General features: G+C 49.6%; 1 protein-coding gene across 3 annotated transcripts; it reads left to right on the top strand.

Annotated features, from left to right (window-relative positions):
• Positions 1-17,521: 17,521 nt before the first annotated feature.
• On the top strand, positions 17,522-104,077 carry TRAPPC10 (trafficking protein particle complex subunit 10). Of its 3 annotated transcripts, none has more exons than XM_041735131.1 (23): positions 17,522-17,730; positions 36,945-37,026; positions 41,723-41,858; positions 52,124-52,320; positions 56,726-56,921; positions 59,039-59,150; positions 61,516-61,763; positions 72,624-72,770; positions 73,391-73,505; positions 74,292-74,368; positions 75,155-75,246; positions 77,308-77,448; positions 77,749-77,861; positions 80,991-81,505; positions 82,507-82,648; positions 83,694-83,852; positions 84,771-84,877; positions 91,539-91,639; positions 93,230-93,356; positions 94,551-94,721; positions 99,795-99,972; positions 102,221-102,415; positions 102,747-104,077. In XM_041735131.1, exons 1-23 carry the CDS (start codon positions 17,664-17,666, stop codon positions 102,983-102,985), a joined length of 3,657 nt encoding a protein of 1,218 aa, XP_041591065.1. In that variant the 5' UTR covers positions 17,522-17,663; the 3' UTR covers positions 102,986-104,077. The 3 variants fall into 3 exon arrangements, with proteins under 3 accessions (XP_041591065.1, XP_041591064.1, XP_041591067.1); XM_041735130.1 differs by having other exon boundaries at positions 84,648-84,877; XM_041735133.1 differs by lacking the exons at positions 36,945-37,026; positions 41,723-41,858 and having other exon boundaries at positions 84,648-84,877.
• Positions 104,078-107,245: the final 3,168 nt, after the last annotated feature.

The following is a 107,245-nucleotide window of genomic DNA, read 5'->3' as shown; positions in this document are numbered from 1 at the left end:
GTGAACAACCAGTCCAGTTTTCCTGAGGCCGTCTCCGTGTCGGCCCTGGAATTCTCATGTCCTGGAACCCCCTAGATGTGGGCAGACCGCGAGGGAGTCTCATACAGTCAGATCCTGGGCCTGATTTCAGCACAGCTGCTGTAGGCGGCCAGACCGCCCGGTGACGGCCGAGGGCATGCCTGTCGGGTCCGGCCTGAAACCCTTCGCTGGCTGAAACCACCTTCACTCACATCAGAGAAACACCTGGAATTAAAATTCTGTTCAAATAAGGGGGATGTGAAGACCCCAAGACTACGCCATCGGTTGTGTCATTTACTCTAAAAATGCAGAATGAAGATTCACAGGTGCACAGGGAGTGAGGTCGGTTAGTTCAGGGACCGAGGTCCAGTCCCTTTTCGGGGCCCAACCAGGCGCCAGGCCCAGAGCGCCGCTCACGGAGACGCTAATGCTACTGTTACCAGCCCGGCCCGAGAAGTCATCTGGGGACAGGATGTATCACAGTGAGGACAAGCAGAGTGTCCTGTTCTTGGCGGGCGCATGGGGACCCGGCCCAGAGGCCGTCCTGGGTGGAGGTGTAACCACATCCCGCAGCCAGCCCGGGGCCTTCCCGCCACCCCGCCGGAGCCTCCGAGGCCACGCCACCCATTTAGAAGGTGGCCCCGACTAATGGCCACTTAAAAATGCATGACCATGGCTCCAGCCAGATCCTCGGCGGCGCTGGGAGGATCGATCCCCAAGATCTCTCTGGAAGGGCCCAGCGAGCCCTGGAATCAGCTTCTCCTTCAAGTCTCCCCCACCCTCGAGGGGGCAGGTGCCACCACCCAAGCTTGTGGTCGTGGGTGCCTGGTATGGCCCAGGCTCTGCACCTGTCCCTCGGCATCGGGACTGGTCCTGTGGCTGCGAAGGCCGTGACTGCTGTTCGGCCCATCTCTGCTCAAATGCACAGACGAGCATCCGAACCCCCCGCAGATGCACTTCCCGCCTTCTGCCCTCCAGCTGGCTCCGGCTCGTGCCAGCCGCGGCCCAGACTGCAGCATTTGGCTCTTGTGACCCTGAGAGGCACGCGCGGAGTGGGTGTTGGGGGCACGGGCCCAGGGCGGAGAGCTCGGTCGGGAGGAGGTGCCTCTGCGTGCTCCCCTGCTAACCCAGCGGCCGTGTCGGGGTCGGCCTTCTCCCGCAGGCCCCCGCTGTGACCACGCAGGGAGAGCTCCCTGCCCTCCCTGCCCTCCCTGCCCTCCCTGCCCTGCCCTCCCTGCCCTTCCCTGCCCTTCTCTCCGGGCCAGGCCACCTGGGTGGGCGGGTCCTCCCTCCCCGCAGGGGTCTTTGACGAAAAGCAGGACACCCTGTGAACAGTGGCCTAACCGAGGAGGGGGTAGTGTCCTTGGGTGACGAGAGTCCGTACCGACCTGGCTCAGCAGCTTGACAAAATCACGGCCGTCGTCAGGCCCAGGAGACGGCCGCCTGCACCTCACCTGACCAGGCTGGCAGGTGGCTGGGAATGTGGAGGCCGTGGACAGACAGGGCGGTGGCGGCGCCTCTACTGGGTGTCTCTGGAACACGCCACGTCCGGGCACCTCGGCTCCCAGGGATGCCACTCTTCCCCAACCCTCCAACGCACACCGAGCGCCCAAGGAGCTTCACGCGCCCGGTGCTCCCTGCAGCAGCACAAATCCTAAAAGGAGAATGATACGGGGGAGAGCCCAGAGCCGCGGGGCTGGACCTGCAGGGGAGAACTGAGGCCTGAGCGCACTGGCTAGCCGGGGAGCCCGGGGCTCCCATGGGCCCAGGACCCGCGAGGGGTGCAAGGGACGGTTGCCTGAGGGAAGTCAGCTTGCAGCCATTGCCACGGTTCCCGTGCATCAGGCCTCCCCCGCCCCCCCAGGACACGGGGGCCTCGCCTCAAGGGGAAGGCCTGCCCGATTTTAAAGAAATCCTCAAAGCACCTGTTTATCATAAAGAACCTCAAACCGGTTTTATTTAGTTAGGACGCCCCTGCTGAGGTTCCGAGGAGAACGGTCCCCCCATTCCCAGGAGGGCTCTCCAACGGTGGGCGGCTAAGCAGTCCTTGAATTTCTCCGAGTAGCTAATACACTCACCGTCCAGCCCAGCGCACAGGGAGCGGGCCCCGCGTCCCCCCGCCTGTCCTCGGCGTCCCCCTCCCCCTAGCCGGCCCCAGGACTGCTCCGGGGCTGCAGTGTGGCCATCGCAGCCGGATGGACTCGGCCAGTCCCCACCCACGGCTGCTGGCCCGTCCACCTGTGGCGCTGCCGGGCCTGTTGCCCACCGTATCGCCGCGGGGTGACCTGTCGAATCTACCTGCTGCTGATGTGATGAGTGTGGGATCCCAGTTGTCCCCACCTCCTGGGCTCTGACCCCACCCCCCCACCCCTGGGCCCGGCCCCGCGCTCCCGAGCCCTCTTCACTTCCTAAGTGACCAGAGTCCTAATGGTGATGCAGGTGGGCTCCTGGGGGGCTCCTGGGTGGGGGCTGAACCCACAAAGAAATTTCAGGCCCCACCCCCAACCCCCCTCCAGGGAGGGGGAGGGGCTGGCAACGGAGTCACCTCCGTTGAGGCATCTCAGGACCCAGGAGGAAGCCCCCGAGAATCCCAATAGTGCGGGGTCCGGGGAGCTGCCGGGTGGGTCACATGTGCACGTGAAGAGGGTGACGTCCCCCAGCTCTGTGGGACAGATGCTCCTGCGCTTGGGACCCCCTCCCCACCCCGCCGTGTGGCCGTTCATCGGCTCCCTTCATCACATCCTTTATGATACAGTGAACCCGGAGACGAGCTTCCTTGAGATCTGTGAGCCCCTCTAGCGAATGAGTCGGCCTCGAGTTGGGGGTCGTGGGAACCCTGATTTGTGGCCAGTGGTCAGAAGTGACGGATGGGTCCCCAGGACCTGCGGGTTGTGATTGGCATCTGATCTGAAGTTGAAGGGGGAGGGGAGTGGAGTTCATGCCTTTATCTATTTTCATTGGGTTGGTTGTTTTCTTCTTGATTTCCAGGAGCTCTTTACATGTAATTTATTAGGAAAATTCATCCTTTGTGATATATATTCCTTTTTTTCCTTCTGCTTCTTTATCTTTTGACTTTATGTTTTTATTTTTACAGTCAGACTTTCAGTCTTTTATTCTTTGGTCTTTGGATTTTGATACATAGTAGGAAGGCCTTCTCCACTGTGGGGTTGGAGGAATTCACCGTATTTTCTGCTAACGATTTCGTGGCTCATTTTCTACGTGCAAATGTTTGATCTCCCTGGACTGTATCCTGGGGTGGAGAGTGAGGTGTGGATTTAAACTGGATCTTCTTCTGGTTGAGTACTTAGTTGTCCTAACAAAATTTGCTAAATGCCTGACTTTGTGTTGACTCTTTTTCAAATATCTGATAAGCCTCACCAAAGCCCTATGAGATTAGTATTGATTCCGTCTGGCGCATAGATCCAAGCAGTGGGATTGAATGGGATGCGCGCCTCTGAAGCCCCAAGCCCACGCAAGCACTACTCGATAGCATTTGGTAAGTCGCTCTGCTGAATCGGACGCACTCGGCTACACAGATTCACGAAATCAGCCGAGGCGGCGGTGGTGACAAATGTGCAGAAATGTCTTGTCCTGTTGACCCGTTGAACTCACTTGGCCCTACTCCTGAAAGCAGTTGTGAAAATAACAGAAATACAATTTCTACTTCTTCATTCGATGCCTCTCGGTCCTGGGCTCTTCTAATACTTTCAGTCCATGTTCACATTTGATTTGAACTTCTGTCTTGAGCACACACTAAATTCCCCCCGTATTTGAGCTGCTCCTCAGCGCGGACGGTGGTTCTGCTGATCCATGCGCCCTCCGTGCCCTCCGGCCCGCGGTCACGCATTCGCGAGAGCTTGACCGCCTCGTGGACTGTGCTCGTTACTCATCCTTGACAGAATTTCCCTGGCGACCCTTTCTTGTGTATTTCTAACTCCGTGGTTGAAATGAGCCTTTCTAGTGACAGAAAAAAATCACCCTGTTGATATTTATTATTATTATTATTATTTTTTATGATAGTCACAGAGAGAGAGAGAGGCAGGAACACAGGCAGAGGGAGAAGCAGGCTCCATGCACTAGGAGCCCGACGTGGGACTCGATCCCGGGTCTCCAGGATCGCGCCCTGGGCCAAAGGCAGGCACCAAACTGCTGCACCACCCAGGGATCCCGATATTTATTATTTTAAGGATCACATTAAACTTAGAAATCAGCTTAGGGAGAGTTGCCCACACGCAACTTTAAGCCCTCCCGGCGAGAGCATGGTTTGTGTTTTCATCCAGGCAAGTCAATTTTCGGGTCTTTGAGGGTTCTCCCCATATATGTTTTACATGTTACTTCTTATACGTGTGCCCCATTATTTCCTCTTTTGTTGTTGCTATTGTAGGGTCCTCTCCCCCATATGTTTTATATGATATGCGTGCACACACGCGCATTAGCTGTCGATCACTGTAGACATATACGAAGGGTACTAATGAATTAATGCAGATTAATTTTAATATTATAAGTAACCCGCTAAATTCTCTTATTACTTGTGCTTATCTAATATGGGTGCTTTAGGGACCCCTGGGTGGCTCAGTGGTTGAGCGTCTGCCTCTGGCCCAGGGCGTGATCCCAGGGTCCTGGGATCGAGTCCCACATCAGGCTCCCTGCATGGAGCCTGCTTCTCCCTCTGCCTGTGTCTCTGCCTCTCTCTGTGTCTCTCATGAATAAATAAATCAACTCCTTAATAAAATAAAATGAGTGCTTTATCACTCATCTAATTTCCAAAAGAGTGATAGTTTTTATGCCTCTGATTGCTTCCTCTTGTCTAATTGCACCATTTGCCAGTATCTCGTCCAATGTTGAAGAGCAGTGGTGGTGTTGGGGTCCCTGGCTTGTTTCTGACTTTAAGGGAATAATTCCAGAGCTTCCGCATTAAGTATGGGGCAGACTCTTGGGTATTTATATGACTATAATGTTACGTATGTTGCTGTATTAAGAAAGTATCCATCTTTTTTTTTTCTGTATCCATCATTCTTATTTCATCAAGCATTTTTTTTAGAAATCAAGAACAACTGGTGAATTTGGCAAATGCCTTTTCTGAGCTAACAGACATTTACAAGGGGTTTCTCCTTAAATCTATTCCTTTGATGTGTTATGTGAGCAGATTTTCTAGTATTAACTCACCATTTTACTTTTGCAACAGGCTCCATCTGGTAATATCTTATTCTTCAGCACGTTGATAGATTCTACTTGCTAATATTTTAAGACTTTTGCATTGACATTTGTAAGGTACGATGGTTTCTAGATTTCTTTTATGTGCAGTCTTTATCGGGTTTTGGCATGAATATTATACTTCTTTAATGTAAAAGAGTTGTAAGTTTTCCTTTCTTTTTTTTTTAAAAAAAGATTTTTTTAAAAGATTTTATTTATTTAATTGACAGAGGGAAAGAGAGGGGGAGCGACATGAGCTGGGGAGAGGCAGAAGGAGAGGGAGAAGCAGATTCCCCACTGAGCAGGGAGGCTGACATGGGGCTCCATCCCAGGACCCCAGGATCATGATCTGAGCTGAAGGCAGGTGCTTAACTCACTGGGCCCCCCGGGCCCCCCTCCCTCTTCTATGCTCTGGAGTAGTTTGGAGAGGGTGGACTTTCCCTGGGAAGCCGTCTGAATGAGGGGCAGTTTGGGAGGGGGGAGCTTTAACAACAACTTTCCCTATGCTTTGGAAATTATCTGTTTAGTCTTTATTTTCCAGAGTCATTTTCTTCCCTAGAAAATTAAATTTCATCCCACTATAAGATTTATTTTAGGGCAGCCCCGGTGGCGCAGCGGTTTAGCGCCGCCTACAGCCCAGGGCCTGATCCTGGAGACCCGGGATCGAGTCCGACGTCGGGCTCCCTGCATGGAGCCTGCTTCTCCCTCTGTCTGTGTCTCTGCCTCTGTCTCTCTGTGTCTCGCATGAATAAATAAATAAAATCTTAAAAAAACAAGATTTATTTTAAACAAATAGTTGTTTGAATTAAATCAGCAGATTAGTCGCTGGAAGGCGCTTGTCGTGGTGTCTGTGGTTCCCGAGGCACGTTGGCCCCTCCTCCCCGCGTGCTCACCTGCCACCTGGGGCACCTGGCCAGCGCCCCCCCTGCCCCCCGCCCCAGCCTTCCTCAGCTCTGGCTTCTCACCGCGGCCGTTCCTCTGCCTTTGTCTTTATGACCTTCTCCTGCCGTCGAGCTTGTGTCTCGTTTTCTGACCTTCTAAGCCTGTGCCGAATTCATTTATTTTCATCCTTCCTTCCTAATATATACTAATATATGCTAATATATTAGAAAGGAATATCTAGTGTATATTAGAAAGTATATCAGGCTCCCGGCGCAGTGCTCTCACTATCTTTGGTCCTGGGAATTGTGCAGTCCAGTTGACATTTGCCCTTTGACCCAAGAGCTGTTGAGGAGAAAATGTGTAGATTCCAAGTAGAATGGATGTTTTGTGTCCTGACCCTGTTTTCTGTAATTTCTGGTATTGCTGTGTGGCGAGCGGAAGATGTGGCTGGGTTATTCCTACAGTTGGGAGGCTACCGAGGCTCTTGCGGTGCCCAGTGGGGGCTCAACACGGCCTCAGTCCCGGGGCTGGCGAAGAGCTGCTGTGCCCCGCGCTGGGTCGGAAAGGGCTCCCCGACGTGTAGCTCACTGATCGGCCTTGAATATGGTCACGTTTTGTTCTGGTTCCGCCTTGGACTGAGAGAGGCAGAGCCACTGTTCCTGTTGCTGCAGGGCCGCCTGTCCCCCGAGTCTCCCGACGTGGGGATGGGCCTTCAGCAAGGCGGCACGTCCTTCGTCCACGCTCCCGGCCGGGCGGGCCCTCGGGGGAAGGCCAGGAGCACGGCCAGCGCCCTCCCCGTCCCCAGTGGGTCTGTAGAGATCCCTGCGAAGGAAGAAGCGGGGCGGTGTGGGGAGGGCTGTGGGGTCGGCAGGGGTGACAGGCCTGGGAGATGCAGGCCTTGGGGCCGCGAGCGAGAGGCGCGAGGGGGACAGCAGGCCCCTCTACTCGGAAAACGCGGCAGGACAGACGGGCCGTGGCGAGCCAGCCGCCAACACCGACACTGTGCCAGCCGGTTCGCAAGCCGTCTGCAACTCTGGTCTGGAGCCCCGGGCCCGGTGTCCGGGGGGGCAGCTGGCTGACCCGTGGAGCGAGGCTGTCGGTGCCCACCCGAACCGAGCCGGGGCATGCGGCGGCCTCCCTGGCCAGGCCCTCCGGGGATGTGGTCCGCCACAGGGAGGAGGCCCTGGGTGGCTCAGCGGTTGAGCATCTCCCTTCCGCTCAGGGCGTGACCCCCAGGGTACCGGGATCAAGTCCCCCATCGGGGTCCCCGCAGGGAGCCTGCTTCTCCCTCTGCCTGTGTCTCTGCCTCTGTGTGTCTCTTGTGAATAAATAAATAAAATCTCAAAAAAATAAAAATAAAAGATGCAAGGAGAAACTGGGTTTTCTGTTATTAACAAGTAACTCAATGTTCACAATGAAGCGTATATTCAGTGTGATTCTCTGAGCCAGGCAAATGCTGGGGCAGGGTATTAAACATTTAGCATTTAGGCAAGGGCGCGTGATGTCATGAGCACTGGGTGTTGGATGCAACTGATGAATCACTAAACCCTACCTCTGAAACTAATAACATACTCTATGTTAATCAAATTTAATCTTAAATTAAAAAAATTTTTTTTAAATAAATGAATTATTGAGTATTAGTAACCAGGCCATGGAGGCACCTGTTTCAGACCTCTGGGCAACCATGGGTGCCCCCCCGTGGGTTAGTAGGCTGGGGCAGCAGGACCTCATCCATTACTGACTGGCTGCATCTTGGGGGGACTCAGGGTGCAGGTGGTTTATTGCTGGTGGCCCCAGAGAGAGGAGAGAGGGAGGAAGGGCAGGGCAGAGAGCCACAGGGGCTGTCACTGGGCTGGTCATCTCTCCGGGCTCAATCCCACTGGCCTTCTCAGGAACCACGCAGAACGCGCTCTGAGAAAGGGAGGTTTGCACATTTGTCCATGCTCTCAATGGAGGGCTTGCTGGTGTTAGTTCCTCGGAGAAGATCTTGGGCCCGAGGCAGGAAAGTGGAGACCCGGCGGTCCCCGAGGTGAGACCCTACCAGTGCCCGGGCCATCCAGCTGCCACTGACCAGACTGAACTGTAGGCATGTGGCCTGGGGCCCCTAACGTGTGTCTACTACCATCTGGGTGCCCCACTCAGGCCCCCGTGATTGGACAGTTGCTACCTTGTGCTGGTTTGGTGGGAAGAGACTCACGAAACCTGGGTTAGCTGACGTCACCCTTCCCAACTATTCTGATGGAGTTTTGGTGCCTTTGGAGGTGAGCATTTGGGTTGCCCAGCCCTGAACCGGCGCTCAAGTCCTAGCTCCCTCTTCTGCCCCTGTGACCGGACATCAGACGTGCCAGGGGCTGGCACAAGACGTGTGGGCCCCATTGGCAGGGCTAAGCCAGCCCACAGCCAGCTTCTGCTGCCGCAGTGAGGGGCAGCTCCCTGGGTGTGAGAAGCCAGAAAGGGTGGCTGGAGGGCAATGAGGGTCTCCAGCAAGGTGGCCCCTCCTGCCCCTGCCGCCCACCTCCATCAAGCAGGACAAAGGTGAGGGACAGGCCTCTTGGGGGATAACCTCAGCTTGAGAGGAGAACGCGAGACTCCAGGCTGTCAGAAAGCCACGAGAGAAGGCAAGTGAGCTAAATATAGGAACACTGAGCAGAATGTCCGGAAATGTCAACCACGGCGCCAGGTCTGACTTCATTACTCCTAATTATTTGATTTGAGTCACATTATGCAGAGTCAAACCTGGGAAGAGGGTGCTGTGCCCGCACAAGCGGACGCGGAGGGTGGGTTCTTCATGCAAGCAATGCACCAAGACAGCAGCAGTTCCAGGAGGGGCGGGGGCCCGGGGTGCATCCCCCCACTCTTGTTAACCAGGTGGTAGCAGCAGGTGTTTTTTATCGGCCCAGGTTTGGGAGAGACTATTTCCTTCAGAGAGCCAGAAGTGCAACCGCAGGGTGACAGGATGGAACGTGATCAATGCTTTATCAGAAGGTGGCCTCTGGGCGTCTACCGATGCCCCCTCCTGCGCACTGGACGCCTGTTTCACCCTCCCCTTCTCCGCTCTCCCACCCCCACCAGGGTTTGTTAGTTCAGTAGGAAAAAAAACCAAAACCTTTCTATGGTATTTTCTTGATTATCTGAAGGGTAGATTATTTCTGCACAAGATCGTTCCTACTTCTACTTTTCTTTCATGCACTATTTGCCCACCTCAGGCACAAATCACCAATGGCTCCGTTGCATGCAGGGAAATGTGACCCAGAGGCCTGGGACCCAGGTGGAGATGCTCCTCAAGCCGCGGCCAGCACGTGGAGCGGGATCACAGGGGAGCAGGCTCGGGGCAAAATGCTCAAGCGTCGCACAGTTCATCCTGCGGATTTTTTGTAGACTCAGGTGTTACGACTTTAAAGTCAGTTGGGTTTTTTTTTTTTTTAAAGATTAATTAATTAATTTGTTAGTTATTCATGAGAGACTCAGAGACACAGGCAGAGGGAGAAGCGGGCTCCCTGCAGGGACCCTGATGCGGGACTCGATCCCAGGACCCCGGGGTCACGCCCTGGGCCGAAGGCAGACACTCAACCCCTGAGCCACCCGGAGGCCCCCATCAGTTGGGTTTTTCATTAAACTTTTATTTTGGGATAATGTAGATCCAGGTGCACCTGCAGTGTGTCCTTTACCTCCTTTCTCCCCAGGAGTGAGCGGGGCAGAGCTCCGGTGCCCACCTCGACCGGGATGCTGATGACGATACCGCCCAGATGCAGCACGACCCGTCCCCACCAGGACTCTTCAGCCCCCTTCCCTGCTTACCCCACGCCCTCCCCTGACCCCATCTGTTCTCCAGATCTGTGATTTTATCATTTCGAGAATGTTCTATGACAGAATCGCAGAGCATGTGACTTTTTTGGGGGTGGATTCCTTCATCTGGCAACAATCTCTCAAGCCCACCCAGGTCCCTGCACCTGCCAGCAGTGCGTTCCTTTCTATCATCGTGTCGTGCTCCACGGTGCGGGGGGGCGTGTTCAACGAGTCACCCATCGGGGGACATTCTGGGTCATTCCTGCTCTTTGACTTCTAGGAACCAACCTGCCGTGAACATCTGCGGGCTGGCCATTCCTTTAGCCAGGTCTCTGTGGAGAGGGCCTGAGCGGTGGGACAGAGCAAACGCCGTGGACCCTCCCTGTAGACACAAGCAGACATGGAAAGTGGGTTCTGCACGTACGCGAAGCACAAGGACAGTAGCCATTTCCCAACACATGCAATATCCCAATACATAATTTAACAGGCTCTTGGACGCCCAGAGACAACGTAATGGGCTACCAGGAAAGACCATTTGAGCACAAGTTCCAGCAACCTTAAAAAAACAAAAAACAAAAAGCAAAAAACAAATGCTGTCTCAGGAGAAAAGGATCTGGAGAAAGAATAGACATCGATTAATAGGAATAGCGTCATGTTCACCCTTATTAAAAGGAATCACTAAACCAATATCTGAATTCAAGTATTCAAGTGCTGAATTCAAGTATTTTCTAAATTCCCATGTGTAAAAAAGTTCTGATAGGTCTGCTGAGAGGGAAAAGAGCCCAGGAGTCCCCTTTCAGCTCGCGAGCCAGAAGGTTGGCTGCAGCCCTCGCTCCTTCCAGAAAGGAAACTTCCATATCTTGGTGATTATAGATATTGGGGTGCACACATTTTTTTCAAATTAGTGCTTTTGTTGTCTTTGGGCAAACACCCCATAGTGGAATTACTGGCTAGCATGTGGTAATTGTATATATACATATATATATTTTAAAAGATTTTATTTTTATTTATTCATGAAAGAGAGAGAGAGAGAGAGAGAGAGGCAGAGACACAGGCAGAGGGAGAAGCAGGCTCCCTGCGGGGACCCCGATGGGGGACTCGATCCCAGGACCCCGGGGTCACGCCCTGAGCTGAGGCAGACGCTTAACCGCTGAGCCACCCGGGCGTCGCTGTATTTTTAGTGTTCGAGGAACCTCCATGCTGTTCTCCATGGGGAGAAGGGTGGGGGAGATGGGCCAAACAGGGGAAGGGGAGTGGGAGGTAGGGGCTTCCAGTTACGGCATAAGTCACAGAAATAGAGGCGCAGCCCAGGGGATACAGTCAATGACCGTGTGCCAGTGCTGTGGGATGGTAGCTGCACTTGGGGTGAGCCCAGCACGCCCCACAGAATCGTTGCATCACTGTGTTGTACACCCAAAACTAATGTGACATTGTGTGTCAACTGTACTGCAAAAAAAGTACCTGGTAGGGCAGAAAAAAAAAAAGAAAAGAAAGGAAAGAAAAGAAAATTCTTCCAAAGAGCAGCCAGGTGGCAGAGGGGAGGGCAGGACATGGCACCTGCATGGTCATGAGACAGAATGCTTAGTGTCCGCTTTCCCAGAGCCTCTGAATGATGTCTCGGGGAGGCCGGGCTAGTTCATGCAAGGAGTCCTGCGCTGGGAGTCCACACTTGGTGTTGGCAGATTTTTAAAAATTTTATTTTGGGGGCGCCTGGGTGGCTCAGTCAGTTGGGCGACTGACTCTTGACTTCAGCTCAGGTCAGGATCTGAGGGTCATGACATGGACCCCCCCACCACCCGCCCCACACTCAGGAGGGAGTCTGCTTGGGACGATTCTCTCCCTCCCTTTTCCCTCTGCCCTTCCCCCTACTGCTCAGGTATTCTCTCTCTCTCTCTCAAAAAAAAACAAAACAAAACAAAACAAAACAAACTGAACAATTAAAAATTTTTTATTTTCACTATTTGAATAGGCATGACGCGATGTGTCAGTGCCCCCCTCATTTGCCTTTCCCTGATATCTATGGATGCTGAGCATCTTTTCAAGTGATGACCACTTGGGCTGGTCCTCTCTGTCCTTACTCTTCTGCTGTTCCTTTCCTGCCTTCTTTTGGATTAATCAAGTATTTCATAGGATTCCATTTTATTCTCTCTACTGGTTTCTTAGAAAATCCTTTCAAATTATTTTTATTTAAAAAAATAATAAAAAAAATTATTTTTATTCTTTTCTAGTGGTTTTGCTGTGGGGCTGGATATGGATTCTTCTGTCGAATTCCGTTGAGTCAGTGTTGTATTACTTCAGTCCCCACCTTCACGCACACCTGAGATGTCCTGCTTCGCAGGTGTAACCAAGCCGCACAGGTGCGCTACCCCTGATCCACCCCGTCCTCTGTGCCAGCGTTGTCACGGCTTTGACCACCACATCCGTTCTAAAACCATCACACCACATCATGACACCTGTTTTAAATAGTTGTCTCTTAAGGGAACTATGGAAAGAAGAAAGAAGCATTAACAGTTCATGTTTACCTATTTGTTGATCATTTCCAGAGCTCCCCTTCCTGCTTTCCACCTGGTATCGTTTCCTCTCACTCCGAAGAACATCCTTCACCAGGTCTTGTCGTACTTGCTCGCTGGCCACAGATTCTGTGATGCTATCTGAAAATATCTTTATCTGTCTCTGTTTTTATTTTTATTTATTTATTTTTAAAGATTTTATTTACTTATTCAGGAGAGACTCGGAGAGAGAGGCAGAGACATAGGTGGAGGGAGAAGCAGGCTCCATGCATGGAGCCCGATGCGGGACTCGATCCCAGGACCCCGGGGTCATGCCCTGGGCTGAAGGCAGACTCTCAGCCACTGAGCTACCCAGGGATTCCTATCTGCCTTTGTTTTTAAAGAATATTTTTGCAGGATGAGTTTTGGGTTAAGTTTGTAAAATTCAGCACTTTAAAGGAAGATACCATGGTTCTCTGGTTGACACCGTGTCTGATGAGAACTTGGTGGAAATTTTTGTCATTGCTCCACAGTGGGTAACATGTCTTTATCACTGCCTGCTTTCAGGATACTCTGGTCCTCAGGTTCTACTGAGGCTCTTTTTAAAAAAATTTTTTAAATTAATTAATTTATTTATTTATTCATGATAGAGAGAGAGAGAGAGAGAGAGGCAGAGACTCAGGCAGAGGGAGAAGCAGGCTCCACGCTGGGAGCCGGACGTGGGACTTGATCCCGGGACTCCAGGATCACGCCCTGGGCCAAAGACAGGTGCTAAACCGCTGAGTCACCCAGGGATCCCCTCTTTCTTTTTTTAATTTAAGAATTCATTTATTTATTAGAGGGAGAGAGCATGCACATGCATGCACAAGAAGAAGGGAGCAGCAGAGAGAGAGGGAGAAGCAGATGCCCCACTGAGCAGGGAGCTCGATCCCAGAACCCTGCGATCATGACCTGAGCTGAAGGCTGACACCTCACCAACTAAGCCATCCAGCTGCCCTCTGCTGAGTTTATTGACCAATAAGTTGAGATTTTTCACCAAATTTGTGAATTTTTGGCCATTATTTTTCAAGTAAATTTTCTGCCACATTCTGACAGCCCCCTCCTTCCGAGACTCCTGTTAGGCATGTGTTAGGCCACTTTATATTGTCCCATAGGTCTCTGAGGCTTTGTTCATTTTTCTTCAATCTTTTTTTCTCTTTTTCAGATTGAATAATTTGTATTGATTTCTCTTCAAGGCCATGGACTCTTTCTGCTATTTCCAACTTGCTGTTAAGCCAATGCGGTGAACTTCTCATTTCTGTAACTATGCTTTTTAGTTCTAGGCTTTCCATTTGATTATTTTTATACTTTTCCTTACTCTGCTGTGAGTCCCTGCTTTACTCATTAAGAGTATCTTTCCTCTTAATTCTCAGAGCATGTTTATTATAGCAGCTTTATGGTCTTAATCTGTGAATATGATATCTAGGCCATCTGGAGGCTGGTTTCTATTGAATGCTTTGTTTCTTGATTACGGTTTATGCTTTCTGGTTTTTAATTTTTTAAATTAATTTTTTAGAAAGATTTTATTTATTTATTCATGAGAGATACAGAGAGAGAGGCAGAGACACAGGCAGAGGGAGAAGCAGGCTCCACGCAGGGAGCCCGATGCGGGACTCCATCCCAGGACCCCCGGGTCACACCCTGAGCTGAAGGCAGTCGCTCAACCACTGAGCCACGGGTGCCCCGTACTTTGTGATTTTTTAGGTGTAGGGATTTTCTAATGTATGTTGAGCATTGGTAAATCATGAGTCGTAGAGACTCTGGATCACCTTCCACAGATGAATCTTTTGTTCTTGCTGGCAGTTCAACTACTATCTTTATCACCTTGACTCTGTATAGGATTAGTTTTATGCTTTCTGTTAGGTTGGATCTGAGGAATGTTTAAGGCATCCACAAGCCCCACCACTTTGGCAAGATTCAAATCCAAGTGCTGTCACATGTCTTGAAGATCTTGCCAAGTCTTTGTGTTATACCATTTTAAGGTAGGCCTTATTTTGGGGTAGGGGTCTGCAACCTATGGCTCATAGGTCACATCTGGGCCATGCCCTGTTTTCCTTTGGCCCTTGAGATACGAATGGTTTTTATATTTTCAAATAATTGTTTTTTAAAAGTCCCAAAGAAAATATGTAAGGCAGAAACTGCAGATGGCCTGCAAGGCCTAAAATACTCATCTGGGCCACCACAGATAAAGTTGGCTAACTCGGGCACATGGTCCTCCATCTAGTGTCTCAGCGGAATGCCCCGGGAGTTGGTGGAAGTTACGGAGGGCTTTGTAGCCCTGCTTGACCTCTAGTCTCTGTGCCATGCTCGACTCGGTCACAGGCAGAGGCTTTCTGGTAAGCCCCGTGGAGCCTCATCCTACAATGCTGAGCCCGGCTGAGGCCAGGACTTACAGGGAACCCCCACACGGGCTCTGGCTCTGCACCCCTCCTTAGTTCCTTCTTCTCCGGCGCTCTGCCTCACTGGCTCCATCTGTCCAAAACTCTGCTCTTTGCATCCTCACTCAGCTACAATGTACGTGCTACACTACGCACGCACGATCAGCACCTTTGTTCACACTCAAGCTATTTCCCACATACACTTGCTTTATTTCATCTGCAAAGGCTACCCCAAAACGACTTTCCTTGCACGAGAAATTTACATGCATTACAGCAGGGCCTAGTTTTGTGGCATTCCCAAAACTCGCCCACTCCACGGAAGGCCCTGTGTGGCTCGGTATGGGGGAAGGTTTGGGACACAAGTAGAAGGCGCAGTCCCTGGGATCCCTGGGTGGCGCAGCGGTTTGGCGCCTGCCTTTGGCCCAGGGCGCGATCCTGGAGACCCGGGATCGAATCCCACATCGGGCACCCGGTGCATGGAGCCTGCTTCTCCCTCTGCCTGTGTCTCTGCCTCTCTCTCTCTTTGACTATCATAAATAAATTTAAAAAAAAAAATTAAAAAAAAAAAAAGAAGAAGGCGCAGTCCCTCGTGCAGGCATTTGTCACCGAGACAGGAAAGCAGTGCTAACAGGAGTGTGGGCAACCTGCTATGGAATTTCAGGAAGAGGCAGTTCATTCCAACCACCGGAGGGTTGGGGAGTCGTCTCCAAGGTGAGCCTCGAGGAGTAGCTGCAGTGCCGTAGGGTCTTTGGTTACAGCCAGAAGGTAAATAATCCTGCTCTACTTTATGGCAGCAATAATACTGTAAAACCAGCGTAGCAAGAAAACACCAGACCAGGAGTTTCGCAAGGAGCAACTGCCATTCGGCCCAGCGGTGGGAATTAATCTGGTGCTTTGACTGTTTCCCCTGAGGCACTGGGTGTCTGTAAACACAAGGAGAGCAAGGTTCTGGGCAGCACACCCCCAGGTGAGCAGCTGCCGGGCCACTGTCCACATGCCCCTCCTAGTGACTGCAGGGTGGTCCCTGGGTCCACATGTGTCAGTGCCTCTCACGCCAGTGTACAGTGACCCCTGGGGGCATCCTGTGTCCACCTGCTGTTGGTGATCCCCGGGGGGCATCCCATCTCCCCGTGCTGTAGGTGACCCCGGGGCTGGGCCCGTGTCCAAGTGCTGACAGTCACCTGTGGGAGGGGGGCAATCCCCAAGTCCAGGTGCTGTCAGTGACCTCTGGGGGTCATCCCTGATTCCACCTGCTGCCGGTGACCCCCGGGGGCATCCCATCTCCCTGTGCTGTAGGTGACCCTGGGGTCGTGTCTGTATGCAGGTGCTGACAGTAACTCTGGGGGTACATTCCTCTGTCCAGGTGCTGAGAGGCACTGAGGGGCATCCCCATGTCTAGGTGACCTCTGGGGGACATCCCCATGTCCAGCTGCTGCCGGTGACCCCTGGGGGCATCCCGTCTCCAGGTTCTGTAGGTGATGCCAGGGTTGTGCCCGTGTCTAGGTGCTGACAGTGACCCCGGGGATACATCCCTCTGTCCAGGTGCTGACAGTGATGTGGGGAAGGGGTGGGGGGGGGCAGGTACATCCCTCTGTCCATCTGTTGTCGGTGACCCCCAGGGGGCACCCAGTCTCCCTGTGCTATAGGTGACCCCGGGGCCGTGCCCGTGTCCAGGTGCTGACGGTGACCCCGGGGGGGGGGTACATCCCTCTGTCCAGGTGCTGACGGTGACCCGGGGGGGGGGTACATCCCTCTGTCCAGGTGCTGATGGTGACCCGGGGGGGGGGTACATCCCTCTGTCCAGGTGCTGACGGTGACCCCGGGGGGGGGTACATCCCTCTGTCCAGGTGCTGACGGTGACCCCAGGGGGTGGGGGTACATCCCTCGGTCCAGGTGCTGACGGTGACGGGGGGGGGTACATCCCTCTGTCCAGGTGCTGACGGTGACCCCAGGGGGGGGGTACATCCCTCTGTCCAGGTGCTGATGGTGACCCCAGGGGGTGGGGGTACATCCCTCTGTCCAGGTGCTGACGGTGACCCGGGGGGGGGTACATCCCTCTGTCCAGGTGCTGACGGTGACCCCATGGGGGGGGTACATCCCTCGGTCCAGGTGCTGACGGTGACGGGGGGGGGGGTACATCCCTCTGTCCAGGTGCTGACGGTGACCCGGGGGGGGTACATCCCTCTGTCCAGGTGTGGGGGGGTACATCCCTCTGTCCAGGTGCTGACGGTGATGGGGGGGTTCATCCCTCTGTCCAGGTGCTGACGGTGACCCGGGGGGGGGGTACATCCCTCTGTCCAGGTGGGGGGGGGTACATCCCTCTGTCCAGGTGCTGACGGTGACCCCAGGGGGCACCCCATCTCCCCGCGCTGTCGGTGACCCCGGGGCCGTGCCCGTGTCCATGGGCTGCCAGTGGCTGGCGGTGGCTGCCGCCCGGCAGGCCGGGCCCCGCGCCGGGGGGAGCTGCACGGTGGGCACTCCGGGGGCGGAGGAGGGTCCCCTCGGCCGTCGGGCCCGCGGAGGGGCGGCCGCAGTCCGGGGCGGGGCGGTGGGCAGGGGTCCCGGCTCCGAGGCGCACGTGGGCCCCGCCCCCTTCCCTCGGGCCCCGCCCCCTCCCCGCCCCGCCTTTCTGTCGGAGGACGGCGCGCGAGCGCCGCCGGGAGGCCGCCCCTTTAAGCCGCGCGCCCCGGAAGCGGTAGCGCGGCGGCGCCGGGGCCGGAAGTGGTGCTGCGGGAGGCGGCGGCGGGCGGCTCGGGAGCTGCCTCGCGCGGCCGGGCGGGCCTCCGTGTCGCGGCGCCGCTCAGGCTCGGGCTGGCCCGGCGCGGCCTCGGGGCTGCCCATGGGGCGCGGGGGGCCGGGCCGGTGACGGCGGACGCCCATGGCCGCCCCTGCGGAGCCGCTGCCGCCGGTGATCTACACCATGGAGAACAAGCCCATCGTCACCTGTGAGTGCCGTCGGCGCGGGAGGAACCGAGGCCCCCGCGCCCCCCGACCCCTGACCCCCGACCCCCGACCCCCGCGCTCCGGGCCCGGCCGCTCCCGGGATCGGAGGCGTGGCCGGGGCGGCGGCTGCGGCGGGGCCTCCGCGCCCGAGGGTGACCTCCGACCCCGGGACGCCCGCGGGCCGCGGCGGGGGCGGGGCTGGGCTTGGGGGCGGGGCTAGGGGCTTGGGGGCGGGGCTGGGCTTGGGGGCGGGGCTGGGGCTTGGGGGGCGCGTGCGCTCGGATCCCCGCGGTCCCCGCAGCTGCCCCTCTGCCCCGGGTCGGGCTCGCGGGCGCGCACAGGCCGCGGGGGGGGGTCCTCCTCCCGTGACCGGAAAACGCCCCCCACGAACTTCTCTCTGCAGCCGCAACTTTAGGATTAGACTCTTTTGCGAAGTGCGGAGGGTACAGGCAGCGCCGAGGCGTCGCTGACGTTCCGTGGACCACGGGGATTTCAGACCTTGACAGTGTCCCGTGGACTCTCCTCCTGGGTCTTCCGTGCTTCCACCGGAGGCCCCGTTTTCTGCGGAAAAAGCGGGCGCCCAGGCCGCCCATGGCCGGCTGCTGTGCGAGTCTGGGGCACGCTCGTGTTCTTCTCCCTTTTGCCGTCTAACGGGCGCGCCCCTAGCGCGTCCCCTCCGCTCAGGCCCCGGAGGGACTGGGTGTCTGACCTCGAAGTGTGTGGCTTCATCTCCGGTGACAGACTTCCTTAGGGAAGTGGGCTGTCTGCTCCCGGCTTGGACCCTGGCGTGCTCCAGCCACAGCCGTTTCTCCCCCCGCCTCCCCCCCCCGAATATTTGTCTGCGGGGCGTCTTGACTTGGGTCGTCTCTAGAGCTTGCTCCACCTTCAGCCCCAGAGGACAGGTGCACGCGGACCTGGAGGCCCCCGCAGGTGCTCTCCAGGTGCTGGGGCAGAGGAGCCGCGCCCCCCGGTGGGCTTCCTGCCAGGTGTCCCCCTTATAACGCAGACCCTGGAAAGGCCTCCCCCGGTGCCCACACCCCCTGAGCTCGGGAGAATCCACATCATCTAATTGCATCTCGCACCCCTTGGCCCAGACAGGTTTCTGCAGGCGTCCTGTAAATACAGTTCTGGGGAGGAAGTTCCTGAATCTCATGACGGACTGAGTAGCTGGCTCTCCCAGCAGACAGTGACCGACCTATGTGTTTAGCGTTTACTTTCATGCCCACCTGGGCGACAGCGAGGGGACAGCGTCGTTTCCTGCAGAAGGTAGCCGCAGCCTCTGGATGCAGTGTTGTGTGGGCCAACGACGTCTCTGGTCTCTGTCGTAAAGGCCAGAGCCTTCCACGCGTCGGAGTCCCAGGAAAGAAAGTGGCGTCGGTAAACTTTCAGACAAGTTAGCTGGAATAATAAAAAAAGGGCTCTCTAAACTGGACAGGTGTGTTGGCGTGGAGAAAAGCTGGCTTCCCTGTTCACACTTGAAATTACACTTGGGTGTTTCCGTGTTTGGGGCTGCGGCTCTGGGAGGCACTAGCCCTGGTTTTTGCCCCATACTTTATCTGTCCCGTTCTCTCCGGCCTCCAGCCTGTGGTTTGAAGGGAGGAGCTGGCCTAAGCCCTGTAGACAAAGGCAGTAGGAAAATTGCTTTTGAAGAATCCACCCCGAGGCTCCTTATTCTTGGAAGTTTTGATGTCATGTACATGACCTCTTAGTTTGCAACACGTCTGTGTTCCCAGTGGCTCTGCTCCCGGGACCCCTGGCTAGCCTCGGCAGCCCGATCCCCTGTGAAGTCGGGTTTGTTCCTTTTCCGATGAGAGCACAGTTTGTGCTGCTTTGGCTTTTGCTCATGGAATTTAGGACACTTTGAGGCGAAGTGAACTGTGAGTGGAGCGTTCTGAGGAGGATGTAGAGTGTGTTCAAGTAAGTGTAGGAACCAGTTAGATGTGTGTTGCTGGGAGAAGAACGGAAAGTCCCCAGACTACAATACACGGTTACTTGAAAGCTTGCTGAGTTATTTTAATAATATTCTGAAGCTACCTAAACATCTTTTATGGCCTTCACTCCATAACTAAGAGTCTCTGAACCTGCTGCCTAGCTGCCTCTTACCAACAGCCTCAGCAGGGGATCTGCTTAGACCCCAGACTAGTTAGGCTAGTAAGTACCAGAGACCATCTGTGAAATAGCGGTGCTGATGGTGTGATGACGGCTGATGCATTACCTGCTCGTAGCAATTTGAGTGCCTGTAGCATAATTCATTAATCATGAAAAATGTACAGTTCAACTGAAGCAAACCCAGCAGATTTATTTGATCTAAATTTAAGTATTAGCTTAGATTTTTTTTCTTTTTCCCCAAGCACTGGGTCAGTTCTCTGCTTTAGATTAAGACAGGTTTCTGTTACAAGGGTATGTTGGGGAAGACCCGTTCCTTTTCCAGCTCTCTCCTCTCGCGGACAAAGTTATTGTAATTCCACTGATTTGTGGCATTTCTTTGTGGGCTGTTAGCATCGTGACAAGACTAGAATATACAGTCAACAAAGAATTGTATAGTATTTGAAAAATCACAATGCTCCATGCAAATGATCTCATCTTACCAGTCACTTCTTAGACTGTGTGGTTTATTTTTCTGGATCTCTCTATTTGGGGTTCCACATCTATACATTTTGAAAGGGGGGAAAAGGCAACAAAAATGAGCAAAGCCATGATGCTTTGTGTGTGGAGTTTGACCCCGCCCACCAGGTTAAAGTTTATAAATGTGCACCTTGTTAATTTTTCACCCACCCCGTAAGTGTGGTGCTTGTGATCTGACCACTGTCGCAGTCTGAGTCCCAGAAAAGTCACTTAAAACATCTTTTTTTTCCAATTGATGTACATAAATGCAGACCTTGGTTCATACTGAATTCTTAAGCTGGTAACGAATCAACAGCTGAGACGCAGGAGAAGCGTTTGTCCTCAGAAACCTCAATTGTTCGAGGACTGAAACGCTACCACATGCCCTTGCCCGGCTCCGTGTGTCCTTCGTGCCCGTGCATGCTTAAACACAGGTGGATCCTTTATGTGGGACCAGCTCGTCCTCATCTGTGAAATAAGGATGGCCACGGTACCAATCTCATAGGGTTGATACGGAGTTGAAAGAATGAACGTGTGTAAAGCACGCAGAAGAGGCATCAGCGTGCCAGACCGTTAGCTGCTAAGGAGTAAGTCCTGAACTTCATTTGTTCACAGTGCCTTTGTGTCTCGGTAACTTTGTCGTGGCATCTCTAGGTTAATGAGAATACTGAATAACTTCCATTTATTAAATCGTTCGGTCCAACTAAGTTTATTAAATAAGTATTATGCCCTAACAGTCGTTATTGGGGAAAGTCATACACATAAATTAGAAGGAACATTTTTATTTCATTCTTAGATAACCATGGTGACATACTAATGGGATGGTTGCACCTGTTGGCCACTGCACAACTTCTCTAGCTTGGGAGTCCAATGGATGTTGCCGCCCTCTGTGGTTTTTTGTTTTTTGTTTGTGGTACTTTCCTTTTATCATAGCAACCCCGCTGTTTTGTGACATAGTGATGCCACGGAGAGGAATGTACCAGGATCTAATACTGAAACTGAATACCTCAAGTGGGGTCCGGTCCATCTCTGGCGTTGCATTTTCCTCTTAAATTCAGAATGCCCTGTGGGGTCTCTGTGGGTTTGCTGTGGTACACGGAGGCACCCAGGTACATGGTCTGGAAACACCTGTGACTAGCATGTTAACCCAACTCTAGGGTGGGTTTGAACTGGTGACGTCGAAGTAAAAAGTTCTTCTCTGTTTGAACTTTTGCTTACAGGCCTGATTTACAAGATGTGTTTTAGAAGTGGTTCTATTAAAATTTGGTTTATGCAAAGGTCTGATAATGCAAGGGTCTGATATTTGTTCTTAAGTTCTGAAGAATGTCCGAGATAGTCGAGCGTGGTGGACCTTGCAGGAGCTGGTCTCTGCCTGGAAAGGAGCGGACGGCAGCGTGGTGGGGCCCCCACACTGACATGGGAAGGGCCGAGGGGCTTGTCTTCGATGGAAGTGCGAGTGACGGGCTAAAGAATTTGTCGTCTAAGAGAAGCTTTCCCCAGGTGTCAGAGCGTCTCTTCATGGGGATCACGTGGCATCACCTGCGTGTGGTCTCAGGGTACGCCAGTCCCCCACTGTCTCCGCACAGCTGCCTGGGCCTCGGCTGTGGATCCAGGTGTGGAAGAAGCATGGTTCTGCCTCGGGCAGCCTCCTCGCCCTGCTGGCCTCGGAGCCGGCTGCGTCTCTCCTGCCTCCCTTCAAGTCTGGGCTCTGTGACTGCTCTGAACCTGATTTCATGTGTATTCACAGTGGTTTGGTCTTAGCAGATATATTTTTTTTTTTTCTTAAGATTTTATTTATTCACAAGAGACGCAGAGAGAGGCAGAGACACAGGCAGGGGGAGAAGCAGGCTCCATGCAGGGAGCCCGATGTGGGACTCGATCCTGGGACCCCGGGGTCATACCCTGGGCCTAAGGGAGATGCTCAACCCCTGAGCTACCCGGGTGCCCGTCCGAGGGGTCCTGAGAGGCATGCAGTCCTCTGCTCGGACCCTTCTTGGGCCAGCCACCTTCTCAGCAGCATAACACTCACAGACCTTTCTGGGGACCAGGAGCCCCTCCATGACTTACAAGCCCTGGCCCCCCAAGCCTGGCTTCTGTCTGTACCTTCACCCCCCGCAGCCTTCCCCTTCCTACAAGCCGGCACTGCTCTCTGGCCCCCCTCACTGCCTCCCCCTCCCTCTGGTAGCTGCTCACATACTACCTCCCACACCCCGCTCCCTGTTTGGCACGCTGTTGACTATTCAGTCTTCTTGGCTCAGCACCCCCCTGACATAAACATTTGTTTTTTCTTGGCTTATTGTCTCTCTCCACCCCTGACCCAGGCTGCCTGCCAGCTACAGTGAGAGCGTCCGAATTTCTATGGGTGACTCCTGTGCTTCTGGCAGCTGCAGCGGTGCTGGGCACACAGTAGGTGCTCAGTAAATACTTGTCGAATAAACGACATAGATAAGTGAGTGAGCGTCTCTAAGGGAAACACCGTGCTATCTTTAACGCCTCCATAAGTTAGAGGCTTTGGACAGCGTAGAGTTATTTTCTTCCTACACGTGTCTCATCGAGATAAGACAGCTTTGTGGGAAATGCTTGGATGGTTTGAACCCTGATCACTCAGACTTGGTTTTAGTTAAACTGCTCTGTGCTTAGTCTTTTTGATATTGCAACATTCCCTGGAGTTTTTTTTTTTTTTAATTTTTATTTATTTATGATAGTCACACAGAGAGAGAGAGAGAGATGCAGAGACACAGGCAGAGGGAGAAGCAGGCTCCATGCACCGGGAGCCCGATGTGGGATTCGATCCTGGGTCTCCAGGATCGCGCCCTGGGCCAAAGGCAGGCGCCAAACCGCTGCGCCACCCAGGGATTCCCCCTGGAGTTTTTGAATCCAGGGAATATATGTTAACCTGGTAAAAGAAATAAAGCTAACTGGTATGCTAGGGACCATATTCTATGAACTGGTTCCTCTGAATTGAGTTCAGATACGGTTTCTTTACTACAAGTCAGTGGAAACTGGAGACCAAACCGGAGCATTCTTGGGTTGAGTATTTGGCTTCTGAGGTGGAATGTGTAGGATTGGAGGACTGTCAACCTGGCATGTAGATGAAGCCTTGAAAGAAGATATATCTGTAACTTTCAGAACCACCTTTTAGTCTTAAGAACACATAAACAAAGGAGGAATAGATTTTTTAAACAAAGAATGGAATCCAGAAATGGGACTTGCTGGGTCAGAAGGTGAGAGCAGTTCAGATATTGGAGGCAGCTTCCGAATCGCCCCGTGTCGAGGTGCACTCCGAGTGACCCGGCTCCGCAACACATGCAGAGGTTTTCTCTCATCGCTTCATTGAGCTTTCATCCGTGTACAGTGAGGGTCATCCATCGTACGTGCACAACTCTGGAGCCCGTTCGTCCCCAGAGCTGTGCAGCCGGCGCCACGATCCACTTCCATCACCCGTCGGGTCCCTCATGCTCTTGAGCAGGTAATCCCTGCTCCCACCCCTGGGCGTGGGCAACCTCTCTCTCAGCGTTGGTGTTTTCTAGACCTTTCGTAGAAATGAGATCGTGCGGCTTTTTTCCCTCAGCGGTGTTTGGAGGCTCAGCATCCTCCTTTGTGGAGTTGTGCCGTCATCTGTCGTGCGTTCCTTCTTTCACCTCTGGGTAGTAGTCCGTACGGATGGCCCACATCTTGTCTGTGTTCACCAGCCGATGGACTTTTGGGTTGTTTCCAATTTTTGGGTGTCGGGAGTAACGCTGCCGGGAACATTCGCACACCTGTGCATGGGCACGAGTTCCTGTCCTTCGTGTGAAGATTCTCAGGGGCAGAATTGCTGTGTTGCATGATCAGCTTATGTCTGACTTTCTAAGAAACTGCTGGATTGTCTTCCCAAGTGTCTGCACTTAACATCCCCACCAGCAGTGTTTGAGGGTTTCGGTTGCTCCATATTCTTGTGGACACACACCTGTCTGTCTTCTTTATCATAGCTGTCCCAGTGGACGCGAAGTCGTCTCTGATTTTGGTTTTAGTTTGCATTTCCCTCATGGCTAGCAAAGTTGAGCATTTTTGCCCATCCTAATCAGCCATTTGTCTACTTTCTTCAGGGAAATGTTTATTCAGATATTTTTCGTTTTTAAATTAGATCATCATTGAGTTATAAGAGTTTATGATTTTTGCTGATACGTGTCCTCTATCAGATCCATGGTTTGCAAATACTTTTTCCTAGTCTTTGGCTGTCTTTTTAATTTTCTTAGTGCTATCTTTTGAAGTACATTTTAAATTTTGATGAAGTCTAGTTACCAGGTTTTTTTTGGTGTGGGTTTTTTTTTTTAATATTTTATTTATTTATTCATGAGAGATACACAGAGAGAGAGAGGCAGAGACACAGGCAGAGGGAGAAGCAGGCTCCATGCAGGAAGCCCGACGTGGGACCCGATCCTGGGACTCCAGGATCACGCCCTGGGCCGAAGGCAGGCACTAAACCACTGAGCTACCCAGGGATCCCTGGGTTGTGCTTTTGATATTGTATCTAGAATCTTTGTCCAGCCCAAGGTCATCGTAGTTGTATGGGGGTGCATTTACCTGATGATTAGTGAAGTCCTTTTTATATGTTTATTGGTGATTGGACCTCTTCTGAATTACGTGTTCAGCCGTGTTTCTTTGACATTTAAGAGGTATAGTGAAAAACATGTCTAAAACATAAATTGGAATAGCATTAGGAAAAATGCGTTCTATTTTTGTATTTAATACCATATGCATTAGTTTCTGAGGGCTGTTGTAACAAATTAGCAGAAACTTAGTGGCTCAAAACAAGGGGAAATCTATTCTCTCACAGTTCTGGAGACCAGAAGTTGAAAATCAAGGTGTTGGTAGGCTGTGTGCTCCCTCCTGTGGCTCCGAGGGAGGATCCTTCTGTCTCTTCCAGCTCCCAGTGGCCCCTGACGCTTTTGCTCAGGTCTCTGCCCTGTCTTTGTGCGGCTCCTCTATCTCTGCATTTGCTCTGCTGTCCCGTATGAGGACACTGTCATTGGATTTAGGGCCCACTCAGATGATCTGGGGTGATCTCATTTGAGAGCCTGAACTTCGTTACACGTACAAAGATCCTTTTTCCAAATCCGGTCCCATGCACAGGTTCTGGGGGTCGGGCGTGGACATGTAGTTTGGGGGCCGGGTCCTTTCCTATACCACAGCATCTGTGTCGGCCTCCTGGTGCGTATCAGCCAGCATCCGTTGTGCTTCTCTGGTTTTTATATCGCTGCTTCTGTCTTTAGAGGTTTGTCCTCGTTGAACTCTTGACCAGGGGGATGATTTCTTGGCATCTGGGATTTGGGGCTCTAGATGTTGACACAAGGTGGGATGATCTCTTAGAAATAGTGAACATTTTTTGTAATCTGTCTTTTATTATTTTCCCCTAGGGAAATAAATGTCTTTACTTGGCTTCTTGCCACTCATGTTCCATAATGTTTTGTTCCTTCGTATTATTTTAGGCCCTTGTTTGCAAAATTAAAAAAAAAGTGAGTAGAGAAATTATGAAGAAACTGACAACAGATTTAGACCTTGGTTTCACTGGGAACTGTTGTATGTTTGGAAATTTTTCTTGTTTTTAACAGATCTGTTTAGCATTTGGAACTAGCTGCATACATTCTAGAGCTACAATTTTAGGTAGAGCCATGGAGCTAACAATAACCCATATGGGTAGTAATTTTTACTACCTCCCTAGCTCACCATTTATGGGGACTTTTAGATCAGCTGGATCAGTTAGTAAGTTTCCATGCGTGCAGGTGAACACCAGGATGGGCCGTCCGAGGGCCCATTTTGAGGACGAAGACCCGAGGGCCAGCTGCGCTGGGCCTGACCAGGACCTCTCAGTGTGTGATAGCGCAGTGAGGATCAGCATCGAGCTGCCTGGCTCCTCCTCTACTACCACTTTACCAAGCAGTTGGGGAGGCAGACACCATCTGCCCAGATGGAAGGGAGGGGGGCTTTTCCCTAAAATTACCCCTCAGAGAAAGCCTTTGCCACAAAGTTAAGTAAAATAAAAACCGCGCTTCCTTTGGTTCGGCAGTCTAAGGGCTAAGTCAGCCACGCTAGAAATCGCCAGTATGATCTTGCCCGTTCTAAAATTGCGTTCCTATCGTGAGGACATGTTCTGACAGCCAGCACTGTTGTTCCCTCTGCGCGGGGTGTCCGTGTCCGGGGACCCTGGGTTGTCTGGCGTAGGATATGAAGGGGTCTGGCGAGGCTGCCCAGTTGGGGTCAGCAGGGGTGCGCTCGGCGCCTGGCCTGGCCGGGCACTGTTGCAGGGGCTGGGGTTACATCCAGCAGCAAAGACCCCAGCCCTCGGAGCGCTTCCACCAGGGGGAGGAGGGACACGATACGCATAAAGAGCAAATTATGTAATCAGTGATAAGTGCCGCGGAGGAAAGAGAAGGATAAGGGAAGTGGGAGAATTGTAGCATTTCACACTTTTTATTATGGAAACTTACAAACGTGTGCAAAAGTGGAGTAGTCCAACAAAACCCCACAAACCTGTCTACCCAGCTTCAGCAGTTGGGAGAATTGCCCATCTTGCTTCCCTGAGCCTCATTCCCTGTAACCCTGTGTTATTCTGAAGCAGCCCCCGGGCATCACGTCCTTGCAGGTGTGTGTTATGGACGGACGGAAGGTGTCTCCCCTCCCCCAGCTCGCGTGCTGGAGCTCTGGCTCCCAGGGTGACGGCATTTGGCGATGGGGTCCCCGGGTGGCCAGTAGGACCCTGGGCGGAGAGCAGCCTGGAGGGGAATGGAGGGTGGGCCCTGAGGGTGGAGCCAGTGGCCTTATGAGAGGGGCCGAGGGTGCTGCCCCCACCCCCTCGTGCACACCAGGGAAGGACCCCAAGCAGAAGGAGACCAGGCCCCCGCACGAGTGGCCAGCACCTTGGCCTGGGACTTCCCGGCTCCGGAGCGGGGGGAAGACAAGTGGAGCCAGTGGGGCGCCGGGAGCCAGCCTGTGTATTGTGTCACGGCAGCCGGAGCCGAGGTGGCGGGTGTCGCTCAGGACAGCGCGTCTCTAAGAGAGCAGGGCTTTTAAAACCAGAAGTGTAAAGCCTGTATCATACCTAAAATACTGTCCCCGATATCAGATATTCAGCGTTCACATTTTCAGTGTGTCTCTTTCTTTTAAAGCCTTTGAATTAATTAGTATCCAGATGAGGTCTTGAGTCTCTTCCAATCTCGGGTCCCCCTCGGCCTCCCTCTGGCTCCTGGCCGGTTCCCGAGGAGCCCAGGTTCTCCGTCCGTGGCCGAGTCACGCTCACTCCCCCACTTGGCTGGCTGTGTCCCACGGTGTCCGTGACCGCCATCCTCTGTCCTGGGGGTTCTGTGTCTCCCGGAAGGTGGTCCCTGGAGCCGGAGGCTGGGTCAGGTTCAGGCTGCGTGGTTTTGGCAAGACTCTCCCAGCTGGTGGTGCGCAGGCTCCGCAGGCGTGTCGGGGGAGCGGCCCTCGCCCTGTCGCTCAGCCCTGTGGGTGCGGGATGGTCGGACTCTAGTGTTCCCGCTTCTTCTTCATTTGTTAGCAGGAATGTGTCTGTGCCAAGTGTGCGTGTGTGTCCCTCGCTTACCCAGTGGGGTAGTTGTGTGGGAAAGGCAGACTGCATGCCTGGCTCGCGGGGCGGGGTGGCTCCGGCGGGAAGCACCTGCCTTCGGCTCAGGTCGTGACCCCGTCCTGGAATCGAGCCGCGTTGGGCTCCCTGCTCAGCTGCTCGCTCTGCCCTCCCCTCGCTCCCCGCTCGCGCTCCCTTTCTGACAAATAAAATCTTAAAAAAAAGTCAGCGCCTCGCTCCCTTCCTCTGTAGCTGTTCTCAGGGTGAGTTGGTTCACTCGGGCCCTCTTGCCGATCAGTTACTTTGTTTTAAAGTATCTTGAATCTAAGGCTTCAACCTGCCTGCTCTGTCGCAGCCTGTGGCCGTGGCCCTGCTGTCCTTACTACCCTGCAGGCTGCTTCATCTTTGCCGACTAGTGGGCCCCCCGAGTTGGAGGAACCCTGAGAGTTTCTGTGCTCTCTGTCGTGTTAAGTGTTCCACACGCCTTTCCTGCCCTGGCCCCCGAGCCTGCCGTTTCTCCAAGAAGCCCTGCTGCTTTTTAGTGGGAAAAGGTTTGTCAGGACCCTGGTCTGCGTGCTCGGACTCCTGGTTGCTGTTGGGTCTTCTTTTTAGGGGACAGAGCTAGGAATTTAAAGATAAAATACACCCTAAGTTCACACTGGTCTTTTTGATTCGGTTTCAGGGCTTAGTTTTTTTTTTTTTTTTTTTAAGATTTAATTTATGAGAGAGAGAGAGAGAGGCAGAGACACAGGAGGAGGGAGAAGCAGGTTCCATGCCAGGAGCCCGACACGGGACTCGATCCCGGGACCCCAGGATCACGCCCTGGGCCAAAGGCAGGCACTAAACCGCTGAGCCACCCAGGGATCCCTGGACCTAGGGGTTTTAATGAGCTGCTGGATCTTCTGTATTTTCTTTCTTATTTTGTGGATACTTGGGGATGACAGAGATAGGGCCTTCTCCAACTTGAGCTGCATCAGAATCCCCTAGTGGGCTTGTTAGAGCCCGATGCTGGGCTCCACCCCAGTTTCTGATTCGGTGAGGCAGGGCGGGCCTGGGAATGAGCATTTATCAAACACCTAGCGGATGCCACAGGTCCTGGGAGCCCCTTATCCCACCTTTACAGTCTCTGACGCTGCTTCCACAGTGACTCAGGAGCACAGATTTAAAATGCTTTTACTGGTTCTCTGTGGCATTTGGACATATTGCACCAGGAGCACATGGTCTGAGCACCAGTCTCACCAGAGTTCTTTCTCTGTGGCTGTACTGCCAGCCATGCGTGCATTTAACTCAATTTGTTTTATTTTTTTCTGATATTTTTCGGGAAAACTTTTTAAGCATTTAACTTCGTTTTGTAATTATATGAAATGCTTCCTTTTGAAACCATATCTTCCAAGCAAGGTATAATTATAAGCAATGTAGTGTTATTTCTGTCCTTCTACCCTGACCCTTCCCTTATCTAAGTATTCTCCTATCGTAAAAAAAAAAAAAAAAAAAAAAAAATTCATACGCATTTGTGCTTCCCTTCTCAGATAGGAAATTGCAGACCAAGACACATTTTTGACCCTGGCTTTTTCTCTCCACGTTTCCTGGAGATCTTTCCTGTTGCTTTTGACAGTCCCGTAGTACTCCGTCATGTGGCTCGTGGATGTTCTGTGGTTATTCTACTTGGGTGCTATCTGTGGAAATTGCTTTTGCTCTTTCAGGTAGTCCTGAATCAAGTAGCCTTGTGTGTGTGTCTGTTGGGATGGATTCCTTCAGGGATTGCTGGGGTTTTGGATTGAGGTGATGCAACAGTTAGGGTCAGGGGCGAAGCTGGAAGCTGGACGGAGGAGGCATAACTTGACCGCCAGCAGTGAAATGGCAGGACATACTGACGTGTGAACTACAGTTGGCATTTTGGCGGGACAACCAAAGATAAAGGTGATCCCCATCATCCCCATCATGTTGACTGTAGGAAAGACTTTTCTTTAGAGTTGGCCTCTGCAGTAAAGAGCTGTGGGAGGGCCCACTGGTTTCGAGCCTCATTCCCCACCTCCAACTCCCAAATGTGAAAGCCTTTTATGTGCAGGTAAGTACTCTGAGAGGACCACTGGGGAGGGTTTCCATATTCCGTGAAGATGCATTTGGTATTAGTTTTCCCCACAGAAGAGTGACTAATTTGAAGAATCCATTAATTTTCCTTGCTGTGCTGATGTTATACAAGAAGTATAGCAAGCACGTTTTATACGTGATTGTGGGTAATTACAGACATGGCCTCCCAGTTTGTGACCTTGGGTGTTTCTGTCATCCATTTGAAAGTCTGTTTTACCAAAAGCTGTTGAACAGTTAATTCACGTGTGCATTATTGGTCTTGGGCAAGTGTATACACCATTGTTGGGGGTAGTGCCTGTATTCTCTTTCACCCTCATAAGTACCACCCAGTACAGGAATGTACTGCTGCTTCCTGGAGAGCTGGAGCTTTCTTCCCTTAACAGCATACTTTAAGAATGGCTCTTTCTGAAAATTTTTCTGTAAAGCAAAGGCTAGGAAAAGTATACATTTCCTTTGACTTATTTGTTCCAAGGTGGACTCCTAGAATCCCTTGCCTGGAAGGGCCTTGGAACTGGTCATCTGGTCCCAGTCCAGCCACTCCATGGCGGAGGAGGTCCTCAGAGGGGAAGACACAGCAGTGCTCCAAATGCAGGTCTCTCAGCACAGCACTTGATTATATTGGGCTGCAGTCTGCGTCGTCTTTGCCACCCCTCAGTGCCAGGGAGCCTGTGGAGGTAAATCTAATGCCTTTGAGACGTTGCCCATGAGATGGTTGAATACACCCATTTTGTTAGCAGACTAAAATAATCTGGATGTCTTCAACAGCTTAAGATAAAGTGAGAGATGCGTTTTATTGGAGAAGTTACTAGTTCCCTTTACTAAGATTATACTAAAGAATTTGAAGAAGAATTATACTGTATGAGAGTATCAATCTTGATTTAAAATCTTTTATCCAACATAAATTTCCAAATAAAAATATTGATCTTAAAAATGCATATATTATGAGGAGAGTTACCCATCAGCTGCAAATCGGCTGAACCTTTTGTTTTTTTCTGCCACTTTCACGGTTACCGTGGCCTGATCCTTTTCTCCGTTAGTGTTGAGATTTCATAGCTTTGCATGTTTAAGGGCTAGTGACTGGTAAGCAAATGACAGAAGTGTTCACTATTGATGGAAGGTCTTCTGGAACCTGTACCTTCAGCCAGACAGCATTGACAGAGCCTCCGTGCAGTTTAATTAGCAAATAATAAAATTAAGAAATAGAGAAGCAACTCAGGGCAGCAGAGAAGAGTTTCTTTTTTAAGATAGATTTATTTATTTATTTATTTATTTATTTATTCATTCATTCATTCATTCATTCATTCATTCATTCATTCATTCATGAGAGATACAGAGAGAGGCAGAGACCCAGGCAGAGGGAGAAGCAGGCTTCCTGTGGAGAGCCCGATGTGGGACTCGATCCTGGGACCCCAGGATCATGACCTGAGCCAAAGGCAGACATTCAACCACTGAGGCCCCCCAGGTGCCCCAGCAGAGAAGAATATTGAGTCCAGAGCCAGCCTGCCTGGAGGTGAATAGGTCCCAGGTTTGAAGCTCATTAGCTGCTTGTCCTTGAGCAGGTTTCCATGCTTGACCTCTGGCTCAGTTTCCGATCTGTGGAATAGCCCTCTCTCCTCAGGCTGGCTTGTGAGTGAGTGTGTGCCAGACCCTGCAAGTGTTCCAGGCCCCTCGTGCTATGTATTGGTGGTAAGCAGATGGCTCCTCTGACTTCTTTTAGCTAGCTCTCACCTGGTGCTAAGCCCTCCTGTACCATCAGAAGAAAGGTAGTATGTAGAATTTTTTTTTTCAAATTAAACGCTTTAATTTTTCTTGTGGGTGCTATAGCAAATTACACAGACTTAATGCCTCAAAAATAACACAAATGTATTATTTTGGAGTTGTGGAGGTCAGAAGTCTGAAATGGGTCTCGTTGGGCTCAAATCAAGAGGTTGCCAGGGCTGATTCCTTCTGGAGAGAATGCATTCCCTTGTCCTTTACTGGCTCCTAGAGGCTGCCCACGTTCCTGGGCCCACGGCCTTTCCTCCATCTTCAGAGCCAGCGATGACCAGCTTAGTCCTCATGATACCACCTCTGGTTCTGGCTCTGCCTCCGTCGTCCCCTCTGAGTGCATTGGCCTCCTGGATGATCCAGGATAATCTCTTTATTTAAGTTCACCTGATTAGCAACCTTATCTACCACCTAATTTCTCCCTCGTCTTGTAACATATTCACAGGCTCTGGAGAGCAGGGCTATGACAGAGATTTCCAAATGCCCTTAACATATGTCTGGGGGGAAAAAAAACAAAAAACACAGGGAGTAAGGATTGTACAAGCATGAAAACCCTGTGTCCTTCCTGACTGAGAGTAACTTCAATATAGCTTGTGTCTCCCCCGAGGCATAATTTATAGCTGCCAAGCACTTAAACCACATTTGGTAATTCATGCTACTCTTTCTGTAGACTCAGTGCCAAATTCAATCTTAATGTCATATTTGAGTCCTAAAATCTTCTAAAAATTGTTGTATAAACATTATAGGACCATTAGCAACAACCAGTGCATAGCTTTTGAATGTAGGTACAAACCTTTTTCTTTTTTTTTTCTTTTTTAATTTTTATTTTATTTATGATAGTCACAGAGAGAGAGAGAGAGAGAGAGAGAGAGAGAGAGAGAGAGGCAGAGACACAGGCAGAGGGAGAAGCAGGCTCCATGCACTGGGATCCCGATGTGGGATTCGATCCTGGGTCTCCAGGATTGCGCCCTGGGCCAAAGGCAGGCACCAAACCGCTGCGCCACCCAGGGATCCCCAAACCTTTTTCTTTTAGGTTAGAGAGACTATGTACCTTTTAGTTTAGTTTAGACACCCTATATATATATATATATATTTTTTTTTTAAGATTTATTTATTTATTTATTTATTTATTTATTTATTTATTTATGACACAGAAAGAGAGGGAGGCAGAGACAGGTAGAGGGAGAAGCAGGCTCCATATAGGGAGCCCGATGTGGACTCAATCCCAGATCCTGGGATTATGCCCTGAGCCGGAGGCAGACGCTCAACCACTGAGCCACCCAGGCGTCCCTAGACACCCTATTATATTCCTGAGATGCAGAAAGTGAACACCCCTGTAATCTCATTCTCAAATCGAAACCCTCCCGATGGTTTGGTTTAGACCGAGACTTCTGACAGGGTGCAGTGCCGGTTGTCTTGTCTGGGACATTTTGCTGCAAAACAGGACATCCCAAAGTCCTGTGCTCTGTCAGCTTAGTGTTGTTTCTGTTCCAGTTGCCATCTAGTGTTAAGAATTAAAAATCTGAATTTCAAAAATGTCTAAATAACTTGTGACTTTGTAGTTTTAGTGGGCCCCCAAATAAAGGTTTTGGGCATCAAGTGATTGAAAGTGAAAGTGTCCACTGCTCTTCAGGGAGCAGGCCGGTGAGCTACATGGTGTAGGACTGGTTTGGGGCGGGGGTCTGGCCTGCTGTTAGGCTTTAGTTAGATTCTAATCTCAGTGACAGCATCTTGGGTCAGGAGACTGTCTGGCCTCCAGATTTCTATTTCTGTTATGATCGACTCCTTTGAAGGTTAGAGTTGTTTCAAAAATAGCCATTTTCTTACTGTCTTGGTGATCTCAAGTGTAAGTGATGTATTTATATCTGTAGTTACTTTTATAAACTGGATACATATTAGTGTCTTTTTAATGTTGATACAGGTTACTAATTACTTTTTCCATAATTGAGTTCCCAGTTCCTTCTGTTTTAAAGGCATAAGACAAATGTTGAATTGGTTGAAATAAGACCCATTTATGCCTAAATCACTGAAATCTTATTTTTTGGCTTCTTTTTCCTTCCATATTTAATTAGCTCTTACCTGCTTTTAGCATTAAAAAGTTTTAAATTACATGATTAATACATGCAAATATATGCTGGTAAAAATGTGAGAATGCAGGAGGTAACAAAGGTCTGGCCAGTCGTCTGACTGCATTTGACAAAATCTAGTTACTGCTGACAGAAATAAGGAGAAAACAGGTTCATACCATCAGAAATCTGGGACTCTGCCTGCCTTCACTGGGGGCCGTCTGAGCGGGGCTTTTCTCAGCCTGGGGCAGGTGCCCAGCAGGTCTGGGCAGCACCCTGGGTGCCTGCGTCCCTCTCTTCCCAGCAGGATGACTGTCCCGATGTTTGCCTTCACATCTGAGTGGCTCCTGTGTCTGCCCCTCGCAGCCCTTCCTGCCAGGGCCCTGCCCTGCCCTGATACTGGCCAGGGGTGGAGGCCGACCAGCAGCCCTGGTCTGCACACCCCGGGAGTTGCCTGTGGGTGGCGCGGGCATGGTGTGCTCCCCCAGCCCTCTGGTCTCCACGTGTCCCCTACAGTGATGGGAATGGGCCTGGCGGAGCAGGGAAAGAGAGGTTTATGTTAATGGGATTATGCTTTGAATTACCCTTATTAAGGACTGAGGAGGCTCCCCTTTCTCACACGAAAAGGGATCTTAGTTATTACAATAAATACTTTGACTTCAGTCCTTTAATAGGCCTCTTGAGGTGGAAAAATAAACACAGTTCTCTAAACAGGGTTCTCTGAAGCTGGGCGCATCAGTCTTCCACCTCGTTTTTGCTGTTGGTAGCTACTTTCTGATGAACATCAGCCCAGAAGTTGTTCCGTCTTCTGTCTTCTGGTTCAGACCTCAAAGCTCTAAGGACTTTTTGGGGATTCTACTAAGTACGTATTGTTAATTTGGTCACCCATCGCATAAGCTGAGATGTAATTGGGATTCTATGCCTACGCACAGTCTCCTATCTTCCTCCCTTCACTCTCCTGCTCTCTGGAGCCCGTTTCCATACAAAGATTGAAGCTATTAGGACAATGATGGGGTGCGTTCTGGAACAGGTAGCTTTTCTTTGTTCTCAGTCAGTCCTGGTAGAGCTTCAGTGGGTTAGAAGAATTTGACCTTTTTCAGGTATAATTGAGGGGGCAGGGGTTAGTCTGCAGAGGAGCACAGCCTGCGTGGCTGGAGCAGCGAGTGGGCAGCTCTAGAGGGTGGAAGGCCAGTATCAGGGTGTCTGTGGGGTTGGCTGCAGAGCCTTTCTGTTCTTGCTGTGTACATAGATGGCTGTGTTCTCTCTGTGTCTTCATGTGGGCTTGTCTCTTCCTGTGTATCCACACTTTCTCTTTAAAAGGGCACCAGTCAGATTAGATCAGGGCCTGGAGACCTTAAAGACTTGATTTCCAAATACGGTCACACTCAGAGGTCCTGGGGGTTAGGACTTCAACAGGAATTTTGTGGGGGCACACCGTTCAGCGTGTGGCAGGCACCGGGGTCAGACAGTCACATTGAAGTCTGCCATTAGTGTGCTAGTTGACTTCTGATCTTTTAAAAGTGAATTTAGGACAGAAATTAAAGATTTATTCCATGAGATAGTGTAAGAAAAATTACCTTACGGTCCCCATTTACATGAGCTTTACTCTAACAGGATTTTCCAAGAGAGCTAGCTTGGGGGATGTAGGGGGCACTTTATTGGGAGGCTCTGTACCCAGGTGTATTTGTGTGAGACTTTGTTATGAGGATGAACACAGGTGAAGCAGGAGAGAGCTTCTACTGCTTGCCCTCAGGGCCACTCAGCAGAAGAGTGGCAAATTTTGTACATTAACCTTGGAACCTTCTAAGGAGGCCATAGGGATGGCAATCCAAGGTAAGAAATCTGAGGCTGATTATTTTCTTTAATGATTTCTGAGATGATTATCAAATAAAGAAATACAATGAAAAATGCTAAGTTAAAACATAAAAATTGTTTTTATTTGAACAGAACATGTAATAAGAGTAACCCAAACTACTTTGCATCAGGTCCGGTTCAAGGCTGATTCATTTGACCATCACCACAGCCCTAGGTGTTATTTCCCATTTCACAGGTAGCCCTCTGAGGCCCAGGAGGGGTGGCACACTCAACTGAGGGGCTCTCTGTGCCCATCTGACAGCTGCGCTTGGCTGCTCCCCAGAAGCAATGCTCCTCTGAGCAGTGATCATCTCGTTATGTGGTTTTGGGGAGGTCTTTTATTTATTTATTTTTTAATGTTCGTGATAGCAAAATAAGCCAGTGTGTTAATGGCCCACATCAATTCCCAACGATTTAAGATCAATACAAAAGCAATTTGGATAATGGTTTTGCTTAAAGTTTGAGGATCTCCAGTGTAAGAGTTTGAGTCATCTACATTAAAAGGTTCTTTTTTAGCCTAAGGATAATGTGGTTATCCTCTCATTTTATGGGAGCTAATGGACTTTGCAGTTCTGTTAACACTAAGATAAAAGAGCTGAGTAAAAACTGAGCCTGTAGCGTGAAGTCACACATACCTGGATGCAAAACTAGGATCCCCAAGAGCCAGCTTTGTGTTCTGAATGGGCGGACCCCTGTAGCCTTGCCGTCCTGATCTGAGAAGGCTGGTCGTGCCCTAGCAGGGACTGCGAGGACTAACTCAGAGAAGCCACGTGTCTCATGTCTTGTGTGTCATGTGCACACAGAGTGTTCTGTACGTATTTTAGTTCCTACTAGCGTCTGGATGCATATTGAGTTTATTTGGGTGAGGAAATCCACGTTCACTTCCTGCGGTTTCCTTTTCTGCATGATGTTTGTGGCCGTTTGCGTGAAGCAGAAGCAGTAGCTGCGGGCCATACGCTCAGGAGGTTGCTGGTGGAGCTGAGCCAGCTCCCTCTCTCCTCAGCTTTGTGGTCTTGGGCAACGTACTCAGCTTTTCCAATCCTCATTCTCCTTGGGGAAAACCGTTCGAACCACATGGAGGTGTCGTAAGGGTGGAGTTAGACTGTGAATGTCAAGGGCTGGGTTTTCTTGAGATCAATAACTTAAAGGTATAAAACAATCTTGTTTTGTGATGTCATTTTACTAAATATAAAATTGTATAAGTTACCAATTCAGTACGTTCTATAGCCCCTGTTGCCTGTTGTAACTCTGTTCTTTATTCCTGTTGTAGGTGCTGGAGATCAGAATTTATTTACCTCTATTTATCCAACGCTTTCCCAGCAGCTTCCAAGAGAACCCATGGAATGGAGAAGGTGTGGCATATTTGTTCTTTGGCTTTATCTTCCTCTATATTTTATAGACATTTCTGTGAGCAAATGAGGTCGTAAAAGTTAAAGCCTAAGTTCTAAGGTGTTTAATAAAGAAACTGAACATATCACATAATCTGTGGGACTCACTCTTTAAGGATTATGTTGATTTTCTTACTGAGACCTAGGGTGGTAGAAACAAGACAGTTCTTTTGATTTAAAGGTTCTCTTTTATAGGAATGACATCTGATTCCTCGTGGTATATCAGTGTCTTTTAAAAATTTTTTTTGAATTTAAATTCAGTTTAGTTAACATACGGTATAGTATTAGTTTCAGGGGTGAATTCAGTGATTCATCAGTTGCATATAACACGCTCAGTGTCCATCCCCCAGTTACTCCCTACCTTTCAGGGACCCTCAGTTTGTTTTCTGTGATTCAAAGTCTGCATCAGAGTGTCTTAACGGTATGGGCACTTTGGAGGGGAGGCATGCGCTCAGCCTCCACATTAGTGTAGAACCCGTGGCCTTTACCTACGGTCTCAGCACGACCTCTCCACCCTGAGCTCCCATGCTCTTTTTGTAAGGATGAGGAAGTGTACAGAAAGATGCTATTTAAAAATCGAGGGAAACCAGACCAACAATCCTATGTGTCCTTCTGTATGCGATTGTTTGTCTCAGGACTTGTCTGGAGAAGTAGTCCATGTTTAAATTATCTTATTGGAAAACTTCTTTCTGCTATGGTTAGCTATTATTTCTAGAAAATGTTTGGATTCTGACTTGTTGGTGCAGGGAATCTGATTTTAATCGAGGTGTGTACACATTCCGGCTGTCATTCATGCTCACGTAGCCCAGCTCCTGCCATACCGTTTCCCTCTGACCAGCAGCATGCTGTACCTCCACCACCATGAAGAATGGACGTGGCTTTCTGGGTGTGACTCACCAGAGATGGGGTCTAGTCTCATTTTTGTGTGTGATACACTGTTAGAAGGAATGCATTGAACTACTAGAAAGAGCAGATGGAAAGTGGGAGAATCGTTCAACATCTGAGCAGGCCCTGTGCTGTCAGCGAGAGAAGGTAACTCAGTGGAGGAAGTAACGTCTGGAGAGGACTTCTAATACGCATTAGTTAAACATTCAGAAAGAGAAAACGAAAAAGCATGTCCATGAAACAAGACCAGGGGTTGTAAGGAAACAAGGAGAGACATAGATTTAGTGTGTGTTCATCTCTTTGCCTCCCTGAACCTGCCTGAGCCAGAGGAAGGGCTGAAGAAGGGTGAGGGTGCAGAGACAGTGCGTGCGGGTGACACAGTGGAGACTGGACACCTGTTCGAGAAGGATGACAGATGGAGGCCTCGGAGAGGAGGCTGAGCCCCTGAGTCTCGAATCTGCAGAGGCAGCTCCTGGAGACGCAGGGAGCAGGCCCAGGACCACAGCAGGCGAGGCCAGAGCACGTGGGGAGGGGACTGGCGGCGTGGGGCCACCTCTGCGGGAGCCTGCGGCTCGTGGCCAGATGAGCTCCAGGGCCGTGGATGTGAGGCACCGCAGGAAGCGGGGGAGAGGGCCAGTCTGGGTGTGAGCAGGTGCGGCCAGCACCAGAGCTGTCTGCCTCCCCCGCACTCTGCAGGCGGGGCGGGACGGTCCGGAGGGCGCCGCAAAAAGCCCTGCTCTGGCCCCCGGTGCCTTCCCCATGGGAGCAGGAGGCCTGCAGGATACTAGCCCAGAGACAGGACCGAGACAGGGACCGAGACAGGGACCGAGACAGGGACGGACGGGCTAGCTGAGGCTTGGCCCCGTCGGTGGCACACGGGGTTTGCAGTGCTGCCGGGCAGCTGTGAGCTTGAGGGAACGGGGATTCAGGAGGACGAAAAACACATCATAGAGCTGCGTAACCGGAGGTGATGGCCCATTTAGTAGGAAGGGAGTCCCGGAGTTGGGACAGAGGACGGCGACAAGGTAGTTGGGAGGGCGGGGGGCAGGCCCGAGGATGGCGGGCAGCGCTGAGCCCGCGTCTCCCATCGTGGACATTTGGACCTTGTGTCAGGAATGAGAGTGTTCAGGGAGACGCAGTGGGCTGAATGGTGGCCCCGAGGAGGTGCGTCCCCCTGGAAGCTGTGAGTGTGACTTTATTTGGTGAAAGGGGTCTTGTAGCATAACGGAGGTAAGGATCACGGGAGATCAGCCTGGAGCAGTGTGGCCCTAAGTGCAGTGACAGGTGTCCCGAGAAGACATGGACGCAGGCCGAGGAGCGGTCCGTGCAGAGCTGGCCTTGGCGATCGGGGCCCCCGGGGAGAGCGGGGCCGGGCTGCAAGCCCAGACCGCCCGGGTTTGCGGGCAGGGTGGAGGGCAGGGCGGACGGACGCCGGACACGGACGTGTCCTCCCACCAAGGGTCAGGGAAGCCGGCGCTGCCGGCTCCTGACCTCCCATTGCCGGTCTCCTGCGCTGCCAGAGAATTCGTGTTGTTTTAAGCCTCCGGGTTCGTGGGCTCCTCTTGTTAGAGGAGCTCTAGGAAACTCGGAGGGGCCCGGGCGGGAGCTGCGCGTGAGTGTGAGAGAACGAGGCCGGTTGATGCTGCCTGACGGTTAAAGTAGGTGCGTGTGACTGTGATAAAAATGTAGTTGATTGAGCAGACCTTGGAACGAGAATTGAAGCCAAGAATCTGCTAGCTGCAGGGACGGCTGTAGGGCGACGAGCACAGGGGAGTGGCAAGCCGGAGCTGCCGGCACCGTGGGGCTGGGTGCCCAGAGCTGCACGCGGGGGCGCTGGGCCGCGTCGACGTGGGGGCGTTAGCTAGAGGTTTCAGAGCAGGGGGTAGAGAGTAGGGGACGGGCAGCATCTGAAAAGTTAAGGTCAGGATTTTCCCTGTGGCGAATCAGGGGCTTGCTGGAGCCCCCACTACAAGTCCCGTGGAATGAAAGCAAAACAAAGCAAACCAAAAGCCATGCCAGGAAGACAGACAAAAAAAGAAACCAGATCTGCCGTCTCTGACAACATCGAAAATGGAGAGTAAGAGCCAGCACTTCTCAGAGTCCTGACGGAAAACTTCTTTCGACCTAGAAGTCTGTGCTACTCCAACTCACACGCAGAAGGGAAGACGGAGTCAGCCCCCCTCTATCACCCCTGCCGTCTGCCCCCTGCCCTGCCCCTTGGCCTGTGGGCCTGGCTGAGGTAGGAGTGACAGGGTTTGTCTCTCGAAGGCCTGGGGGCCACCTGGGGCCGCAGGATCTGTCACTTCTGGCTGCACGGGGCTTCACTTGTGTGTTCCTGTGTGCCATTCGCCTGTTGTATTCATTACTTGGCATGACGTGGAGAGGGTTGGGAAATACATAAAATGTTTTCAGACATGTCTGATCACAGACCTTACCACCCTGAAATAATGAAAGGACACATCTCAACAGGAAGGAAAATGAGCCCAGAATTCATAGATGAAAGAAGCAGCTGTCAGCAAACAAGTCATAAAAATATTTAGCTAATAATCTCAAGATATCACTTAATTTTTAAAAATTAAATCTACAATTTTAGATGTAAGGAAGAAAGCAGAGAGAAGAAAATGTACTTGTCTTGTTCAAGGAGAGGGTAGACATCTACTCTACTTTTAGAAAGAAAAATTTAAGTTTTTATGTATTAAAAATAGAAACGTAACCAACAGCAGAATAGAAAGAGAGGGTTAAACTTTCTTTTTTTTTTTTTAATTTTTATTTATTTATGATAGTCACACAGAGAGAGAGAGAGAGGCAGAGACACAGGCAGAGGGAGAAGCAGGCTCCATGCACCGGGATTCGATCCCGGGTCTCCAGGATCGCGCCCTGGGCCAAAGGCAGGCGCTAAACTGCTGCGCCACCCAGGGATCCCGAGGGTTAAACTTTCAAACCAACAGAGAAAAGGATGGAAAAAGAAAACTTGATGAGTCTCACAAAGGACAGAGAAAAATAGCCTCTGAATAGAAAGTACACAAGTTCAAGCATCCGCATAATCATGTTAAATACAGTTAGTTTCAGTTTATTAGGCACAGACCCCTTAGATTGGACAAAACATACAAAATGCAGCTAGAGATGTGTTAGAGATGCAGCTACTAGCAGTGGGAAGTAAGTGTGAAGGAAAAATAGATGTAGCCTAAGGTATGTTGTAGAAGTACAGTGAAAGCGTCTACACCCTGCCAGCCCCGGCTTGGGCGTGTGCAGCCTGCGGGCCTCCTCTCTGTGCCTCCCTCGGGGCCGAGGGCGCTCTCTGTTTTCTGTCTTGGGTCATACAGGGGATCATAAAACAGAAGTATTTGTGCAGTTTGAAACTCTCCTATCTTCAAACTCCTCTTTTGACCTTTAGGAATCTTTTTTTTTTTTTTTTTTTTTTTTTTTAAATAGTGACTTACAGATTCAGTGAAGCTCTAAATAATACCCATTTTTCTCAGAAGTCTGTGTTGTTGCAAATAGTCCTGGTTAAGTCGGATATTACTGTGCGCGTGTCACCGAGTAAGGTGAAAGACTTACAGAGAGGGAGCTTTGACACGTACATAGGAAGCGTGTTTAGATATTATAGAATTCTTTTTGGACAGAGTATTGCCATTATAATTCAGGATTATTACTGTATATTATACTTTGAACTCGTGGATATGATTTAATTATTGTTGCATTTTTCTCCCCCTTTTCTTTCTGCTGAGTCTTCTGTTGTCATTTTTCTCAGTGATGTTTTAAAAATTGTTCGTAGGTCCTATGGCCGGGCTCCAAAGATGATTCACCTAGAATCTAACTTCGTTCAATTCAAAGAGGAGCTGCTGCCCAAAGAAGGAAACAAAGCCCTACTTACTTTCCCCTTCCTTCATATTTATTGGACGGAATGCTGTGTAAGTATTCACAAAGGGAGAAGAAATTATGAGAAAATACCTTGGAATAGGACTGAGAAGTCACCAGTCTGGCTTTTGTTCAGGAAACCGTAATTTTTCAGATTGACTTTTTAATGTACTCTACTTGGTGTTCTCTTCTCTCCCGTCCTCAGGCACATGCCTGGTTGTCGCCCCATGCTTCTGCTCTGGTTCGGGGTGTGCCCTCTTGGTAACCACCACGTATGATCTCACTGCTGTGTTTGGAGTTCTTGTGAGCTCCCTGCACCCTCATGGCCTCTGGGATTGTTATTTACTCCCGGCTTTGTTTGTCTAACCTCCATATTCACTGTCCTGGACTTCATACTCCCTGTGGGGCTCTCCTGAGGGCTTCCTGAGGGCAGGGGACTGACCTGCTTCCTCACCATCCCAGCGCCTCCAGAGCAGGGATGCTCTGGTCACCAGAGCCCTTACTAGTACTTTGCAGTTGCATATTTATGAACCTGGAAGGAAGCTTGTCACTGTTGACAGAATTCTTCTGTCATTAACTGAGAGAAAACACTGTGGTTCATTTCTTGTGTGTTTTGGCTCTAATAAAACAGGCATTTAGTGAAATACAGCATACACAAATCATTACGTGTTGTGACATTTTCACCTGAGGATGTAGAAGTAGTGTTGTGTGGTTTCATAAGAAAGGACTGGAAGCTTACTCCTACACCCTTTTGCCTTTGCAGGTTTTGCTTTGTAGCTTTTTCAGTGGAGTCTGTTGTGCAGAGTGGCCTTACACCGTCAGCAGTGAGCGAGATGACGTATGTGACACGTTGTCTACCAGGGAGCTCGTCAGAAGTCAGCACCCAGGGCTTTTATTGGGGTTCAGGCCCATGGGCACCCACCCTCTGCCTGACTCATACCAGAACTCTAGACCCCAGAGGGAAAGCAAGTATTCAGCACAAGCTGTGTTATTTGTATGAAGAGCTTATGCCCAGTGAGGCCCTCTGATCCCACGGTGGTGGGACCCACCCACAGTTCATGTTCCCAGGCCTCAGCCAAGGGCCCACCTTGTGAACTGGCCTAAGGATGACTGTCCTGGGCCTGTGACCCCAACTACCTCTTTCTGCGGCCTCCTTGGCAGTGAGGTTAGATTTGATGTTATGGTCAGAGTTTCTCCATGCTGTAATTAATGGTTTTCCCCTTGCAACTAGTAAGCCATCTCTAGGGGGAGTGGGGGGTCACTTTAAGACCACAGGATTAGGGGTACCTGGGTGGTTCAGTGGTTGAGTGTCTGCCTTTGGCTCAGGGCATGATCCCGAGGTCCTAGGATTGGGAGGCATGATCCCGAGGTCCTGGGATCGAGTCCTGAATTGGGCTCCCCGCGGGGAGCCTGGTTCTCCCTTTGCCTGTGTCTCTGCCTCTCTCTGTGTCTCTCATGAATAAATAAATAAAATCTTACAAAAAAAAAAAAAAATAGACCACAGGATTTTCCTGCTCCTCATCCAGCATTCCCACTTCGCTTGGGCACCAGCGATGATTCTTCTGAACCAGTCTTTCCTGAGGGCTGTGACCAGCACTCCAGACCATCAGTGGTGCTCTGCTCTGAAAGCCTCATGGGTTTCTGTCCCATTTAATGCTTTGCCATCAGTTCTATCCTTACCTGTGATGCTCAGGTCGTAAGAGTCACTTCAGACTGGCCCCTGGGTCCTTTTCAGGGACTTCTCAACTTTCAGGCACAACGAGGTATCCTAGGCTCTGGTACCTCTGCTGCCCTTGTCCTGGGGTCTGCCCTTCATTCCCAGAGCCCGGGTGCCCCTGGCGCTGTGGGCGTGTCAGCGCTGCTGGGCCTCTGGTTGACAGAGGTGGGAAGGTGTGGGTCTTAGAGACCAAGGGTTGCCACTGATGCCTCTGGTTTGAACCTCACCCCACAGGCTGTCTGTTGCGTGGTCCCATTCCGTGTTTGCATCTGCCCTATCTCTGCACAGCGTCACGCAGGTGCCTCCTTGCTCTGTCCTCCACACACATAGTCATGGTTTCAGCTCCTGAGCTGCAGCCAGAGGTGTCCGGAGACCTCGGCCTGCAGTCGCCATGCACCCGCATCATGGTCCGAGCTCCCACCTGGCTGGCGAGGCCGCCCTCCTTTTCATGGTTTGCCTCTTGCTCTCTTGTGGTTATTTCTCTGTGGGATTATCAGTAGCAAGTTACTGAGCTCTAGACAAAACTTTCTGTGTTTTTTATTGGGACCATGTTAAGCTTATAAATTACCATTTGCAGATACAATATCTTGATGGTGTGGAGATGTTCCGACCCAGGACGAGGGATGTCTTTTCTATTTGTATGAGTCCTCTTCTTTGCCCTTCAGAAGTGTTTTGCGCTTTTCTTGATTGCAGATTTTGCATGTTTCTGGTTAAATTTATTTCTAGGCATTTTACTTTTCTGTTGCTAAAGTACATGGGGTTTTCTGTCTCATGGTACCTTCTAGCTGGCTAGTGTATATGGGAAGGCTGTTGATTTTTTTCATGTTAGCCTTGCCAGTTCTCTTACTGTGTGAATTCGTTCTATCACTGGTTCCCTAGGCCCCAGAGTCTAGAGCTCTCCTACATGTCTCGTCATATCATCTGTTTCTCAGTTTTTAGGCCTCTAATAATTTCCTCTGAACTTGTTGTTAAATAGTAGTAGAGACAGTGGGCCTGGTCACCTTGTTCCTGACTTCTGTGGGGGTGCCTGCAGTGTGTGCCCGGTTGGAAGGGTGCTGGCTGTAGGGCCGAGGAAATGTGCATGAGCTTGAAGGGGGTTCTATCCCTTCCTGTTTCCTCAAGGATCTTTATTAGGAATACATTCTTGAATTTTGTTCGGAAAGGCTTTTTCAGATTTGGTGGAGATAATCACATGGATTTTTTCTACTTAAATTTACTGATATGTTGAAATATATTAATGGGTTTCTTATTATTGAACCATACTTGCATTCCTGGTATAAAAACCGCTTGGTGAAAGTATTATTTTTATAAAGTGATAATGGTGTCTGTTCACCTAATTTAGGAATTTTTTTTTTTTTGCATCTATGGTCACAAGTGATTGGTCTATAACTTTTTTAATATTTTCTGTCTTACACGTAAGTATCAATATTATATTTGCTTCCTAATAATTTGGAAGTTTTCATTTATTTTCTATTTTTGAGACAATTTATATGGCACCAGAACAGTTTAGTCTCTAAGATTTGATGGAATTCTCCTGTGAAACCATCTGGGCCTGGTATGTTCTTATAGGACAGTTCCTTGATCATGTTCTGTGTCCCTTTCACAGAGGTAGGTCTTTTGCAGCCATTTGACAATTTTGATAAAACTATATTTTTCATAGTAATTATACATTTCAGTTAGGTTATAAAAATTTCATTGAGGTGTGCAAAGTGGTCTTTTTTTGGACTTTTAACATATGCTCTTGTGGCAATTATTATTTCTTTGTATGTTTGTATTTTCCCCCTTTTCTACTTGGTTAAATTAGCTATTTGTAGTTTGTGGATTCTTTCTAACCAGAGAACCAGCGTTTTCATTTCTGACATACCACTAGTCTGTTTTCTACTTTATTAATTTTTGCTTTCATTTTTATTTCCTTCCTTTTGTTTTCTTATGGTTTACTTTGTTCTTTTTCTAGTTTCTTTCTTTCTTTCTTTCTTTCTTTCTTTCTTTCTTTCTTTCTTTCTTTCGAGTTGGGAATGCATTTATTTTTATTTTAAATTTAAATGATACAGGGATCCCTGGGTGGCGCAGCGGTTTGGCGCCTGCCTTTGGCCCAGGGCGTGATCCTGGAGACCCGGGATCGAATCCCACGTCAGGCTCCCGGTGCATGGAACCTGCTTCTCCCTCTGCCTGTGACTCTGCCTCTCTCTCTCTCTCTCTCTCTGTGACTATCATAAATAAATAAAAATTAAAAAAAAATAAATAAATTTAAATGATACAGATCTTTAGAGATAGGAATTTAAATCCCAATAGTCAGTCATTTTTCATAAATTCTCTGTTTTTTGGCAGCCCTGGTGGCGCAGCAGTTTAGCACTGCCTGCAGCCCAGGGTGTGATCCTGGAGACCTGGGATCGAGTCCCACATCGGGCTTCCTGCATGGAGCTTGCCTCTCCCTCTGCCTGTGTCTCTGCCTCTCTCTCTCTCTCTCTCTCTCTGAATGAATAAATAAATAAATCTTTTAAAAAAAATAAATTCTCTGTTTTTAGTTTGTATTGGCTCTTTCACTCAACAGTTTAACATGAAGTTAATTTCCAGAAAAAAATTCTTTAATTTTTTTACTTTAAATTTTCTAATTTAATCGCATTGTGATTAGGATGTTTATAATTCTGCTTTATGAATTATTTACTTTTTCTCTGTGATCTAATAAATGATCAGTTTTTGTGGATGTTCCATGTGTGTTTGAGAATGTATTTTCTCTGCTTTTTAGATTGTAATGCTAAATATAGATCCCTAAGAGCTGTCTTACTGATTTAATGTTTAGGTCATTTATATTATTTTTGTTATTTTTTTATTGGTTTTGTCCACTTGACCTGCTTGTGGCTAACAGCGGTGTGTTAGAGTCTTCGGTTACTGGTGTGTTTCTGTTTCTCCTGCTTGCATCATCTGTGGTTTGTGTTTTATGTAGATGGTTCATGCATCATTTAGTGCATAGGTATTTGTGACTATTACAGTTTCTATGGCATGAAATACGTCATTTTAAAAAATGGTTTGTGAGTAAAGTTGATCATGTGTAGGAAGACCATGTCTGCCTGAAGGTAATAATTGGTTTTCTCCTGTATTTTCTCTTAATAGTTTTATAATTTGTGTTTTATATTTGAATCTGTAGAGCTTCAAGTTTTTTTGTGTGTGTACAGCAGGAGGTGTGGAGGTTTAGGGTCTAACTTTACAGTCTTAACTAAGTAGCACATTGGCCTAACATCATTTCATAATTGTCTGTCTCTTTTCCACGTATTGAAGACGTCACCTTTATTTTAAACCAGTGGTCATGTGTGTGCAATATTGTGTTGATCGTCATCTATTCTGTGCCAGGACCAGACTGTTAATTATTACATTTTTATAACGTGTATTGATAATCTGCTCTTTTAAAGTAAATCCTTTGTCAAGTATACATTTTTTCTTCCATATAAATTGTAGAATCAGATTGTTAGTTGTACAAATTTTATTTTCCAAAAATGACTGTATCCACATATTCCATCTCCCATGCTCTTCTGTATGTGGCAGTGACATTCTTCCATTGAAAGGCCGGGTCTGTGTTTCCTCTAGTTGACTCTGAAGTGGCCCTCTGACTGGGAGGAGAGGCACTCTGACTTTTGAGACTAAGTCATAAAAGGTAATACACCTTCTCTGGGATCCTCTTGGGATGCATGCTCTCAGAGCCCAGCCACCATTCTTTGAGGAAGTCAAGGGCCCACATGGGGAGGCCACCTGGAGGTGTGCAGCCCCGGTCCCAGCAGATTCTGGCCAACAGGCTAGCATCTGGCAGCAGACATGTGATGGGCTTCTTGTTCCAGCCTTCATGCGGCACACTGGGTGGGGCAGGCAAGCTATGAACCTGGTCTTGCCGAGGTTGTAGATTGGTGGCAGAACGAATGTTCTGGACTGCTGCATGTTGTCATGCTTTGTTACAAAGCCATACGGAACGGGAAGAGCAGTTGAAAAGAGAAAAGGAAACCAGGGAGGTATTTTGGTTGGGATTGCTTTGAATAAGTTGCAGATTCATTTGGGGAGAATTTTAATCACAAATCTTTGCATGTGGGACCATGGTTTTTGTTTCTCCATTCTTTATGCCTTTTTGATACCCTTAGTAATGTGTGCTGATGTTTTTCTTAGAAGTCTTGGATTTTTATTGCCAGATACACTTTTTGTGGACATTATGAACGGAGGGGTTCCCCCCTCCCTTAAAATTACATTTTCTAATAGGGATCCTGTGTTTTGTTGTTGTTGTTTTGCTTTGTTTTTGATCATTATCTATTAAGGGAAGTTTTCTAGAACAAGTAGATAATGTTTAGGATTTTAGAATTAAAAGTAGAACCCCTGTACGTTAGTAGTTGCTTTTGGGTTTCTAGCACGCATCTTCAACATCACCTCCTCCCTTCATATGGTGCTGGGCCACCGCCCACCTTTGCGCAGGCCTGCTGGTCCCATGCTTGTTACAGACCTGACAGTACGTTGTTACTGTTTCTGCTTTAAACAGTTATGTGGTAGAAATTAGACGTAGGAAGTATGTCTCTTAGCTACCACTTCAGGGCTCCTCTTTCCTTTGCTATAGGGCAGGTCCATGGTGAGACTTCTTTCAGTTCTATGCAGCTGAGGAGGCCTTTATTTTCGCAAAATTTTTTGCTGGATGAGAATTCTAGAACTGACAGTTCTTTATTTGTTCCCAGCATGTAAGAGACTTGGCTCCAAGGTCTTGGTTTACATTGTGACCGATGAGTCTTTCATTCTTGTCGTTGTTATTTTGTATCTAGTGTATCTTTTTTTCCCCCCTTCCATGGTTAAAGGTTTTTTTTCTTTGTCACTGGTTTTACACTGATTATGGTGTGCCCTGGTGTAGTTTTCTTTGTGTATCTTGTGCTTGTGCTGTGGGTTTGTAATTTTGACTTAGATTTGGAACATTTTTGGTTGTTATTCCTTCAGATACTTGTTGTGTTCCTCTCTTCTCCTCTGAGGACTCCAGTCACTCACATATCAGGTCCTGGAACACCGACAGCTCAATGACACTGTGTTGGTGGCTTCTCAGTCTTTCTGTTTCATTTGGATGATTTCTGCTTCTGTGTCTTCACATTACCTAGTCGTTCTTCTGTGGTGTCTAAATTGCTCTTAATCCCTCCCATCCAGTGTATTTTGCAGTTGAGATGTGGTTTTCATCTCCAGAAGATCCATAAGGGTCTCTACCTTTTTAAAATATCCTCCATGTCTCTGCTTAACATCGGTTTTTCCTCTTGGAATCTTCCTGAACACGTGGAATGTGGTCACAATATGTTTTTTAATGGTTTTGTCTACTAATTCAGTTATCTGTGTTATTACTGAGTCTCTTCTGTTGATTGATTTTTCTACTTGTTATAGACCACACATTCTTCTTTGACTGCTTGGCAATTTTTTATGGGCTGCCATGCATCGTGAATTTTATCTTCTTGAGTGCTTACATCCTAGAAATTTTCTTGAGCTTTGTGTCATTAAATTCCTAGAGTGTGATCGTCTCAGGTGTGGCCCTTGTGACCTGTGGGTCTGGAATAGAGGTCAGTCAGGCACTGATTCTCTCCTCCTTCCCGAGTTCTACACCTAGTGGATCTGAAGGTTCCCAGCCCCATCTGTGGGAGCAGGCCCTCATCCCAGCCCTGTGAGGCAGCTGAGTCCTGTCTGGAGGGGTCTCTCCCTGGCTCTGAGTCGCTCTTACACTTGTGTGCTGGTCAGCCTCCTGCTGAGCACTTGAGGGGCCCCCTGACCTCTGGCCTCCTGTGAAGTCAGCTGTCCTTGCCTCCCAGGGCACTGTGCCTGCTGTTGGCTCTATGCAGGGTGCCTGGCATACAGGACCTCAGTGCCCCTCGTGGTGCCGCAGGCTGGGAACTTCCAGCAGTCATTCAGCTCCCTGCCTCTTCGTTTTGTCTGGAGGTCATCCTGTGTATTGATGTCAGGATGCACCCGCTGATTTCTGATTTGGGGAGGGTAGTACTTTCCTATTGGTATTGATTTTCATGCTCACATTGTCCCAGATTTGGCTTCTAAGACCTTTGGACATGTCCTTATTTTCTGAGCTCTCCCTAACACAGGGTATGCCAGGGTTGTCCCGTCCTTTCCCTGCCTGAGCCCAGGGGTCAGCCGGTTCCCAGCGAGCACTGAGCGCTGGATCGTCTTGGTGGGAAACTGTATTTAGAAACCAAGCCCCGGAGCTAGACGTGTCTCTGGAGCCTTTGCAGTGGGCCCAGCTGGGAAGTACATGTATGTGTGCCTCTGTGTGCACATACACGTGTGCATGTGTATACACAGTCCGATTCCAGCCCTGCACCACACGGCAGTTCTTTCTTTTCCATGTCCGTAACTCCTTCTCCGGCATGGAGAGGCCAGGCGCTCACTGTGCTCCGGAGGTTTGCTTATTTGAATAACTGCTGTTAGGGAGTATCCTGCCACTGCTGTCCTGCTCCTCTGCACCGCCCCCCCCCAGCATGGTGCCCCCTCCCTGCCCTAGGGCTGATGCTCCACATTGGATCACTTCCCTTCTCCCCTTAGCTGATCCACAACCCTAGATTAAGTCACCCCAACAGGGAGCCCCTCTTTGCCCTTCTCGGTCTCTGACACCTCCTGCCAGCCCTATGGTCCTTCATCCTCTCACTTGGGCTTCCATATCTTGTGCTGTGTTACACTTCTTGCCCTTTGTGCCTCTGGCGCCCAGGCAGGGCCACTCCCCACCTTGGTGCCCTCCTCATCCCTGACCGTGGGCACCTTCCCCACCTTCCTTGACTTTGTTTCCTGGAGACATCCTTAACTTTACTGGCTCAGCTTGGGCTCTTCTTTTGAACAGTCAGCGGGTCTTTTTAGTGGTTTGCTCACTGTTGCAAGTGAGGGCTAGACTACATACCACTTACTTCACCAGAACTGTGGGGACACAGCCAGGTCTCTGCTGCAACCAGAGCATCCCAAGAGGGGGCGATTGTGTTCCCTCAGGGGGTGTGGGAGTGCCTCCCTGGTTTGGAGAGCTGGGAGCCAGGGCTGGGGGTGCTGGCGTGGGGAGAGGGTGCCTGGCACTGGCCCTGGGGTGGCCTTCCCGTGCTTCTTGGCTCTTCCCGCTCCCTGTCCTGCACCCTGAGGTTTGATTTTAAAGACGTTGGGGTCTGTGGCCTTTGGTTTCACTCTGCAGGCATGATGCTTGTGGGCTCCTAGAGCCCAGCAGGGCGCTGGCATTGCGAGGCAGAAGCATCCAGCCCTAAGAGCTGCCTTTCCGTGGAGGCTGTAGTCTTCACGAGATGGTTTTCCTCGTTTTTTTTTTTTTTTTTCCAGCAGAAGATCTTTCCAGTTTGTATTTGTTTTTAATTTAAACTGAGGACACAGTGGGTTTAAAAATCACACTAAAAATGAAAAGTACTCACTTCAGTACTCACTTTCACTTACCAATTAAACCAAAGAGGAACTGGGTACAGAAATTGGGATTTCTCATTCATAGATTGATCCCGTTAGCATATTTGAGAGAGACTAAAAAATCCAGATAAAATATGGGCACGATAACAAGGAATCTTTCTATTAAAGAAAAGGGGGGGGGATACATATTTAAACAGTAGCTATATAGTATAGTTTGTGAAAGTTTTTAATTGCCTGATTTGGATATGAATTAAGGGTCTTGGCTTAAGATTTTCACTCCAAGTCTGATAAGTAGATTTATAGAGTGTAAGGGTGATCATCAACAGTTACCAAAGGCAAGGAAATGTTCTGTGTTCCCACTTTTTTCTGGATGAGCTGAGGCAGGCTCACGGGCTTTTGTGCAGGCTGGTGTTTGGGACTCTGGGTCAGACGCAGCAATGATTTTCTCTTTTTTTTAGGACCAAGATGATTCTCCTTTCGGTCTTTCTGAATGAGAACAGCCTTCAAGAAGCCCTAGATTGGGGATGCCTGGGTGGCTCAGCAGAACATCTCTCTGCCTTTGGCCCAGGGCGTGATCCTGGGGTCCTGGGATCAAGTCCCACATCAGGCTCCCTGCGAGGAGCTTGCTTTTCCTTCTGCCTATGTCTGCTTCTCTGTGTCTCTCATGAATGAATAAATAAAATCTTTAAAAAAAAACAACCCTAGATTGTCATCTTGGGCTTAGGTCCGAGGCTGCCTTGCACCTGCTGTGGCCTGCAAGTGGCATTCAGGTCAGAGTGGTTCTAGGGGCAGGCAAGGAGTTGGGGAGCCATGAAGGACACTGCTCGAAGGCAGCCTAGGTGTCCTGCAGATGTGAGGCCTCTGGGCCGCGAGACCTGGGTGGGAGGAGCCGCTTCGACATGAGGCAGGTGGCAGGTGGGATTATGCAGTTTGTGGGCACGAGGCCTTTGGCAGAGCCAACCTGAGTTTTTAAAGTCCCAGCTTACCCAGTGGCCTGTGTTGCTGTGGGTAGGTCTGCCTCAGTCTCTTCCTCTGAGATGTTAGGACCGTCTCCTGTCATCAGGGAAGGTGGGCATGGGGCCTTGCGTGCAGTGTCACAGCTCCCAGCGAGGCCGCGCTGTGGCCGATGTAGCTGTTAGTGGACATCTCGTGCTGTTGCACTGAAGGGTGTTGATGAACTTTGCTTCACAGTGACTTATTTGTTTTTAGGATACGGAAGTGTACAAAGCTACGGTAAAAGACGACCTTACCAAGTGGCAGAATGTTCTGAAAGCTCATAGCTCTGTGGACTGGCTGATAGTGGTAGTTGAAAACGATGCCAAGAAAAAAAACAAAACCAACATCCTTCCCCGAACTTCTATTGTGGACAAAATAAGGAATGATTTTTGTAATAAACAGAGTGACAGGTAAGTATATCTTGAATTTTACCCCATTGGCTGACCCCCGGGTGATAGAGATTACTAGGAATAGCCCAGGTCACCGCCTCCCGGCCTCCCAGGTACACTGGCTGGAATGCTGGAAGTTGTAACTACGGCGGGAGAGGCCACACCGGGGTCCCTTTGGAGGATCCCCTAGCGTGTTAGTGCAGCCGGGGCTTTGGGAAGTGTTGTCCTCGTGGACAGCAGGGTTCCCTGCATGCACTTAGTGAGGGCGCCCTGTGTTTCATTTACCTTCGTATCTATCAAGAGTTCCTCGGCACCAAGATTCTAAAATGCTGACTTAATCTTCAGAATCTGTAGAAGGGAACCTCGAGGGTCTAGTGTTGGCATCCCTGCACGGACTCTACTTTCCCCTTGCTTCTCTCTGTCTGGCCCTGTTCTGTCTCCTGGGGGGGGGGGGGGCAGCTTGCCTCCCTTCTCTGCTGTGAGGCCTAGCTGGGCAGGCCGGCCTACCTCCTGGTGCCCAGTGGTGGTGTGCTCGGTGCCTTAACTCCCCCCAGGTCCTGGGGTCTGGTGCTGGGCGTGGTCCCACGGGGACACAGGGCACTGCTTCACATCCACGTCGCCACACCCATGGCACCCCGGCGGTCAGTGCTCAGAGCATGACGAGAGATTGGAGCCGGGGGCTCGGCTACTGAGCTAAAGGTACTGAGGTGCTGGGGATGGGCTCCGGCGGAAGGCCCGGGTATGTGGCCGGGAGCATGACTGACACTGTCCTGTGCTGTTCTCATTCTGAGACCACATCCTGTGTCGGGGCCACCCAGTAAGTTGACAGTTCTTCAACTTAACTGTGGGCTTCCTTTTAATGTTCCACATGGTTCTGGACACAGAGTAATATTCAAGCTTACTTTACTTATAGTTTGAAATAAATGTTAGACTGTGGAGCTTATGGTTCATCTTAGAGAAATTTCATGGCATCTGGACTTGTGGGACTTTTTCCTAAGGCCTGTTGTTCGTAAGTTACTTAGCCTGAAGGAATCAGCTTCGCATTTCAACAAGATGCCCCTTGACTGAGTGTCCTTCCTGTGTGGTTCGGGAATACTGCACACTTGTTCTGGAAAGGAGGCGGAGCAGCCGCCAAGAGGCTCTGGGGTTCCTCGGGAGGGTCGGGGGGTGGGCAGCACGGGGTAGCGAAAGGGGTGGGGAGTGGTGACTGGCGGCCAGACCTAATGGCCTCTTGGTCTCATTTCAGTGTGATTTTATTAAGTACATAACCTGGGACTAATGGGGCATATTAGTCTAAACCTGTGACATGTTTGAAGTGTAAGATTTTTTTCAAAGTGCCTGTTGATTCCTTTTAAGTCTATAATTTTATCTGACAGCTTAAAGTGTGTTCCTGCTGAGTCCATTGAAACCTAGCTTGTTTGTAATGAGTCATTCTTTATCCATACACATAAAATCTAACTAAAATTTTTAACATTTCCTCTCAGTATATAAACATGCCTTCCAGCATTTAGATTTTCATTAATTTGCAAGCTCCCTTTAACAAATCTGTACTTTATTTTTTAAAGAGCGGGGTCAGGGGATCCCTGGGTGGCGCAGCGGTTTGGCGCCTGCCTTTGGCCCAGGGCGCGATCCTGGGGACCCGGGATCGAGTCCCACATCGGGCTCCCGGTGCATGGAGCCTGCTTCTCCCTCTGCCTGTGTCTCTGCCTCTCTCTCTCTCTCTCTGTGACTATCATAAAAAAAAAAAAAAAAAAAGAGCGGGGTCAGATTTATATATATATGAGTTTGATAACATCCGTATCAGCAATTGTTTTATTAGCTGGTGTGATTTCTGGCCTTTGGAAATGATGGTGCACTTGGCCATGGGGAGGCTTACTGGTTTAATTTTAACCTTGTATGTAATTTGTGATTATAAACATTGCATGTTCATGGTAGGGTTGTAAGAAGAAGGTAATGAGTAAAATGAAAATAGATCTTAGCTCTTAGTATTTGGTATGTATGTTTCAAACTTTTTCTCTTTATGTGCCCACAAAGAACACGTGTGTGTGCACACAGTATACCATGCACAATGTTTTATACTTGCTTTTTTGCCCTTAATATGTTATAAAAATGTTTCCATGAGCAATAGGTGTATTTCTCCGCCATTACTGCCAGTGAGTGTGTAACACTCCCTAGTGGTGATGTGTACTAGGTCTTTATCCAGTCCTCTGCTGGATGGACGCGTTACCACTTAGGGTGAACAGCATTGGAAACCTCTTTCGAGCTTGGATGTTCTGTACGTCCTTAATTATTTCCTTAGGGTACATCCCTAAGAGGAAAATTGTGTGGCCAAAGGTTCTGTGCAATTTTCAGGCTGTTGGTGAGTATTGCTGTCGGAGGGCTGCCCAGCGAGCTGCCGGTGCTAGTGGTGGCCCGTGACGGGTGGGGCCGGGCCCCTGCCTGTGGCTGCCCTGGGCACAGTGCCGCCCATGCTTGGGGGGGACCCTTCTCCACACTAGCGCCCCCTAGTCTGAGCAGCTGTTTTGGGCTCTCCCTTCCGAGTGAACCATCCAAACTTAATGCGAATTTCTGAAGCATGGTTCTTTTTTGTTAGATATATGTATAAAAAGATCTAGAAACAGTGGAAGTTGCAGGGCATAAGAAGGGCTAGAGGACTTAAAGCACATGGGGTCTGCTGGGTAAGCACCGGGTCACGGGACACAGAAGGTCTCAGGACGCTTCCTCTCCCTTGCACCCCTGTGGCTTCAGGGGAGAGTTCTGTGTCTGGGCCGGAATGAGTGGCGGTGATGTACAACCTGGAGGACAGCTTAGGGATAAACGGCCCGCCGATAGGTTCCAGCAGCTCCTGGAGTGAATCAATGCATGTTAGTCCTTTGGGGCGCTGGGAGAGAGCTGGTGGGACCCCTTTGTTTTCAGGGGAAGAAATAGCACCAGGGGGCGGAATGTCTGGAGTTGAAGCCAGTTACCGGTTTTTAAATCTTCTCGGTACTCATTGTTCACCTGGTGGATCATCTGGACCATGGGCGGCTGCACATTTTTTGTCCACCAATTTGTAATTCCAGAGATTTGGCTCTTCCTCCAAAGGGTATAATGGGGCACAGAGACTTAGAATCTGTCCAGCTTGCTGCTTGCTAGTAATCAAGGCAACATATTTACTGAGGAGAAATATTGAAGCTCCAGTATTTTAAAATTATTTGAGTTCTTATTAAATAATTTTCTTTGTAAATTATTATTACTGAGGATAAAGAAATCCAGCTCTTCCAGTCTCTTAGATGGACATGTTGCCTTTTCCAAATCCATTGGAAACTTGGAATTTTATGCCTTTGATATTTCCATACCATAGTATGGATAGTCTTTACTTTTTTTTTTCTTTTCTTTTTTCTCTATTCTATTCTATTCTATTTTAAGTAGGCTCCATACCCAACATGGGGCTCAAACTCAGCCCTGAGTTCAAGAGTCACGTGCTCTACTGACTGAGCCGGGCAGCTGCCCCACAGATACTCTTTTTGTAGTGACATTGTATCATATCTATGTGTTAAGCCACATTCTTGAAGCTTTTATTATTTTTTTAAAGATTATTTACTTATTCATGAGAGACACAGAGAGGCAGAGACACAGGCAGAGGGAGAAGCAGGCTCCATGCAGGGAGCCCGAAAAGGGCCTCGATCCGGGTCTCCAGGATCACACCCTGGGCTGAAGGTGGCACTAAACCGCTGAGCCACCCGGGCTGCCCTCTTTAAGCTTTTATTTATGAATTACCTAACCCTGCTCTTGTGGAGCTCACGGTCTGGGCTCTGGTGGGGGAGATAGGTCTACAGAGGGGAAGGGTGTACAGCCTGGCACCTGCCGTGGTGGTGGTGCGATCACAGTGAGGCCCAGAGGGCAGAGCAGCGGGGGAGAGGTCCCATGAGGACCTGTGTCAGCCCAGCCGGGTTTGGAGAGTGAATAGGAAAGTGCTAGATTTAGAGAGCAGAGCTTGAGGAGTTGAGTGGGCTCGGCTGGATGGCGAGGCTGGGTCCCCATTGTCACCACCCTCACGTGCTTGGTGGTAACTCAGCCCTGTCCTGTCAGTTACAGGGTAGCAGAGAGGTTTCTGAAGGGGGCTGCGTGGATGAGGTTTGGGGCCAAAGGCGACGTGATCGCCCTACTCCACAAGGAGCCCCGGAGGCCGGCTCCCACTCGCTCTCGCCTTCCCTCCCTCCCCGCTGCCCGTCGTTCTGCGGCACAGACAGCTCATGGGGCGTTAAGCCAGTTGATGATGAAACCTTTCCCAACCTGGTTTCTCACCGCCTGCCTGCTGTTTGTCACCAGTGGACAAAGGAGGAAGTAGGGCAGGACAGCAGTTGGCCGTGCAGGGAAGTAGCAGCCGCGGGCCATGTGCTGTGCTTGGGGAGGATTTTCAGACAGTCTGTCCGTGTCTCTGCAGGTGTGTCGTGCTCTCTGACCCCCTGAAGGACTCTTCTCGAACTCAGGAATCCTGGAATGCCTTCCTGACCAAACTCAGGACATCGCTTCTTATGTCTTTTACCAAAAACCTAGGCAAATTTGAGGACGACATGAGGACCTTGAGGGAGAAGAGGACCGAGCCAGGCTGGAGCTTCTGTGACTATTTCATGGTCCAGGTACGTGACTCAGCGTGCAGCCACACAGCTTCCTCTTTCTCTTCCTGTCTCTGTAAGTGAGGCGGGCTTTTTGTGGTAATTCTTACTGGCATAGTTTTTAAAACCAAAGGACAACACACAGTAGCTGACAGCCGTTTCCGTCCCTGGGCTCCTCAGGCAGATCCGAGGTGGCCTCCTGGATGGTTCTGTCATCAGCTCTCCTGCTCCTTCAGAGCTTGGCATCTGGCCTTTTATGAAATGGCCTTGTCCTCAGAGTAATTTGGGTTTTGTTAGTATGTTGGGCCTTCCGGGCATCTCCCATGGAAGTGACTAAGGCAGAGAAGCACTGGTGGTGGTGACAGTCCTGAGGACGGAGTTGCCTACTACCTGCATGACACCGTGGGTACTCCTGGGGCTTCCTGGGGCCATTTATTTCCTCTGTGGTTTTGTTCTATGGTCTTGGGTTCCAATAAAGGACAGTCTTAAGCTAGTTTCCAGGGGACCTTTCTAACCCTGCAAAGAGTGACAGGAATGATGCCCTTAGGCTTCATTATTCTTGTTGACCATATTTTGACTGAAAAAAACCTAATTTTTGTGTTTAAATTGCACTGATATGTAAATTACTGAAGAAATACTGCACCTTGAACAAATGAGAGACCAGTTCTGATTAGAAATGTTGACCCTTATCTCAGGCTGTTGCCTGTGTCTTAGTGGTATTTGGGTGATTGGGTGTGTGTAAGGGGATTGCACAAGTCCACAATTCACTGCAGGGTTGAACTGTTGCAAACCTTTCAGTGGCCCAGTCACTTCACCTTTCAAACTTCTTAAACTTGGTTCCTAAGAGTTACCAACAAGGAACGGGGAAATCCGAGTGAACCCTGTGGGGTGGGATTGGAATCTGAGATATCAGAATGAAGCCATGGATGGATAGATGGATGGATGGATCAGAAATACAGACACGTGTGGGAGGATTATATGAATGCATACATTTCCTTTGTCCTCTGACAGGGCCTAGAAAAAAATTATTTCTCAGTAACGTAAACACACTTAGTGCCAAAATCTTGGTTTCTAAACTCCATTCTTAGTAACAAGTGCCAGGGCTCCTTCTAGAAGTCTTTGATTCCAGGGCTGGGGTAGGGAAAATACAAGATGGACCAGGAATAGGACTTAGCAGAAAGTAAGGAAGCACCCTCAAACAAGCTGAATATCCATTAAAAGAAAGTTCATGCCAAGCTCTGAAGGAGCAGGAGAGCTGATGACAGGCCATGTGGCTCAGCAGTTTAGCGCCACCTTCAGCCCAGGGCGTGACCCCGGGGTCCTGGGATCGAGTCCCATGTCAGGCTCGCTGCACGGAGCCTGCTTCTCCCTCTGCCTGTGTCTCTGCCTCTCTCTCTCTCTCTGTCTCATGAATAAATAAATCTTAAAAAAGAAAAGAAAGTTAACACCACCTAAAGGAGCCTCCTCATGGCCACAGCTGGAACAGTCTGTACAATGATGGAACTAGATTTTAACCATGGAATACAATTCCTATCCATGAACCCTCATAGATATAGATAGTTGGTTAGATTAGTAAAAGGAGGAGAAGGTTCAGCTTTTTCATATAGAAGAATGCCAATTTTATTTATATTTTTATTCATTTATCTATTTATTTATCTATTTATTTACCTATTTATTTATTTGAGAGAGTGAACGTGTGCGTGCACAAGCAGCGGGAGAGAGAGAAGCAGGTTCCCCACTGAGCAGGGAGCCTGATGCAAGGCTCAATCCTAGGACCCCAGGATCATGGCCTGAGCCGAAGGAAGATGCTTCACTGACTGAGCCACCTGGGTGCCCCAAGAAGAATGCCAATTAAAAAGCATGTGTCTGGGAAGGCAAGGGCAGTAGCAGAGATAGAGGGTGCCCAGTTGTGTCCCTGCTGCTGAGGGGCCATGGATGGCTCCAGGGGTCATAGAGGCCTTTTCCTACTTCTGGCCTCCTCTGTGTGCATTTCTACACGTTGACACCTTAGGTCCTAAAACTGCCTTTTACTTAGTATAATAGAAATGTTATTTTTAATGCTGCAACTTTAATAACTATGTGTTGTTTCAAAAAGTTGATTGACATTTTTGCTTTTTAAAAACCTTTTGTTTGGGTAATAGGAAGAACTTGCCTTTGTGTTTGAGATGCTGCAGCAGTTTGAAGATGCCCTTGTACAGTATGATGAACTGGACGCTCTGTTTTCTCAGTATGTTGTCAACTTTGGTGCTGGGGGTGAGTAGTGCACTTCTGGAAGCAAATTCATTCTTAGTATAGCTTTTCCCACTTGTAAATAGTCTGGAAGCTGCCATTATTTATTTACCTAATGATTAAATCACCTTTTGTGTTTTTTTTGCAAATTATATGGGATATATTCTCATGGTTCTAATAGGAAATGATAGGAGAATTAAGAATTAATCACTTTCACTGTTAGAGCATCTTAAGAAAGCATTTACGAAAAGGTATTTTTCTGGTATAAGGAGTTGTTTATACATAACAGCTGGCCAGTTATGCTTCTAATTTCCATGCCTTCTTGCTAGCGTAAGAGTGGGAATCGTGTACCTCTGTTGATAAGCTGTCTTTGTAATATTTGAGTGCTCATTGCAGAATTTTAAATGGTACCATTGTACATCTTTTTTTAAAATTTTGAAGTCTTGAATTATTTTAGAAGTTTGAAATTAGCACAATGAAACCACATACAGAGAAAAGAGTTCGTAATCATATTCACTGTGTTTTGGTTGATACTTATTTCGCTAGAAATGACATCGTATTATATAGATGTTTGTAGCTTCTTATTCTTATTAACAGCCCATCATGGACATTGTTCCAAGTTAACAGATCAAGTGTTCGGTTATTTTTGCTGTGGATTCATTCATTAATTCAACCATCCCTTGATGTTGGACTTTTGGGTTGTTTCCATTCTGGCCACCACACACAATTGGGTAATTGCTAGGTATTCTTTTTGAAAGAACGCTGATACAGTTTCTGAAGAAAGGAATGATTTCAAGGAATCCTAGTGCCTACTAGAAAACCTGTAGGAAGATGAGTACTGGTACTCAGCTTGGGCACTGTCTGTCTTCTAGAAATGATGATGAATGGCACCTATTGGTTCTCTCTCCAAACCAAATTTTAGGAAGCTCAGAGTTGGATCTCTTACTTTGCTAAGATACAAATGTAAACATAACCAGAGCAAAGTATTTACTAATTAAATTTTAAAAATTTAATTTTCTTCTCCATATTGTACATATTTAGATATCTTACATATTTCTTACATCATATTTCACATAATTTCTTTGTACACTCAGCTTTTAAATAAATCTTGGATAATTTAAAACCCAAAAGTATTCCTGGACCACATTTTGCAGGTGAATGTTAAGATTGTTCATTTTTGTTCATTCATTTAACGGATGCTTATTGAGAACCCTGTATGTACCAGGCACAGTTCTGAATATAGTAGGTAACAAGACAAAACCTCATCCTTCATGGAGTTTACATGAAAGGGAAACAAGAGTATAGGAATAAAAATCTTCAAGTCAGGTAATTGTAATGAGTGCAGGCTGTCAGAAGGGGTTGTGGGCGAAGGGGCACAGTGTGATGGTAAGTGCTAGGTGGTCTTAGTGTGGTCCGAGAGGTCTGAGTAAAATGTGAAGGGGAGCCAGGAGAATGCTGGCCAGGGGGCCGGACAGAGGGGCCTGCTGGTGTAGGCACCCCCTCAGTGTGCACTTGAGCAGTTCTGAGTATAAGTTCTGGTCAGTAAAGGGTAGTTGCACTTGGCATTTGAGATGTTTAGTGACATCAGTTTGCCAATATTGAGTTGCTTCCTGGTGGGAATGCAGCATGATGAAATGGTACAACAGCTCTCTTTTGAAGTGAGAAAAATAGATTAAATTTTTGCCATATGGGTTGAATGACTAGTTATCGTGGGCTTTTAGGCTTACTTTAAGGCCATGCTTGAGTCTGGAGCTGTAAGTTAGAATTGCGGAGCCTAGTTAGAAATTTTTGACAAGCAAGGATGTTTCCCTCCTGCTTCCTGCTACTACTCTTTCCTTGTACCTACTGTCCTTTCCTCTAGGGCTGTGATTCAGGTAGCTGACATGGTTCAGGTAGCTGACATGGTTGAGTTAGAGACAGGCATGAGGCTTCAGTAAAGAAGGACAGGGTAAGGGAGGCAGAAAGACCACATCATATGAACAAGCTAATGTCTGGCATGAAGGCAGAGAGGAGCTGGCCCAGTATGCTCCGGCCTTGTGCCTTCTCTCAGACCTGAGCACGGAGCCTGAGGTCTCCCTGACGCCTTAGCCCGCCAGGGTCCAGTTGCATCCTGACCTGGTCACGACCCCCTGGGCCTGGTATGTTGGTGTGCCTCATGGTCTTGTGCTCATCATCAATTGCCACGCAGGGGTGGGACTACTCGTGGTAACTGCCCTGTCCCCCCATCACGAGACTGTTCCATGCTAGTGTAAAGGGGCGGGCCCATGGCTAGGGACTAACTGGTTGTTGGGCCACCTGCTGGTACGTGAGTTCTCACAGCCCCGAGTGGGAATCTCAGGAAGGTGAAGTCATCTGTAGTCAGCGCCTTTCATGATGTGTGTTTGTTTAGATGGTGCCAACTGGCTGACTTTTTTCTGCCAGCCGGTGAAGAGCTGGAATGGATTGATCCTCCGAAAGCCCATAGATATGGAGAAGCGTGAATTGATACAGAGGCAAGAAGCCACCCTGTTAGATCTGCGCAGTTACCTGTTTTCTCGCCAGTGCACCTTGCTCCTCTTCCTGCAGAGGCCGTGGGAGGTGGCTCAGCGCGCCCTAGAGCTGCTGCATAACTGTGTGCAGGAACTGAAGCTCTTGGAAGTGAGTCTCCCATTTTCCCAATTTACCGGTTTCTTCATTGTTCAAACAGAAAACTCTGAACCTTGGATCCCAGGCATTGAACTGTTTGGGCCGGCCGGAGGAGAGGGTTCTCTTTTTCTCAATGTCCTTAATTTTTAGCATATGATTTGTATAGTTACTCTGTATGTTGATTATTTAACTGTTCAAAAGTGTCATTCCTGCTGTCAACATTGGGGAGTTCATGTTGGCCCAAAGCAAGACTCTTAGATCAGTTTCTTTATGTAGGTTCTGAGAGAACTTTGGCTCATTCCCTGAGGAAGATCGCTCACCTGCCACACACGCAGCATGAGGCTTTGTAGGCGGACCTTCGCATGATTTCAGAACCACTTTTTTGTGTTGCATGTGAACACGCGGATAACAATGTCAGTGACACACAGCAAGCTGTGCCACATTAATCAGTAGCATGAAGGTTCAGGAAGGTACTTTACAAACATGTATGCACGTACGTTTGAGTGAAACCCGTGAGTGAGGCTGTATATTGTGCGTCAATTATGGAATATTGGCCTTTGAGGATCGATTCCCCCCAGGGCTCCTGCACCCTTACTGCTCACAGAATCGTACACGTTTTGGTGAAGTCGGGGACCTGTAATGACTAGTCTGCGGGGGGAGTCTCACCTTTTTTGTTTCAGTGATGTCTTTACCCAGGGGGCACAGATGCACATACACAGTGTCACGTATCATCTAGAGGGTTCATGGACACCCCTACCTCCCCCACCCCATTCCGCGGTTAAGGACTAGCTGAGCGATCCAACTCCATTTTACAAATGAAGAAAGCAGGCCTGGGAGTGACTAGGTGATTTACCCAGTAACCAGTCACAGAGTCAAACCCTCCACGCCAGACTCGTGTTCTTTCTGTCGTGCCTCCTGCCAGTGCTCCCAGGGGCACAGTTCTAAGAGGTCCCCGAGTGTAACCGTACTGCGTTAGCCAAACCATGGTGGAGGCAGTCCCCCATAATATAGTCACTTTCCTCCTCTGTACCTCAGGATACTGAGGAACAGGCTCAGCACTTAGTTTAAAATGATCTTAAGAGATAAAAATTTTTTTTTCTGACCCAAATGAAGAGAAATTTTCTTAATTTCTAAAGGAGAAATCCCTAGCCTAGCTGAGCCACAAACTCATGAATGTAAGAATTTGTATCAAATTATTATCCTTGCCTAGGTACTTAAACAAATGAGGGAAGCTCCCGCCTTCTGTCCTGAAGTGATGATCCTTTAGCTCCCGTCTTACTGCATAGACCTGGGTGATCTGCTTTGGCTGCTCCGATCCGGCCTTACACAGGGCACTCTGTGTATGTGTGTGCCTGCACACTTGGCCTGATTTAGAGATCCTGTCAGGGGTTGGAGGAGAACTAGGGTGTGCGGTAGAGCCCAAGTGGTTCACACTTAGCATCTGCAAACTCTGGTAACCCTGGGAGGGTTCATTAGCAGGTGCTTGTGAGGCTCAGGGCGCGGGGCAGTTGGGGGATGCTGGGCCCCACCTGTCACCAACTGCAGGATTTAAGAATCTGTCTGAAATTCTTGCTCTTGCCTCGGGAAGTTGACTAGTCAGAGCCTCATGGCCAACCTGCAGAGGAGAGGAGACATTGTCAGTGGCTGCCGCTCCTGGGGAGGGGCCTCTGGCCCTGCAGGGAACCACTTCCTGCCACTCCTCCAGGCTTCTGGAAGGCGAGGGAGCCTGTGGATGTGTTACATACAGCTCCCCGGATCTGCGAGGCCAGCCTAGGGGAGCAGCGGGGAGGCCTCTTGCTCTGACGCCAGCACACAGGCGTCCTCGTCCCAGCACAGATCCCTTCTCACTCCGGCGCCCACACGGTGCGAGTGGGCTGTGTGGGGGCATGTGAGGTGTCCCACTCGTTCTCAGCACAGCACACACGCAGCAGCGTCTCCTGCCCACCGTGGCTTGTCTCTGAGTCCCTGCTACCTCTGGCCATAGTAGGAGCGCATGGAAACAGGTCGGTTACTGCCCTTCTGGCTGGAAAGAGAAGCACGCAAGGAGCAGGTGGTGTGGACGCTTCCTGGGAAATGCTCCTGCCTGCAGGTCAGCGTGTCGGCATGAGGTAGTTGGATCCTCTGCTCCCGTCCTCTGGTGCGGGAGTGCGCTGTGGGCTTTCCACGGGCGTGGTGGTGTGGTGTGCGCCTCATGTCCGTTACACTCTCCTTTCTCCTGGTTCTGTTGTTTTCTGAGCGAATGGGTCATCCTCTGGGCCGTTCCTCGAGGGGCTGCACCCCCACTGTGAATCACGGTTATTGTTCTTTGCACCTTTCTGGTTCTGCTGTGTGCTGTGGAGATGAGTTGACCAGAGCTGAGTTCAGGGTGAGGACATACTACCCACTGTTTGCTTTCTCTTTCTCTGTCCTGATGACCCAACTTCTCGTTCGCTGTTCTCCGCTGTTCTCCTCATCCCCCCACTGGGGGTGGGGTGGTCTGTGACTGTGCCTTCCTTCTGCATCCTGCCACGTGAGTGCCGTGGACAGTAGCTGGGCCCCAGAGGTGCTGCACCCCATGAACTGCCCAGGGCACAATCTGCTGACCTCCCTTGTGCTCTGCTTGTTCCACAGGTGAGCCTGCCCCGTCCTCCAGGGACACCTCCTCTCACGTGTAGTCAGCACCAATGTGAACACCGTCCCCTTGCAGCCCTTTGCTGCGAGCTGCTTTTTGTCCTCTCTGCTCTCCCAGCAATTTTTTTTTAAAGATTTTATTTATTTATGCGTGAGAGACATATATAGAGAGAGGCAGAGACACAGGCAGAGGGAGAAGCAGGCTCCATGCAGAGAGCCCGACATGGGACTCGATCCCCGGTCTCCAGGATCACATCCCGGGCTGCAGGTGGCGCTAAACTGCTACGCCCCGGGGGTTGCCCTGTCCCAGCAATTTGTGATCTTGTCCTTAGGGGTTCTTTGTGCAGGTCAGCTTTTAGGAAGACAGTTCAGCTTGGAGGCAGGGAGAGTGAGCTCTGGAGCCATAGGGCCCACACTCTGGCCACACCCCGCCCTGTGCCTCCCTGCTGGGGACCAGGGCTTGTTTACTTGCCCCTTTGGGCTCCCCTTCTCCGTCCAGGAGATGGAGGCAGACAGTAGCTGCCGTGTCAGTGCTGCAGACCCGCCAGGTAGCAGGTGTCCAGGGAGCTGAGCTTACTGTGCTGCCTGCCGAGTGTCAGCCCCCCGAGGTGCCAGTCAGGTCTTAGTGTGACCCTCCCGTTAATGTCTTCTCGAACATTTCTTTCCAAGGATGGAGAGCCCATGCGGACGTGTGTGTCGGCATTATCCTAAGGCTAGATGCTACATGGTACCTGAGGCAAAAATTATTCTCTTTGCTTTCTCATCTCAGGTTCTTTCTGGAGGTTGGTTTCTGGCGGGGTGGGGGAGGGTGTTTTGTCTTGAGTAAAGTTTTCAGTTGGCAATTATTTGGAAATTATTCTTAGAGTTTCTTTTAAATTTTTGTGGAAACTTAGGGAAAAGACCCCTAAATTATTTATATTTTTTTATACATTTCTATAAAAATAGGCTCATTTCCTGGTTGGGGTGTTTGGCACATTTATATCAGCAGCCAGAAGCTATCATGGAGCCATGGCTTCTGACACAGGCCCGAGGGGGCTTGAAATGGTGCCGTCCCAGGCTGTGCTGATGGAGAGGCCAGGAGCTCAGCCAGCTTGTAGCCTGGGTCCGTGTGTAGCTCTTGTAGCTTTGGCTTCTTTTGTTCATCCTTTTAAGCCCGTTTGTGCATCTCTAATTGTGACACTTCTTGAGCAGAAAATGCTATGTCTGTTTGCTTCTGTGGTTTGTAAAACATGTCCTGATAACCTCCTGGTTGATTTATCCGTTGATCTGAAGTGTCTTCTTTGAGACTGGGAGGCCACACGGTGGCCAGATGCCATGGGAACAAGCCCCACCTCTGTAGTGGGACCTGGAGTTCCCGTGCCAGGGGTGCCACTGAAGAGCCTTGGCCAGCACGTCTGATTGAAAATGTGTAAAAATGGAAATTGTACCTACCCTGTACAGCTGTTAGGGATTGAGGAGTAACATCCATAAAGTAGAGCAGTTCTGCGTGAGCTCAAATGTCTTTCCACAGAGTATTTTTTTCCAGAACACTTAAAAAAATTCCCTCCATTTTTGAAACATTGAATGTATTGTTTATATGAATTTGGAATAAAGATAGGTATCCAGAAGGAAATGTCATCGCTTATTCTACAGCAGGTCCCCTTTTGGGTCTGTGGCCTGTCTGCAGAGGAAGTGCATTCATTCAGTCAGTCCTGTTAGGAACATTTGGATTGCTCAGAATTATTTGCAACTGCATCAGTGTGTATTTTTGTTTATCTCTGTATGTGATGTATTCATTCATGTAGAACTAGTAGCTCAGGGACATATGGGACATACATGTTTTTAAAGCTTGTATTTATTTATTTTTAAGACTTAATGTATTCATGAGAGACACACAGAGAGAGGCAGAGACACAGGCTGAGGGAGAAGCAGGCTCGCTGTGGGGAGCCCGATGCGGGACTCGGTCCCAGGACCCGGGGGTCACGCCCTGAGCTGACGGCAGACGCTCAACCACTGAGCCCCTGCAGGTGTCCCTTAAAGCTTTTAATATACATTGTCAAATTGCCTTCCAGAGAAATCGTCCCATTTTTCAGTTACACTAGCAGTGCCGGTTTCCCTGCATCTTTGGTAAGAAAAAAAAAAAGTAATAATGTGCATATATTTTAATCTTTACCAAATTGTGAGACTATAAGGAAGATATTTTCTAGAAGGTCATTATATATGTTATAATGACTTCCCAAATGATTTTTTTAAAACATGTGTCCCCCTCAGTACTGATTCAATTGGCAGACAGGGTCGACCAAGAAGCACCAGGATCCCAGAGGAGCCACTTGGTCTGGAGACTGGCCAGAGCCAGGCACAGGAGGCCGTCGTAGCCAAGCCACCAGTTTGCAGGCAGAGGCTGCATGTGTTAGAAGCTTTTGGGTTAAACTAGATGAAATAGAAAAGGCGTGCCTTCCGGGCTGGCCACTGGGATCAGCGTTCTGAGGTTCGGGCTCAGCTGAGGACAGAAGCCAAGGCGTAACTGAGGAGAGTGGCTAATGGTCAGTGAGTGCTTGCTGTGGGGCTCCTGGGTAGGCAGGTGGGAGTTGTTGGCGTGACCTGGAGCCATGAGGACCTGATGTGGAAGAGGAGTAGGAATGGACAGGAGGACAGGTAAATGGCGGAGGTGTTGCTGAGGAGGAACTGGAGAGGGTTGGTGGCTCTCAGGAGGAGAGAAGGGTGGGAAGCATTCGGGAGCCAGTTGGTTGCCCTCAGGACACTGGTAAGTATGGGCTGGGGGCATGGTGCATAGATGAGGAAGAGCAGGTCCCTCTTGACCCGAGGAACCCACAGTCAAGTGCACCGAGCCGCCATGGGTATGGAGGGTCAGCAGTGTTGCCCTGCGGTCAGAGGAGACTGTTCGGGTACAGAAGGTGTATCAAGGATGCAGAGGTCCCATCTCTGCACAGAGGCTTCAGTTCAGTTCAGTGAGCATTTCTGTGGCACCTACTGTGTGCTAGGGAAGGTTTCTAGAGGTGGTTTTGGATGATGTATGCCAAGCAGGCATTTATTCTAGGCACTGCATTTTTGGCAGAGAGCAAGATAGACCCGACCCTATCCTGGGGAGTTTACATTTTAATGGAATGAGTAGGTTGGGTGAGAATTCGCCAGGTAGATGTAGGCTTGTGGTGGCAAACGTGAGAGCAAGTTTGGGGCAGAGAAAGTTTTAGTGAAGGGAGCATAAAGGAGCTCAGTCTTGCGGAACGTAGGGGGTGAGACAGGGCTTGCTGGTGAGGCTACAGAGCGATCGGAAGTGTTCATATGTCCTCCCGAAACCTGGGTTTGGTTCCATAGCCTGGTAAGGAGCCGTTGTTGGGTTTGAAGTCACGGTGCCATGAAAGGTGTGGGACCTGCTGGGGCAGAGGGCAGACGGAAGCCCACAATTAGATGGAGGCAGGAGAGCCAGGGACCAAGGCATTAATCCACTGGGGAGGACAGCGGTCTGAACTAGGGCAGTCGGGGTACACTTTAAATAAATGGATTCAGGAAAAATTTATTCATTGAGTCTATTGAATATCTTAATATATGTAAAAGTAAATCTTGATCTCATACCAGATACAGTTCCAGGTGGAGTTTTGATCTAAACATGAAAGATAAAGAAGCTTCTAGGAGAGCATGTGGGAGACTATCTCCACGACCTGGAGGCTAGCAGATATTTCTGACACAGGACCAAAAGGCAGTGACCGTTAAGGAAGAGAGTGTGGGACCAGACTACAGGGAAGAGGCGCGCCACGGCGTGGATATGCAGGCGGGAAGGGCTCTCCCCTAGACAGCGTGAAGAACTCCTACGCATCAGGGAAGGGGACTGAGCCATCAATAGAAGAATAGGCCAAAGAAGCTCTCCAAATGGCCGCAGAGCACATGGACAGGTGCTTCATGTCCTTAATCATAGTGAAGGGCAAACTAAGTCTGCAGCGGAGGCCAGCACACAGCCCGACCATGGCCACCGTCGCAGGGCTCCACCCGTGGTAGCGAGTGGGGGGGGGAATGAGCTCCTTGGTGGCCGAGGGGGTAGCAGTCTGTGCCTGCACTGTGCAGAGTTGTGTGGCAGTACCTGCTGGAGCCAGACGTACACGTGCCCGTGAGCCAGCCATCCCGCCCCGGGCATCTCCACACACAGGGCCACGCGTGTACCAAGAGACAGGTGCAGAAATGCTTGTGGCTTTATTATTATTCATAATTGCTGGAAACGAAATAACCCCGATGCCCATCACGTACCGGGGGTACGATCCTTGTGGTCTGCTTGCACGGCGGCCTAGCAGACGGCAGTGGAAACGGACGACGGCTAGTGGGCCAGGGAGCGGCGAAGTTGGACGCCGAAGAATGTAGACGTTTTGCTTCCGTGTACACAGCGTTCAAGATGAACAGGTAGCAGCCTGTTGTGAGGCGTCGGCCAGGGCTGGGTCTGTGAAGGGGGGTGGCTACCAGCGAGCTGGACGTGGGGGCGACTGAGGGAGAGGAGCCCCGGGGGCAGGGGCGCCGCTGCAGCTTTGATTCTCCGGCAGGAGGTCGACGCGTGCCGGTTCCTTACGATGCGGTGTTTCTCCGTGTTTGGTCTTGGAAAAACATGAAGGTTTAACAAGAGAAAGAATAAAAAGAATAAAGAATGCCTTTAACTGTGGGCTTAGAAAAGGGTAAAATGGCTCTTGGAGTCACTGATACTAGAGGCCTTAGGAAAGGAGGGGGTTTCAAGGAACTAGAGCAGATACGCGGGTATCCCCAGTCCTCAAAAGTTCGTTTTCCACCACTTCACCTTTACAAAAGACCCGCATTCGTACTTGTTCGCAGTAACCAGAGAAAATCCGAAGAGGATTTCCACTTTTAGGGAAAGAAAGGGAAAAAGTGAAAACAGCGTCCAGCAGCCATCCGCTGCACCCCTGCAGCTGTCCCGGGAGCCCAGGACTCCTCGGGGGCCATGAGGGCTCCTGAGAGCCCCAGTCTTGGTCTCCCAGCCCGGGTGCCGCGGGCCTCCCTGCGGGAGAGGGGCACCCGGTGCTGCCCCCTTTAGCCCCCTTTAGTGTGGATTGGTGTACGGGGCTGGGGGTCTTGGCGTCGGAGAAGGCTTCCTGCCCCAGAGAGGCGGCCCGTATCGCAAATAGCGTTCTCCACGGTAGCCAAACCCTGGAAACAACGCAAACGCCTGTCGACGGGGATGGATTAATAGACCGTGGCGCATCCGTAGACGGGCGTAGGGCCCAGCAGAGGAGCCGAGCTGCTGCCAGGCCCCGCACGCTGGGATTGTGGCCTCGAACGGACGGGCTCGTACCGGGCGGTTCGGTTTGTGTGAAGTTCAGCCGCCAGTGACAGGGCAGGAAGGGGTTACTCCTGAGGGTGCATTTTGACCGGGAAGGGGCGCCCGAGGGAACCTTCCAGGTGACGAAGGTGACCTGTTCTTGATTTGAGTGCTGGTTACAGCTGTGAACGTTCCCGGAGCTCCGACGCTCGGATTGCTGCCCTTTACGTCTCACTGTGTGTGTGTAACTCCTTTTTTTAAAGCAACGAGAAGAGTAGGACTATAATTATATTTTAAAGATTTCTGAAAGTCTTAGGTCCGCCACCCTGAAGTTGGGGCTGCCGTGGGGCCCAGCTGTCAGGCCTCGGAGTGTGTAGAGGGCAGCCGGGCCAAGAGGGACAGACATACGCGCGCGCACACAGCAGTGCCAGAGGGCAGCGCCCCGGGAAGCAGCAGGTCTGGGGTGCTCTACGATCCCCGGGACCTGCCGGTTACTGCACGGATGTCTTGCAGTAAAAACTCCCATGGCCTGTGAGGGAAGGTGCCGGAAGGTGCGGCAGTTTCTTCCACTAACCAGAGCCAGTTAGCACGCGAGCTCTCGAGCCGAGCTTGGAGAAGCCGAGCAGCGGCCAGCGAGCGGTCACCCCGGGGTGGCGTGTGTCCCCACACGAGGGCCAGCAAGGCGGCGCCAGCCAGGGCTGGAACCAGCAGCATGTCCAGGGAATAGGATGGACAGAAGCCCCTGTGCTCCTTGGGTGCGGCCTCCTCCAGAGCCTCGGGTGGGAAGTCAGAGCGGCCGTGGGGCCGTGGGGCCTCCGGGTGCGCCTTCTGTACGGCGCCAGGGCTGCTGCGCGCCGGTGCTGCTGCCTTCTGTGCGCCGGGTTTCAAACTCACCAGGGTGGTACTTGTCCTTGGTGGAGACAGAGGTGCCTCGGGAACATCTGCTCACGGCCTTCCACAGAGGAGTTGCTTCTCTCGTGCTGCGTGCCGCCCATCTAGTCTGCTCGCGTCCGGGCCTGCCGTCGGGGCCTCTGTCTCAGGTTCTCAGCTGCTCTCAGCTCCTGCCTGCTCTGATCCCACGAACCTGCCTGTCTGCACCTGGCCCCTCTCAGTGCCCCCCCCAGCCGCTCTCAGTGCTCCCCCCACGGCCCCTCTCAGTGCCCCCCCACCAGCCGCTCTCAGTGCTCCCCCCACGCCCCCTCAGTGCCCCCTAGCCACTCAGTGCTCCCCCCACGGCCCCTCAGTGCCCCCCAGCCACTCAGTGCTCCCCCCATGACCCCTCAGTGCCTCCCCAGCCACTCTCAGTGCTCCCCCCACGGCTCCTCAGTGCCCCCCCAGCTGCTCTCAGTGGCCCCCCCCACGGCCCCTCAGTGCTCCCCACCCCACAGCCCCTCCGGGTGCCCTGCCCTGCGGCAGTTTCCTGCTCTGACTGCTGGGTGTTCCCCTTCCCTCTCTGGGTTCATCGGAGTCAGAAGCCCTGTGGATAGCCATGGTGCGTCCCCTTTCTTCTTGCTGGCAGACAACCAGCGTGTGCCTGAGGACAGGTGGCATGTTCAACAGAAGTTTCCACAGAACGAGTGCGCATGATGGTTGTGTCTTGTGAGGTGATAGTACCAGCATGTGCGGCCTGGAGCCAGGAGGGCCGCGAGGCTGGGTCAGCTGAGAGCCCAGCCTGGGGTGACTGGCAAGGAAAGGATGTGCCCTGTGCAGGCTGCCCAGGATGCGTCCTGCCCAGCAGCTCTTCTGTGCGCCCCTGGCGTGTGGTCCGTTGTCTGGCCAGAGATGCTGCTGACGCTATAAGTGGTTTCTATGGGTTTCTATGCCAGTTTTTCTTCTCGAAGGAGAAGAGTTGTTTATCTCATTATGCAAAAACTGGGCAACTTAGCTTCTATGGGAACATTAGGGGGACTCTGGTTCTTTCCAGTTGGTTCCAGGTCCTTGTATTTGAGCTCAGGGTGTATGGAAGGAGTCTTTTGTGTCGGCATTGGGCAGTCTCCCTCATCAAGGGATGTACAATTACCTCTGCAGTTCCGATTTTTGAATAGTACCAGTTAACATATCTCACCCAACTGGGGTGCCAGTTGGAAGATCCCTTAGTTGTTAGTGCCACCAGGAAAACAGCCCCGCCAACTTGAAGTGTTAGGATGCCGTTGATGGTGAGACGCATTCCTAGTTCAGAGATGCTTAAATGTGGGGAAAAGTGCATCTTAGAATGAGTCATACATATACAGTAGATGCTTTTTGCATTTGTGATGATATAGGGTTTACTTGATTGGTTTTGTAATGGGAAGGCTCAGATATATGCAACAGTAGAGAGGATAATGTGGTGAGCTTCTGGGTCTGCCATCACCAGCTACGGCGGCCACCCACCTGCGTGTACCATTCTTTTCTTTTCTTTATCTGTGTCCCTGTCCACAGTCCCCTGGGTTATTTTTAGGCAAATCTTTGACATCATGTTTTTCTTGTGGGTAATAAGAGTTCAGAGAGTATCTCTAAGCAACAAGAGCTCTTTTTTTGCTTAAGAAATCTAATAATCTAACACTTAAGAAAAATGAATGAATTAAATAATTCCTAAGTATCACCTGTTATCTACTTAATGCTCAGATTTCATGTACTGAGCATGGTCTTCCTGAAACGGAGCTTGGTGCTCACCTGAGGTCCTCGCTTCCACCCTTTGTAATGTGTGTTCCTCAAACTTAAAGTGGTCAGAGTCAGCCTTTTTGTTGCCTTTTCCTAATAAGCTTTTCAAAATATATTATTGGAAGTTCTGTCCCTCCCAGGACTCTCCTTATCACTGGAAATACAAGACCAAAGACTGTGTTTGGATGTAGATCCCCACTCTCCTCTCCAGAGGCGTGAACTGATGTGATTATTGTCACGTTCCATTTCATCCTCCTAGCTGTGTGGACGCAGCATTGAGTTGGGTCGCTGCTGGAGGGGAGCGGTAGAGTGTGGGGTCTGGTGCCTTCCCCAAGCTCTGTCCTCACGCCCGTGCTTGTACCTTCCAGGTCTCTGTCCCGCCTGGTGCTCTGGACTGCTGGGTGTTCCTGAGTTGCCTCGAGGTGCTGCAGAGGATAGAAGGGTGTTGTGACCGGGCGCAGATTGACTCCAACATTGCCCACACCGTGGGTTTATGGAGCTATGCCACTGAGAAGGTAACCGCCCGAATGCAGGCGTGGCTCTTGTTCTGCGCTGTGCCTCTGGGGTGGGAGGATGGAGGAAGCTGTTTGCAGAAGTGTTGTTCACTTAGTCATCATATGGGTGATTCTAGTCACTTTGGGGTGTGTCCAGTCATAGTGATGCACAAAATGGTTCCCTCCCGGTGTCACTCTTCAGCATAGACCATATCCTTGCCCTGTTTGTGCTGAAGATGTTCCACACCAGGAATTGGGGGGGGGGTGAGGGGGGTTACAGAGAAGGGTGAAGTGTCGTGTAGAAAAGCAACTGTCACTCTGTGACAGTGATTGATGGTCAGCCCGTGTGCCCTCTGGGGTCAGGTTGCAGGTGTGGATGGGGCGGGAGGCCTGGAAACCTTGGGACAGTGCAGGTAGGTGCATGGCACAAGCTGAGGACTGCCAGCCTGAGAGTCACTCAGAATTACCACGTGCAGGTGTGAGGTCGAGATAGGTTTTTCTGTTCAGGTGAGAATTACTTACATAGGAAAGCTCAATTTTTTCTAGAATTTAGTTGGATTTTAATTTTTTATATTCAAACTCATAAATTCTCTGCTGACTGCTATTGGAAATTACCTGAAATTGTGGGTTTATCTCAACAGCTAAAGTCCTTGGGCTATCTGTGTGGACTTGTGTCAGAAAAAGGACCTAACTCAGAGGACCTCAACAGGATAGTTGATCTTTTGGCAGGTTTGGGAGCTGAGCGACCTGAAACAGGTACTTTTGTTGTGTATCTGGACAAGTGGTACAGTGGAAAGTAATGAAAATGTCGGTTGTATCTTGGCATGTTTAACTCAAGTCCTAACAATGTAATTGTTCCTCATGTGGGAAATTATACTCCTTGTTAGCTGACCAGATTAATATGCAAGATATTTTATTTGCTTTTTACTAATGTAAAGAAGTGTTAGGGTTAGTTTAAGAAACTGGAAAGATTTCTAAAAATTTTTCTGAGTTTCTCACAGGCTTATACAAGCTGATCATGACTCTCTACAGCCTGTGTGGAGTTAAGATGCACCATCTCCCTCTGAATTACAGGGGATCTACTTTCTGAGCAACATAGACAGACAAATCCTTTTACTCACTAAGTTACTGGTAGCTCATAGAGCCCTCTGGAAGGAGCCTTACCGATTCTTGCAGGTGTAAACCTGAGCGAGTAGTAAGAGTGAGATTTAGCCAAAGCCTGGTGGCCCAGACCACCTATGTGATGTGTGAGGTCACATTGCCAGGCTCCAGCTTAAGACACATCTGATTATCGTGAAAGTGATGGAGTTACAAACTCTAGTCTCAATCAAGAATGAAATATTACACACAGGGGTTAGGATTTTTCATGACTATCCTACTTGGGCAAGCACAGAGGTCGTGATTAGTTCCAGGTGGCATGGCTGTCCGTGATGTCCCCAGGCAGCAGGTGAACTCCCGGACCTGTAGCGTGTGAGGGTGGGTGTGGACTCATGACTGGACTTACTGAGGACGGATAAGGACTCTTCTTTCTTTTCATTTAAGCCAACACAGCTCAGAGTCCTTATAAGAAACTCAAAGAAGCATTATCATCAGTAGAAGCTTTTGAAAAGCACTACTTAGTAAGTATTACAAACGGTAGCTGTCTACCCCTGGCAGAAAACTGTCTCTGGAAGACTTTGCTGCTACGTGGCCTTGGGATAGGGCATGGGATGGTGTTCCCGACCTCCTTCTTGTTGGACTCTTCCGTTTCTTTGTGGAGTCCTGGGGAACTGCAGATGACACCCGGGATGGTTGTTGCTCATGAAACGTTCATTAGTATGCACGGTGCCATAATTAGGCATAAAGGCATCTTCGGGTATTTAAAATTTTGTTCAAAGTGGTATTGCTCATTCAACAGAATAGAAATTATAAGGAAGGATAATGAATGGTTTTCCATGTACAAAAAAAGTACTTTGGACTTGAACAGAGAGGTATTGTACTTGATCTTTAAAAGATTTCGCTTTGGAGAGCCCGTGGGAAGCGCAGTGCAGGCAGGAGCTGGGTGGGCCAGCTGCAGTCCTGAGCCCCGGGTAACCTGGGAGCATTTGGCAGAGCTTTTTTGTCCCTGTTCTCCAAAAAGTGAGAAAACTATTAAAAATGTTACCCACATACAGAAAGTACTCTCAGAATTTCAATGTTTTCTGCCTGTCAAATTCGTATTAGGTTATTATTCTTCATAATTTATGTACAAGTTAATGACTTTGTATAAATCACACATTACATAAAAATTCAACACAAGCAAAGCTGTGAAGTAAACAGTAATGTTGTATTAATAATGAGGTCTTTCGCTTCAGCATTGAGTGACTAAGTGTAAGATTTGTCTAGCGTTGAAGCGTGGTCTGACGCGGGCGTTTCCTTCCCTGCAGGAGCTGTCCCATGCTGCCATTGAGATGCACACGAGCATCGGGAGGACCCGCTCTGCCAGGCTTGTCGGGAAGGACCTGGCTGAGTTTTACATGTAATTGATTGTGAATGTTTCTTGGGGTTTCAAACATGCCGCACATCCAGTAGGAGAGGGTCTCTCTTGTGTGGGGTTGATGTGAAGTGCCCATCAATATGCAGAATGGAAAATGTATAGCCTGCCAACCAGTCAGCATCAGCTTTATTTTCAGTTTCTTCTGAAAGCCAAATGGAGAGATTTTCAGCTTGTTGCCCCCTTAATATCTGTTACCGATCTTTGTGGGTTTTTTATTGCGTTAAATTAACGTAATGTACTTCTGTATATGCAGGTGGTATTTAGAACATACATGATAATTGAGCGTTAAAATTTACTTAATAAAAGAATCATGAATAGTTAGAGATTTATGCAGTGGCATAAATTGGGATGCAGATTCTGAAATATTCTGTTATAAAGCATTTTCTCTAGGTTATGTCAGTTGCCTCGTGGGCAGATTGAAAGCCTGGAGGTCAGCGATACGCAGTACCTGCGTGTCTTCTGTCTGCGAGAGAGGGCTGCTCTGGGCCTGGGGGACACAGGGTGTACAAATGCCGTGAACCTTGCTGGTCTCGCTCCAGCTCTGGGGTTGAGTGCTAGAGAAAAGACTCAGAACTTAGCATATTTCTCATGTGCTTGATAACATCAGCCTATTGAAGAGAAGAAACCGTATCTGGCAGCGTAATTGCTATTTCAGAGCAAGCCCTGGAAAGGGATAGAAATTATAAGGGAAACGATGTTTAAGTCTCAAGTGTGTGCTTGAAATGTATAATTAATGAAGTAATTTTATTAGATGAAACCAGAAAGAATAATTTCACTGATTAAAGTGGCTGCAGAGGGATTCGTAGATCATCTGAGCGAACTTCCTGGTGTTCGGATGTGGTTGGAGCAGTTAGCCGGGCACACACCTGGCTGTGGGCAGTCAGGGGTCGAATTTGGCAAGTCCCGGGTCTCCATCTAGGGAACCTGAGGAGGAAGGGCTCTGTTAACAGCAAAGAAGCCGCAGCCTCAGATGTTGTGAGTGAGCCCGCCTGGGCGCTAGCGTATCCTGCGGCTGGGAGCCCCCACGGAATGGCACCGGTCTGCTCACAGAGACTCGGGTGCGGCCTCAGCTTGCCACAGACTGGCTGGGCGCGCTGGCCTCCACCCGGGGCTGAGGAACGGTCTGTAGATTCCCTGCTCTAGGACGTAAGAGGCTTCGGCTGGAGCTAGTGACGGGGGAAGTATTGAAGGTTCTGACCCCTCTGAAACACGAGGACATAGGACCACCAACACGTAGTTTGAGAGCTTGAAAATTTATGTAATTTGAGAATTTGAGAGCTCTCATTTCTGTAATAAGAGTAGGGTGGTGAATGCTGGGATGTCTCTCTCCCAGGGGTGCCTAGAAAGGGGAGTGCTTGTTTGGCCTTGGCCTTGGTCCCGTGAGTTCGGGAGCTGCAGCCCCTCGGGGAAGGGCCGGTGGGTATCGGCACTGAGGCTTTGGCCGGCTCTCCTCAGCTGTGCTGTAAACTTGTTTTATTCTGAACATCTTGACAGTTTAAATTGGGCCTGGAAGATCCTCTCCTGGGTGATATGTGTTGCTATTTAAATTCTCCAGAGTTCTCTGTAAATCTCTGCAGCCTGCTCAGGCTGTTTGCCTGAGTTGCAGCGTGGATCAGGCGCCGTCTCCCTCTGGGCCCTGCAGACGGCTTCTGTGCGTGTCTGTCTTCAGCGGGTGCTGTGGCACCGGCTGAGACTCAGAGCTTCCTGGCTAACTAGCTGCGTGCCTGTGGACACGTCCTTCCCTTGCCTTACGCTCAGCGTTCTATGTCAGCTCGCAGTAGGGAGCAGCACCGTCTTTGTCACCCTGAGATTCCCTGTGAAAGTCCTTTGGCCAGGGTGCGATGCTGGGCACAGCGTGAGGGCTTCTCACCAGCACGTGTGTCAGGTCTGCTCATGCGCTCCCGAGTGGGTCCGCCCCTCCCTCTGGGGAGGTCAGGGAAGGACTAGGATGGCGCAATGTCACGGCATGGGCTTGCAGAGGGTGGCGGGCAGATTATGATGATCGTGAACCATGACGACAGCTTCTGTTTGTTGATTTGCAAGGAGGAAAAAATCTCCACAAAAGGCAGAAATCTATCTTCAAGGAGCATTGAAAAATTACCTGGCTGAGGGCTGGGCGCTCCCCATCACGCACACAAGGAAGCAACTCGCCGAATGTCAGAAACATCTTGGACAAACTGAGAAGTATCCTTTAAATCTGTTATTCCCTCGAGAGGGGAGCCTGGTTTCTGTGCCCGCAGGGGGTGTTTAATAAGCACCTAGTAGTTCAGAGAGGAAAAGCGTACCTCGTACTTACGTACCGTGTCCAATGATAAATTAGGTGCAGAGTTGACGTGTCTGATCTCCCTTTAAGTTCCTGGTAACTTAGCCCAAGCAGGATCCCCATGGGGCTGCACCTGGGGACTCCAGGGACCGTGGAGCGGGTTGCACCCAGCGCCACTTGGGGTGGGGTCCTTTTCCCAGACCCCTTGACTCTCCGTCCAGCTACCTTCAGACCAGTAGCCTTTTGGCCAGCGACCACCACCTAACTGAAGAGGAGCGGAAACACTTCTGCCAAGAGATCCTCAGCTTTGCCAGCCGCCAGACAGATAGCCCAGGTCAGACTCGCTCTTTGGGGGGCTTTTACAAACCTTTTTTTTTTTTTTTTTGATTTATTTGTTTATATTGAAGTCTAGCTATCGTACAGCTTTCTGTTAGTTTGGGTGTAGGACAGAGGGAGTCAGCACTTCTCCACATTCCTCATGCTCAGCACCTCCTTGCTGCAGGTGCACTCACGTCCCTCCTTTTGCCCATCCCCACCTGCCACCCCTCTGCCTCCAGCACTTTGGTCTGTATTTAGGAGTCTGTTGTTTTGTCTGTTTTTTGTTTCTTCCTTTGTTTTGTTTTGTTTTGTTTTTTAAATTAATTAATTTATTTATTTATGATAGTCGCACAGAGAGAGAGAGAGAGAGAGAGAGGCAGAGAGAGACACAGGCAGAGGGAGAAGCAGGCTCCATGCACCGGAAGCCCGACGTGGGATTCGATCCCGGGTCTCCAGGATCGCGCCCTGGGCCAAAGGCAGGCGCCAAACCGCTGCGCCACCCAGGGATCCCTGTTTTGTTTTTTAAGTCATATATTTAAGAAATATATGGGTGAGACCATCAGGTCTTTGTCCCATTTCCTTATGAGAGATACTGAGCTGACACATGGCCCGGGTCAGAGTGACTTTTAAAACTTCTCATCGTGAAAATGTTCAAATGCTATAGCAAAGTAGAAAGGCTAACACAGCGTGTGACATCGGCTCAACACCTAAGCTCAGCAGCTGTGTGGCAGACGTGGATCCGTGCTGTCTTACTGCTGAGCTTCACCACGGAGCCCCTTCGCGTGGCCTTCTGAAATCAGAGGTGCCCCCAACCAGCCGAAGAACGAGGTTCTAACAAACTTCTAATGTTTAGTGGAGTCGAGTCGGGGACCACATGCTGCTGCCTTTGATTGCTGTACTTCAATTCTCTTTTAATTTAGAATAGTTCTTCCCATTTCTTTTTTCTTTTTCTTTTTTCTTTTTTTTTTTTTTTTTTTTTTAAGATTTTACTTATTTATTCATGAGAGACAGAGAGAGAGAGACATACAAACAGGCAGAGGGAGAAGCAGGCTCCATGCAGGGAGCCCAACATGGGACTCGATCCCGGGTCTCCAGGATCACACCCTGGGCCGAAGGCAGGCGCCAAACCGCTGAGCCACCCAGGGATCCCCTCTGTTTCCTTTTTTAATATGCCAGCTTTACTGACATAGAATTCACCCATTTACAGTGTACAAGTCAGTAGCTTTGAGTATATTCACAAATATGAGCAGCCATTGCTAAAGAGTTAATTCTAGAACATTTTTATCTCCCCAAAAAGAAGCCTTATACTTCTTCCCAGCCTTCCTCCTGCGACCCCCACCAGCCCCTGGCAACCACTGATCCACTTTGTATCTCTGTAGACCCCTATTCTGGGTATTTCACGTGAGTGGAACCGTACCACGTGGGATCCTTTGTGACTACAGTATGTCACCGAGCATCTTGTGGTTAGGTGCCCGTGTCCGTGCTTCATTCCTCCTTGTAGCTGAGTAATAGCCCGTGGTAGAGATGGACACGTTCCATTTATCCATTCAGTTATGTGACATCTGGGTTTAAGGCACTGACATTTTAAAGACTTGGAGTCAGTTCCCTCATGGGCTTTCCCACCTTCTGGAATTTGTTGAGTGTCTCCTATTAGGAGCATCTGCAGGAAGGTAGGTCTGAAAGGCTTAGATTTAGGCTAATGATTTGGCAGATTTACTTCACAGATGGTGTGGTGTGGTGAAGTTAAATTTATTGTGACATTTAGCTCCTCGTGTCTAGTTGATCAACGAGAGTACTTATGTAAAATAATTACTGCTTTAGTCAACCCGGGCTGCTATAAGAAAATGCCAGAGACCAAATGCTTAAACTAAACATCAGACATTCTTTCTCACCATCTTGGACGCCAAGCGTCCAAGGTCAAGGTGCTAGCAAAGTTGGTTTCTGATGATACTTCTCTCCATGATGTGTCCTCACGTGGCAGTGGGAGAGACAAGGACAGAGATGGGCTTGGGGTGGGGAGGGCGGAGAGGAGAGAGCAAGGGACCACTGCAGTGTCTCCTCTGAGAAAGACACTAATTCCTCATGACCTCACGTAAACCTGATTATCTCCCAAAGGACCCCCTTCCATGTACTGTCACATTGGGGGTTTGGGCTTCCACTTCAGAGGGGGACCACAGTGCAGCCCATAGCGGTTACTAACTTCTTGGAAGCCCAGTGCTTCCAAAGATTTTGGCCTTAGGTAGATAAGGTCGTTGATTACTGGGGTGTATTTCACTCACATTGAGCCATCTAAATGGGTTTCCCCGGAGCAACGTGGCCTGGTTTGTTTTTGTAGATTCTGTAATGTGTCCAGAATGGTCATTGGTAGAACCATGTGACAGGTCTGTGATCCTGTGGAGTTTTGCTTCTCCTGCCAGCATTCCTTGACGTCTCTGTATGAATAAAATATTCTGTGATTGTTCACTGTTTTCTTGTGTTTTTAGGACACTAATCTCCGCACGTCCTTCCTTTAGTTGGTTGGTATTTATTAAACACTTAACCAGTCAGTCCGGTAGCCTTGTGGATTTTCTCAACAAGCCAGGTGCTTGTAGAAAGGAGGCCAGAGTATGTGCTGCCCTGTAGTCACTGTGGGGCTGGGGCTTCAGTGCCCTCTTGGAGTTTAGGAGGTGGGGCTCCCCACTTCATTAGCTGACTTCATAGGTTGGCAAGCACCTGGGTTTATTTCCAGATATATTGGGGGTGGGGGGGTAGAGGATGGGCGGATATAGACATCTTTACTTGAGAATTTCTTTATGTAGGTGAGAAAGTGGTGGGATTCTTCAAAACAGCTCTGAGGATTGGACTGTTTACTAATATTGTTTTGAAATTCAGGTTCAGAACTTACAGTCCTTAATTTTCAGATTTTATGATTTCCAGGAGCTATCTAGGCACCCATTTATGTTCTCCTTTTGACAATATAACGTGTTTTGGTGTGTGAAGATAGTATGGGGTCGGGAAGTTTTAGGCCGTCTCTCTTGAATAGCAGTGCCTCTTGCCTGTCACGTTGAGTCTATTCCAACAGGCCTGGCAGTAACCAAGGCCCTGCTGCCTCTAGGTGGTCTAGAGTGAGACATGGCGAGTAACTCGTGGTGATGTGCGTTTACAGGTCACAAAATAGTACTCCCTCTGCATTGTTTTGCACAACTGAGAGACCTCCATTTTACCCCTTCCAACGCTGTGGTCCACGTGGGCGGTGTTTTGTCCGTGGAGATAACCATGTGCAGTCAGATGCCCATCCCCGTCTACGTGGAGCAGATCGCCATCAACGTCCACTTCAGCATCGAGAAAAACAACTACCGGAAGACCGCTGAGTGGCTTACCAAGCACAAGACGTCCAACGGGATTATTAACTTTCCGGTGGAGACCTCGCCTTTCCCCGCATCCCAAAACAACTTACCAGCGCTGGAGTTGTATGAGATGTTCGAGAGGAGTCCTTCTGATAATTCCTTGAACACAACAGGGATTATATGCAAAAATGTCCATATGCTCCTGAGAAGGCAGGAGAGCAGCGCTTCTCTGGAAACACCGTCAGGTGTGGCTCTGGAGGATGGGGCCCACGTGCTGAAATGCAGCGGCGTAACACTGGAGCCGGGGGCCAATAGGATCACGTTCAGGACACAGGTAGGTGTCGGGGTGAGGAGCTGACTTGAAAGATGGTCAGGAAGGGTTTCAAGCTCGCCAGAGCCGTTGGAAGTGTGGTGAGAATCCTGTAGAGGCCTCGGTGCGTTACCCTCGTTTTTGTTTATGTCCTTAAAGAAAAATAGCCTAATATTTAAAAAAATCTTTTATATGCACACAATTTTATGACAGTTGATGCATTTTGCTTCTTACCGTGGGTAATTATTTTTGCTCCCACTGGATTGAGAGTTTTTCCCCTTTGTATTAAAATATACCCTCATTTGTTGAAATGACATTCCAGAGAAGATGGCACGGTTTCATGTCAAACTTTGTTTTCCTTTCACTGGCTGCATGGATATCAAAACAGCGGCACCTGCTCTGATACAAATCTTCCCCTCAGGCAGCGTGTCCCGTGAGGCCCCCTTGACCCACGAGGACTCAGCCAGTGCAAAGTGCAGCTGCTGTCACTAGGCCTTAGTCTAGGCTCAGAGCAGGTCTCAGATCTCAGGCAGAAGGTTCCATTAGACCTCTTTCAGGGCAGCCCCGGTGGCTCAGCGGTTTAGCGCCGCCTTTAGTCCAGGGCGTGATCCTGGAGACCCGGGATCGAGTCCTGCGTCGGGCTGCCTGCATGGAGCCTGCTTCTCCCTCTGCCTGTGTCTCTGCCTCTCTCTCTCTCTCTCTCTCTCTCTCTCATGAATAAATAAATAAAATCTTAAAAAAAAAAAGACCCCTTTCAGAAGAGAATGCCACAGATGACATTTATTAAATTGAAGGTACGTTCTTAGAAGCGGACAGGGAGATTTAAGCATCAGTTATTCAGAAAATTTTCAACCGAGAGACTCTGAGGGCTCTGGCGAATGGCCCGCAGGCTGAGGTAGAACCATCGAGTAATAGGTGAGAGGGTAAGGAAAACGGGCATCTCAGGGATGGTGGCGCAGCCTTCCCTTGGGAAGTCCATTACAAGAACGGGGGGTAACTTTCTGAACACCCGACTTTGACCGTAGGCCAAGGAGCCTGGAACATACACGCTGCGGCAGTTGCGCGCCTCAGTGGGCCCCGTGTGGTTCGTCCTGCCTCACCTGTCCCCGCGGGTGCAGTACGACGTGTACTCTCAGGAGCCGCAGCTGCACGTGGAGCCGCTGGCCGGTGAGTGGGCCGCCAGGGGAGCTGGGCCGCTCTCGCCGTGGGCCGCGCTGCGCTTCCCTCCCTACACGGGAGCCCCATCCAGAGCTGCTGTCCTCCCCTCCGTTAAGTCCTACAATTGGAAGGAGTTAGAAACAAATGATCGAAGACCATGTGGCACTGGATTAAAACACTAACGAGTGAATTTCTCAGTTGTTCAGGCTGAACAGGATGTATTTATTTGGCTCATTTCTTGATTTGGGAAAAAAAAAATTCAAGGAAGGCATTTTTTTCAGTGTGTCCATACTCCTTGCTTTTCTGATTTTGAAGTCTCCCCGGCCGCCAGGAAAGGCCTTGAGATGTTGCCCAGCCTCTCTGACGGTTCCGTTGGAGGAGCGCTCATGAGGAGAGCTGAGCACCGCCACTCTGAGGGCCTGGGACACCCCAAACCTGACCCGGGACCAGCCGCTGGTGCTCCCGCCCCTGCTCCCGTCCATGGCCCTCACTCCTGTTCTTGCCCATGCCTTCCCGTCCCTCTCATCTGGCCACTCCTCCTCCTGGGTCCTGATCTCTCGCCTTCTCCCTTCTGTCTGCCCTGGCGCAGGACTCCGGGGGACCTCAGCCCATCTCCGCCCTCCCCATTTCTGTCCCGAGGAAAGCAGTAGCCGTATCTTCCACCCAGTGGGTCCTGAAGGTCTGACCTAGAAAAGCCAGAACAATTCTGAGTAGCACCAGTACATTCGATTTCATTAGCCTGTTCTTTAGCCTCCTTGCTTGCATCTCTCTTGCTAACATTTGGGACGTTCATAGATGTGGTTGCCACCGTGAGCCCTGACTCTGTCTCTGGTGCCCCTGAGACTCAGGTTCTCATGATGCCAGCAAGGCCCCCCTCAACTCTGCATCCTTGTAATCGAGATGAAAAGTGAGGGTGGAGGGGTGGAACAGGAGTGAAACGGGGAGTATCTGCAGGGAACAGCCCTCTAACAGAAGAAGCAGAGCATCCTCTTAACCTCACACCAGGCCCTCCGTTGATTGATCGTGATGCTGATTGCCGTCTTTTTCCCTTCAGATAGCCTTTTGGCCGGTATTCCTCAGAAGGTAAAGTTCACTGTCACTACTGGCCATTATACAGTAAAAAACGGGGACAGCCTCCAGCTCAGCAACGCAGAAGCCATGCTCATCCTGTGTCATGCAGAGAACAGAGCAGTGATCTACTCCAACACAAGAGGTGAGGCGGCAGTCACCCGGTGAAGGCGGACCCTTGCCATTGTTGCGCACTGTGAGGCCGTAAGGCGCCCGTGGTCCCGGCCATCCGCAGGCGGTATCTGAGGATCCCTTCTCCCTGCGACTCTTTCTTGGCAACGTCCTGCCTGTAGGTGGGCTGGGACCCTGACCTTGGGCGGGCCTTCGTATTTGGGATGAATAGGCAAAGCCATGTGTGTGCTGGGTGGCCAGGCGGTGTGACCTAGCTAAGGGCTTCTGATGCAGCATCACGGACAGGGCCCCGGTCCTAGATGAAGCCTTGCCAGCCTGCAGTCTCTTCCTACCTCCTTTACCCTCCTCACCTAAAAGTAAAAGAAAATAGGCCTTTTCAGGCACTGGCCAGAAGCCCTAGAAAAGTCCCATCTCCCCTGGTTCCCAGGCAGGAGGTCTGGAGACGCAAGGACCTGCTCTCATTCTGGATGGGAGCCAGTCTGATAGTGGAGTGGAATGGGAGCATGTTGTACAGGGAAACACACAGCACATGGGTGGGCCACGTGGGAAGTGTCCCTTCTCTGTGTTTAGACTTAGCGCAGTGGCCATGTCTGGTCTACAACCAGCCAGCTTATACGACATTAGTGTCTGAGAGGGTGTTCGTTTCTCATTTTCCTGCCTCTGCCCTCCCACCTTAATCCTTCTTAGATACACTCTTCCAGGTACGTAGGAGCAGCGGGAGTTGGGCTGGGCCTGTCACCTACTAGAAGAGAAAGGAACAAGGAAACACAGGGAATGTGTTAGAAGTGACTTTTTCTGTCTTTCCTAGAAAAGGCTTCTGATGTGTCGCTCCGGGTTCAGTCGTCTGACAAGGTCACAAGCATCAGCCTGCCTGCTGCGCCTGCGTACCACATGATTGAATTTGAACTGGAAGTTCTCTCTTTACCTTCAGCTCCAGTAACTGGCGGAGACAGCAGCACGCTGGGGGTAACAGAGCCCCACAGGAAGCATAAGGACACACAGAAAGCTGGCCACTGCATGGCTACCACAGACCATAAAGTAAGGAGGGCTGGAAGTGCCCAGCCTGCGCTGGCAGCCTCTGCCTTCGTGCTTGTTCTGAAAGACAGTACTTAAGAGATGACTTGTGTCGAAGTGGCACACTTACCATTCCCGATTCCACATCCTCTCATTGGGGTTAGCATTTATATCTTTGAATCACCCCTTCTTAGATAAAGGGTACACCTTGCAAGGACAAAGCCAAACAGGCTCTAAGTTTTCTATACCAACTCCAGAGGGGAGGACAGTTTATTAAAAGAGAGAGAATGTTTGCTTAGGGGAGGTAAGTTGGGTCTGTAGTCCATTTGTCTTGGTGAACAGGATAGAGTGAGTTCTGTATCTTGACATGCTTTGGTTTCTGTCCACTGAAAGTCAGGTCAGACTTAGCAAAGAGGAAGCTCTGTCATTATATGCTTTGATGTTGGTGTTTATTGACAGTTACCTGAAAGATCCATGAACTTTTGTCCCAGATCCTCAGCTCAAGGAACGCATCTCTACCATTGTGCTTTTTCAGGTGTGTCTATGTCTTATAACATAAATACCACTTCTGAGGACTTTTTTTTTAAGATTTTATTTATTTATTCATGAGAGACACAGAGAGAGAGCAAGGCAGAGACAGGCAGAAGGAGAAGCAGGCTCCATGCAGGGAGCCCGATGTGGGACTCGATCCCAGGACCTCAGGTCCACGCCCTGGGCTGAAGGCAGGCACCAAATCACCGAATCGCTGAGCCACCCAGGGATGCCCTGAGGACTTTTAACACATAGAACTGTACCCTTGCAGTCCACATGTAGAACTGTATGCTTGCAGTCCCATAGGAGTATACGTATTTGCATACTTTGAAAAGCTGCTGCCTGTGGGTCTGGCTTCCAGTCACCCTGTGTCTAGGTGCTGAGATACTCCCCTCTAGGACAATGACAAGTCTTGGGACATGCCTCACCTGCTAGGAGGTATTAAAAATATAGTAAGCCCTTGGACAGCACAAAGGTTTGAGCGACAACCAAGAACTGGAACAAGATTGAATTATGAGGCTCAGCTCCTACATTAGGCTGCACCTCTAAGACTGGGAAAGGTGGTTATGCCATGTACTATATAGACACAGAAAGTCCAGTAGGATGAACAGAAGAATATGTTCCAGAGATGGAATAACAGGGTAAAACCTCAGGAAAAAAAATCTTAATGAATTGGAGAAAAGAAATTTACCTGATAAGGAGTTCAAAGTAATGCTCATGAAGATGCTCACCACATGAGAGAAAAACAGATGAACATAGAACCTAACAAAGAAATGGGAAGTATCAGAATGTACAGATAGAAGGCACAGAGTGAAGACTCCAATAGCTGAACTGAAATATAGACTAGATGAAGCAGAAGAAAGGATCAGTCAGCTTGAAGTTAAGGCAGTGGAACTCAGTCAATCAGAACAGCAAAAAGAAAAAAATGAAAAGAGTGAAGATAGCTTAGGGGCTTATAGAACAAATGGAAACAGATTGTTATTTGGATCATAGGGCTTCCAGAAGGAGAAGAGAGAGAGAAAAGGTAAGAAATCTTGAAGAAGTAATGGCTGAAAATTTCTTAATCTGCAGAAGGAAGCATATCCAGATCCAAGAAGCCCAGAGAAACCCACACCAAGGCACATTATAATTACATGTCAAAAATTAAAGACTGGGAGAGGATCTTAAAAGCAACAAGAGATGGGGTGGGGCAGGGGGGAAGGAGGTTAAAAAAAAATAAAAAGACAGCAAGAGAAAAACAATTTATTACATACAAGGAACCCTCCCCTAAGTCTAATGGTAGATTTTTCAGCAGAAATTTTGCAGGTCAGGGGAACTGACCTGAAAGTCAGTCAGTCAAAGTGCTGAAAGTAAAATCTCTAAGAATAATACTCTGTTAGGCAAAGTGATTATTATTATTTTTTAAAAATTTTATTTATTTATTCGTGAGACACACACAGGGAGAGAGAGAGAGAGGCAGAGACACAGGCAGAGGGAGAAAGGCTCCATGTAGGGAGCCCAACGTGGGACTCGATCCGGGTCTCCAGGATCACACCCTGGGCCGAAGGCAGGCGCTAAACTGCTGAGCCACCGGGCTGCCCAGGCAAAGTGATTATTCAGAAGTGATGAGAGATATAGTGTTTTCCAGAGAAACAAAAGCTAACGGAGTTCCTCACCACTTACCTGGCTTTATAAGGAATGTTCCAGGGACTTCTTTAAGCTGAAAAGAAAGGATATTCACAAGAACACATGTGAAAGAATAAATCTCACTGACAAGATAAATATATAGGAAAAGTATAATGGGTTAAGCACTTATAAAGCTACTATGAAGGTTAAAAGACATAGGTAGTATAAATAACTATGATGACAATAACTAGTTAAGGAATACACAGATAAAAAGATGTAAAGTGTGACATCAAAAACATCAAAGGAAAAAAACATCAAATGTGGGGGCAAGGGAGAGTAAAAATATTGAGCTTTAGAAATATGTTATTAACTTATAGTAGATTATAAACATAAGTTGTTACATGTAAGCCTCATGGTAGCCACAAAGCAAAAGCCTGTAGCAAACATAGAAAAGATAAAGAAAAAGAAATATAAGCATACTGCCAAGGAAAGGCATCACACCACTAAGGATTAGAAAGCAGAGAAGTAAGGAACAGAAACTACAAAAACTGAAAGAAAACAATTAACCAAAATGGCACCAAGCACATGTCTACCCACAATTACTTTAAATGTAAATGGACTAACTTTTCCCATCAAAAGACAAGGAGTGGCTCGAATGGGTAAAAAAACATCAAGACCTATCTATATACTGTTTACAAGAGACTTCAGACAGGGCACACAGACTAAAGTGAAACCAAAACCTAAAAGAAATCTGGAGCAGCTCTGCTTTTATCTGACAAAATAGACTTGAAAATAAAGATTATAACAAAAGACAAAGAAGATACAGGTCAGTATCTCTGATGAACATATGTGCAGAAATCCTCAACAACACTTTAATACCACATTTATGTCAATTGATAGATTTCCCAGACAGAAAATCAGTAAGGACACACTAGCCTTAAGTGTCACATTAGACCAAGTAGACTTAACAGATATTTACAGAACATTCATCCAAAGGCAACAGAGAATACACATTCTTCTCAAGTGTACATGGAACATTTTTCCAGGACAGATTGCGTATTAGGCCACAAAACAAGTTTTAATAAGTTTAAGAGAGTTAAAGTCACCTCATGCATCTTCTCTGACACCACACTATGAACCTAGAGATTAATTACATGAAGAAAATGGGAAAATTCACAAATATATAGGGGATTAAACAACATGCTGCTGAACAACCAATTGGCCAAAGATCACATCAAGAGAGATCAAAACAAACCTTGAGACCAATGAAAATGGAAATGTAACATGCCAAAATTTATGAGTTGTGGCAAAAGCAGTTCTAAGAGGGAAGTTCAGTATACTGTAGTAGCAGTATAGACCTACTTTAAGAAAGAGGAAATGTGGGCAGCCCAGGTGGCTCAGTGGTTTAGCACCGCCTTCAGCCCAGGGCGTGATCCTGGAGACCCTGGATCAAGTCCCATGTTGGGCTCCTTGCCTGGAGCCTGCTTCTCCCTCTGCCTGTCTCTGCATTTCTCTCTCTCCCTCTCCCTCCCTCCTTCCGTCTCTCTCCCTCTCTCCCCACTCCCCCTCATGAATAAATAAAATCTTAAAAAAAAAAACGTCTCAAACAACCTCACTTTACACCTCAAGGAACTAGAATAAGAAGAACAAATAGCTCAAAGTTAGTAGAAGAAAGGAAATAACAAACATTAGAACAGAAATAAATGCCTTAGACTACAAAGACAATAGAAATGATCAGTGAAGCCAAGAGCTGGTTTTTTTAAAAGGTAAAATTTACAGACTTTTTGCTAGACTCGCCAAAATAGAGAGGATTCAAGTCAGAAATCAAAGAGATGTTGCAGCTGACACCGCAGAAATACAAAGGATTGTAAGAGACTACTATGACTGACTATATGCCAAAACACCGAACAATCTAGAAGACATGGATAAATTCCTAGGAACACACAACCTGGCAGGAGTGAATCATGATGAAATAGAAAATCTGAACAGACTGATTACTGGTAAGGAGACTGAATCAGAAATCAGAAATCCCAACAAACAAGGATCAGGTGGTTTCACTGTTGAATCCTATCCAATGTTCAAAGAAGAATTAATTAATACTAGTTCCTCTCAAACTCTTGAGAAAAACAGAATAGGAGGGAACTCTTCCAAACTCATTCTTCGAGGCCAATGTTAACAAACCAGAAAGGATGCCACAGGAAAAGAACATTACAGGCCAGTATCTCTGATGAACATATGTGTAAAAAGCCTCAAAAACACCTTAGCAAACCGAATTTAACAATACACCAAAAGGATCATATACGTGATCAAATGGGCTTTATTTCAGGGAGGCAAGGATGGCTCATCAACCACAAATCAATCAGTGTGATAAACCACAGTAACAAAGTAAAGAATGAAAATCATATGATCATCTCAGTAGACTCAGGAAAAGCATTTGGCCAAATTCAGTATCTGTTTACGATAAAAACTCAACAAAGTAGATATAGAGGGAACATACATCAACATAAAGGCCATACATGATAAGCCCTCAGCTGTTATCATGCTTAATGGTGAAATACTGAAAGCCTTTCTTCTAAGATGAGGAACAAAACAAGGATGCCCACTCTTTTTTTTTTTTTTTTTTAATTTTATTTATTTATGATAGTCACACACAGAGAGAGAGGGGCAGAGACACAGGCAGAGGGAGAAGCAGGCTCTATGCAACGGGAGCCCGACGTGGGATTCGATCCCGGGTCTCCAGGATCGTGCCCTGGGCCAAAGGCAGGCGCCAAACCGCTGCGCCACCCAGGGATCCCCTACAAAAGTGTCTTCAAATGAATGGTGTTGGGAAAACTGGACAGCCACATGCAGAAGAATGAAACTGGACTCTTGCCTTTAATCCATTTTGAGTTACCTTTTTTTTTTTTTTTTTGGTTGGTTTAAAGCTAGAATGTAAGACCTGAAACCATAAAATTTCTAGAAGAAAACAGGTGGTAAGCTCCTTGATACTGTTCTTGGCGATGATTTAATGGATCTGGCAACAAAAACAAAAGTGAACTATTGGGATTCCATCAACCTAAAAAGCTTCTGCACAGCAAAGGAGACCATCAACAAAATGAAATGACAACCACGGAATGGGAGAAAATACTTACAAATCATGTATTTGATAAGGTGTTAATACCCAAAATATATAAAGGACTCCTATAACTTCAGTAGCAAAACCCGCAACAGTCTGATTAAAACATGTGCAGAGGCTGAATATTTTTCCGGAGAAGACATGTAGATGCTCGACATCACTGATCAGGTTGACGAGGATGTGGAGAAAGGGAAACCCTCGTGTCCTGTTGGTGGGAATGCAAACTGGTGAAGCGACTCTGGAAAACAGAATGGAGGTTCCTCAGGACGTTAAAAATAGAACTACCCTATATGATCCAGCATTCACACTACTAGGTGGTGACTCAAGAAAATGAAGTTACCTGAAAAGCTGTCTGCACCTCCATGTTCACTGCAGCATCATTTGCAATAGCCAAGTCATGGAAACCACCTAAGTGTCCGAGGATGGATGAATGGATAGAGAAAACATTGTGTATGTGCTCAGGGCAATACTATTCACCACCAAAAAGAAGGAAATCTTGCCATTTGCAACAACGTGGATGGACCTGGAGAGCATTAAGCTTCATGAAATAAGAGAAAAATAAATACAATTTGATCTCTCTTATATGTGGAATCTGAAGAAACTAAAATCAAGCTCAGAGAGCAGATTGATGGGTGCCTAGGATGGGGTGGGGTTTAGGAGAAATGGATGAACTTTTTTGTTTTGTTTTTTAGTTTAAATAAGTTGAATCATTAAAAAAAAGACATGCATGCACAAATACAGTAGAACAAAAGGCTAACAAACAGTCATAGCGAAGACATTATGGCATAGAACATTAGACCGGCCAGCACCTAAGGGTAACATTAAATGTTCATTCCCTGAAATTTCTTTTTTCCTTATCTGGTAACAGAATTCAGGAGGCTGAAAACCAGTGCTGGCTGAACACTGGTCTGTGCTTGGTGTATTCATTTGTCCTGTGGGGGACCTCAAAGGGCAGGCCGGTGCCCTTAGGGCAGTTGGTGGCTTGGCCCACGCTCTGCCCCCAGGATTGCCTGCCTTCCTGTTATATGTTCATTGTGTACAGTGTTTGGACAACTCATTTAATTTTGTGATAGTTACTGATTGATCATGTCATATTAACGAAGTGACTAAAAGCACTTTGTCATAACGTCCTGCGTGTTAGAAAACCCGTCTGGCCGTGTCAGTGTGGGAAGCGCGAGGTGTGCATATGGTCCAGAGCTTCCGAGACCCTTCTGGTGACTCACAGATGTCTGGCTACTCCCGTGTTTAGTATTCTTGTCTGGGTGTGTAGCTTTACGTTTCTGCTTTGTTTGTGCACATGTTTAATGGGGGTTTGCTTTCTAAATAGGAAGTGGGAAGGCCATCAGTTTGGCAGCCGCTGCTGACCTGGGTGGCTGCTGTGATGGCTGTGGTCAGGCAGGTGGTCTGAATGCGCGGCCCTGTGTTTCTCCTCAGGTGTCCATTGACTGCCCGTGGTCCATCTACTCCACCGTCATCGCCCTGACCTTCAGCGTGCCCTTCAGGACCACACACTCGCTCCTGTCAGCCGGCACACGGTAAAGGCGCACTCCGGGCCCCACTCCCGTGCCATGCTCTCCTGCATGGACACTCTTGCTGCTCAGAGCTTGGCCTCAGTGACGCTGAGTGTGCTTTCTTATGCAACCATGACATCGTAGTCCCCTTGTTCTGATTCGTGACTCCCTGCTGTGCTACAACAGCCAGTCCGCACTCAGGGTTCCCCAGCAGCCTCTAAAGGACTTCGGGCAGTTGGGTTGTAGCACGTGGGATCCACACCAAGGCCCTGATCCTTCTTCATCTCTCCTTCTATTTGTCAAGCCAGTGACCCATTGCCGAACTTGGTTTGGTTTTCCTTTATTTTTTATTTATTTTTAAAGATTTTATTTATTCCTGAGACACAGAGAGAGAGAGAGAGGCAGAGACACAGGAGGAGGGAGAAGCAGGCTCCATGCAGGGAGCCTGACGTGGGACTTGATCCCAGACTCCAGGATCATGCCCCAGGCCAAAGGCAGGTGCTAAACCGCTGATCCATCCTCTCAGTTTTCCTTTAGAAAGAAGGTCTACTGTTCTGAGTTTGACTGGTCACATTCTTGTGGCTCTGCCGCCTGCTGGTTGTCTCAAGGGCGCGGTTTTCAGCCTCAGAGCTACTCACACTTTGGGTCCGAGAACTCCTCGTTTGTGGGGCTCGGGGGTTGCTGTCCTGCACATGCAGCACCCCTGGCTCTCCCATTCTATGCCCACAGCACTCTCCATCCTCCCCACCCCTTTCATGACAACCAAAAATATATCTTGAGATGCGGCATGATGTCCCCTGCAGGCCAGAATTGCCTCCAGTTGAGAAGCACTCACTGCTCTAGAAGCTGGATTAGACTCCAGCTCTGCCTTTGGAGGAGACTGTTTGGAGGTGGAGCCCCATGCTTCATCCTTCGGCATCAGGGGGCAGTGTCGGCCTGTCCCCAATCAGTGATGGTGTGCGCATGGACCCCTGGGCTCAGGGCTGAGTCTGGCCTCTCACTGTGGAATTCCTTTTGCTTTCATCTGTTGACATTTGCATAAATTAGTAATAAAAATGCCAGAACTGTATGTAGAGTGCAACATTATACTAGCAGCTTGCTTTCTTGCCCTTCCTGTTATGGGGACGGGACTGTAGGTAGGAATGGCTAAAGACACGAACACTGCTAAACAGAAGTTGGGTTGCTTCCTTTCATACTGGCTTTTCAGACTCCTCTTCCCATGTGACAGGGACTGATGGGAACCCTGTATGTCTGGGGTAGCGAGCACTTTCCTCACCTACTGCAAGCTGCTCCTTGTTTAGGAAAGCCAGTTCTGATCATGTAATAACATGGGTCACAAGCAGAGCATTCTTTGATCCATTTTCCCTCAGAACTGGCTTGCTCGGGAAGATTTGATTTTGGGGGACACTTTCCCCCTGTGAGGTCAGAAGCAGAAATATAGGTAGCAACTGGTTCTTTTTTTTTTTTTCTTTTTTTCTTTCTTTTTTTTTTTAGCAACTGGTTCTTATTTTACTTTGTCACTCTTTCAATTCCCCAGAGAGGGTCTTCTCAACCAAAATACATTTATTAAAATCCTTAGATTTCAAAATCGTCTTTTTTGTTTTTCTGCTTTAGGAAATATATTCAAGTTTGTGTCCAGAACTTGTCAGAACTTGACTTTCAGCTGTCTGACGGTAACCTTGTGGATACTGGCAGTAGTGGTGACCTGCAGCTGGTACCACTGAACACCAAGACCCCGCAGGTAACCCTTCTCCAGAATGGGGCAGAGAATAGGGGGAGCGAGAGTGTGATGGAGGAGTATCTAGAAAGTTCTGAGGAAAACACCGTGTTTGTAGAGGGACTCTGGCAACACAAAAACTGGGAGAAGTGAACAGCAGGAAGCACAAGCACATTCCCAAGGGCTCTGAAACTGCAGCTTTGTGGCTGGATGTGCATGTGTGGGTTTCATTCCGTGCTCCGAGCAGCACGGTGGATGGATTGGGAAATAGAATGATTTTATATCTGTGGAAGAATTAAACTTGTCCTACTGGCGCACAGATTTATGTAACTATAGGGTCATTCTTGAGCTCCGTGTTGATTGCATGGACACCCTCACTCCCGTCCACCCGGAGCTAAACGCCTGGCCGCGTCCAAGGAGGAAACCCTGTGTTGGTGTAGCCGTGTGAAAGAGTCCTACTTGTGTTCACGCTGCCTGGCTACTGCTCACCTTCCTGTTTCAAATACTCGTTTGTCACGTGTGTTTTTTTTTTTTTGTCATGTGTGTTTTTGACAGTAAATGCTGAGTGTTTAGGAGATAAAAGGTTTTCTTGGGATGTTTGATCAGTAGCATTTTTCAAGGACTTTTTCCCCAGCTAAGATTCCACCCATTTCAAATGCTGGCCCAGCCTGTCCCTGTGCTTGTAGGTGTGGACATTAGGCATGAGATGGTGCTTATTCTGTGTTTAAGTTAACATTAAATGCAAAGTACTTGGCATGAATGCAAAGATGCCCTTTTTGATTGGTTGATGGCATTTCTGTTTTGGAAATGAATGAGGTACTACACACAAATAAATGTTCTGTTTTATTTAGAGAGAGAGTGTGTGTGCCTCAGCATGAGGGGGCTGGGCAGGGGGAATCTCTAGCAGCTCCAGATCGAGCCCAACATGGGGCTCGATCCCAGGACTCCAGGATCATGAGCTGAAGGCAGGCACTTAACCGACTGAGCCACCTGCGCACCCCAAAAGATTAAAACTTTGTAACCAGCTTTGCCCAATCTTGTTGCGGCAAGGCGGGCAGGGGGCTGTGGGTGGGGCTGTGGCCACAGGCCTCCAGGGTGACCCACATGGGAGCACCAGGGGGCAGGGTTGTGGCAGGTGGCTGGCAGCGTGGCTTGGAGTGCAGCGAGGCACGGTGTGGGCTGCGTCTGTGTGTGCAATGACAGTGACTCTCTTTGCAGCACATCTACAGCAAGCAGTCAGTGTTCTTTGTGTGGGAGCTGAAGTGGACGCAGGAGCCTCCCCCTTCTCTGCGCTGCCAGTTCTCCGTTGGATTCTCCCCAGCTTCCGAAGGACGGCTCTCCATCCCCTTAAAGCCGTATACTTACGAATTTCAAGTGGAAAATTTTTTTGTATGTATCATATTTTTTGGTGGGGGTGTGGGGTGGGAAAATGGAAAGTGGCAAAAAAAAAAAAAAAAAAAGGTGGCATCACACTCCTTTTAATCTAAAAAAATCAGGTAGAAAAAAACCTTTCAATATAATGAAGCAACAGATCCGGGAAAATCAACAGCTCAGTCGTTGGCTGCTGGTACTTCAGACGCCCAGCTGCTCCTCGGGTGACAGGCCTGGCGCGCGTGCCGTCTTGCCAGTGGCTGTAAGATTTGTGTAAGGAGCGAAGGCTCCGGGTCTCTGCTCCCTTGTCCCTTGTTCACGTTTAGAATATCCTGGAACTATTTCCTAGAGTCCTTTCGTCCTGATCCTAGCTGCCACGTGGGGTGGTTACTTTATAAAGGGGTTTTATTTTTATTTTTTATTTATTTTTATTTTTTTTTTTGTTTTTGTTTTTTGGGGTTTTATTTTTAAAAGAAAAAGAAAATATCATAGAAATCTACTTAATCTGTGCTGTGAAGACTCTCCTATAACCTGTGCATTATGTGTGGAGCTGGAGGTGGCCTTGGGCTGAGGAGGGAGATGCACTTGTGTTTTGGTTTCTTTGGTGAGACTTGGATTTTGTGTTGGGTAGATGAGAATGTAAATACATAGTTTTGTGGTGTTTCCTTTCCTTCTCTACTGAAATCGTAAAACAACACTTCAGGTGTATTCGTCTTTATAGCTCCTGATGTTAGCAGTTTTTTCAGTTTGTCCTTCCAGCCGCCTCCCTGCTCCGTTTCACTGTCTTGATCAGCCTTAGGCTTCAGCAGCATCTCCAGCATGATGGGTCTTTCTGTAGCACACACACCCCTTTCCGGTGTGTTCACGGCGCGCCACATTAAATCGTTCATGTGCTACAGTGCACATACATTCATCGGGTTTGCTCGCTGCCCATGATTATGGGTGCTGGCGGTTTCACTGCTCCTTCTTCCTTTGTTTCCTCTTTGAATCACGAAGAGCACAGATAAGGTTTTCTTTCAGACTGTACAAACTGAAAAAAAAACTGTACAAACTGAGTGAAGAACCTATCTGCTGGGATTGCTGTTCGAAAACCAGTATTCTGTGAGGACTGGAAATAGAGATGCCACTTCTCTAAGGAAAGCTTTATTGAGTTATATAACTTAGATGCCATGAAGTTCAGCCATTTGAAGTGTCCCCTTCGATGCAGGTAGCCATCACCGTGATCCTTATTTTAGAACACTTTTATCATTCCAGAAAGAAACCTTGTTACCCCACGCACTGTCACCCCCCTACCGCTGCCTCGTCTCAGGCCTTGGCAACCACTAATCCAGGGGCAGATCTGCCAGTATTTTGGCCTATTCTGAACATTGTGTGCAAATGAGGCATATTACATGGGTACTTTTATTTATTTATTTAGTTTAAGATTTTATTTATTTGAAAGAGAGAGCATGAATTGAGAGAGAGGCAGACTCCCCACGGAGGAGGGAGCCCGATGCGGGGCTCCATCCCAGGACCCTGAGGTGACCTGAGCCGAAGGCAGATGCCCAGCCAGCTGAGCCACCCAGGTGCCCCTACGTGGTCACTTTTTGCCGCTGGCATCTTCCCCCTGGCACCCTGTAGTGTACACCAGACTTCATTTGTTTTTATGGAGGAAGAGCCGTCCATTGTGCGGGTGGACCACGTTTTCCTTCTCATATCTCAGTGGCTGGCGTCTGGGCTGTTCTCACTGTGGGGCAGTCAGGAATAATAACGCTGTGAAAATCCCCGTGCGACTTCTCAGTGCTCACTTCTCTTGGGTGAGTATCGGGGCAGAGTCGCTGGGCTATGCGGGAACTCTGTTTAACTTTCTGAGCAGCCACTTCTCTGTTTTCCAAAGGGAAGTCACTTTACACACCCCAGCGACATGTGAGGGCTCCAGCTGCCACATCTTCACCAGCATGTGTCCTCATCCTTCCGCTTCCAGCAGGCGCGAGGGGTCTGTCAATGCAGGTTTTTGTTGTTGTTTCTTTTTAAAGATTTATTTATTTATTCATGAGAGACACAGAGAGAGGCAGAGACACAGGCAGAGGGAGAAGCAGGCTCCCTGCGGGGAGCCCAATGCAGGACGGACTCCAGATCCTGGGATCATGCCCTGAGCCAAAGGCAAGATGCTCAACCGCTGAGCCACCCAGGTGTCCCTGTCAACATGGTTTTGATGAGCGTTTCTCTGACTGCGAGTGACGCCGAGCACCTCTCATGTACTTCTTGGCCACTTGCATGTCTTCCTTGGAAAGATGTCTATTCATATCCTTTGCCCATTTTAAAAATATTTAGGGTTGTCTTTTTATTCTTTTTTTTTTTTTTTTTTTAGGGTTGTCTTTTTATTCTAGTGTTGTAAGAGTTCTTCATGTAGGCTAGACGGCAGCCCCTTGTCACAGGTGCCGCTTGCACACATCTCCCATTCTGTGGGTTGTGTTGTCGCCTTCTCCATGTGTCCTTTGAAGCACAAAAGTTTTTAACTTTGATGAAGTCCACCTTATTAATCACTTTATTGCTTGTACTTTGAAGGGTCTAAGAAATCATTGCTTATCCTAAGATCAGAAAGATGAGAGAGATCTTGTGTTTCCTTTTTTTTTTTTTGAAAGATTTGAATGTTTGGGAAATGCTTTTCTTTTAAATTTTTTATTTAAATTCAATTTGCCAGGGCAGCCTGGGTGGCTCAGCAGTTTAGCACCGCCTTCGGCCCAGGGCCTGATTCTGGGGTCCCGGGATCGAGTCCCCCATCGGGCTCCCTGCATGGAGCCTGCTTCTCCCTCTGCCTGTGTCTCTGCCTCTCTCTCTGTGTGTCTCTCATGAATACATAAATAAAATCTTTTAAAAAATAAATAAATTCAATTTGCCAACATATAATATAACACCCAGTGCTCATCCCATCAAGTGCCTTCCTTAGTCTCCATCATCTGTGTTTTCCTCCAAGAGTTTTATACTTTTTTGCATTAGGTCTGCAATCTCCTTTGGGGTAACTCTGTATGGTGAGAGGTGGTCCAAGTTCATTCTTCCCATGAGGCTACTCCGATGTCCCTGTAGCATTTTTTGATAGGACTAGTCGTTCCTACTCCATTGGATGGTCTTGACATCCTTGTTGAAATCAGTTGGCCACCGGTGTTAAGAGTTTGTTCCAGGCACTGATGGCTGCTGCCAGGTGTGGAAGGCACCTCACTGCTACCTTCTGCTCCCACGGTTGCCCCGCAGCTACGCGACTCTGTCCCACTGCCGTCAGAAGGCAGCATCGAGGACATGCACTGAGGACAGCATGTCCCTTCACCACTGTCTCTGGGCTCCCTTCCAAGATCCAAGCTCCGAGTAAAGCTCACCCTTCCTCAGCTGAGCTCCCAAACATTCCAGACTGCACACGTCCAGCTGGGAGCTTCTTGGGAGCGCGGAGCTGTTCAGTCGGCCACCCTAGTGCTGCTGCCTTTTCTCCCTGCTCCCTCCTGTGCTCCCTCCTCCTTCCCTGCCCCACAGATGCCTCTGCTCCAACCCTGTCTTTTATGCCCTTGACCTTGGAAGGCTGCAGAAGATCCTGGCAGTGGCTTCCTTCAGATCTGTAGAAGTCGGTTCCACTCCCAGACAGATGTCATTGGGTGTTTAACGGGAAAATCCCCAGCAAGGGGCAGCCCCGGTGGCTCAGCGGTTTAGCACTGCCCTCGGCCCAGGGTGTGATCCTGGAGACCCGGGATCGAGTCCCCCGTTGGGCTCCCTGCATGGGACCTGCTTCTCCCTCTGCCTGTGGCTCTGCCTCTCTCTCCTCTCTCTTTCTCTCTCTCTCTCTCTTTCGTGAATAAATAAATAAAATCTTAAAAAAAAAAAAAATCCCCAAGCAAAGCCCGTCTGGGACTACTTACTGTTAAACCTCGCTGGCTCCCAGGAAAACGTTTTATTTTGGCAATAGGCTTCTTAATATTCTAAAATGTATTTTCTTTGAACGTTTCCTAACACCAGTAGAATACTTTTGAATCAAGTTTGCTATAATGATTTCGTGTACCTTATGACTTTAGTAAGGTAGCTCGCTCTTGTTGCGTGTAGCGCAGGGCACTGGATGGTCAGTCCTGGTTCAACAAAAGGCCATGAGCAATTGCATAAGAGAAGTTGATTGCTCACAGATCCTGGAGGAAGTACATGGCATGCCCTGAGGGGCCACACGGGGAGGTGAAGGCAGAGAGCACGTGGGGGCGCAGGCAGGAGGGGGCCGGGTGCTTTTATCGGCATCTGGGGTTCCCGGGCTAGGGCTGGACTGGTCATTTTGAACCAGGACAGTGGGGCTCGTGTAAGCCCCGTGGGGCTTTTATCTCGGGGGCACATGAGGGGAAGGTGCTGGGGGCTGTTGATCACAAGGGGGCTTAGGGAGATGCTGTCAGGAGCTTACGTTTGCGTGTGACCCCGTACCCAGGGCATGTGCCTGCCTGAGGGCCGGTGTCCATGCAGGGCCCCCACAGGCTGCTTGGCCAACAAAACGGATACTGAGGCACAAGAGCAGGAGCAGCGGAGTTGCTCTCACAGGATCCTGAAGAAACAACCCTCACCTTCCAAAGTAGCACCGCCAGGCTTCAGGTCTTTGTCCCAGGTGGTGAGGGTGTCAGGCGGGTGGGAATAGGTGTGGCTGTTGGGCGAAGAGGTCATCGAGGAAAGGAGAACGTTTGGCCAGAGGCCAGGAAGGAGTGTCGCCTTCGCTCGTTGCGGTTCTGGGTCGTGTTTGTAAGTGTCCAGGGACGAGTCCTGAACCAAGCGACAGGATCTCTGGGCTCCGCCTTCAGTGCCCCAGGAGACAAATACCTGTCAGTCCAGAGAGAGAGAAAGCACATGGAGCAAACTGCTGATAATCCTGAGTCGGGTGACAGCGAGCGGCCTGAGAAAGACTCGGGTGCTCGCGGCGGGGACCCGCCAAGCACGTGTCCCCGCGAGGGGGTTGATCCGGGGCTGCGGCCGGCATCTCCTCTGACTCCGCGGAGCGGCCGAGCCAGGCCTCCCGCTCCGATGCCCGCGGGCAGCCGGGCCGAGGATACCGTCCCTGCAGGCTGTTCACACGCGCCGGTCTCTCCCTTTCTCGCCCAGACATTGTATAACGTGAGAGCGGAGATCCTGCCCCCCGCAGGCACGGAGCACTGTCGGACAGGCTCGCTGTGCTCCCTGGAGGTGTGCATCACGCGGCTCTCGGACCTCCTGGAGGTGGATAAGGACGAAGCACTGACAGAGTCGGACGACTATTTTTCGACCAAGCTTATGTATGAAGGTGGGTCTGGAGGCGTCTTTTCCCCTAACTGCTGTGCTGCCCCGTGTGTGAGGGGCACACACTTGTGCCCCCTCTTCCCACAGTAGTGTTCCCTAACTGAAGAGAGAATGTTCTAGGATCAGAAAAGCTCCTTTGAATGTTTTATTACGTGGCGTGGTCCTAGGCGGGCGGGATGTAGGGCTTGGTTGCCAGGGAGTCAGGTTTTCTCAAGCGGTCGTTGGGAACGCCGTGGCCCCCAGAGCTGCCCTTCCCTCTCTGCCTGTGATTCAGGGTCTTCCCTGCGCTGCGCCCAGCAGTCCGTGTGTCCTGGAGTCCGGGCCTCGTTACATCCCCAGCCCCAGCTCCATTCCCCCCGTCCCCCAGCACTGGCCCCCCGTATGGGCTCCTCCCCATCGCCAACCGCTCCAGACTCCCCGTCCCCATCCGCCTCCTCCAGGGCCTGGGCTGCTTCACAAGCAGCTCAGTTTGGGGTGTCAGGACCGTTTATGCTCTAAGAAATGGTTGAGGAGCCAACGATTTCTTGTTTTAGTCCCTTAAAAATCACAGTAAATGCATTACATGACATCATGCTTGAAAAAGAACTGTTTTCCGAAACAAAACAAGACAAAAAGAATAATGACATAATTGTGCATCCCCTGGATTCTCCCTAACGTCTGGATTCCCGGAAGGGAGCTGAGTCGTCCTGCTGCCCTCCGTGTGTGGTGACGTGGCTAAAGGATGTGAGGGCGCCCCAGGGTCGCCCAGATGGGTAGTTGGTAAAGGGAGGCCTCCTTCGACAGCCCTCTTGTAACCGTGGTTCTCACCAGAACTTGACAAGTGGAACTTTCTTCCGGGCTGGGTATGGAGTGGACTCTGAAACTACGTGAACCAACTTTTCATACTCCGTTTCCTCAGAGCCTTAGATCTGGCTTGTAGTTTGAGAGGCCCTCTTACCTCCGGCTGGCACCCCTCTCCAGCCCGCTCGGAGCTCATCAGGGTAGTCCGAGTCCTGGGACGCTGCCGGGCTCGCAGTGGCAAAGGCAGATTTTCTGAAATTCTCCCTTTTGATCAGAGTCTCGAACTGTATCATTGGCTACTTCTTTGAAGTGACAGGCTCACGCCCCTTCTTTTTCGAGATGACATCTGCCCAGTACCGCAGACTGAAGAGCACCGCTGGCTCAGTCCCAGTGAGCCCGGGAGCCTGGGGGCCCAGAGTGAGGGGTACACGGGGCCCCTCTCGAATGGTTTGCAGCTTCTCAGGAGTCTATAATCATTTCAGAGTTAAAGTTAAGAAGATGTTTATTTAAGGATTGGATTTAATAAAATTAATTTTAACTACTCCACGAAGGACAGCCTTAGGTAAAATTGGCAGTTTCTATCCTCAAGTGTGTGGTGAGGAACCCAGTGGCCCAACCCCTTGCATGTGGGGCCTCGGTTCATCCTCAGGCTTCCGGTGCCAGCCACTGGTGTGCCTGGCAGCCCAGGGAGAAAGGCAGGGGTGTGACCCCCTAGTGCCCCAGGAGCCACTGTCTGAGAACTGCTGCGGCACCTCCCTCAGAGGCCCCCCTGCTCTGTGTAGGAAGCCGGCCCTCTGCCACCCCTTCTCTGCTGCTTGGGGACCTTCGGTCCTTGGAGCTCCTGGGCCCTGCTATGTGTCCCCTTGACAGGGCTGCTGTCACCTCTCTGCAAGGCCATCTGCTTGTGCAGACAAGGCTCCTGACCCGCCAACTTCTTGAGTGACTGCTCGATTACATATTTGAATTACACTGGATTATGTCATGGTTGTGTTTTAATAATTAGTGCTAATAACTGCATATATTAGGAATATCTGCTGTGCTGCAGGTAGAAGGGCTTACATACGTCCTTTTCCGTCCCATCCCAGAGGCTTGTGCAAGCGGCAGGTTGGGATTGGGACCCCCCAGTGTGATGCCACCACCTGCTAGACGGACCGCCACCCTGTTCCACCCCATTCCAAATTTAACAGCCAGCGCGCCCGTAGTCTGACACACCGCCTGTCTTCCAGCACAGCTGAATCACTTCGTTTATGATGTTGAGCAGAACAAAGTGACTTTCCCTGTGCATCCAACACGTATCTTATTATCAAACCATACGTGTTTCCTGTTCGGGTACAGTTATGAGGCAGCAAGATACAGAATGTATCCAGTTTCGGATTTTACACTCTGGAGTGTGGGGCTGCTGGTGGCTCTTATTTTGGTGTGAACACGGAATGCCCTCTCCTGGGGTAAAACCAGTGCTTTCCTTGTTTCAGTGGTGGACAACAGCAGCAATTGGGCAGTGTGCGGGAAGAGTTCTGGCGTCATCTCCATGCCTGTGGCCGCGCAGGCCACTCACCGGGTCCACATGGAGGTGATGCCCCTCTTTGCGGGGTACCTCCCCCTTCCCGACGTCAGGCTGTTTAAATACCTCCCCCATCACTCTGCGCACTCCTCACAACTGGATGCCGGTAAGGATTCTTGGAGATGAAGGGTGCGCTCGCTGTTGGGAGTGCGAGGAGGTGGTTGACCCAGCTCCAGCCACCGGGCTTGTGGATCAACAGCGGGGGTCTGGTGCCAGCGGGGTCTAACACCAAACACCCGGTCGGGGTCACAAGTTGTAGGCACCTGCTCTGAGACCCACACGGGTCCTCCGAGGGCCCACGCACTAGGTTCTCTCTAAACGGGCCGCCTCAGCCGACGTGTTTGTGCACCTGAGGTCGCTCGGGCGGCCCGCTGCTCCCGGGATGGGTCACTGGTCCGTGTCGGTGGGCCTGTGTCTCACTTCCGTGCATTTTGCAGACAGCTGGATAGAGAACGACAGCCTGTCGGTGGACAAGCATGTGGATGAGCAGCTGGACAGCGGCAGCATCAAGAGCAGGGGCAGCGTGCACTCGGCCTCCAGCAGCGAGCACAAAGGCTTGCCCATGCCCCGGCTCCAAGCACTGCCGCCCGGCCAGGTCTTCAACTCCAGCACGGGCATGCAGATCCTGGTCATCCCCAGCAAAGACGACCATGTGCTCGAAGTCAGTGTCACATGACCCCGCCTCAGGTCGGCACACGCCCCAGGCCGGGTGTGCGCGCTTGAAGGGATCCTGGCTCCACTGCTCTCTCCATCGCAACATTCTCGCGCTAACCAGACTTTCGGTGATCCTGCCTGGCCACGGAAGCCTCCGAGGAGTTCGGCGTGTGGCTGTCGGCTGAGTTACAGCGTTTATTTTTGTGTTGTCAGTGGTGTTGTTACTCTCTCATCGCCCCGTCCCTGTGTCCCTGTCCCCGTGCCGGCGTCCTGCAGTGTTGGCCCAGAGCCCCACTCCCTCCCGTCGCCCCCTCCCCGCTCACCTGGCAGCCTCCTGGTCCGCGGGTTCCTTCTGGAGTCTGTGTGCCCTCCGGGGAGACACACGGCTGCCCCCTCGATACTGGCCCAGGTGGATCCGTGAGTCTCATGGGGGATAAAACACCATCCTTTATCCCAGATGAGCAGTGCTTTTCTAGAATAACAACTCCCCATTAGGGCAGGTCAGTGAGGCTGAGGGCTGGGGTGGGGTGGGAACAGAATCCTTTCTGTGCCTTGGGGGTCGCACGGGGTGGACCTGGAACCTCCATTAGCTGGAGCCATCTTAAAGGTACTTTGGGAGGATTAGACCAGGGCCTAAGGGACGACTTGGCATCGAAGTAGTTTAGGAATAAATGTTTCTAGAACCCCTGCTCCCCATGATGTTGACTGAATGTCATATGCACTTGGAATTAAATATGTATTTATTTTAATTATCATTATATATGTGGGGGTTGATACATTGTTTTCTTCTCACCTTTAAAGTCTTCACGTGTCATCGTCACTGTGTAATCAATATGTCCGAGACATTAAGAGGCTCCATTTCAGGGGAGACTGGGAGTGCCCTCTCAGTGTGCTTCTAGTTTGGTTGTGGGAAGGACGAAAGTCTTGGAATGTTCTCTGCCGGCCCACTAAAATTGCCATCATACCATACCAATGGATTAATTTGCTTTTGGTTGTAAATTTAATTGTACATATGGTTGATTTATTATTTTTAAAAGTACAGACTAACTGATGTAATGTTTATGTATAAGTTGCACCAAAAATCAAGGATAAAATAAATGTGTGTTTGTTTTTACTGGTGTGAGAGTCACAGCTTGTAAATAAGTGTTGGGTGTATGCAACCTTTTCCAGCTCTCCAAAGCGATGTATTTTTGTACATAAGAAACAGAGAACTCTTACTTCCCTGGCAAGGCGTGGTTGGAATCGAGCCTGACCGGGCTGCTGCAAGTGAGTGTAGACAGGTCCAGCAGGGGGTGCGGCCGCGGGAGCAACCTCAAGCATGGGAGCCCGAGAGGAGAGGGGGCCTCTGCAGCAGCTGCCGTCAGTCCTGCCGGTCACCTGTGGGTGTGGGAGCGAGGCTGGCGGGGTGATGGGGTGGGGCGGTGGCGGGGAGCAGGGAGCGGGGGCCGGCGGGAAGCTCGGAGCAACTAGAACAGAGCAGTCGTGTCCACACTTCTGTGCGCTGTCTTTTCACTCAACAAATGAGGTGGCGTGATTCCCCCCACCCTGCCCCCTGTCTTTTTCATTTATAGAAATCGGAAATGTGTAAAGAAGATCAATATCTATGTGTTTAATTAAACTTTTCAGAAATTTATCTTCCTTAGGTGCACTTTAAAACTAATCAACTAATTAGGCAAATTAGAGCTTCAGAATCTAATAATAGATAGTTTAGGGTTTCTAAAATAAGTTTGTTTTGTTGTAAAAAATTGATGTTTTCCCTACAGATCTGCCTTCAAGCCCTGGGAATAAAGAGATCTTTGAGATTTGATTCTGTCAGAAAAGCCTCACACTCTGTATAATGTGGCTTTCCCTCTCACCTTCCGGAAGGGGGATTTGATTCGATGGTTACCTTATTTCTGTTTGATTTCTTTGTGTCTGGGTTCTAATCCCGCGATGAAATTCTCTAGTTACATAATATACTTAGAGGGAAAAAAATGAAGGGGGAATCCAAAATGCTCGTGGTGGTTTCTTTCTTTCTTCAGTTTGTATAAAATCAAATTTATTGCAGGTTTGGTTGCTCCACCACCCCACCCCGGGAATTACCCAAAAGATCTTTTGCAACCTAAGTTACATGGGTGCCTCTGTTTTTGTTTGGTTCTACACAAAAGAAAAATGTCACCTAAGCTCCCCCCCTTTTTTTTTTTAAGGCAGTACTTGGATTTTTGTTGTGTTTAAAATAAAATAAGGCTTATACGTTTGAGACAAGCTGGTTTTGTTAATAAAGATGCAGCAGCTGTTAAATAATTGTGAAGCCGGATATAGAATGTGCATCTAAAAAGCAGAATATGCAGCCGTTTTACACATATTGTGGAAGATGTAAATACTAGCAAATGGAAAAGGAAATAAGTTATAATTTTGGTGAATTTCATGGGGTTTCCTATGATCGGAAAAATTATAACTTCTGATTCTAATATGGGAATTGTTGTATTTAATCTGAAAATGACTTTTACCTACAGTCCATTGTCAGCACAGCCGGTCATGGGTTGGATTTGTGTACCAGGAAGTCTTGGTTGGTATCCCATGGTTAGCAGAGGAGATACACCGGCTCCGGTTCAGTGTTTCTTTAGTGTTTAAAGTAAGCTTGAGTTATAAAATGAAATCAAGGAGTCTCTCCAGATGTGTACATAAAAGAAACGTTATACCACTTTTTAAAGAACAAACTATGCTGATCTAAATGTTTTGCTGTCGATTGTGATCTTCAAAAAAAAATCCATGATTTTGGAATTTGATTTTTCATGGAAGTGCCCCTTTCTCTAAATTTAGCCGTCGACTATATCAGGCTGTAAGACCCGAAAGCATCGTCGATAAAATTTGCTGGGATTCTGTGACTGGAAAAGGTGACAAGTTGGTGACTTTGACACTGCAGGTATTAATTCCATTTTCATGGTTTACTATGAGAGTCATTTTTCACATTATTCTGTAATATATTGTTAGACTAAAACCATTGTATTAAGACTGTTTAAAATGTAAGCATTGTAATTCTGAAAATACACATTTTAAGAAGAAACTTTGCCGTTTTGAACTTCATTCTTTTGCTGAGGAGCTTGAAAGAGGAGTGTGTAAAGAATTTTCCTGCCTTCTCCCTGATGCTTCCTGACTCGAAGCAAAGATCATTTATTTACGTTGTGGGGAGCATCAGGGATTTTTTTTCATAGTTCATCCCCCGGTGGCCCCTGGGAATAAAGACATTTGAGTCTTTAGGTTTTTTGTAAACAATGTGCCAACCTAACGTGTCACAAGGTAACTACCCTTGTGACGTTTGGTAGCATCGCGAATACAATTTCTAAAGCTGCTTCGAGTCTTGCTTTGGTCCCCGGGTCGTAGTGCAGAAGCTGTTGGAACTGAATGTGGGGTCGGAGCTCCTCACCTACTCAGGGGGGAGCTACCTGTGCCCAGGCGCCCACCCCGCTCTACGGACGGGAGCCGGGCCCTGCTGGGTGCAGGCGGGGGCGGGGCCTGCGGCTGGGGCTCCGCCTCGGGGCGCGGCGGGGGCGGGGCCTGCGGCTGGGGCTCCGCCTCGGGGCGCGGCGGGGGCGGGGCCTGCGGCTGGGGCTCCGCCTCGGGATGCGGCGGGGGCGGGGCCTGCGGCTGGGGCTCCGCCTCGGGGCGCGGCGGGGGCGGGGCCTGCGGCTGGGGCTCCGCCTCGGGATGCGGCGGGGGCGGGGCCTGCGGCTGGGGCTCCGCCTCGGGATGCGGCGGGGGCGGGGCCTGCGGCTGGGGCTCCGCCTCGGGATGCGGCGGGGGCGGGGCCTGCGGCTGGGGCTCCGCCTCGGGGCGCGGCGGGGGCGGGGCCTGCGGCTGGGGCTCCGCCTCGGGGCGCGGCGGGGGCGGGGCCTGCGGCTGGGGCTCCGCCTCGGGGCGCGGCGGGGGCGGGGCCTGCGGCTGGGGCTCCGCCTCGGGATGCGGCGGGGGCGGGGCCTGGGGCTGGGGCTCCGCCTCGGGATGCGGCGGGGGCGGGGCCTGGGGCTGGGGCTCCGCCTCGGGATGCGGCGGGGGCGGGGCCTGGGGCTGGGGCTCCGCCTCGGGATGCGGCGGGGGCGGGGCCTGCGGCTGGGACTCCGCCTCGGGGCGCGGCGGGGGCGGGGCCTGCGGCTGGGACTCCGCCTCGGGATGCGGCGGGGGCGGGGCCTGCGGCTGGGGCTCCGCTCGGGATGCGGAGGGGGCGGGGCCTGCGGCTGGGGCTCCGCCTCGGGATGCGGCGGGGGCGGGGCCTGCGGCTGGGGCTCCGCCTCGGGGCGCGGCG

This window comes from Vulpes lagopus, chromosome 20 (genome assembly GCF_018345385.1).
Source record: "Vulpes lagopus strain Blue_001 chromosome 20, ASM1834538v1, whole genome shotgun sequence".
Lineage (NCBI taxonomy): Eukaryota > Metazoa > Chordata > Mammalia > Carnivora > Canidae > Vulpes > Vulpes lagopus.
The sequence above is the reverse complement of the archived record's forward strand: the minus strand, read 5'-3'. Positions and strand labels throughout refer to the sequence as shown.

What these genes read in the sequence shown, in the direction of transcription:
- TRAPPC10 (XM_041735130.1), top strand. Translation starts at nt 17,664, where the DNA reads ATGGCCGCCCCTGCGGAGCCGCTGCCGCCGGTGATCTACACCATGGAG. An exon ending in CCGCCAGACAGATAGCCCAG is followed by an intron (nt 77,862 to 80,990) that starts GTCAGACTCGCT and finishes GTGCGTTTACAG; the next exon opens with GTCACAAAATAGTACTCCCT. An exon ending in GATCTACTCCAACACAAGAG is followed by an intron (nt 83,853 to 84,647) that starts GTGAGGCGGCAG and finishes TGTCTTTCCTAG; the next exon opens with AAAAGGCTTCTGATGTGTCG.